The sequence below is a fragment of the Motacilla alba genome, chromosome 8 (genome assembly GCF_015832195.1).
Source record: "Motacilla alba alba isolate MOTALB_02 chromosome 8, Motacilla_alba_V1.0_pri, whole genome shotgun sequence".
NCBI lineage: Eukaryota > Metazoa > Chordata > Aves > Passeriformes > Motacillidae > Motacilla > Motacilla alba.
In genome coordinates this window covers 17,575,560-17,714,708 of record NC_052023.1, presented here as the reverse complement: position 1 = coordinate 17,714,708, position 139,149 = coordinate 17,575,560, and the positions used below count along the sequence as shown (strand labels likewise).

Here is a 139,149-nt window from a genome sequence, read left to right as displayed (position 1 = left end):
GCGCCGGGCTCCAGCCCCGACAGGGAGCCTTGTCCCCATCGCTCGCTGCCGTCGGCCGCGCTGTCACTTCCCAGAAAACTACTTGTTGCCTGTATAACTGATCGCCAACACTACATAAACATAATAAAGACGAACGTCCAAAGGAACTACTGCGGTGAATTGGGTTGTTTCTTCACAGAAATAAGTTTCTCTGTGGTTCTCTGTAAACTGTCGCGTCAGGGTACAAAATAGGTGGCTATTATGAAATACACGTTTTCTCCTCATTATCTTTTGCCAGATATCAGCATTTCATCACAAATCTTCAAATGTTTGATAGATTTCTAGGTTTTCTAGAAAAGCTGGGCATGACAAGACCCTGGATTGCATTCAAACAAAAAAAATCAAACTAAAGATTTTATAGCTATGAAAGAAAATTTGAAATTGTGATCCAAATGTTCCTGTAAGATCCCAAACCCAGAAGAATGTTTCAAAGTATTCAAAACATCTTCTGTGATTTCTATATTTTGATTTAGCAAAAATATCTTTAGAAAAGGTAGCCCATTACTTGATTGAACTTTAATTTTTTCAGGCTAGTGTAAATTCCTTGGAGTCTGTCATCAAAACTATTGCGATGAAGCCTGATAAAGAATTTAGGAACCAAAAACTATGAAACTATACATACGTCCATAACTGGAAAATTTTCAGTATGCTTTAATACTCCAGTATCCTCTTCTAACTGACACCACAAATAACTCATAACTGGATTAACAATTAGGAGTGTGTACAAATTCTCATTCTACTCTGCAACTTTTTTGTTGTTCTGTTCTGGAAAAGCCACTCTGATTCTTTGCAGCAGTTTGCTGATAATGCTTCTCCTAAATGCCATTATCACTTGGATATTGTCTTCAGCACCCATCACTGACCACTAGACTAAATTACTTATTATTCACTTTCTTAGAAAATCCCTCTTAAATATTTGATTTGCTGAGATTGTACCAAAAGCTCATCATGCCACATGCTATGCTTTAAGGGTTTTGCCTTCTACATTGTTATGTTTTGGTTTTTGTTTGGTTTTTTTTAAGTCTTTGGTTGGAGCTTTCTTTCCTGATTACATGTGATGAAGTACTATGATCATGACTGAAAGTAACATTGAAGACATCAGAGACATAGGAGTGCATGTAACAATCTCCATAAACCCAGGGTGTATTTATATATTTACTCTCTCTCTCTCCCTCTAAGTATAATCCTTGTATATTCTGGCATACTTACTAGGCTTTGCACCATGGAGGTTGGGTTTATAATTGGTTTCTCGTGGTTTCCATTGCCTTCAGTCCTGTTTGATGCCACATTGTACTGGGAATGTTTTTGTCTTTTTTCCCCCCTTATAAATCTAAATACATCTTATGCATTTTTGTAATGGTAGAAGTACTAATCCTTCCACTTCCTAGCAATTAGTGGAAGATCTAATTTCCATTTTATTTCTCCGACTGCCTAATTTGCTTACCTTCTTTGCCTTTATAGTAAAGCCATCTTCAAAAGTGTTTTTCTCTTCTGTAAGATTTCTTTTTTCTCCTTTGATGACACCTACCAAAATCTAAGTGAGCTAATACTCATTCAGTTTATCCTGAGTTAAAAATGATAATCAATCAGGATTTTACCTAGAGCATTTAATTTTAAAAGGGATAAAAAAGATACGAGTATTCAGCGCGTTTCTAATAAAATGCCATGGCACCCTCTTCATCAGTTGTTCCTGCAGTGTGGTATTCCACTTTCTTGCTCATGTAGCTTTGCCTTTTTATACTATTAGATCATTTTTAGCACACTTCTGAATGCCTTGTGAAATATCTGCCATATTTGGAACATTGTGATAGCATCATCTGTTTATCTGGTCGTCTGTTTTCTCTGTTGCTAGAGTGTGTTTTTGCTTTGTCTTTCTCATGTTTCAGAAAGTCAGAAAAAAAATTGTTCCCAAAAAAACCCCTCTTGTCCTTAAGAGCTGTCAACTTGCTGCTGAAGTCCTGCATCAGATGTTTCAGAAGGCAGCTGCAATGTCCAGTAAGAGACAACCATTAAGTAGAATACTTCGAGCAAAGCCCTCCACATTCAGTTGTTACATTACAAAGCACATGGACTTATATACTCTATCCATTTTATTCTAACTAAAATTTAAGTGCAGATACTGTTATCAGCTGTTCAAAAGTTCAATACCCTTAAAATCACAGTAATCTTACTGCTGCAGCAATATCTTGTTTTCCTAAATAATTTCCTTTGATCATTGGTACACTTAGATGTTTCGCTTTGATCAGTTGTTTCCGTTGTATTTCAAGAACAGCTAATAAATAACCATCTCTGTAGTTCAGTAGCAGTGTGAGTAGTTAATGATGTTTGCTCCATGAAAGGTTGTAGGAATTAGAAAGCACACAAAGATATTTTCTGCTGTACATTGTCCCAGACTGAGTCTCTGGAGTTGCTGGGGACAAAATAGCATCTGCACTCTCAGCTTGTCCAAGAGTTTGCCTGAGCACTTTTTGACATCCCTAGCATTCTAGGGCAACAAGTCTTGTGATTTAGGAAATCACTGTCTGAAAATTTTTTTCTTTTGGTTGTGTCAAGCCCACTTCCTGATAATTTCCTTTGATGTCCACTAGTTCTCATTTTTTTAAAAAAAATAGATGGATCATTTTTTCTGTGTACCTATTCTTGCTGTTCTTGAATGCAAATACCTCTATCATACTGTCTTCAGTTATCTTTCAGAAGTTCTAGTAAATTTCATGTCTCCTCTGTTAGAAGTCATTCCCTGTTTTCAATGATTTGTTTTGGTTTTTTTAATACCTTTCATAATCCTATTCTAGAAGACCATAATGGTTTTCATTATTCAATGGCTTTATATAGATGCAAAATAAATGCTTTCTGGTTTTATATTATTTTTCTTTCTTATAACACCAATCTCATTTGCATGTTTGAATCCTACTGAGCCATGAGCTGGTGTTTTCACAGAAACCCCCACAACTCAAGCACTCTTTGCTGTGTGAAAGCCATTTAGATTCCAGGATTTTGCCCTTATATTTGGGCTTGTTTTCTCTCTCACATATTACTTCCATTTTTCAGCACAGAATTTAACTTGCCATTTTACCATTCAGTCACACAGTATCATGAGAGCTTTCCACAATTCTTCACGGTCAGCTTTTGTTTTTATTACCATGAATAATTCGGCATCATCAGCAAACTTGGTTGCCTCGATAATCGCTCTTTTTTCCAGATCATTTAAGAATATGCTGAACAACACAGGTCCCTGTGGTACACTACCAATGACCTCCCTGTACTGTAACAAAACAGAACATTTTTCTTGTCCTTCATTTAATATCTTTTATTAATCTAGTATTAATAACTAATAATTAACAATTTATTAATAGATCAAAGAATGTACCTGTTAATCTTGTGTCAGCTTAGTTTCTCTCAAGAGCTTTGGGCAGAGAATTTCAACAAATACAAATTCTTTTTTGAAGAAAACGTTACAATGTTGTTTCAATCAGACCATGCTAAAACTCAGTGACTCCTTCAAAGAATATGATGCTTCTTGCTATTAGAGGCACTTACGCAGTAACAACTCTTCATTTGTCCTTATCTCCAAACAGCCCTGTCCTTCAATTTCCCCAAATTGTTAATGGTAGTGTCATTAAATGGTGTTGCTTAGAACAACGGATCCTCAGGATATTATGGGAAAGGTTGATCATTTGGTTTACCAGTCTTTGTTATATTAAACCACATTATTCTATCTTAAGCCAGTCCTTATCATCTTCATAAATTCCCCAGATGCCTTTGAGCGAAGTCCCAACGTTTATTAGTAGCTATTCATCTTTTTGTGCTCCTGTAAACAATGTCCTTAATCAACATTTCTTCCCAGCAGTCTATGTTGATTTACTTTGTTTTCTTAAACTAAGTTTTGAAGCTATTGTGTAGCTCTTACAAGCACAGTGCCCTAAATAAATGTCTCTTTTTCAAGTTCAGGTCAGAACTTGTCTTGCTGGCCTGAATCCCACAGGCTGCTCTCCAGCATTTTATTTCTAGCATCCTTGCTAGAAAGACAGCTTATCTTGGGCAGGCTGGGAATGTTACTGCTCTCTACCATTTCAAACACTGAAATATGTGGCATAGCTCATCCTGTACTTGACTGAACATTCGTTTGTGTCCAAAGGTCTGCTCATGACAACCAGATTATTATCTGTCTGCCCACTCTCTCTCTCTCTCTGGCTTCTAGGGTATCCACCTGGAAATTTATTTTCCACAGCAAATTCACCTTTTTCTATCATTGTGATTAAAAACATGTACATTTACTTTCTTCAGGACAGGAGCTCAGTTTTACATTTAATTAAAAACAATATGTGCCAGCGATGTTTGCAAACATCTTTCATTCCATAGGGCTTCCTTGGTTTTGTCTTGGAGAGGTGGTGGAGTAAAGATCATGTTGTCATGTACAGCAATGGCTGCAGCTGTTTTCTGTCAGGGGCAAGAAGTGAAATTAATGTTTTTCTTTTTCTAAAAAAAAAAAAAGTAACAATCTTTCTATTGTCACTAGCAGCCGTCTGACTGCTGGCCTGGCCCTCTACAAGACACAGGTGAAATATTCTGACACCAAAACTATGACTGTTCTCCTAGTACATTAGTAAAGTAATTTAGCCAATGGGCAGTGAAACCTGGTTTTTCCCTGACTGCAATGTGGCTGGCCAGCTCTGATGAGGATGCTCCCTTAGTGGTGGTGCTTTTACCAGCCTTCATCTTTACATTGCAGACAGCAGGGCTGTCCCACCTGCCAGGGAGTCACCAAACCTAGGAGAAAATCTGTAAGCACTGTACTTTCATAATCAATATTTAATGCTTATTTTCATGAGTGGGTTACATGAAAGACCCACAATCAACAAAAACCTGGCTTTAGTTCTTAGCGAGTCCTTCATTACTACAACAGACTTTGCCAATCAGTGTTCAGGTAACAAATCAAATCCATTTGAGGATCAGACAAGGAATAAATTTAGGGACTTCAAGATGATTTTTATTTTTGTTCTGAAGTGAAGCTGCCTAAATTTTGGCTATTGATACACACATAAGGGTACGCCTAACTCAATGGAGTGAAGCATTTAGTCCAGTGATGCCCTGGCAATCGGTAGCTTTGTGCAAATGGAGCCCAGTCTGTCCCAGTAAGTATGTGGTCACCAGCCGGTGTCTGAGCAGTGGCAAAACCTTACCCCTCATCCCATAAGCCTGCTTTGGTGGGGGGGACTTTCCTCTGTTCCTCTGCCAAATCAAGCAGATCCACTGCTGCAGGTGATCTAAACTCTTCTGGTTTGACTTTACGCTGAAGAGATCTAGACAGACTCAGAGTCATTTTTGTCAGAGGAGACCCCTAGAGACATCAGAGCCCTCCTGCCTCCAGCTGCTCATTTGCAGTCCAGGAGTCTTTCCTGTCCTATGCCCTGCAGACAGGAGCAAGGACAGGCCAGAGGTTTCAGCCACAGCTTGAATAAATATCCCCAAACTAGGCTTAGATGTTAAATTAAGGTGTTAAATTAGGTGTTAAATTAAAGGTGAATTTTGACTTGCCCTCTATCTAACTCCCAGACCAACATCAGACAGAAGACTTTATGTAATATACACAATGAGCCCAGTCTTGTACAAGCTCTGAGGTTGCCTAGTTTTGCATATATGATAATTATGATTACTAAAATGGTGAGCAAAAAAGTAATGGAGAGCACATTAAAAAAAAAACAAAACAAAAAACACCACCAAGGAAAAGATTCCAAATCTCCAATAATATAGTAGTAAATTAAAGCAATACATTCTCAAACAAAGAAAAAAAACTCATAGCAATTTCAAAGAATATTCTTTGCACAGCTAGACTGAAATGGAACTTTGCTATTGATTTCAGGAATATCAGAACTTGAACTCTGAACCCAAATAATTTAAAAGGAGTAAAAAGTGTCTCACAGTAATTTTTTAAAGGCCATATAAGTGACAGATAAGCTCACCTTTCCACTTTACCCTTTGATGTTAGAAAATTGAATTATTTTTGTACAATTTTTCCAAAACTGCTCTCCTAACATCCTATCCTAAGTTCTTCCACATGCTTTTGCACCTTATGTAGGAACAGTATTATGTTCCTGGGCTTTTTTGATAGGGATTATTTTATGAACTCCTACAAGACTGTATAAATTATCAAAAAGAATATCACAGAGGAAAAATATTTTCAAGTGGATGCTGTCCATGTTGGTAAAAGATATTTAAAATGGAAACCTTTTAAGTGATACAGAAAATGTCTTCAAAGAGGACACCCCAGAAATGTGACTGTTTTTTAAGAAATGAAAATCTTCAAAGCAGACACCTCTTTCTGTGAGGAAATCCTCAAAGGGGCATTCCTCTGGAGTGAGAATCTTTGAAAATGAAATCTCTTAAATGATCTGAAAACTTTGAATGCAATAAACCATTCCTAAAACTGAAAGCAGTATTTCTTTGGGAGAGTATAGGGTATTCCTAAAGAGAGAAATAACTGCACCATCGTTAACTATAGAAGCAAACAATGCTTCTTCTCTTACAAGAGGAATAAGTATTATTTAAAATCCTTATCATCTTCACAAAGTTATTAAAATACATTATTACAATATTTTGATCAATAAATAGTATTTGGTGGCTGTATACTCTTTCTCACTGGGCAAGCAGTTGCTGAATTAAAAAGAAATAATTCATTTTTGAAGATGTAAGTAAGAAAGTCCATGAAATGGAGCTTGTTGGAAGTATTTCTGTGAATGATATTCCCATTCCCTTTTTTCCCCTAAAAGACAGGAAAGGGCAGCTTTGCAGTATGTTTTTCCAGTTAAGAATTGTATGAATTTTGGAATCTGGACAATTTCTACAGGATGGAAATGCATATTCAGATGTTCTCTAACTAGCACATTCCATGGAGTGCTTGGTGGTCAGAAGCTTTACAGGGAAGTGTTATAGAAGCAAAGCTGTGACAAGCAAAGTAAATGGCCTCTATATAGCTTAGAAAGGAAACAATGAAAAGACAATTTGTTTATTTCACCGCACTGAAATATCGTGGCCTTGAAGACGACTGCTGTTAAAGTGTTTCCTTGAGCAATGCAGGGAGGTGGATCTATAGCGTCCACCATTTAAAGAGGCTGACTGCTGGGGCACTACACAAGCTGTTGGACTGTAAGTGAGCTGCAGCTGACCCAAAGCCAACAGCAAGCCAGAATTATTTTCAGGGCAAGGCACTGGAGTTTAAAGCATCCTGGGGAGACACAATCTTTTTTAAATTAAGAAATTCAGAAGTACAGAAATTAGCAGATAAAATACGTAATTGCTTTCCTGAGTGGCCTCTTCGTCTCCTACCCACGAGACTCATGGAAGCAACATTTTAGTCATCTACTCCTGGTTGAGTGAACCTACGATAGTACCACCACCTTCATACTGTTCCTACATCAAAAACACTCCACAAGGGAGAGTGTCTCCTCCCCTTTCCCTTAGCTGGGATGGGGGTTTGCATTTTAGAAAAAAATAAAAAGATGACCACAAAAAGTAGAAGTTGCTTTCATGCTAAAAGATAGATGTGAATAGTGGTTTTGCTTATAGCTGAAAAGAAATACAGGTTGCAAGGACTGATTATCATGTTCAGTTGCTGTTACAGTCTTTTCACTCACTGAATACAGCAGTCACTGCAGCTGGCAATGCTCAGAGAATTTGAGTTAAAGATACAAATACCTTGTGAGACCATTTGAAGATGATCTGCTCAAGTAGCTGCACATAGAAACCTTTCTGCAGCACTGCCTCTCAAAACCAAAACTGCTGACCCAGGCTGCAGGCGTCCCACGATGCCAGAGCAGCCGCAGGGCCCAGCCCTGTGGGCACTGACACAGAGCAGCCCACACTGGGGACAGCACAGTGTCCTCCCTTCTGCCACCCCTGCAGCCACCACACAGCCCCCAGGGCTGCCCTAGGCTGGCACCTCCACTGTGGGCACTGGTGAGCTTTGCTGCAGCTAAAACTCTCCCAAGCAGTGTAGCTAGAGCCTCACATCAACCCTTGAGAAAACACCAAAGCCCCTTCCCAGGCTCGGCTCAGGCTGGGATTGGCACGTATACTCCCATGCTCCAAATGAGATTTTTGGAGAGGTGCATACCTCTGCAGCTCTGGTGTGGCGCATGAGTCCGTGAATACTCAGAAACTGAGACATCACTATCACAGGTAGAATTAGTGACCTGTCATGCCTTAGGCTGTAAGGTTAAAAAAGCACCAGAAAGCAATACATAAATGAATGTTTTGCAAGGTTTTTTTTCTATTCCTCATGCTCCACAGAAACTTCATGATATGTTAGCTGTAATTTAAAGTTGACCTGCTACAGCAAACAAAAATCTCACTGATGGTGGAGTATGGGCAACAGATCAAGGCACCTCAGTAATTTTCCTTGTCAACCTAACTCTTGTCTTTTCAATTTGAAAATAATAGAAAAATCCCAATGTTTCTAAGGTTCCAAATAGTCTTCTCTAGACTAAATTATATTTTACATTAAAAAATTGTAAGTTGCTCTATCAACCATAAAAAGCAGATATAGTTTTCTTTCATATGCAGCATGAAGAGTTACAGAAATGTTAAATGGTAAAAGGCACAACAACCAACGGCAAATTTGAAAATGGGTGCTGAGTAGAAGAGCAACAGATTAGAGATGGAAGTCAGAAATAATTGTGTTCCTAAATTCATTATGTATCCAGCTGGATATTGTAAAAAAAAAAATCAGTTTGCTATCCCCAAAACTAATTTACTTTATAATTTCAAGAGTAATCTTCTGTGTAGTCTACTGTCCTTTAGGAGTGCTGATGTAGCTGGAGAACAAGAGCAGCTTGTCACACTGCATTACAAACCGTCTGCTTGCAAATTTCAGAGAATTTCTGGCCACTTGTGACATAATATCTCATTAACCTTTTGCAATATCTGAACCCAACAAAGATATCTGCATTTTCAGAATAAACAGCAGCTATCATCTCAATTTCCATCGTGAATAGCAGCAACTTTTAACAAATGCCATCAGCAGTGTGAGATGCAGTCCAGTGTTAGGCTGATTCCTCATGGCTTGGACTATAGCAATCATCTTTGTGCCAAATTTACATGTCTGTATTTCTTTACTAATTTCTTAGTTCAGCTATCAGTCCAATATTGCTTGCTGTCTAATGTGGTGACTTAGCAGATGTAAAATATTATTTTAAAAGGGCAAAATTGATAGCTCACAACCACTGTGGGCACAGAGCATGTAAAGTAGAAGCCATCATCCTGTAGTAAGTAATCAAAATACTGCTGCAGTCCTGGTGCAGGTTTTCTAGGGGTCTGGTAGTAGTATCCCTCCTGTTTTCTGCACAAGGGCTGGCAGAGCTAAGCCTTGGCCTCAGGGCACAGGAACTCACTGACAGGAGTGAGAAGGGATCAAGGCCACTGACACATACTAGTGCTAGACAGGATGAACAGGGTATTTGGAGGCACAAAAGATCTCCCAGCTCCAACCCAACCTGAGGCAAGGCAGCTCACTCCGATTAAAGTCATGCGTTGCTGAACAAAATACAGCTCTGCCCAAACATGGTTCTAAAAGCTGTAGAGACTCTGCTTACCCATCTTTACAGTCCTTTTTTCAGCTCTGTCTTATTATTTTAGTTCAGGCAGGAATTGCCCTGCACTGATTTTCACTCCTAGTTGCAATCAAAATGTTGCTGCGATAATCTCAAACTTCAAGCTCAGGGACCACCAGACCTAAACCCTAAAAACTGGATTCTGATTGTCTAACATTGCTAAAGGCAAGTTCTTAATAGTAGGAAAACAGCAGTCACTCATGCTCAGTTAAAGGGAAAATTTTAGTCCACAACAGTACTTATTCAGACACCACATATTTTTATTACCAGTAAACAGGGAAGCACCAGGCTGTCATTATGGTATCCAAGGTGTGTCTACTCCTCAGCTTGCTTCTTACTTGCATCATGCTTGCTCAGTGCCCTGTTGAAACCATACTCAGCTGGACAAGGCATTAATTGTGCAGGTTAAGAGTAACAAAAAGGCAAAGCCAACAAAAACTTCAGGACTGAGTTTCACAGTCTTCTGTCTTCTTTTTGTTTTATTTCTCTCTTAAAGGACACAAGCACACCAAGCAGGTTTGATTGAAGTACTATTTTGGAGAAGTTTGCAACAAGATGTGAAGAAGTCTTATGAACACATAACCTTTCATCCAAAGACCACAAATACAGACCAGTATAAATTAAGTCTAACTTGTCCTCTGTAAAACATATAATAATAATAATAATAATGATTGTTATTATATATTCTCATTGTTGGAAAAACGGATTCTTTCAAGTCACAAGAACAACAGTGCAGTAACTGAGGAAGAAAAAGAGCTTTAGAGTTGAGTCCAAAACTGTCAATGTAACCACAATGTTACCTTCCAAACTGTAAATCACACAGTGGAAGTCCTTGGTAACTGGACAGTCATGCCTTTGAATTTCTTATCTGCAACAATAAAATACCCCATTCAAAAAATGAATTAAAATGCAAATTTTATGGGACTTTAAAAAATTGCATTTTTTATAATAGCCAATTTTATAATAGCTATTTTTGCAAATTTTATAATAGCTATTTTTATAAAAAAATAGCCTGATCAGCTACAGGCTTCCTTTCCTTGTGGTGATTTTACACTCCATATGACCACTTTTCAGTAAATAATATAATGATCTCAATGGTCATGGTCAGACAGATAATTTTTAAAGCATTTCATCCTGGAAGTACAGCCAGTCTGATGTATTAAGCTGTCTAAGGTGTGTGAGCTGCCTTACTAAACTGATCTGAAACATGAACTTAGCAATACAAGTATCAAGATTTTTAACTGATTTAGAGACTATCAGAGTATCTCTAAAACATAGGACATTAAGTGGAACACCCCAAATCTATCATCATCCTAAAGTGATGTAAATATCAATCTATCACACATGGTGCCAATCAAGAGTCAATAATGAGCCATGAGCATTAATCTCCATTATAGGTTTGTGTAAGGTATGACACATGTATAGATTCAGTGCAGATTTGGACACTGTCTTACCACAAAAGTAAATCACTTCTCAATGGCCAACGAGTTTTAAGTTGCCTCATTAAGTACAGGGGATTTTGGTGCTAAGTCTACCAAAGGGAAGTTGGCATCTCAAAAAAAGTGGGGGCCTTTGATTACCCAGAACAACTTTGAAATTGCCTCCTAAATTAGCTAAGAATCAATAACACATGAGGTGAAGAGAGAAGATGTGATTTTGAATGACCCACTGAGCAATCCACGAGAGAGGGAGGAGGGCAGGATAGGTAGCTGGCGGGTGTCGGCTGGTGGCTCTCTGCAGCCCAGGGTCTCAGGGAAAGCATTGCCTTACAGCATGGATTCATTAGCCACCCACAGCCTGTCAGCTGCATACAGAGAGGAAGGACAAGCAATTAAATTTGATTTCCAGGCGAGGGTACTTCTCTTTCTGTATATGCCATCGTAACTTGTTCTATTTTGGATTTTGTAAAGAAATGCTTCACTTTAACATGGTTTCCGTTAAGGGCAAGATTTCAAGGTTAGTAGATAAATTCACACATTCCTTGTCTGTAGCTGTAATGATCCATAAATCCAGCTTACTGGACCCCTTTTGGAATGGCCACTATCCATTTCTCTAGGTATTGAAAGCATTAAGCCTCTGGTATTGTATTAGCTGCACAATTTAGGCAACGGTGTCTCAAGAAATTCCCTTGGATGACCTGCATGAGCCATGTAGACAGCAGAACATGCCGAAAGGAGAGAGAAGAGTGCCAGAAAATAACTACATTCTGGTCTAGTCTCTACATTTGCAATTGTCAATTAATAAAAGCAGGCAGATTTTAATTAAGCTAAAAGCGATGTAGAAGTTTCAGCAAAGCAGCACTGACTCCACAGATCTGGCTGCAGAATTTAAATTGTTTTTAATTCTGGATTTATGGGACTTTTATTAAATGTCACAAGAGTAAATGTAGTCTGAAGATGGGGAGAGCTGCTCCTACATCCAGGTTTTTACCTAATGTAAATGTAATTAAACTACGAGGAATTCTATCACAACTTGTAACTGAAAAACATTATACGCTGTATTAATTCACCCTTGATTAAAATTTTAACAAAAACTACAAAACTGCACTCCTGAAAAGACCAAGAAGAAAAGCAATTATAGAAGCTTCTCTATGAATCTGTTACATTTATGCAATGGAATTTCTGATCTGATGAGAGGAAAATCTGAGGAACAGAAACTTTCCACAGTATTTCTTTCACAACTTGGTAGAGCTGCCAGAAGAAATTCCTGGCGGGTGTAATGCTGACCACAGCGGTGCAGGAGCTGTTAGTTACATACTTGTTCCCTGAGTCACACTCTGTGGCAGCCTGGCTGCCCTGCCTCAGCCTGCATCCATATAAAGAAAGAAGCAGCACTTAAGCACATCATCAATAGCAGCATGACATTAAGAGGGTCAGTCTCTTGCTTGTTGTGCATCACATTGCTCCCAGACCAGCACAGGTCTTTCTTTTTCTCTGAGCAACCTTCATTTATTGTAATATAAATAGAAAGAAAATAGCTTGTATATTTGAATTAATAAGTGTGCATGGATGAGGACATAGGCAAAAAGCTAAACATTTATTTTGCTTTTTTAATTCCTAGTTTTAAACCCCTCAGTGCTGATAGCATAATAGCCAGGATATTAGAAGCCAGGGTCTAGAATATCATTTTTATATGAGGAAGAAATACTTGAAAAATATTTTTTCAAAGTCAAACAGGGCAGTTAGTGACCTGCAAAAAATTAAAACATTTACAAATAAGTGTAGGTCAAGACTGTATATACCCATCTTGGCATAGAGACAGAAGCTGAAACTGCAGTGCCAGCACTGTGTGCAGCCCAGGCTCACAGCCAAGGAGGGGTCCCCTCCAGAGTCCTCGGCACAGGAAAGGACCAGCCGGGGCTGGAGAGTGAAGTGACTCGCCCAGCAAGCGGGGACACAGGCGAGCCTGGAGCCCTGTGGTGACGCTCAGCTCTGAGGAGAGGAAAGGGTGTCTGGCTAGGAGTAAACTAACTACTTAATTAGTATTTTCCCCAAACACAGGAGAACCTCCCTGCAGCTGCTGTGTGACCCAGCCCAGGCCTGGGAGACGCTGCCTTCCCTCCTGCTGCTGTTCCTGCCCTGTGACCGGGGGTTTGCACACCGAGCTGTCTTTATTTTAGGTTTATTTACACATTCTGCCAAGAGAGATTACCATATCTCTGAACAGGGCATATTACAAGTTTTGAAAGTGCAGGAGCTGTGATTTACTGGTGGCACATGCTAGGCTGTGGTAAATTTCTTTAAGCATTGTTTATCTCAGCTTCCATAGTACCTGAAAATAAACAATTAATATTTTCCTGTTAACCATATTAAAGGATGTCAAAACTTTAATGACTGTTGGGATGAGCACTTCATTACCAAACCTACAGCCAGTTGACTGAGGGGACAGCTGCATTTGAAGCTTGCTGGAGCTGTGCTGCGGTGCTTGCACTGAGGGATGAAGCTTGCAGACAACTGCTCCTTCCTTTAAGTAGCAGTAACTTTCTCATCTGCCTCAAGCAATTCTTTGGGATGTCACACATCAAAACACAGCTTTTGTTCGTTCATCCTAATAGGTAGCAAAGAGTTCAGAGTTTTTAGGTTCAGAAGCTGATGTAGTCTTGTTTTGACCTTTCTCAACATGCTGAATGCCCTCCAGTGCTCTGCACTGGAGTGTGGCAAGCACAGCAGAATCCCCATCAATCTCATGAAGGGAGGCAGAACAGCTGAGCTACACCACAGTTTGAGAGCATTGGCCCTATATGTGAAAATCTGATGTTGCAGCCCATTTGCTGCAATGGTAGGTGCCTCAGTAGCTGCACTTAACCTTGCTGAATATTCAGCAGCAGCTCAGTGCTCCTCAGCACTATCAATTCTCTGACACCATTTAATATCTTTTAATTAAGAGTGAGTGGCAATAACCATATACCTTAACCAAATGTTATCAATAAAAAAAAATGTTTTATTTTCTGCTTTGTTTAGAGTGAGATTGCCATTATCATCTCTATACCAAAAGTATCCTTTCTAGCTATTTTATTCTCTGGTTAGGATGTAGATCCTGCCAGAGTGACTGACACAGAATGTTACACTTCCAAGCCTGTATAGCCAGCAGCTCCTTGGTTCCCCAGGGTAAGAAACTGCACCTAATGCCAGATGCTAAATCTGTATCATGGAGCACTACACTGCTTTGTTTTTATTTATAATGCTGCTATTCTTCCAGCACTTGACAGAGGTACATATCATTAACATCATTTAGTGGCTCAAGGAGTTGAGACAGGGTAAGCTATTTTGACTGGCCCAGCAAAGGATTTTGGAGAAATGGAGCTTTTCTCACACCAGCTCAAGCTTCTCAAAGCCAAAATCAAAATCAAGACAAAACATGTTATACTCCAACTCACTGGGAGATTTTTCAGTACCTGAAACCTCAGGTACCAAGGTACAATGACAAACCTCAGACAGAAGAACAAAATATAAGAAGCCAAATGAAGAGTATATGAAGAGAAACAAAATGTAGACAACAAAGAGAATGCTACCACGGACTTATAAATTAATTAGGTGAACTCTAAGAAAGGCACTCACTTCATCTGTTTTAGGCAATTTCTGGCAAATTAAGTATGATGAGAATTGTTTCGCTCCCCATCTACTGTTGGCCAGTTATCCAAACACTGGAGCATACCCTATACTCTCATCCACCAGGTAAAGAGAAATTTTCCCCGTTATGGGGAAGACAATTTGGTCATATGACAAGACATACTCAAAGTCCTAGTTACATGAGCAGGCATGAGATCACCATGCAGTAGCGCATGGCTTTTTTGCTAGTAGCAAAGAGAGTAGCAGCACACAAGGAAGATGAGTTTCTCTGGAAAACCCTGAGGTAGGTTTCCTCTGAGCAGGGAAACTCCCTGCTTTTTAAAAAGTTATGAGCATCATTTTCCTATCAAACCAGTGGATGGTAATGAGAGGACAATCTAACTTGCACATGTGATGACAGACACTTCAGTATTAACTACAGAACGCAAAACTCTGGCTTTCTGCTTGCTGAGTAATCCCATATCTCATTCTGATTTACAAACAAGGTAAATCAAAGTTCAGATTTGCAAGGTAAGGTTAAGATATGCTTCATCTGGTGTGCCCTGGCCATTCCCACAGCAAACATAGGGGGTCATTTCCACAGTTTTGCTTTCAAGGAATCTCAGCGACAAGCAGAGGAATGAAAATGCGACTCTCCAAGCTGAGCTGATCTCAGCTGGGCTTCAGCAGATCAGGCTGTGGTGCCACTGGGCTGCTCTCATTTGTGTCTTGCAGCAAAGAGCACAGGGCCTGAGAACCAGCCCAGAACGAGACCACCCGGGGCTGACTGAGCAGCTGGATGGCTTTGGCAGTGGGGCTCAGGTACCCCAGCCACAGAAAATCCTGCTAAACAGTCAACAAAACACAGTTTGCAGTGCAAAGTAGCTGATAGTTACGACTGCAGAGCTGTATATTGTTGCATGAAGAGAAGCTAAACTTTATGATAAAGTTAATGAGGTACGGTGTGTAAGTTAGTTATATCAGCACCTGAAGCACTTCTACACAACTTAATTTAATATTCCAAGTCATTAAAAATCTTATTATATAAACCACTTACAGGCTTTATAAACACATTTTAATATTACTAGGAAAAGATCTTGACAAAAAATAATTTGAATGCAAAATGTGCCTGTAGACTGAGTTGCTTATAGTAAAACTAGCTAAATGAAATTTGCTGTCAGCAAACCTCCTGACAAGTTTTCCTGTCTGAGTTACAAAAAGACTTCTTTTATGTACTTGGACCTTTTTCTAATAGAAAGAGTAGGCCAGAGAATTCAAGCAATGTAGATGGTACAAGCATTGGCCATAATCCCCACTCTGAGGACCAAAACCTTCCAGAGCAGACTGTACAGCTGATTACAAGTGATGGAACTCACATCTCTATAAATTTCTCTCTCAAGCTATAACAATTCTTTAAGATTGAAAATGAGACATTATACTGGCTCTTAGGACAAGGGTCTACTCTAATTCTGGTGGAAATGAAGTTTTCATATACACAGAACAGTATTTGTTATGTTTAGCTACTAAATAAATGAGTTGTTTTTATTTTAATTGATTAGAATACTGTGACATTGTATGGTGATATACCAGTGAAATTACTCATTAAAAGAATGACCTAAAAGTGAGCATGATTCAACTACATAACTGATTTTTAAATGAGGCAATAGACTTACAGTGATTGGTGTATGATTTATTGTCGGATAGAAGGCAGTAAAGGTTTACATTACCTGTATTCTTCACTGATATTATTTGGAGTTGCTATTCAGAGCATGTACATTTTAGAAGCCTATAATATTTGAATCTTCTGTGACATTTTTATACTTGTGTTTTAAATCATGTGCCCTAACAGGTTCAAGTAGGTAGAATTTTAAATCTATATAAATAACAAAAGTTGTTGTTTTCAATAACACTTAAAACATTAATCTGCAGATCCCTTTTTTAATAAATTTGTAGTGGTTTCTATGTACAAAATAAATGCAAAAGGTCAGCTTATTATTCCCCAAAACTACTGTGAAGTCATCAGAGAATTAATTTTGTTATTCTGTTGAAGCTGCATGCAATCACCAAGGTTCATATGGGTGAAGTATTATTAAGTTCTGCTCACTGACACATACTGCAATACACAAAATAAGAGCTAAGAAATGCAGACCACTGAAATTACTCCTACTTGCAATCAGATTGGTTTTTAAAACAAGCTTTTCAGACACTTTTCAGCAGCCCTGTAGATGCAGCTAATAGTCCATTGCTGCTCCCAGTTTTTCCTAGTCCCCCTCTGCAGAGGTGGCTCTGGAGTGCCATGGAGCAGCCCAGCCCATGGCAGCTCTGAGCAGTGGGACCCACGTGGGGTTTTCCACTGGGCTGGGAGCTCCATCTGGGCCTGAGAGAGGGAAGGAGAACCTGCTCTGTCTTCATGGCAGTCAGACCAGCTGGGAAAGGATGGGGAGGGATGGGGAGCCAGAGCTTCAGGCCCCAGGGAAGGGCAGGCTGTGGGATACATAGTTAGTGATACACTGCTCATTATGAAAATGCTGTCCCAGACAGAAAAAGCTGCAGAGCTGCCCAGGGCAGTGCACATTCCCCTCGGTAAACCCTGGGCAAAGCCAGACTGGGCTGGACCGGCTGCCCTGATTTTAAACAAACGTTGAAAAGTCAGTATTGTATTCCACACAGCTGTGCTATTTCATCCTTCTTTGGTGCGTTGGCTCATGACCCTTTCATTTATCACAGCAATAGGTCTCACATTTACAAGTATGGAGGACTTAAAAAGAAACAGGGTTTTTTTTGTTCTTTTCAATATCTGTTCCATTGATGCTGCCCTTGTGGGCTTTCCGGTGCTGTACCTCACTCCCAATGCAAATGTCATCATCAGGTAAAAATAAACTTTAAGACTACCTAGCAAAGTAGTTTTGTTTGCCTTTGGCAATTTAATATAGCTTCAACATAAAAGTTTGCCCACATGTGGATGAAAAAGCTTCAGTGCATCTGTGTGCACTCTGGAGCTGACTTTTCTCTCCTCTGGGCCCATGGGCCGAACTGATTTAAAGGTGCCAACTCATCTTTTAAGTACATAGCCACAAAGTTCAGCTGAGGCTTTGTGGTTAAATCTTAGCTCAAAAGCCAGAAATCTGAAGTGGCAGCACTGAGCCTAGAACCAAAGTGCCTTTAACAGTTCTTTTGTGTGGAGACTGTTGACACAAAGTCCAAGAAAAGATGACAGAGAAAACGTAGTTATAATGTAATTACTATCAAGCTCCCATGCTTTTTGTAAATGCCTGATATTTAACTAAAATAACAAATATTCATTTATTGACAGACCTTACTGATATAAGCCAAAGGCAGACTGAAATGTTGAGGGTTTTTCAAGCCACAGACGTTAGGTCATCTCAGGAAAACAACAGCAGGTTCTGAGGCACAATGCTGAACTTTTCCACTGTATCTGCTGTTCCATCAAATGGACTGTCATGACCCCAGCTCTTACTGTGATGTGCCAACAAAACTGGTTTTATATCACTTTTAAGGATTCCATAACATGTTATTCACTGCTAATGTATTTTGGTTCATATATATTCAGAAAGAGTCTGCGGCAGGTCACAGTGTATCACCCTGTTATTTTTAGTTCATGTACATAATTTACCTTATTCATTGATACAGGGGCTCCACAACTGATCCAGGGCTGTGATAGAGGCTCAAATGAAGCCAGTAAAAAAGCTTTAACATTTCAATCTGTACAAAGTATGAACCAAAAACCTCAGATTCAATTTAGAGGGTGTGAGTTAGACTGGAGGTGCTTCACCTGCTCCAAATAATGCCATGAGTGCTACACAACCAAATTCATTAGATAAGGATTTCCCAGTTTAATGGTGAGCCTAAACAAAGAACAGTGCTCTCATGATGAAAATTGCATGCTTTTGTTAAAATATTGGAGCTACAATGATCTAACAGAGTTGAGACAGTTTAAAGATACTGTTTTCATGTAACTTGGCAGGATCACTCAAATCAGTGAGACAAGAAAGAGCTGGAAAATTATCAGAAAACCTTTTGCCTGTTAGAATTCAAAGCTTCCATTTCTCAGTCTTCTGAAAAACAAAGGGTGGGCAGATGGGTTCTGTTTGCTCCTCCTTTAATTCTATCAGTTAAATAGCTAACCAGCAGACTTACAGTTACTGCATCTTGACATGACAGTTAATCTTTACTTCTTTCATGACACTCATATATTAAATATTTGGGATCAGGTTTTATTTACTGCTCTTACTTTCTGTAATCCAATAAAATGAGTCTTCCCAGCTGCCCTCAAAGCAAAGTAAATCTTCTTTTCTAAACCATTCGCAAACAAATCCTCAGTATTCATTGTCAGATCTAAGCTAGGAGGTATTTTATATGACCACAGGCAAATTATTGTCAACAGAAAAATCAGATGCTACATCCCAAAATATTACCAAGCGTACTTCCACAGACTAGCATACATAAGCATGAATATATTTTGAAGCAGAGAAATCATAGCATAAAGTCCTACCATCCAGTCCACATAGTGTATTCCCTGTATGTGGATAAAATTATGTGCTAGAGAAGCTATAATATGTAATTAATAATTACCATATTTGTCTCCTCCTCAAATCATGTTCTTTCCTGTGAAAGCAGACTTATTTCCTGATCAAGGTACTGTTCTGCTTGAAAAAAGTAAGATGTGAACTATCATAAACAGTAATGAATAACTGAAAATCTTGCTTTGCATATCTGTAAAGCTCTGAGTTAAAAAGGATCTCAGATCATGCTTCATAAACTTTAATTGAGCTGCCTATATCATGCCTATGACATAGGAAAAGATTACTTCTTGTGTTTTATAGCTAAATGCTAGCAAGACAAATACAGATGCAAATCTTGCCCTCAAGCAAATGGTCACAGAGTCTCCTTAACAACAGAATACTACTGAGCAAGCAGCACTCTGAATTTATTGTATAGGTAGGAAACAAGAGGAAGATGCTCTAGCTTTTGCTGCTAAAGACCAAGGATCTTCTCCAAGGCACCAGAGGAAACAAAGAGGAGCCTGGTAAAGCAGGAGGCAGAGTTCTGCAGCTGTGCTCCCCTGCACTGTACCTGTTCCCATTGCTGTTCGGAGGCATCTCCTGGAGCCCTGCAGCCCTGCTGCACAGCCTCTGTCACTCTGCACAGGCAAGAGGGCAGGAGACACTCGTGTGAAGCACAGCCACTGCAAGCGGAGAGCTCATTTACACAAAACAAGAAGTTGGTAGCACAATTAGCTGCTGGCAGAGGGGAACTTCTCAAATGCACATGAAGTAGAAACCCACTGTCTGTAGTGCAGCAACTGCTCTGAGCTGGGTTCTCTCCATGGTCACCCTTATCTCTGCTGCTCAAGACACTGTTATCAACCGAGCCCTAATTTCACCTTATGAATACTCTTGCCATTGCCAGGAGGACAGCACAAGACTGGTATGAAGCAGGATGCCCAAGTGACCACTTATGATTCAAATTCCAGTACCACATAAGCCAAGATGAGCAAAGTACAAACAAAGGAATGATTTTGCTCTGCAGGATGGCATTAAGTGGTCATAAGAAACAAGTAACAGCCTCACTGAGACAACAGCATCGTTCTATTTAAGTAAAAGAATAAATCTCAAACAGGTATAATCAGGAGTAACAAGACAAGTGTGACAAACAGCAGGGCACAAGGCATTTTACTGGGGAAGAGAAGGGCATGATTTGATTAGTGGTAATTTTCAAGACATATGACTGTTAGTGGGTTTGGCTGCCTCTCATATAAAGGCATTTTAAAGTATTTTAACTAAATTAACATTAGTTTTGTTTCCTAGTGAATGCTCTATTTTGTGTTCTGTTTCCAAACAGGCAGGGCAACATCCTTGATTCTCCAGCAAATCCTTGTTTCTTCTTGGTTGAGCTACCAAGAAACAAAAGGTTCCAATCTCACCAGGAGAAAGCACTTGCCTTTGCTGTTCAGCTCACCACAAAGCCATCTTCTGTTCAGGCACTTGTTCCAGACACAGAAATAACTAATGCAACCGCATTATTTTGAGCCTTTTTGCAGATGTAGATACTCCTCAAGCTCTGGTGTTCAACCCTGCCAAGCCACCAATTGGCTTTCTAGGATTCTTGTTCAGCAGTTTATTCTGCCATTTTTGGACATCAATAGCTCTTCAGCAGGAATATTTCTGTGAATAGCCAGAGAAATTTTTTAACTCCAAATAAATAACTTGGAATTTCAGTTTGCCCTGTATTCTCCAAAGTTCCCCAAGGTCACATACTGTCAGGCTGGAGCATTATCTCTGACAATCTGTCTGAAAAAGCAGGAGGCAGGACACTGAATATGTCTGAAAAAGCAGATCAGGTGCTATCTCCAAGTCACTCCCATTCATTATGGCAGAAGGATTTCTGACCTGGGGAAACAGTCATTTCTTGTTGCTGCTGAGCTCATTTTCTCAGCATGTGCATGATAAGCAGGAAAGCAGATGATCTCTTAAGAAACAAAGATACTTTTTTAATGCAAATGTTTCCAGTAAGTCAGAATAAGGATAGGGAAATATGGAAAATATAGGCTATATAAGCAGAATTGTTCTTACACAAAGAAACATTTAGTGAGACTTTCCATAAGGCAGCTGCAGCCCTGTGAAGTCAGCAGAATTGTAAAATGACAACATTCAGTGTTTATTGTTTATAATTAGTGACTTATCTCTCCACTTCCACTTCAGTGGCCATATTACTATGTAGGAACCCAGCTCAATTATCCTCATTTATGGATATTTTGAAAACTATCTTCTCCTAGACATTATAATTCAAAACGGCTTTGTGTGTGTATATGTATATTTAAAGGTTACAATATTATGAGTAGGATACATAAAATTTAACAATGACAGTCCTTTCCTAAAAGTGTACCTAAACTTTTTCTGGAATGAAAGTTTCTGTTCATGATATTTTTAAAGGATAGATTACATGACATTACATAGCTTCCCAGTGGTGTGAAGTGCAGGACTGAGCATGCAACCTTCTGATGGGCTCCAGTAGAAAGCTGAGTTAGTCTGGCAATTAAAGACTACACATGAAGAAACATCTGGACCTCTTTGGTAGAGAGAAAGAGCTCAGAAAGTGCTCATGGTTATGGGAAAAAGGCACGTTAGAGTGGGACACCATGTCAAGCTGAGATGGCCCCAGAGACGGGGCACAATGTGTGACACTCTGCCCAAGACTGCAGGTCCCGTCCCAGGCTGGGAAGCCCAGTTGTGACCAAGGTCTGACGCTGCTGCCAGGAGAATACTCAGCAAAACAGCTTCATTTTATAAAAAGCTCTACTTTTGACTATTTCTTTTTTTCTTTACTTCAGAATGCTTTAAACCCTAAAATTTAAAAATTCGCTATGAAATGAAACAGCTGGAAGAAATGCTTTGCAACATAAGCAAGCTGTGTTATCTCAATAAAAATGAGCTATATTCCAGTTTTGACCTTTATAACCTCTTGCCATGGGAAACCATACCATGCTGAGAAAAATAACTTCATAGCTAAAAAGAGAATTAATTTCTCTTCTGAAATATCAAAACAGGTTGAGGATGGGAGGTTTGGTTCTTCTTGTCACTATTATTTTACCCACCCAGAAGGTCAGGTTCTGACCATTAGGAAATCCTTTCTGGTGTGATGACAAGCGGGGCTGGGACTGGAAGGCTTTGCTGGCTGGATGCCCCAGTCTGGGTGGTGGGACTTGCAAAGCACTCCCCGCCTGATACTGAACATCGTGGAACAGCTCTGCTCCTTTTCCCTGGGCTTAGTTAGAAAACACCTGAGATAGTGTGTGATGAAAGGCCATGATCTTGTGACAGATAGATCATTATTGCAGAGACTAATTACCCTTTGCTGATTCCTGAACAATGAGATTAGCATCAATGAGGCTGGGGAAATTTATCTGAATGAAGAGGGACACAAAAGACAAACAATGGAAATTAAATCCCTTGGTTAAACAGAGCAATAAGCCACTCCTCCCAAAGCAGAGTGAAGCCAGGGTGCTTCCCCTGCCTCCTTGCTGCAGAAAGAGGTGGGGAGGAAAGAGTGACAAAGTGCAGGCCCCATGGCATGAGTACTGTACAGGCAGGACCCTAAACAGCTGCCCAGACGGGGTTGAGCTGCATGTGCTGTACCCTGGCCACAGGCATGACTTGGGAACAGCCCAGCAGCTCTGTCTGGGACACACCTTTCCTGGAGCCACACAGGAATAACCAACCTGGCACTTGGGGATCAGCACCTTGCTAACAGCAGCATCACTCAGGCTCCTGCAGCTGCAAGAATTTGAGCATGTAACAGATCTGCTTATGCTTTATGCTTAAAGATGATGATGTGCCTACAAATTCAGGTCTTAAGACAGAGAAGTGGGGTGGCATTTTTAGAAGCGCTCAGCAGTGATCAACTTCACTTGTATTGAGGTCAATGGGATTTCTTTCTACGTGTCTTAAGTGGGAACTGAATTAGGTCAGTGCCAAAGTGCTTTGTAAATCAGACCTGTGTGGTAAGCAAAGAGGTACAATGTTTTCCTTGCCTTTAATGGCAGCTTAGGGACATCTCCTCCAATGCAGTGCTGTATGAAGTCCCTCTCCATGACAAAGGCACTATTATGTCTGAAGCTCCAAGGTAATTGTGGATATGTGTGCAGAAAAACCCTTTTCTATGAAATATCCTTAATAGGTTACAAAATTATATATTTGAAATTTTAGGATATTATTTAGATATTTTAGGATATTATTCAGGATGTATCTATTTCAGTCTCCCATTTAGAAATTCCCTGCCTAATTAGGAAAAGAGTACACCTGCACTAAGACCAAGAATGAAAGGCCATCTTTCAAGAGAGCAGTCCATTTGCACTGGAGAACTATTAACCACTAAAAAGTCAGGAAGGTTTGGAATAGAAGAGTTTTCAAATCCTTACCTCAAGCAAGAGTGTCCCAGTAATGCTACACCAGAGTAAAGGATAGGAAACAAGAAAAATAATCAGAAAAAAAAAGATTTATGGAAAGATTAGACACACAAGTGTGTGTTGAATATGCATGCACAATTGCATGCTTAATTTGCACACCCAATTATTGCCATTGTGCATAAAATTGAATAATTACCCATGAAAATAAATGATTATGGTTATTTACTTCCATAATTACTTGATTTGCACATACAATCATGGTAATTAGGCACACAAATTAGTCATCACACAATTGCATGCCTAACCTTATTAAGAATGAGAATCAATGCATTTATTTTAAATTGCCTTTGTCCAATTTGTACTATTTCTTTTTTTCTAGCTGGATTTGGAACGGATGTATGTACCAGGGCCAAGCCTCCCAGTGTTCCGCTGTCCTGATGCCACTCTTCAGGCATCAGCAGAGCCCACAGAATGTGCCCATGCCACAGTGCTCCCTTTGTGAACAAATCATACAGGAAATGCTATAAAAAGGAAAAAAAATCAGTCAAAGAGTGACAAGAAATTGGGAATAACACACTTTTCAAGTTGTTACTTTCAATTCAGGAATGCAGTCACTAAAAAAAAGTCTCAGACATTTGGGAGGAAGAAATAGGTCCTGGTATAGAGGAAACGAAACTTTAATGATTTTTTTTGGCATTGAATCTTTAAAAAAATATAAGGGCTATAATTAGTTAGCAGAATGTGAAAATCTAGAAAAACTATTACATTCATCTTATAGGAAAAGCCAGTTAAGATAGAGAGGTTAAATGCTCAAGCCTGCATCGGTTCTTTGCTGCACTCACAGAAATAAAATCCAATTTCAGCTTCCAGATTTGTGATTTCACTTATTAGTCTGAATGTCTGCCCCTTGTAGATGTCCTGTCTCCAGGAGCAGTAGGTGAGGATACCTTTATTAACTTTCCTATAAATCACATTTTGCTAGGAAACATAATAAAAGCCTGGGGAATTAGTCAATAAAATAGTGCTGTTTCTCTATCACTTAATAAATGCCTGGGTCCTGTGGTTGGAACTTGGTATGCTCTCTAATTAAAAAGAACAAATATGAGAAAAATTCTGGCAACTTGAAATATTGAGCTATTTCATGTTTGTTATTGGAGCCTTCTTGAGTACAATTTTCTAATAATTGGACCAGATGGACAAGTAAAAAAAATTAGCATGACAGTTTAAACTGAGTCTATTACTATATAGAAAGGATCATGCCTGACAGATCTGTGAATCTCCCTTCATCAATCAGTAAAAGCCCTATTGCATCTGCATAGAATCTATATTTTTTCCCTACCAGTTTTGAGTTAATGCCAAGGTAGTTAATGCTGGAAGAAATATAGGGGTTAAAACATTTTGTCCTTAATGTATCTTCCTTTTTTTTTTTTTTTGGTTGTTGTTAATTATGTGCCTTAATTTAGTTCTTGCTTAATGCACTTTAGAATGAATTGTATTTCTTGTAATTGCTTTATTATTACTTGACATTAGACCTTATGTTAAGCAATCAAAATGGTATGGGAGAAAGAGAAGGAGGGAAAATGATCAAGATACAGTGAAGATGAGTTCACATCTTTAAGGCAATCACACGGTCCCCAACTGCCAGGAATGTTACAGGATTTATCTATATTACTTTATCTATAGTACATCCTGTCAGAGGAAGAAAGGAGAGGAAGAAAGCAGAGAAAGGTAGGAGAGAAAGGGAGGAGAGATCCCTGAGTGAGCAGCTGTTTGGTTTGTTGGCTTGTGATGTTTCTGCTTTGAGTCATCGCGGGTGGGACCTGTTGCCAGGCTGACCCTCTTTGCTGTGCACTGGAACCCTCTATGCCTTGGGGAAGGCATGGCCCTGGGTCAGGAGGCTCGGGGGGGAGATGCCAAAGCCCTGTGCTGCTGCAGGAGACAATGTGAAGCACCCTCAGAAGGCAGTGGCAAAAATGCCTTAATAAAACTGGTTAATGCCATTAGACAGGAGCTCTCTTCAAATCCCTTAAAATATTAGGTGTCAAAACATGCCTGAAAAATATAGTACCTTTGCAACGCAGGCCCATTAGTATTTTATAGGTAGTAAGAGCTTTAAGACTCCCCTATCTTAAATCCTAGGGAAAGCCATTTAATAGAAATAACTCAGGACTTCCAAAGTAAATGTTAACACCTCTTGCTAGTTTAATTCTTTCACAAGGCTATCTTTATAAATCACAAGTAAATGATGGTTTAGAGTGTCACTGCAACCAGCCTGAAGTTAAGTCGTGAAGACAAACCCAAGCCCAGGAGGTATTTTAACTTTAAACCGTTCATTCTGCAGCTCATGGTCCTGCTGTAGCCTGACAGCATACTAATTCCATGTGCTGATCAAGTGCTAATCCCATGCAGAAAAAATGTATTTATTTACGTGCATAAGGCTACTTTAAAAAAAATAAAATCTGTATATTTCATGATGCTAAGGGGGTATTTGTTTAGTTGATGTAATATTTTCCATAATGATTTCTGATTACCAAAATGCATAGTACAAATGGTAATCAGTGCCCCTTTCAAAGCAAATGCTGCTGCTGAGTACCTCCTATGAGTTTAATCACAGTGTGCAATTCACACCGTAATATGTTATAATTGCTCCCTACAAAGTTGGTCCTGTTTCATTTTAATATCACTGGACTAACTGCTGAAACTCAACATGAGTTCCTTGAATGCTGCTTTCTTCATTGAGAATTTTACATACATAATTAATCTCAAATAAGGGTACCATAAAAAAGGTGAGGATTTTAAAATAAATGCCCTTGGGTTTTAATAGCTGTAAAATCAGAGGTGGTACTTTGAAAAGTTCACCCTGTTGGACACTTTACTCTGAGATCCAGTCTGATTGCCATTTCCTTCAGATAATTTTACCTGTTCTTTTGGCAGGGAAAAAGTACATACTGATGCAGAGTTTATCCTTATTTTCGTGCACCTACAAATACCACTCAGGCCAAGATGAGATGATAACTCTTATGTTACTCTTTACAAGAACTGTGAAAGTGCCCTGGGCTATGAGATGCAGAAGATATGATGCTGCACAGCATTTTGAGCCAAAGAATCTAAAAGACCAACTGGAGATGGAGCATGCAAGTCACCTGCTGTCAAGCCTGTGCAATCCACCTCTGATTTTTACAGCAGTAGTGTTATTTGCATGCTCATGCAGCAAATGGCTACTTTTTACATATCTGTGAGCAAGTCTTTGGGCTTTCCTGGATAACTTGCGTGCTAGTCAGGATATTTGAGCATTCCCCTAATGGCTCCTGTTGGTCAAGATGCCAATCAGCTGCCTGCTCTGCCTGACCAGCACCTGGGACACATTTGGGCAGCCAGGGGAGCCCCACTTCATCCCCGCCCAAAGGGAGCCCCTGGCAGGAGCCTTCCATGTCCTCTGGGGCCTGGGGGAGGTCCTCTCTGCCCCGGGGAGGCATGGCTGGGGTTTAACGAGAGAGCCGGGTGCAGGACAGATCCAAGCCAATATAACCTTGCTGTTTGCAACTGGTGTCGTGCTTTCTTTCACTGGGTGAGGGAAAGTTATAACCTGAGGTGGAGGAAATGACTGTGTCCTCATCAAGGTGGGTCACTGGAGCACGACATGCCCCCTGTGTGAGCGGCCTCGTGCGAAACCCAGCGAGCAGAGCCACGGCCAGCCTCCACCAGCCCCCAGGCCAGCTCAGGCAGGCAGAGGCAGCACAAGGCACAGGTCACCACTGCTGGAAACACCTCCTGTCCCACTGACACCAGGCCTGCTGCAAGTGATACAACCACTTTAATTACACCAATTGCATGAAGCAGAGCAGCTGCTGAAATCATCGAGGGAAGCCGTGGCCTGGGACTGAAACATCATTTAATAACACTGACGAACTGTTGCCTTGCTTTATGCCTGACCCTGACCTCCCAAAGGGAATTACCAGCACAGCACCTTCTCTCACAGCAGACACACTGCTGAGCCAGGAGCTCCCACCTCCTCATTAACTCCTGTTGCTGCTCCCCTAATGAGGGCTCGCTCAGGAGCCTGCCAGGCATCCAATGTCAGGCATGAACCCAGAGTGCTTCCAGCCTCTCTTGGCTTCTGGAAGCTGTATTTGGTCCCTTTTTATTGAACACATTGCACAAAGGTAATCTAGCACATGCAGAGAGAACAGGCACAAACCCCCAAAAAACTTCTCGTATCTAATGTTAACAGTGTGTAGCTGATGACAACTTGTTTGGCCACAGTGCTTAGTAGTGGTTAGACAGGATAGCACATGAGAAGAACGGGTGTTATTCTTGTTTTCCTGCGTATTATCTCCATCACTTCCCAAACCCTAAAACCTACACCATCAGGCATTTCTCTGAGCCTGCATTGTTCAGCTACTAAGAGGCAAAGTGACCAGATGGTGGTGACTGACGGTACCCAAAAGCAGTCTGACCCCAAGGCCAGCTTACGAGTTGTGACACAAGTCCTTGCTATTTGTCCTGCCCCTTGTGCTATTTTCCTTCTGTCAGTTTATGTCTCCTCTCTTTTCCTTCTGTCCTTTTCATCCGCGTCTCCTTGTCCTGCAACACTGAGCAACCAAAAAGGACAGTTAGAAGCAGCAAACTCAACAGTCCAACACTACTACATTTTTCCTGGGTTTTAGACTAGTGCTAAAATTGCATGCGGTATCTGGCTGGTTTTTTTTCACTCCCTGCACCAGATTTACCCAGGAGACAGCATATTCCTTCTAATATTTTCTGTTTCCTCCCTATCTTCTTTCTGGACTTCTGTTGCGTAACACAAAAAACCCCAACCTCTGCTCCAAACCATTTCATTCCATTAATGCCAACTTTAAAAGCACTTGCTAATGTCAAATTCAACAGAGAACACTTCATGCTGCACAATGAATAGGAAACAAGATAACAATCTATTTTAAAAGTTAAAAATTAATCTTATATGTAAAATACTGTTTACTTTTCCTAACCTTTAACATGAAATGGAAATAATAGCATTTATCAAAAAGGAGATGTGGCACTGCTAAAGGTCACAACTGCCCCTTGACAGTATCATGTTGTAGCATTAATTGCTAGCAGGTTTTTTCCCTGGCTGAACCCCTGCCCTTCATTGTGCCAGCACACCACATCCCGCCCTGGTGTAAAAGCAGAGTTTAGATTTTCATTCTTTGGTGGAAGCCACTTTGATGTTTCTGGGGTGCTCAGGGTAGAGGGGCTGTGAGGGACAGAGCAGCACACTAGACACATGCAAAGAAAGGGCAAAAAGACAATGTTTACGTTTACTGTGACTTTTCATCCTCACTGAATCCTCAAATGACCTGGAACCACACACAAACACACCACTTTTCTATTTTTAAAAAATTATTAATACATAACTGCACAAATTTATGACCCAAGGACTCTTTCAAATGTGAACTTCATAATAGATCTTCCAAAGCTATTGTAACCATTGTTGGGGAGCATTCATATTTTCAGAAGTAATTAAGAAGTAATTAAGGCAGAAATTCTTGGCTACACCTTGCCAAGGTTTTCTGAAGCTTATTCCCTGAGCTGCATTGTTTGAAGGGGAGCAAAAAAACATGAAGAAAACAAAAAAACAGCAGCGTGAATTGTAATTACTCAAAAGCAGTGCAGAATAAAGCTTCAGTAAATGCCTTCACAGTTGAACTCAACTGTTTAACAAATGAAAACTCTAATTGACAATTCTGTACCAAAGTGTAAATTTGTCAGGGAAGGATACGCAACAAGTTTTTGGGCTTTGTTTCTTTTTCTCCTTGTACATCATAGTGAGTGCTGTTGTGATTTGGATCTATTACTTCTGAATATTGCATGAAGCTGACAAGCACTTGTCATTTAAAGACCACATGGAGGCATTTAGTTTTCCATTTAGACATAATAACACATTATGCAAATAAGCTTGCCAAGGAAAGCTGGAGGCTTACATGAAATAAACTGTCAAACACCAGTTGCTAATAAATGAACATTTCTTTATAGATTGTCTTAATTTGGGCAACTGGAAAATAAGCGTGACTGCATGGATAAACTATCTTTCAATATGAAATTCTGTTGATCGTGCAGAGCAGAAATCTTCCCAGAAAATTGATGTTCCTTGCCTCGATTCAGTTAAGCAAGCACAAAGAACTTTAAGCAACCCTGTTAAATATTTACACTATATTGTACAAAACAATAAAGGTTTTGAAATTGGCTCCCCACGTTGCAGATGCCAAGGAGAGCTTGGCTGTGCCTGGGGCGAGAGCAGAGCGTGTCCCTTCGGCACTCACCCCACAGCTACTGGGCACTTCTTGGGCTGCTGGCACTGCCTGGCACATCCTCATGGCACACCCTGATGGCACATCTTGGTGGCACATCCTGCTGGCGCCCCAGAGGGAGCCCTGGCAGCCCCACACCGCTGCCCAGGGGCATTTCAAGGGGCACAGCTTCCCCACTTTCTCTGTGCTATATGCAGAGCTCACAATACTTGCAAGAAGATCTCAGGCTAACTTGGTTAAGGGGCAGCAAAGCAGAGTGTTTAAAATAAACCAAAACCCAGACAGCTGGAGAAGTGAGGGTCCAGCCTATCACATGCAGTTAGCTGCATTAGTGGGCAGCTCAGAGATGCTCACATGCATGGGCATCACAATTAAACACGGGCATCCTAAAACAACTCTCGTCAACAAACAGACCACTATGACAGCAAACCAAAATAATACCAAAAAATAGAGGTTACCAGGATCAAATTAGGGGTTTTGTTCAAGTGAACTGTTTCTTCAAATGGAGCAGTAAAAACCAACCCAATCAATCAACACATCACCAAACAAACCAAAATACATCAGTGTTCTACTTGTGCAAATCAAAAGTTTAATGGAGGATATTGATTTACCAAATCACTCCATGTAAAAATAGCCTAATTGCTCTACATATTTTATATGACTTTGAAGGGAAGCTCAAGCCATGTGTAATTCCAATGGTTAATTTACTATATCATTCCTTGTTTCTAATTTTTATTAACAAGAGTCACATACAGTTGTTTCTAAATTAGCATCTCTTCATCCTTAAGGAAACTACTTTCCTTAAGGAAAGTAATAGTCTGTCAGAAATCTGCTCTTAATTGGGCTAATCAAGTAGCATTTCCACATTCGGAAGGATGGATTATAGTTTCATTTACTGAGAAGTTCATATGACAGTTGCAGACATTTATATTTGAGTAGCTGGTTTGGGATCTGTCCAAATCTTTCTCTTTTTGCTTCTTTTTAATTAATATTTCAGGCATACAGGATAGTTCTTCTTTTTTGGAAACTGAATTGAAGGATTTGATTTGCACTGGGCATTTTGCCATTAGGGGAAAAAATAAAAAATAAATCAAAAACCTAAGAAGGAAGTCAGGAAGTTTTGCTTTGTAACTAACCCAAAGTTTTTGTGCATAAGGGAAACTTTACCTGATGAAGCCACACTGTCCCTCTGCCACATAGCTTGACTGAGGGGGCAGCTGACTTGCTGGTTATTTTAAGACAAAATGCAGAAGTTGATGCTTTGTGTGGTCTGAGCAATCCTCTCTAAAATGACCAAAAGAAGCCATATTCAGAGTCATTTGAAACTGAACATTTACATGTAATTTAAGAGCCTTTGCAAAACCTCTGCCTGTTCAAAACTGACAGCTCAAAACCGCCCTGTCTGCCAGGAGCCTCGCTCTACCTTCTCTCTCCACAGAGCTGTAAGGTTTAAATTTAGTTTTTAATAAAGCCTGTCTCCTGCTTGTGAGTGGAACAAGTGCAGAGCAGCATCCTGGTTTTAGTCAGAATTTATCCCTGTGGTGTGAGGATGAGGAGGTATCTGGTGGAATATGAAGATTAATTCACAAGGGGTGAGAGAAAGCACTTCCTTACACAGGGAGTAGCAAACTGATGGGAGGTGCTGCCACAGGAACCTGGAAGAGAACCATGCCAGCAGGTGCAAGAAGGGTTCAAACACATTCATGGACAACAAGGTCCCTAAATCCAGACAGAAGGTCGTAGCTCATGGAGCATATGGATATTGAGAAATTAAACAAACTGCCAAATGGAGTGAGGAGCATTCCAGCCTCCTCCTCTGAACCCCAAGATTTGCTGTATCAGGGCTTCTACACCCATAGGCAGAGCCTGGAGCCCCAACACACAGCAGGGGCAGCGCTGCCTGTCCAAGCGCAGAGCAGAAAGGGTTGAAATCAAAGCAACTTGTGAGAGAAGCTTACAGCACTGCTGGGGCTAGGAGTGAAAACAAAACCTAAACCCAGAGTAAACCACTTCCCTAGCATGCATTCCCCTGTTCATTTGATCCGTGTGACAGCTGATTTCAGACTAGCACCAGTGGCTCCACCAGCCCTAATCCTCTGTATTGTGTAAATGCTAGAGCATTGCCAGGCTTAGAGGCAGAGCAGCACTAACGTTATCAACACTGATCAGCTGGCAGGAACATGGTCTCTGTTGCGGGACTGTTTTGGTACAGTCTTAGCACTACTGAACAAAACTGCTTTTGAATTTGGGAATTAGTGATGCAATGTGGTAAAAAGGCAGAGCTACTGACTCTCATACTAGGATCAGACAAGGGCATCAGGGTAGAATTTTATTAGGTTATTATTGCCTTTCTCTCTTCTTGACACAGTCAATCTTTCTTGCAGGGTTTACATTAATAAATAATCACCTATGGCAGGAGACGGAGATGCACAAAAAGGCCTTACAAGTGCTCTCATACAGCAGGCAGCCGTTTCAAAAACAAAGATGGAGTTGAAAAGTTTCACTAATCCAAGCCTTGTCATCTAGAATGCTGTTGAAATAACCCCCTAAAGCACTGTTAAAAGGCACAAGATCAACACATCAAGCAAGAATTGGTCGACTTGCAGATGATACTGTCTCGACTACAAGGGCATCCCTTTGTAGCAAAGATTAAAGGGAGAGTGCCTTTTCCTGTATGCTGTTGACTTAAACAACTACCATTTAGCAGTTTGACTTTCTTTTTTGCCATGGAGAATGTATTATTAATGTGCAGTCCTTTAAAGAATGTGCTAAATTCCTCCTGCATTTAGCACTTACAAAACATACAGAGGGGGAAAAAACCCGCCCATGGTTTTCACAGTCTAAACAATAACAAAGTGCCTCCAGGATTCATTTTAATGAGAAACGCCAGTGTCGCACTGTGGAAATCTGGAGACGGACAACCACACCAGCAGATTAATTATCATTTTAGAGGCATGAACTGTGTGGATTTTGTAACATGGCTTGTAGAAAATAAAAATTCTGGTAATCACTGCAAGATCTGCATTTCCTCAAAGGTACCATTAACCTATAAATATACGTGGCACATACATTCAGAAGGAATAGGAAATGAAGGAGCCCTTCCTCTCTCCCCTCCCCAACACTGCAAGCTAGGAAATTTTCTCCCCTTACACATAGCCATGGCTTTTTGATTTCTATTTTGGGTTGATTTTGTTTGTCTGGGTTTTTTCAGGTTAAGTTTTTCTGAGCCTAACAGAGACTTCAGTAAGCAAACAGCAAGACACCCACTAGTCCTCCACACATCTGCAGGACAGATTTATCACCACTGGCATGCCATGTAAACGACAGCTTCAATCCCTGACGGAGCAGTCATTGACTTTCATAAATGTTTTATGGACTACCAAGTCCAGGGGTGTCTCCCGATACCTTTTCTGGACTTGTGGATAACATTTGCAAGGCAAAGCCCTCGTGCAGAAATTCCCTGCAGGAGAAGGCACTTCTCTGACTCCAGCAAACCCAGTTGGCAGTTGACACTCAATGGCTTCAGCCTTCAAAACAGGAGGCAATAAGAGATGGGAATTTTAACAATGCAGTGACTTTAGTCATAACCTCACTGAGCATATTTGATAACTCCAGTCTAATTTCTGGTTGTAATTCAGAGGAGGACTGCATTGTTTTACAAGATAAATGTATTAATCCCTATTCTTCTGTGGTGGGTATCTAGGAGATTAACTGCATTGCTGAGTGTGTGAATTTGTCTGTGACCAAAACCTGACATGAATGCAAACTATGTGAATGATTTCTAAGACTCTTTTGTTAAGGAATAATCTCCAGACAGATGTCCATGATAGCTGAGCAGTCAGTCACACACTGTATCATTTATTTGGAATTCATACCCCAAATAAAACTGACTTTACTATAAAATGTTTAATTTCTAACTTCTGAATATTTTAGCCAGTCTTATGTTCTAGCCTTCCCTGAATCACAGCAATTGGAGGGCTCAAGCTCACATTCAGGCCTTTAGAAAATTGCATAGATGATGAAATAGGTTTGGTTCAGCCCCTGGAAGAAGGTAGTTTGTTTTAAGTAATACTTTGATAGCTTCCTTCAGGAAAACAGCTCTCGTGAAATGGAAACATTTTCCATGTACCAGTCACAAGAGTGCAGGAATGTACTTCTTTCTCTAACTATTTCAAATCCTGACAGAGCTACTGGTCTTACTCTCCCACTGAAATCTTTATCTTGGCCCCCAGTGGTGACAGTCTCTCTCTTACATGATCCAGGTGCATGCAGGTTCGGAGTGCCCAGCAGCTCGCTTCTGGCTGAGCAGGACTTTGGCAGGGGCACACGTGCAGGAGCTACTGGCACAGAGAAACCTCACTGCCTTGTTGTCATTGCTTTGTGACCCAGATATTAATGATAATTAATTAATATTCACACCACTAAGAGGAGGGCTTGTTGTGTTGCATACATCCCAACTGAGCAAGTGCTCTCAATATCCCAATATTACATACAAGGTGACAGTGTCTTTTTTCCTTGGGACTAGAAATACGTGATGCTACTGGAGAGTCATTAATTCTTCCTCAAATTATATTTTGCAACTTCTGCATTTTTCATGTATGAGGGCTGATTCTGGTTCCCCTGAACAGATTAGTTACTTATATGTGTTCAGGTAATCCATGCAAATAGATTGTGGTAAGGTTGTTTATTATATTTTTTTCCCTCCTGCAATGGGTACAGAATGTGATTTCTCATTTCTGAACAAGTTTTACAAGCAAGTGGAAAAAGCATATAACAATAAGTAATGCATATTTAAATTAAATTTTTGAATCTGTGTTAAAATTTGTGAACCTTTTAGAATAAATGAGCATCCCCCCAACTATTTTCAGAGAGAACTCTCTCTGCATTTATAATTCAAAGTGCCCTAGCTGTCTCTCAGAGTGGGGTACAGAGAACATTGCATATAGATAACATCTTCAGAGAAGCTGAATATTATTTTCTTCTGAAAAATGAGGGGAACAAAGCCTGCATGCCAAGGTGTCCCTTCCAGGCATCCCTTCCTGCCTGTTTGGTGTTGCAGAGAATGAAGCAGAGAAGGCAGAGCAGGCTGCCGTGGGGAGTCACACCGAGTGTCCCTGCACTCCGAGAGCAGCTGCAGCACCTCTCTCTGCCCAGCCCTGTCCTGGGACATCCATCTCCAGCTGTCCAACCTGAGGATGCCTCTGTCTCATCACATCTGAGGCCCGTGGCTCCCCCTACAATTTCCCACCACGTCTTTGTCCCTACAGCCAGTTATGTGGAGAGAAGTGCCCTGGACAGGCAGCAGCACTTATCCCCTCCTATACCTGTGTATACACAGAGAGCTGCAGCCAGCAGGAGCCCAGGGCAAGGCTCACCCTCCCAGGAACTGCTGCTTATTTCATGGCACAGAGCCAGCATGGAAAGCTGTATAACCCAAAGCCTTTTGCAGCACAGGGGCCCTGCTGGGATCCCTGCTCTGGAGCAATTATTTGAACTGCAGCTCCTGTGCCCTGACTGCACTGGGACCAGGTCATTAGCAGAGATCTCCCTCCTCTGTCAGCTATTTGACTTTGTAGAACTTCAAATCACTGTAATAAACCCAGAGACATACTTCCCATTCTAGGGAAGTGACCTAAATACTCAACATCCCAGCCTGTCTCCATCTCAGGGTAATTTGCCAAAGGCACAGCTACAACAGTGGAGAACACAGCAAGTATGTCAGACCTGGCAGCCAGGATGTCCTCTCCAGACAGGAGCGGCAGTGACAGTGGAAGGGAGGTCCCTTCTCCTGAGCACCTGCAGTGTTTCCTGCATGTGAGCAAGGTGCCAAGATGTCTTTGGTAGGAACCAGCAGGACTGAGGACCCTGAGCTGCTCTCCCTATCCCCAGCAGAATAACAACTGAGCATTTCAGCCAGGAATATTAAAAGCTGCTCTGTTAGAATGAGGAGAACCTAAACAATTGCTATTATTAATTTTAAAATAATTAAGTGAGAAGCCGTAAGGCTATCATTTTCTCAGCAGGACCACAAAATCTCTCAGTTCTCTGAAATGTTTTACTATGCCCATATGTTTGGCTACAGCTGAGTCCGACTATAAAAGTACGACATCTTTTAATTACATTTTAATGAAAGCTGTAACTAATCCAATAGCTCATTTGTTAGTACCTTGTGGGAGGAAGAAAAGCTCAAGAACAATCTCAGAATTCTTGGTTTTGGAGTCTATGGAAAGATACATGTCACTGGTTATGCCAAGTTCCCAGTAACAGCCTACAGCATTAGAGTTTGCTGGCCAGTGACCACAAACCATGGACACATAAACAGGTCTGTGCCTTGGTGTGTCTCAGCAGTGCTTTCCTCCATTTGTCAGTTTTCTCAAACACTGAGGGAAGCAGAGAGATGTACAAGGGACACATGGTCCAGGAGCATCTCTGGCTTGAAAGACTGCCCAGTGATTTCCCTGAGCTTTGAATCAGACCTTTACCGAGCCATCTCTGGGTGAGTTCTTTCAGGATTCCTTCTTCAACACGGGAGCAGGATCATTTCAGCTATTACACACATTGAAAAAATTGGATTTGAGCCTGCAATAGACATAATTTCCCCCATCTCTGAAAACTGACATCTCTTTTATGTTTGTCATCAATAGACTGACTTTTATGTCTTTCCTGCCTGCCCTATAGACAAATACAGTCATAATATTCATAATTGCTGCACATTTCTCTAGAACAAGTGAACTGTATCTTGTGGATTCAGGGTGAGACTTGGAGAGCTCAAGGACAGTTTGGAATTGAATACATCAAGTAGTGGGCTCAGGAAAAAAAAGCAAAAAAAAAAGCATGCAGTTTCAACTGCTGGTAAAGAAATGTGCTTCAGAAAGGAAATCAAGCCTTTGGTGGGCATAGTTTGGCCCCTAGTGGATAGTAATTCTCATTGTCACATTGAATTGGTAGCCTTTGCTTAAGCAAAAACCAGGACAGAATAACCCTGGAAACTAAATTACCTCCCAGCTTCGGAGATGAAACTTGCTTCAAGCCAGACCTGGGATGAATTTGCAGTCTAGTGACAGGACTGAAAACTAAACATTTGCCTCCTCAGCAGGACTGCCAATACATTTAAAATTCACATCCAGAAAGTGAATCCTCCTCTTTAGCTTCAAAATATTCATCTGAATGGAAAGGTCAGAGAACATTTTTCTCTTCCCTTGCTAATTGAGAGGCAAGTAATAGGCTTAATTTGCCAAGAAACCAGGACCTTGTACTTCTCATGTTGAGCAGAAGGCTCCAACAAATACACCTGAGGGACCCACATCCATAGCATCTCTGGAGAGCTGCCATCTTTCACCCCCATGAAAATGATGCAGTTTGCTCATGATTATAGACTCCTATTGATTTCCAATTTTTACCAGATGTGCTCAAATCCCTTGGGATCTAAGCATTTCTGGATCCCTATCAGTCTTGCAGTGTAGAAACAAAAGTGGCAACATAATTGGCATAGTGGAGCAAAAAGACTCTCCCATTCTGCTTTCAATTTAGGCCCTCACTGCAATTTCTTGACAGTAGATTTCTTCTCAGTGCTAATATAAGGTTCTCAAATAAAAGATTAAACTTTAAAAAGAAGTATGTGTATTTGGGCTTTTTGAACTAAACAACCTCACTCTTAATAGGAATGCTATCTCCAGAATAGACAGCACCACATTATGTTTGCTTTGTTTTTCACTAACAATATCAGCTAATGCTTTGTGTGTTCCTGTGCTGCTCAGTCACAATATCTACTGAACATTTGATCAAAGCAGTTCATGGCAGTAAAGCATGTTTGTAACAGCTGCGTATTTGTAGTATTTAAATATGGCATAGCCTCAAGTCATTGCAAAAGGGATATTTGCACAGCCTACTGCAAACCCAAGGTGATGCATATATAATCTCCCCCTGTAAGGTGAAAAGGGAAAGTGCATCAGCACTATTTCTGTTTAGAACAGCTCTTTCAGCACAGAATTAATTCTGGCTCTCCTCTGTAATACCTGTACTCCAATCTGAAAATTCTAACTGCTAACACAGAATAGAAAGCTTAAAATGTGCTGAAATACAGGACAAAGCATTTACAGAGGCAAATCAAAGCAAGTACATTTCTATTTTCAGGCAGAAAATGGCATGGTGTTTCTTGTTGATGATGTAGGCTCCCCTACATGCAGGGAATGGGTGAGTGGAACAACACTGGGGTTGCTTGCAGGAAGCAAAGCTGTGCTATTTTAACATCTGCAAAGCAACACCATTTCTGATGTGACAAAGCTCCATTAGGAAGCAAGACTGATTTTAACAAGACACAAGGCAAATATTCAGCTCAGAGGACTCGCAGTTTAGTGTCTCAGAAATGCTTCTGAGGCACTACAGTCCCTCTACACTGGGAATGTTCAAACTGGAGGTGTTGTACCTTGCTGTTTAACCAGGGAGTATCAGAACCCGACCAACACCTAAAGCAACTGTGTCTGATCAAATCATATTTTGTTATAAAGCAAACCCATCCAAGCAGACACACAGGAGATAATAATTATCTGTTAGAGATGGAGGGAACACAGGTACTCCTAGAGCTTGCATGCTTTCCCAACAGATATTTCCCTTAGTGAACAGCAAGGCATTTAAAACAAGTATCTGATGTGAATTCCTGGAGACAGATGATTATAAACTCCTCAGAACTGCATTTAAGTGTTTGGAAATACTTATCACCTGTCATGGGCACTGCTAGAACTGAAACAAATTTAAAGTGTATAAATGTATCTGCAGCAATGAGAATTATTAAGTATAATGACCTCAAGATCGAGGCAAAACAAGTTTCCTAAGTTGAAATAATATCCTACACTAGGCATGGGAATATAGGAAGGAAAGGAGTTCATACATACAAATCTTTCTACGGACAAGAAATTCTTCAAAGCTTGCTTTCTCTTTGAAACGATATATCTCCTCATGAACCTTGTGCAGCTTAAATGTGACTGAACACTTGAAAAAAAAGCTGGTCCAAAAATAGTTGCAAGGCTCTTACTGTATTAAAAAAGAAGAGAATAGTGGGTAAGCTCATTCAAAATTACCAGGATGCTGAGAAAGAGTTGCAAGAGGACCATGGTCCTTGGTTATTTTATATTTAAAGTTTAACTGAAAAACTACCAGTACAGAAACTTCACTACGGTCACCTTAAAAAGGCATATTTTTAATGAAAATTTGATTTACTGCCTTTTTTTAAGCACTAACATCAGTAATAAAACAAAGATTGGAGAAATCTTGACAGCTTCCTAAGCAAGAGCCCACTGTGCAACCCACTGAAATCTACAGCGGACATTTTCTCTCAGCAAAGCCCATCAGGAGCAAAACAAGACTTAAAGAAAAAGGATTTACTAAGTATAAAGAAGGAGAAAGAGAGAGACACTCAAGCATTAGCCCTTTTTTGTTTTTAAGGATTACTCTGAAATAATTCTAGCAAAAATACTGAGAGTAGGAGTAATAACAACCTGAGATAATACCTGGCACCCTGGGTCCTCAAATGGCAGAGAAGTTCTGACTCAGGACTGATAGCAGTGGCTGGTATGTTTAGCAAAGACAGTAAGAAGCACAGCATGAAAACCTGAGGAAGATGCCAGTTTCCTAAATAAAAAGGAAACTCCTTCACTCAAAGCAAGAGGGAAAAAAAGACACAATCATAGAAAATACATGCAGAAATACAAGCTCATGAAGACTGCAGCGTGCAGTCAATGGGGAGACTGAAGGGGACAGTCGCAGGATGCTCACCCTCGGCTCAGTTATGTTGAAGTTGTTAATTCATCAGTTTGAAACTAGAGTGGCTTTTACATCAGACCAACAATCTTGTAAAGTTCTCCTTCAAATGATTGGCTGGAAACCCTTTAAAAAGTATTCTCTTGAAAGGCTGTATGTAGAAGATCATCCAAGTCAGAAAAACACTCCAAGGCTCAGCATTCAAAAGTAATTTGATCAAAATATTAAATCATCAGGTGAAGGCACAATGAAACTTGCTTATTACAAAGAGAAGCTACAAAAGATTACAGAAAGCAACTAACTTAACCACAATAAGATTTTAAGAAAAGAAATGCTATGGGGCTACACCAAAGAACAGGTCTTTAACCTGTCCTGAAAAACAAACCAGTACCACAGGCTCCCAGTCTTCACAAAGAGCACCAAAATACATCACCTGCTGAATCCAGTGTCATGCTCTCATCACACAGAAAACCTCAAAATCTCAGTGACATCTCTCACTGATGGATCAAAGATCATTAGGACAACTGAATCATAAAAACAAAACCTTGATAAAAATCAAGCTATCCTGGATCTTTTATTTAAGTGAAGTGAGTCCTTTTAGTTCCTCCCTGCCACAGGCTAGAGAAAGGAAGGCACTTCCAGCAGAAGAGTCGAGCAGCAATCCTTGATTTAATCAAGTAACCACTGCCTTAGAAAATGCAGGTAGTAGACACAAATGTTATTTTAAAACTAACTCTGTGATCACAACACAGCAAAATCAGTAAAGTGCTTGTGTTAAGTGAGGACAATGCCCTACCTAGGAGATGGACCCAGGTTCAAAACTCTTAAAAAGAAAAAACAGAGACTGAATAACCTACCACGATGCGAGTCATGCCAAATTAGCGACAGCCGTGACACAGCAGTGGAGCCAGCAGCTCACATATCAAATTGAGATGAAAAATCACTGTGATGAATCAGATGGTGGGTAAAGGCTCAGCATGGAGATAGAGCAGGACCTGGGCAATGGCACTGCCTGACATTCAGAGAGGGGAAGCCACAGGAGTTCAGATGAAGCAAAAGGCTAGAGACAGGTAGCAGCGGATTTGCTTTGTCTGCCATTATTCATCTCTCTGAAAAATAAAGAATGAGTGTTTCACCTTAAGAAATCCTATCTACCAGAATAGTCTGTTAGGGCACAACTGTGCCTTAATACTGTAACTTATGTTTTGGGTCAACTTCATTTGAAGCCAAACCTGGAACGAGAATGGAGGATGATGCAGGAATTGCAGCAAGTATCATAAGCTACAGCACAGGCTGGGGTCTCTCAGGGTTATGTGTTTTTACCTGTCTGTATTTCCCTGCATATATTTCTGCGTTTTGTTCTCAGACAGGATTCTATCTGGGAACTTGTGTGTTCGGGTTCCTGCAGCTGGTCATTTTCTCTCAATAGTATAGCTAAGCAGTATGGAATTTTTATTTCAAAAAGCATGACCTGATCAACCCATTTGGTCAAGATCTCGTCCAACCTTATGCTAAGTGTCCATCATTGCATAACTGTGTCAATTATCCCACAAGGAGCGCTTTGAGCCCTGCTGCAGAAAGGCCAAGGCTGCTCTTGTCTCACCACGACCTCGCCTCGCCTGCACCTTCATTAGCAGGGGCAGAAAGGGGACAAGAGGAAGGGCTGGTCCCCCCAGGGAGTGACCAGCAAGGCAGGGGCTCGCAGGCTCTTCCCAACAAACCCTCTGAGCCCAGCCTCCATTTGAGCACACCCCAGCCCTTCCTTATAAAGGCTGCCTCATCATGTAATCTTCTAGAAGCTGAAACCCTTTTTAAAATATACTCAATTTTCTTCAAGGCTCAGCATACACAGGCAGAGCTATTCTTTTTGCATTAATGCTTGTGCAAAGGGAAAGAGATGCAGCATGTGTTTGAGAGTGGTGATAGGCAAAGTGCAACAGAATTCCAGGTTATAATTCTCGGCATAACAGTGTTGGACACTGTCAACCTGAAATCTGATTTACGAAAAAAATCCAATTTAAAGCATTTCTAGGTGTTGTGCCTGACTGGCTTCAAATGAACTCTTAAAAATCATTTTACAGTCATATTTTCCTCTTCTAAAGATATTTTCCTGCTCTACTGAGTTAGTACATACACACACAAAAAAAACCAAACACAACTGCTTAGTTAAAAGGATGCTGTTGACACCACACAAAGCACATACATTTTAAGAAGCAGAAGCTAAATACCTTATACTCTCAATTACATTTCTATCAGAAATTAACTATAATGGGTTTCAGATGGAAGCCAATTTAACATTGTTTACCCAGCCTATTACATATATTAATGTGCATATTAACATCTATGTAAGGTATGTACATACATATAAATACACACACACGCACATACTGAACTGGCATGGAAAAACAACACTGTGAGGTGTGTGCTATGTGCTCTTGGTGATGTAACCTAAACTTCTGCTCAGTAATAGCAAAGCTCACAGCATTTCATTCTCACTCAAAAAAAAAAAAAAATTCAGATAATCATTCATATCCTTAAATGGTCTTACTTGAGGTTTAATTTTCAAAACTCAGTGAAATAAATAATGTGCTATAGGAATCAATTCCTACATTTGCTCTCAATTTTGCTTGCCTGTGATAGTCTTCTATTAAAAAGTCTCAGTAGAAGCATTCTAATAAAGCAAAGCTATATGAATTTGGATTGAGATCTTTATGAAGTATAAAAATGATCTCTATGAGAATTTTGTCATTCTAAAGATAGTAGAAGTAAAATTATGGAAATACCTGAAATGCAGTAGATTAGTTATCTCCCATCCCCCTCTACCTTACTAACAAGCATAGATAGTCAAGACCTTCTCTTTGCAAAAGGTTTTGCCATAAATGTTTCAATTTGATATTTCAAATCTCTCTTATGCAAAGATGACTCCCATGAAATTAACTCCTTTCTGTTCACCGCCGCCGTGACAACTCTGGTAATTGCTTTCATGGGGTAAGCAATACTTGGAAAGCATGAATATTCCTTTGTGAAATTCAGCAATTACCCGTACCTAACTGAAAACCTTGTGGCATGTGATCACAGCGCTGTAGCACGGGACAGGCTGTGCCAGCAGCCCTTTGGCAGCACCGTGCCGTGGCACCCTGCACACAGACGGGCTGGCAGGGAGCCTGTCACTGAGGAAAACATCTTCCCCTTTGCCCAAGCCTAGCAAGGAGGTCGAGCACAGAGCTGCTGCAGGGATCCTGGGGCACTCTAGCTCAGTGTCCAGCAGAGCAGCTGGCTGTGGAGGTCCCACTGCTGGCGTGGCTGCCCCCGGTGCCACCCCACCCTGCAAACCAAACCTTGTGTATCACACCAAGCAAATGCCCTGACAGCAGTGTTAGAGGAGACAATGGACTTGGCAGCACATGCAACAGGTGACCTGGTATACCCTCCAGATATAGAAAAGAATGGATTTACAAAAACGTATTAAAAACACCTTTTGAAAATTAGAATTGCTTTAATACCTCCAAAAAGAAAAAAAAAAAAAAAGGTAATGCCACCTCCAATGTGTCTCCAAATACAGCAATGCTTGGATCATCTTAAAATTAAATATACCTCAATATTTGAACTGCTCAGGCTTCAGAACCTCAGCCTCTGGCATTTCATAATACTTAGATAATAAACGAACAATCTTCTTTTATAAAAAAAAAGGAAAAGGGATGGGGGTAGGAAGAAGAATGCAGAGGAAATAGTAGCTGTGAAATGGAATCCACAGTTTCAGACACCAGGTCTCATTAATCTTACTGATGAATAGGACCTTTATAAAAGGAGACCCCGCAGCCGAGAAAATTGAAAGGAAATAGTATGGAAAGTGAAGCAGCAGTTTCTTGTACAAGTTCTTATATGTTTTAAATTAAGTGGCTTTTGTGGAGGCTTGAGTCAGAAAAACAAATCCGAGTAATTCCTTCTTTACAAGAGAAATGCATGTGGATGACACTGATGCTCCTTTTGCTGCAAGCCTTTTCTGGCAAAGAGATTAGATCAAGAATACAGCCAAAAAAGGAATGGAAATGCACTGTTCGGCGATTAGTTTATGACATTCTACCCTATATATAGTGCCTATTTGGCAAACCCTCCTGCAGTTCTGTGTTTTTCATTGCAAGTGGCTTATATCAGTACTGACATCTTGCAGATGTTAGTAGCTTTGATTTTTTTCCCCCATGTTGCAAATGAGTTGGCATGGAAACAACTCTTTTCTGGCAACATGACATATGATTCAAGGCAAAATGCATTTAACACAGATGAATAGTTCAGGAATATGCCTATAACAAAAAGTCATCTTGAAAGCTGCTTTGCATTTGTTGGTGTTTATGACAACTGTTTCAAGAAATTCTCAAAAAAAAAAAAAATCAACTGTTTAAGACTAGGTACCAATGATTAATTTCTCACTGCTTAATGCTACATACTCCATCCTCAATATATTTGTTTTAATAACAAGAAGAAAACACTAAGAAAAGAAAAACATTTTGAGAGGTTATTTTCCTGTTCTTTTAAATGACCTTTGTTGTGTTGATTTTTACATTTAGAGACAGTTGTGTAAGCCTCAATTTAACTCTGGGCCTGCCACAGGCATTAAGAGTGCACTGCTGCTTCCAGGGACTGATCAGACCATTTATTGAAGGACCAGTACTAGAGGGAACACAGCAGTGACTCAGCTTCACTGGCCCTGGGCATTTCCCCTGCCTCTGAGCACCAGGACCACCCCCATGCCCATAGTGATAGTGGTACTCGGGCACACTCAGCCAGGGGCAGGAGTGGGGAGAGGGCAGCTTCTGGAAGCTGCTGATGGGGACAAGAGCTTGGCCCTACTGGGTTCCTCCCTGGCCACTGCAACTGAAGCAGGTTAGGAAGAAGCAGCAGTTCCTTCCAAGCCTGTCCCTAACAGCTCCAAACTAATCGTGAGCCTTGGTAAAGGTCTGATTATCCTTTTGGTCTTTTAAAAGTATCTTTGGAGAAAAGGTGGGGGAAGCTCTCCTTCCGAGAGCAGAGCCTATGCTTCATGGGGCCAGGGCACAGGAAGAAAAGGCCAGGGGAGAAAGCCTGCCAGCACCTGCTCCCTCCAGCAGACACTGCAGGCATCACTTTGAACAGAAAACCACACTTCCACAAGTCTCAGCACAGTCACAAGTCTGCACAGATACCTGCACAAGTGAGCTAAATGCCATGCGAAGTGCACAGGACAACCACAAGGTGCCATCAACTGTGCACTGAAATGCAGTTCTCAGGCAAAAGGTTATAGTCAGCAAGGTATAAAAACGACTGTGATGGGCAGTACAGCTCTCAATCAACAAAAATTTGGGCACTTCCTTGTAGTACCTGTACATCAGACAGATATGTTGCAGGGGGAGGAAAGGGCAATCTTTAAATTGTAAGCAAGAGAGTTTCAAAACTGGAGACAAAGAAGCAGAGCCCACAGCAGGGAAGAAGAGATCTTGCACAAGAAACAAGGCACCAGAAAACTCATGGTTTGCAGTCAATGTTGGACGTACAAACAGACCTCCTAGCATTTGTCCAAGCCTAATCTGCAGTCCAAAAAAATATTGAAATATTATTACTAGTGGAGGAATCTGACAAGAACTCATCTCTGTCATTTAGAGGAGTCTGAATTCAACAAATTAGCATTTAAATGAACCCAATGAAGAAATGCTTCAAACTGAGTATGCAAGAAAGGAGTATGGGCAACTTGTCTGTTACAAAACTCTGAAGGGCTACTCCAGCATGAAAAGCAAAATCCTTTTGGGTCACTATAACCAGAGCAGAAAACAGCAGGTTCTGTGGGTGGAATACACTATCTGATAGCACAGATAGGCGCTTTTTACTTCATTTTCACAAAAACAAACAAAAAGTCTTGCCTTGTTGCAGCATACACCACAGCCTATGGCGCAGTTGAGACAGCCACAAATCAGAGTATCATCATACCTTTGTCAGAAAGCTTTGAGCATTCACCCAAGCAGAGTAACACCACACCCCATCAGAAGGCTTCAGGCATCTGCCCATACAGAGTAACAACAGCTCACTTCAGGAAGCTGTGAGCTCTGCCCTTCTTGTTCTTTGTCCCAACCTTTTATACCCCTCATATTAATGCATTGCACCTGTGTTCCCTCTGTTCCTTTGGTGGCTGCTCAGTGCCTCTGGGCACTCCATGGCTCGTTGCTGTCAGTGCTGCTCACCTGCTTCTCACAGCTGCACCCATTGGGGATGAGGCTCAGCCCAGCCCCACTCCCAATTACCACAGACTGTGTGCCTACATTGCCTTATTTTAAAAAATTAAGATTAATTGGCTAAGGTGATATATAAGAAGATGGTAACTGCTGCCTACACAATATTCATCTGACTTGCCATTTCTGAGCATTCAGGCTAGTTTGCAAAAAGTACTCAATAAACATAAATGTCTGCCATGTAAGAAAGGTTTCTTGAAGCATTGTTTATGTACTTGGCCTCCATAATGTGGAACAGCCCAATCAGGAGAATAAGAAATCTGAATAGACTTCATTTATTTTACTGGTATCTGAAGGCAACTTTTTGTCTAATAAAGGCATTTGTTTGGATGATAAATTATCCATTAGAGGAAATTCAGGTGGATTTGTTTTGTGTTCCGTGTTTTGAATAAGCTGCCATTAATATGGTGTTGCTTTTATTATTTTATCATTGTTTCTGCCGTCAGCTGAGCAGTGCAGAAATAAAATGACAGAGTGAGCTTATAATCACAAGTATTTTAATTTATTAAATAAATGACCTAATTGCTTGCCTGAGATCTATTTTTCTTCTTTCTCTTGACCCTATTGAGAGTTAATCAGTTTCTTGGTGCTAATTAGATGTCAGCATTAGTAGCCTGCTAATACATAAGAGATAATGACACCATCGTGCAAGACACGGTGTCCAACACATGACCCTGTTTCCTTAAATTATGCCCTAAGGATTCATATGGAAGTCTAAAGGCTATGTAGTTTTACAGCAGCAGTTCCTTCTTCTGCTTGTGGATAGTGGTACAAGTTTGACAGGCAAGTGGAAAATTAGACAGGAGATATATTGTACCAAGCAGGGTGAGGTTTTAACAGGAATGCTACTGTCTCTGCTCTTGTCCCACCTTGTAATTTTAGTATGCAGTATTTGCTCAGTATGAAAATAATCATACAAAGAAGCTTAAATAACAATTCTGTATTTCTCTTTTATAGACTAACAAAGTGCTGGTAGGTAATTAAGACATGCATCTTCCCTTTACAACTCCATAATCCAACCTGTGCACTCCAGTACGCAGAGGGAGTAGCAGAGAGCATTTTGTGCAAACATACCTTCATCTGCGGCTCCAGGAGATGCCAGCACAGCAAAGTGAGGTTTCACAGGGGCTGTTGCATCGGCCTGTCTGTGCCAGGCAGATGCAAAAGATGCACAGCTGGGGAAGGGAGGCTCTTCACAAGCAGGTGAAAGCTTAAGCTTATGACACAGTTTATCACAGCACTGCTGAGCTGGAAGGGAATTCCTCATTTACAGCCTTATACAACCATCCAGCTCTTGGGGCAGGGGCTGGTGTATCCTCAGTCTCACAGGCTGCTCCCCACAGCTTTCCCGATGACCCACATCCTCTCCCAGGTGGGCAGAATTAACTCGGAGCTGCAACAAGGCCACATGCATAAGACACGCGCTCAGCCTCGGCATGGAAGTGTTTCCAAGTGCAACAGAAACATCTTCCAGGAGTGCCTGGGATGAAAACTTCCCAGAGACCAGCAAGGAAACAGTGCCTGTAAGGGCTGAGTGAGGGACCACAGGGGGGGCCACCTCAGCAATGCCCCAGTGCAGCTGCTCAGGGCATGGCAGGAGATCCACGGCTGAGCCTCTCCCCACGCATGGGCAGGGAGAGCAGAGCAGAGGCTCAGCCATGGGAGCACAGGCTCAGCTCACAGGCTAGCTACAGCTCACATATTTTTCTGTTAGGGGAAAGAAAAATAGGAAGAAAAGCACTCAACAACTCTGTTTTATGGAGAACATAATCCAGGTTGCAGTCAGTGCCAAAGGCCCAGAACAAGGCCTGCAGCATAACCAGGCTTTCTGTAAAAGCTCCCGTCAGAAGAAGCAACCTCACAGAATTTTGGGGAGCTTTTTTTTTCAGGTCTTCACCTCCACAAAGCCATGTTTGGAGCTTGAATCCTAGTCCAAGGACTAAGATTCAAACCCCTGCCAGGAAAAGCCTGCTGCCCTCTGAAACATTCTCCATCGTTCAACTACCACATATGTTATTTAAACAGGCTCCTCTGTCTCTGAAAGTAGACTGAGGGGGAGCAGTAACTTTTGCAATAAAACACCTACAAACTGTACTCTCTGCTGGGACGGAGTTCCACTGCCCATCCACCCAGGACATTCAGCATCATGGAGGAAAGCAACTGATCTTAATCCAGTCTCTGGTGTCAGAGGAAAAAATTACCTTGTCCAGCAGAATGTCCTTTCAGAGAGAGACTAGGACCTCAAACCTTTCTGATATAAATTCATTGAATAAGCCAGCAATAATACCTGCCAGTACAGAACTGTTAATCAGTACTGAAATTTGGAAATAAAGTTTCTGGCTCAACACGAATTCTTGAAGTGTTAAGCACTTACACAAAAGTTACCTGCCATCTGGCAGATTCATGATGGCAAAAACCCTCCTGTGAAGAGTTGACCTTAAATGTAAATACATGTAGGGCAGGAAGCAGAGTAGGGGAGAGGCAATGAAATTGCAATCTTTTCATGATGGTTTGCTCTCAAAACACTGTGACCAGCTCTGCACCTGAAAGTCACTAAATGCATTTTCTGTTTGAAATTTTTAAGTGCTGTTGTGCCTGGGAGGTGTTAATGGCTCATCCATTAGTTGTGACCCAGACTTTACAACTTCACCCTGGCTTCATTAGAGCAATTGTGGGGGTTAATGCACTCTACTTTTATCTGGCAGTTAAACCTCCGAGGTTCATTTGTATCAAAGCTGCCATACAAAGGAAAGGTCTTCTTTGAAGGCCCATGGACCTACAGAGGAGTCTTTGAACCAGGGACAATTCCCGAGGGGAAGGCTGGAGTAGGAAAGGGAGCCTTATTTGGTGTGCAGCCAGCAACAGAAACTCCAGAAAGTCACAGCACCTAGCGGGGATCACAGCTGGGAGGAGAGAAATGCTGCCTTACCAGGCTTCTGCAAGAGGCCTTCTGTAAAGTTTGTCTGTGTTTCACTAACAAATAACTAAAATGTTGTCCCCTGGCTCAGTGCCAGGTACAGAGTTAGCCTCAGTGCAGGAGGCTGGAAGGACTGTGGAATTCAGGGGCTGAAATAACTGCAGCCCCAGGCACTGTGCAGCAGGCAGCTCCCAACACCCAGAGCTCCTGGCGTGGGAACACGGGACTGGCCAACACATCAGATGGAAACTTTGGGAGAGAATCCCTACACCAGCTCCTATTGCCCGGGTGAAAGTGCTTCACAAATCACAGCGTGGTCCTTCCGGAGCAGAATCCTGAGAATATCTACCTCATGAGGCCAAACATCCTCCAAAATGGCCCATTTTCCCTCCAAAATGGGGGAGGAAGAAAAAGAATTAGGTGTCCTGGCTCACTCATGGACATCCAGGGGGTCTGTGCCTACACAAAAAACCCTGCTGCAACAAACCCTCTGCACTACTGGGAGACAAAAATAGTGTTGTTGATTACAGGCATTAAGCATGACTAATGCAGCAGTTACCACTTAAAGCATACCCAGATCCTATCACCCAGCTCCGCAGCTGTTTTCATGGGGCACTGCAACAACAGAAGAGAATGGGAAGCAGTAATCCAGCCCTTGAGAATGCATCTGGATCCCCAGCACCTCCTGGGTGTAGACAGATATGGGCACAAATCCCAGACTCAAAGGAAGCAAAATGGAAAAAGAGAAAAATAAGGAAAAAGATGGTGGTTTTTTTTTAGACTCTGATCATATGAAAACATGTACCCTCAAACTGGATTTGCTGTAGATCCTGGAGAAACACATGTGATATTCATCATGTGAGGGAAAGCACTTTTATGAATAAAAATTGCATTGTTGAACACACTGTCCCCAAAAAGGCAACACTGAGAGCTCTTGCATTTAAAGAAAACAGAATTATGATACCCCAGAGTCCAACAGTAAGTTCAGCAATTAAAGCAGTAGAAGCACAAAGGAACAAAAAGAGAAGGATGAGAAATGAAGGGCAGAAGTGGAGGTGTCTGTGTTCTGCCTTGTGGCATTTCCCTGCTGGCAGCAGAGGCAAGGGCTGGCTCCTGAGCAGCACCCAGGGGTGCCTGGCCACCAGTCAAGTCCCACTGAGGGCAGTGGGCTCTGTCCTTGTGAGGCAGATAGCAGGGGCACCCATGGCGGGGGGCTCACTGGAGGAGCAAACAAAGCAACACATCTCCCATCACAGGACCAGGGCCACATCTCCAACCAGGGACAAGCACATGGCCACAGCACTGGGGGCTGTCAAGGGGGAGCGTCATATTTCAGCCCTGGATCTCCTCTCACTTCATTCTTACCATGTGCACAACTGTCAAGAGACCTAGATATAACCACATCAAGCTTTACTACTAATGTATACAAGGGACTGACTTACACATTGCAGCAGTGTAAATATTTGTCAACTTACAGAACAATTTAAAGACGTTAATTCCACTTGTAAAAATAAAGCTGGGAGGACAAGAGTTAGATCATGGCTTGAAGCTGAACATCCCTCCAGAAAGACAATAAAAAAAGTCCACCCACTCTCCCATCTAGCAGATAACAGTATAGTTCATTAAGCGAACACTATCAACATTTTTGGGGGTTTAGTGAAAGGCTACTCCCAAAGGGACCTTCATTCATGGTAACTCAAGGTTCCTTGCTCAGGAGAGATGTCCTTGAGACTGGGAGTCCCGGTCTGACTCCCAACAGCTTCCTGGGTGCTTTCATCAGGCACATGCAGCGCCACTATACCTGGCAAGGGACTCTAGCAAAATGAGGGAAGGGGTATAAAACCTAAGCCCGTTCCTCCTACTTAGGGACAAAATTTATAACTGCAGATGGGAACTTGCTGTTTGATATTGCTAGCAAGATGCCCAAAATGCGGCATTACCCCTGAGTGCATCACAGTATTCAGGACCATGTGCAGCTCTGCTATGAATTATTCTCTGTAAATATCTACTATATTTAACCAAAAGGAGAACCTGAAATAAAAAGAGAACTGGGCAATATTTGCCAAAAGCCATAGGAAAAATGGAACCAAAATTATTTAAAAAAACCCCAACAAACCTAGAGTCAAATAATATCAGATCACTAATTAGCAAGCTCTTGTGCTTATTTACTGAATAGGTGATAAGTTAACCAATATATGCCTGACCTTTTAAAGTCATATTTCTAGCCACGGAAGTCATGGCTATTAACTGCTACCAGGGTGCCATGGGATTCGCGTTCAGAGGCTTCTCATTCACTTTGTTGTTGTAGCCTCTCATCTTTTACTGACATTACACACCACTCATCACGATCAGTGTCAGAAGCTATAACAGCATCTGTTGCAGTGGCAGCTTGTGCTGGATGAAGAGTCTCCCCCTTTACCTTAAAGAATGTCAATCATTTCTCATTCTCAGCATTCAGACTTGCTCATCAGTTAGTAACAACACTTTCAGCTACACCAAACATGATTTTTGAGTAAACACTGGACTGAGATCATTGGAAATGATTGACAGCTTATAAATCACACTTTTCAGAAACCAGTAAGGAAGGGAAAAAACCCTATCCTTTCCTATTTCTAATGTTTCACTGTCATTTGAAATACCTTCTACCTGAGGGGGCATGGGACAAAAAGCTTGATTTGTGACATGTGAAGGCCTTACAGGAGGCATTCTGTAGGATACTCTACAGAGAACCCTGTCTCCTTTCTGCTAGTAGCCCCACTGGAGAGGAAGAGGAGGTAAAAGAAATTAAGGAAAATTAAGATAATTTAACTATCAGACAGGGTGCCTAAGTACCCAGTTATGTTTTCCCTCTGGAATAACTGATATTCATTATTCTTAGCATAACTACCCCCTTACAATCTTTCTGTGGAGTGTTCCCTGCAGCCTCAGTCCAAGAGGTGCCTGAGCAACCACAGGACCCTGCCCTGGCCTGCCCTTCCTCGGCTGCTGAGTGACAAGCAGAGACCCAAGGGTTAGAAGCTGCATGCATAAAAAAGTTATTTCTAAAACCAAACCAAGTGTAACAGATCAATATGGACACAAGAGAACAAGAATCTATAGAAGAGAAAAATGGTGGCAAACTCATTTCCTGGGAGGTAGAACTTGCCTCTGTGGGAAGGTGCTCACTATTTCTCCACACAAGAAGCAGATGTTGTGCTCTGTCTTTCAGGTTTGCCTGCTGCTCCCATGGCATGATGTTTCCCTGGAATGTGGGCACTGTTTGGGACTGCTGTCCCCCAGCCCTTGGGAATGTAAGCACAGCTCATCTGCACCAGCGCTCGCTCCTGCCCAGAGCCAAGACCCAGCTGTGGTGCTGGGGCTTTCTCTTAGGAAAGGCTATGAACATAAAAATCACAGCTCAAAAAACCAAAAATTCCAAGTAATTGAGCAAAGACAAAGCAAAGTATCTGCATTTCTCTGCCTCTTGTGTCTGAACTTTTCATTCAAAAGCTTAGCATTGCTATTCCAGGTTTTCCTTCAGCTTTATTGGAAGTCAAGAGCTGTTGACTCACAAGCAAGTCTGAAGAAAGATACACTTTCCTAAAGTTGTGTTAAATTTAGAGGCCTCATACACCCTCTTTTGCTGCAATATGGATTAATCAGTCACTTCCTCAGCAGCTGCCTTTTCCTTCCATTAATTAGCAGCTCATGGTGCCATCCTGAAGCATATGCTGACACCACCTCGCACCCTGGCAAGGAGGGTCTTGCTCAGAGCTCAGTGCCAGCCTGGCGAGAGGAGGAACAGTTCCAGGAGCCTGCAGGAGCTGAGGCTTCCAGGACAAGGCTTCTTGCTTGGTGTCATTCATTCCCTTTAATCATCAGGACCCAAGTACCCAGCTCAGGCCAAGAAGCACCCAGCCCAACATCCACAGTCCCAGTGCCAGCAGGCTTTAATGTCATCTCAAGTATAGGAGCTGCACTTTAGAAGTTGCCTCTGCCAGACCTTAGCAGTAAGGTAGCAAAATGGATAAGAGAACATTTTTGCATGTTCTTAAGAGAAATGTACTTTACGATAATGTTTCCTGTAATAGCCAATTTTTGAAAGCTTCCTGTGCTATGCTCAATGCTTCTTTTTCCTTTTTTAGTATTGAGCTTGTCAAAAACTCTTAGGAGCTTTCTTTCTCAAATAATAAGAACTGCTTTTTTTTTTCTTTGTAGCAAAGTATAGGCCTCTTTCAAAATAGAGAGGACTAGAAATCTCCAGAAAAAAATTCTTACATCACCTCCCTCAAGCAAGGCTTCTGTCCGATTCCTTTGCTAACCAGAGGACCATGGCAGAGCAGAACTGTCTTCACTGGAGGTCAGACGCTCTCCAGCTTCTCCTGCATTCCTTATGTTTCAAAACAGAGCAGAGATTTACCCCAGGGTTTTAGACTGGCATAGATGGCAATGTTTTGGAATGTTTTTAATGGGAAAGAAGTGGATGCTTCCCACAGAGATACTTCCCCATTTCAGCAGAAGTTTTTGAGAATAAAAACTAATGACCCCCTTTATTTATTTATTTATTTTTGGTTACAATAAGAAGACTGTTTTATCTTTCATTTGCTAAGTACACACAGCTAACTACAGTACTTGCACAGCTAAAAAGTCTCAATATCAGCCCTTAACACAAGTACTTCCTTACTCCCTGGGCAGGTGCAGCTGATCCTTCCCAACTCTCCCAGCTCAGAAGTAGCTGGCTGAATTACAATATCATGTCTTCAAAAAAGTAACCAAACACTTTCCTTGACCTTTTTCAACATCACAGAGTTTATCACTTCCCCAGATAACAGCATGGGGGGAAGAGGAGGAAGGGGTGGGGCAGGAATTCATTTTCTCACATGCTCCAGCTATGCATAATCTGTTGCTCTTCCTATACAGATGGTTTCTGGAAACTTTCTCCTCCCCCTTCCACCTTCCTTTTAACAGAGGTCCTAAAATATCTTATTAAGAGTCTGATCACATCTATTGTACCCTTCTCCAGCCAGGGTAAACTTTATTTCTCTTTCCCTGTTTCTGAAAGCCCTTGGGAGGTCTAAGGTCTAGAGAGAGCTGAAGAGAGGGATAGGAAGAAAGCCTTATTTAAAGTTCTCCTCTATTGTTTTACAAAAGTCAGAGTTGACATAATAGGAAGATTTTTAATCCATAAAATGGATCAAAAAAGTTCCATGTTAAAGCCAACAGATACCATGTAACCTACTGCTATTTCTTGTCATTCCAGGGAAAAATTAAGTGCAGAAAAGGCCCAAGCATCCCCAGACTGAAGCTGAAGACAATGCAAGGCTGGATTTTACTGATAGGTGGATTCAGTGGGTATTTTCTGTTTTCAAAGCAAAAGGTCTGCATTTTGAAATGCTTCTGGTTTTTAGTGACAATTCAATATTCTGTAAAGGGCTCTGAATGTCAAACGTGAATTGGGCTGAAATCTGAAATTCATTAAAGTGGTTGGAAATTCCAAATTACTACTTTAATTGTGGGTTCAAAGGAGAATTTGGCCACTAGGACATGTCTTCAGGGCTATGACCCAAACTCAGAGAGCTTGGACTTTTGCATTAATTACCTATTGATCTTTACTGAGCTCTCAAAACCACTGAAAAAATGCAAATGCTCAGTTTATCTTATAGAAGTTGCCAAGGAGCAAACTAACCCTCAGCAGCCTTTCCACACAATTCACCCAGTCCCACAGCTGTAGCTTGTCATGGTTTGTTTGCCTGCATAATGCTCAGTGTTTCCAGCTGAGCCCACAACCAAATGTGCAAAAGTGATGAACAGCCCTGTTTCTTGAAGTTTAGTGCTGAAATTTTAAAAAATCACTGCATACAGAAGTGCTGCTTATAGAGTCTTAATGGCGAGATTGGGGCTGATACAAGGCTGGCAGAGAGCAACTGTTGTTATCAGTACCTGTGATTTGTTGAATCTCCTAACTAAGCAATTTTGAGAGATATGAAAAGTGGTATTGCTTGAAACAAGTGGTATAGAAAATGATGAAAATACTCCAATGTGAGACAATCTTAAAATAAAAATGGAAAGCAAACTCAAAACCAGTGTAGAATGACAATATATTTTATGAACAAGGAAAAGCATGAGTTAGTCAATTCTGGATTGTCTCTTTATTTTCTCTTTCTTTTTTTTTCTTTTTCTTTTTTTTTTTTTTCTGGTTGGTTTGTTTGTTTGTTTGGGTTTTTTTAACTTTCTGCATACCAACACATCACTTGGCACTTCCAAATTCAGAGTTCTGGGATAGCATCTCCACAAATGCAACTGAAGTTTTACTTCATGAAGGTTTTCCTTTGTCTATTTTCTATTTCTATTTTACCAATATTATAGAGTGTAAAATAAGTCTTTTAGGATAGATTAAACTGCCACCAGAAAAACATATTCAAAGCAAAAAATAAAATTGGCAAAATTAGTCATTTTCAGTGAAACAGCTTTCCAGGTCAAAGATTACTTGCTGAAGAAACACTAGCTGAAGATGCAGCATTATAAATGGTCTTCTTTCAGCCACTTTTACCAGTGGTTGAATAATTCATTTCTTAGTAAGAAATATGATGGTCTATTAACAGAAAGAAAGATTAGGTGCACATTAATCAAACATTTCAGAGATGTATAAACATGCATATAGCATCTAGGAATATCCCATTACCCTATTTCAGAAGATATATGTAATCAATATTTCAAATATATCTAGTTAGTTTCATATCATTGACTTTTAAGTAATCTCCCCCCCTTGGTAAAAGGGACAGATCTTTCAAAGGCAGCATCAGTAATTTTCTGAAGTGCTGCTTGACCAAAATAAGTATTTAAGCTGGGCTTTTTGTGCTGTTCAAGCAAACCAGGCTGAAAACAAACCAAATGTGATCTCCCACAAACAGGCAGAAACAAAAAGATTAACTAACTACTTTTATCAGAGTTCTTTTGGAAGAGCATTGACTTGAAATAGCATTAATTCCTCACCTTTATCTGGCTGAGGGGAGCTTCTAAAACATTAGCTTTTTCCCCTACCCATATTCTAACCATTAAAAAACCATTAAAATACATTGGTGGAAACCAGTCTATTAGAGGCAAAATTTGTTGTTTGTACTTTGGCATTTGCAAACATCAATCGTTTTACTACTGGTTGCATCAAGAAAATATGTTTTGATTTGATAGCCGCTTGTTTCCGAAAAGAGCTTTAGGGAAAGAGCTCCTTTGCTCCTTTGGCCCATGGCAACATTTACCTGGTACTCTGCTGACAGTCCCTCTTATTGTTCCATGCTTCTTGCAGGAGGAGGACTGATTTAAAATAGAAGACTTCCTCATCTCTGGCATCAATTAATACAAGCACAGTCGTCTCTGAGCTCCAGGATGCATTACATTCTTTTCATAAAAGCCACAGCCTGAAACATTTTTGTTTTCCCAAAAAAAACTCACAAGAAATGGTGCATCTTTTAAGGGTAGTGGAAGGAGTACGTAGGGAAAAATACCTGCCTTCAAAACCAATACCCTCAAAACCATATCTGACAGCCAGCAGTTGCAATTTTAAAGTAAATCTACCAGTATGGAATTGTCTCACCAGAGTAAGAGGCTGTTAATTAGTTATTTATTAGTAAATATGGAATCAGAGTTTTCACAGACATGAAAAAAAGTCTGTGAAAAAATCCAGATGCTATTTCATGTTGTACTCTAAAAAGTCTGGAGTATGCAGCATTCCTTTCATTAGTTCTGTACATTTCCTCAGGCTTACAGAGCTTGCACTTCAACACCTTTAATATGGTGGCTCTGTGTCGAGGAGCACATTTCTGAGTTCAGTCTGGGAAATGTTTCTAGGCATTTGTATTGGGCTTATTCATAGAGGGATGGCTGGGAGTTGGTTTCATCCAACCGTGGGAGATTTGACTTCGCTCCATGCAGCTGAAGAAAGGACACAGCCATGAGTCACCTAATTGCCTTGAAGCAAATGTAGATTCTTCCTGACAGCACTTGGATTTTTAAGCTCAAAGGTTACCAATGGGCAGCTTGTGTTTACACAAAAATAGAAAAAGAGAGAAGCAGCTGCTTAAGAGGTGGTGAAAACGTTGTAGGTCTCATAGAGAAAGCAACATGAGCTCTGGGACCTTCCTGTGCTTTCTGGGAATAACAGAAATGACAGAACACTTTGCTGGTGGGGGCTCCCCAAAACAGGCAGAAGAATCTGCCACAGGGCTGGCATGTTTTGAAAGTTGCCAGAGCAAAGGGGGGAGTGCTTTTTTCCTGTGTATGTTGAGGGCCTTAAAGCACTACACAATGTGTGAGGACAGTTGAAAAGGGAGCCCACAACCACAGATTGTCAGACAAAAGGAGACTTTCTGGAAAGCCTTTCTGTAAGAAACAGACAAGGCTTCTGTGAGCACTGATGTATGTGTAGATGCTTGTGTGACAGCCTTTGGATCTAGATGAAAGACAGCTTGGAGAATCAGGCAATTCAATTACTTCTCTTAGATGCCTCCAGTAACAAAATTACCTGAATGAGGGACAGAGCATCACTCTTGAATGAAAACCATGCAGAAGTTCTAAAAGACTATGAAAAATAGTCTAGCGTTGCCATGATCCATTACAGCAGGGCTGGAGAGATTTTCATTCTTGGACTTTGAGTCAAGGAACATGCTCATCAGGCAGCAAGGGTTCAGCCAAGAATGTTGTTTTAATAAGCACTGTAAAAGCTAAATCAAAAGAATGAAACATGAACATAATGTTTGCACTTGAGCAGAGACATCCCCATCTATTGAACCAGCTCCTTTTGCAGTGTTTACTCAATACCCAGCGAGCCCATCTGCACTTCCCTCATTAGGCTGCTCCAGGGGAGCAGGAGCAGGGAGCTGTCAGCACAGCCCCACTCGCAGCACGGCAGCCAAGGCTGCACGGCCACCACGGCTGGCCGGCCACGGGCCCACGCTGCACAGGCTGTGTCACCCAGCTCCAGCTGCCACCTTACACTCCGTGTGGGACTTGTGAGGCTGCTGCCAAGGGTCAGCACATCCAGACAGGCACCCACGTGCCCTGCTTAGAGTAACACCCTAGACATCTCTTCCTCTCCAGACCCATGAGTTTTCTGAGACGAAACAAAGGTGAATTGCATAATCAAGGTTTCCATCAGTACACTGCTTTCCAAAAGCCAGATTCCCTCCTCCCTTGCACATTGAGCAGTCATGTGTGTGCCCACAAAGCAAACTGTTTACATGGACATTTGTGCCACCATGTAAAATTTAGCTGGGTGACATGTACAGTCAGTGTACGTAGTATGGCTGTTGGGCTGGTGTTCCAAAGAATGCCTATCTGTTTATCTTATAGAAGTTGCCAAGGAGCAAACTAACCCTCAGAAGCCTTTCCACAAAAAGGAAAGGCTTTTTGTGTGAAACAGGTAACCTTTTGGGATTAAAGGAGTTTTTTGGCCCTTGCAGGTGCAGTCAGTTAATGGTTGCTGTATTTTGCCCGTGCATGATCATTACTGCTGACATTAACTCTGAAAGGGCCAATAAACAAGGAAGAATATTCTGAGACTTTCCAGTTGCTAAGGCAATGAATTAATCAGCATGTATGTGTTCAGCAGATTCACATGATCCTGCCAAGACCTACAGCTTTAGGTCTCCTGCTATATTTTTGCCAGCATGAGAGAAGGGAGCAGAGGAATTGGCAGGGAATGAAGTGTCAATGGTTAGGGCTGTAATAAAAAATTTGGAAGGAGAAAGCAGCACCTACTGCAACACATTCATGTATTATGTGATGTTATAGCATGCCAACAAAATGAGGCTCTTTGCCACCATTCTGTGCAACAGCTTCATTTAGCCTAATTATTGGGTATAAAATCCCCTTGTCCAGTAAGAGCTGATTTCTCCTCCCAGAGTTGTGAATCCAAGCTGTACGATATTCAGTGCATTTGATCATATTTACAGACCCTGAACCAACTCTTCAGCTGACACGACATTGCCTCACTTAAATCATTAAATGTCTGTCTATCTCAGGAGCTGAGTTCTTTAAAAGCTTCTTAGAGTAAGATGCAAACCAGCCAAGCAGCACCAACACCATTTCCAAACCCAAGGGCATCAATGCATGCTCTGAAGGGTTGAGGACAGCACAGCATAGTTGATATGCTTAGGTGAACCTACAGTGTGTAAATGGTTTTTATGCTGATCAGGCAGTCCAACATAATGGCTATAAATGAAGTACTATGATCCCTTCTGGCACGTGCAATTAACCAGGAAAACAAAACAAAACTAAACTAAACTAAACCAAAAACCACAAAAAAACCCAACCAAACAAACAAAGAAACAAATAAAAAACAAACAAGAAAGGAAAGGAAAACCAAACCAAGTCCAAGTTGGCTTTTTTGAGTTAGGAACATCAAATGAAGTGATTTGGGTTTTGGGTTCAGGATGAATTCCCTTTTACCCACTTAAATACCAGAGATGAGGTCTTTCTTACAGTTCTTAAACACAAGTCAGGAGCTAGCCAATAAATCCTATCCCTGTCACTTTCCTCTAAGCCATAGTCATGGGAATATTTAGTAGACAGCACTTGCACTGTTCTCTCCCTGAGCTGCTGTGCTGCTTCTTTTTCTCTTTTGTAGACAGAAGCATCACTGTGCACATGTACCTGAAGATCATTTCTGAATACTTTTACACATGCAGTTGTTGCAGCTGGTGATCCATGCCTCCTTTTCAGTTTAGAGCCCCTGTGGTGTCCTAAGGAAGCTTACCTGCTCTGTTATCTGAAGTGAATGGCAGCCTTTAGCTAGAGCCCATACAACCCCCACATTCAGTGAGGTTGAGCCAAAGTTAAACAAAAAGGTGCCTTTAATAAGGAAGTCCAAGCCTGACCTTGAGGGTCACTCTGGGGTGAGACAGATCCACTCGAGCTACCACATAAGCAGGCAGCTGGTTATCACCATATCTGGAGCTCTGGGCCCAGTCCTTACCCCAGACCTTCCAGTCTGGCTTTGTGTGGATGTAAATCTTCTTATCAGTGAAGTGAAGATAATCCCACTTCAGAACACTGCACACTGTAGGAGAATTAAATGGATAAAGTTTATAAAATCTTTTATATGTCAGACAAAGTATATATAAGACCTAAACATTCTTACTGAAAACTCCAGTAGCTGAATATCAGAAAACTAATAGGGAGAAAGGCATTAGAGACCTGGCAGGGAGACTAGGCCTGATCTTTGGCACTAGTGCTTGTGGAAAATCAATTTAATCTCAGAGGAAAGCAGCCTTGGGAGGAAGGTGTAGGTAGAGAAGGTGTTACCCCAACACCCCTCACTACACTCTGGAGGCTGACCCTGTTCATCCCTGAATCACCCACAGGAAAAGACCATAAGCTGGGGGAATCTAATCAAAACCATTTGCAGTTCATAATGCAGTCATGGATAGCATGCAAGCTCGGGCTGCACTCACAGGCACTGCTGGGGCACGGGATGGCATTGAAGAGCTGTTCAGCTAGCCCCATGGGCCTCCATCCACAGGGCTGAGGAGATGCTGCTGCTGCCCTCGCTCTCACATGGCTCCAGGAGCGTGGGGATGGCCACGAGGGTGCTGGTTTCCACACAGCATTCGGTGCTAATGAGCTCAGTGCCAGTGGCTGTTGTGAGCTGGCAGCAGAGCAGCACTGGGGCCACGCTGGCACACAGCTGAGGCTGCAGCTCTCTCTGCAGGCTCCGTGGGCACTGGCTGTGCATGGGCACCATGGCTGGGTGGGCACCACAGCTGGGTGTGCACGGGCACTACGGCTGGGTGTACATGAGTACCAGGGCTGGGTGTGCGCGGGCACCACGCCCAGGGCACACGGCCACCCCCGGGGGTGAACACAGACAGAGCTTGGCCTTGTCCTTGCTGTGGCCAGAGTGGCCGCAGCTCCTGTGGCTGGGCACAAGGCCCCAGGGAGCCTGGCCATGGCCAAGGGCACAGCCCAAGCACTGGGAGCTCCAGGCAGAAGGGCTTGATCCTGTCTTGACATCCCAAGCACAACCACCACATCCAGAGCTGCTTCATGAGCCCTGGGCCACCACTCCCAGGGCATGGAGCTGCTCAGGAGCCCTGCCTATCCTGTGGGCCACCTGCAGGGCTTTCACAGCCTCCTTCGAGCCCTGGGGTGATGCACTGGAGATGTAACTGCTCCAAACATTCCTTTGATTTGAGGGTTGTTTGGCTTTTCCCAATAATTTCTTGATAACAATATAATTGGATGAGTCCTTAAGGCCATTTCATGTACTAGATTTATTGGGAATATTACCTGCATATTTAGAGTTAAGAGGGACAAATATTTTATTTCCTTCTTTTATTGTCCCATTATTTATAGAGTTCTCTTTGAATCTTGTAAATACATTTTTTCATTTCCCTTCAGAGTTTGTCTTTCTCTTTGGCAAACATTGATTTTTTTTTTCATGTTTTTTCCAGTGAACCTTGAAATTAAAATGTCTTTTTTTGTTTAATTTCTTTTTTTGTACACTGGACTCATTGTCAGCACAGCAAGAGCAAGGTGCTTTGTTAGATTACTGCTGCTTCAAAGCTGCTGAAAGGAAGAGTTGACCACATTTTATTATTTGTGTGTAGTTCCTTCATCGGTTACAATTATCCTTTTCCACACACAAAGCCAATCCCAAGTTCTCAGCATTTGAAGGAAGCATTTTAATTTTTTTAGTATTTGATAATCAACTTTTACTGAATATACCAGTTTCAAGAATCATAGAATTATTTGTCCTCTTAGTGGACAAATCACACGCACAGAAACAGCTTTATACAAAAATAGTAAGGTTTACAGGCAGAGAGAGTATATTTTATTAGACCAGCTGATATAGTTGGGGGGGAAAAACAGGAAAAAACTCTCAGTCACACAAGCCCTCTGAAAACATTTCTGATTTTTTCATCTATATCAACTGTTCTAATAAAAAATACTACTTCTCTCTGCAAACCTTTCCTCTCTCCTATCCTTTTACCATTACAGCTACAGCAACACTATTTCTAGCAAAAAAAAATTGTATTTATATAGCAAAGAAACTGTATAACCATTTTTTTCAAGTGTTTTTCATCAAAACTACTGTCTGTTCCCTTTCCTACAATTGAGATTTTATTTTTAAAGTAGAGTATTTTTAGAAAATTATAATTTTTATGATAATTACTTGGTCACTGGCATTTTATCTGCTGTAGCAGAAAAATTCTCTATTTCAGAGTCTTCACAAAGAATGCTTTTTTCTTTTGCTAAGACGCCAGGGCACTGTAGGTTGTGAAATTAAAAGCTTAAATTATAGTAGGGTAAAGTGGTTGGACCTAGGAACACAGATACATTTGTATCCTTGGTCAGCCTGAATGCCATCAGAAAGTTAGGAAATTTTTCAAAATATTCAGCTACAATGAAATCCCCCATAAATTAAACAGGTTTTCTTTAGCTTTGTGACCTAGGGTTATACATTATGCTAAGCAAGTATAACAGTCCATGTTCAAAGGCTAAAGAGCAGGTACTAAGTGTTTAAAGCAGCGAGAGTCATGTTTAAAAAAAAAGTATTTAAAAGTGGATTGTTCTAGGCTATAATAAACTATGAACTGTAAAAGGTTAATTGACAAAATGATACTCATCTAACGCCATTTCTGTAATAGCAATCATTGCTGAATTCATAATTCAGGGGTCTTGCTATATTGACAATCATGTTTCCTCAAAAAGACTGCAGTTATTTCCTCAGTCTGTTTAACCTGCGGTAGTTCGTTATAGATTTACAGATGCAGGTACCTGTGAGCCCTGTGCTGCTGGCGAGAAAGACACACGCCAGTCTGCAGCCTGGGGCAGCCCAGGTATCCACATGAAGATTCCTGCCAGGAGCTGACCTTTGCCTCGCTCGCCGTCCGAAGCCGAGCGCTGGCGTGGGCGATGGTAATTACCCTCACTGCACATCTGGCATTCAAGGAAGGGCAGCTTTGCCTCAAGGTTGCTTTGCTTAGGTTCAAATCCCATTTTTGCAGAGCCTCTGACCTGCAAATCTGATCTGTTTTCCTCCAAACTGTATTTCTTATTCAATGAGATACTCTATGTTAGCAGTGAACAAAACAGTAAGATTTTAAGAATAGCAACAAACATTCAGTCAAACTCTTTCCATGGGCACATTGTCAGAGCAGCAGAGATACCCTCCTTATGACAAAAAAGATTCCTTTTTAACTTTTTTTTTCCCCCTAAGATATTATGCCAAATAAGAAATTTTTTTTTTTTTGCTTACTTTATCAATTTTGTAAAAAAGCAGCAGTTCCTCAACAAAAGGACAAATGGAGTCACTGCAATTGTTGTTTTGCAGAAAGGACTTCCCAGGCACTGCATCAGCAGCTTTTGTGAGCAGAGTGCAGTGCCACAGAATCCCTTCTATCCACGCCTGCCACAAGCTGTAGCCAAAAAAATGGCACAGGCTTGCTAAGAAGGGGCTATTATAATGTCTCCTTAATTATGATTCATTGCTTCTTTTTTTTAACAGTACAAACTTGTCAGCTATAACAAAAGATGTTTAAGAAACAAACCTTGTCAAAATAAATGAATTAAGAGCATTCATCCTTTTCCAGAGCGTGAAGAAGTTTGTAAGGTGATAATGAATTCCGTAATGCATTAGCCATACTTCTTAAAATGTGTGTACCACTTACTCCATTACTTGCAAAAGTTTTGTTGTTTTCACTGAATCTCAAGTTATGGGCAGAAATTAGCAAGATTTGATTGTAATTGGACTTTGAGCAGTTCAGCTATTATTCTGCCAAGTGCAAGGTGTTTTCTCTGTGCAGAAGCCTGTTAAAGTGGCATGAAATCCACAAGAAATCCAAAGGCATGCTACCACTGCCTTTGCTGCTATTTGGCCAAGCCTTGTGCTGCAGAAGGTGTAGAGCATCTTCTGCCTGCGAGGATCCTTCCAGGGCATGGACTATCCCCCTGCACTGGCAGGTGAATCTTGTCTCAGGAGCTGGGGTTAAACCTGATCCGAGGCGATTGTGGGAGTTCATTAAAAGCAGGGCCAGGCCATGACTCGGGCTAAGCTTCCAATGACAATGTTGGGTTTGCTTTCCCAAGCTATTGCTTTCTCTACATGTATGGGTGCCCTTCCATAGTGCCAAGAAATTCTGTCCAGGCATGATTGAATGTGGGCCCAGCACTATCACCACACACACACACTGATCTGTGCATGCAGCTCCCTCCGGGCTTTAGTCCCTTCCTGAACTGGGCACCAGCAGAATCTTCCCATCCCTCTACGAGTCTAACCTTCCAGCACATTGACTGTTTTCAGAACCATCTCAACATCTGCCTAAGACCCATTTCATATCCATGATTTTGTGCCCTCACTGTCACATCCATGACTGTTCACGAGTTTATGGTTCTCTCTATCACTGCACCAATCTTGGTGCTCCTTTCAAATAACAGAGCTGCTGGAGAGAGTCACTGAGCTGAGAAATTTTTGTGTGCAGTAAATGAGCACCCAGAACCTTCTTCATGTAAAGAAATCTTTCCAGCAGTGACACAGCGTAGCTCATTTGGCATTTCATCAGATGAGCACTCATAATACTTACCACAAAAAATAGATTATGCTGATGACTTGTACTTATCTAAACCAAATGCTCTGAAGAACTGCTCAGATTCCTGAAGCCTCCTACGATTGTGGCATTTGTTTTCCATAAACCAAAGGCAGCTTCTGCAGACCCCTTGGAGCAGTGACGGTACTGTCACATTTGCCTGCCTGGGGTGGCAGGGCTCACTCTCACCATCCTGCCGGGCGCTGGGAAGAGAGGCTGTCTCCCACCTTATCACTACACCACCTCCCTCCTGCTGCACCTTGCACAGAGGCACTAATATCACACTGGATCCAGGCTTCTCCAGCTCCTGGGGACCTCAGCTCATGGTCCCAGCCTAAAAGCTCAGGTTGAGGCCTGCCTTGGTGGCTGAGCACACACTTGTTTGAGAGATGCTCTGGAAAACAAGAGAAGTTTGCTGTATTCACCATGATGAACCCAACAGAGTTTTTAAGAAGCTGAGCTGTTTTCAATCCAGCTCACACACAGCTATGGACATCTTCAACCCATGTACTTTCTGATTCTGATAGAAATTCTCCCCCCTGCTATTTAGAAACAGACACAGGCACAAGGAGGTCACTACTACTGGGGGTCTGGTTTTAGATTTTTGGCATCAGAAACACGAAAGAGCAGGGACACAAGGACTATAGGAGATGCATGGTGGAGATGTATCAGAGGCACGGAAGGAAAAAGGTTGGACAGATATTCAGGGGAACAGTCTGGGACATTGGCCCTTGCCCTGGTCTCTCAGTGATCCCTGGCAAGATGAAGGAGTACAGCACACACAAGAGTTTTTCCTAGAGCAATACAACCCAGTTACCACTGGAGTGTGTCTGCATCCCAGGGAAACGTACGGAGATTCAGGCTACCCTGTGCGTCTGATGGCTCTTTCACAGCCCCACTGGGCTATTCCTGACACCCTATTGCAATGTGCCATGCAGATGTGTCTCCCTCACCTGCAGTGGGACCAAAACTTGCAGCAGCAAAGGAGAAGCCTGCAGTCCTCAGTTATGGGGGATGATAGGAAGCACAGAGCTGTGGAATACTGAAATAGCAAAATGCGTTTGGAAGCCGCTAACTTATACAGCAACCATTCCTATCCCCACAGCAGCCAAATGCAAGCAAGTGTAAAAGCAGAATCTCACCAGTCTTATTCATTCACAGGGAGCAGAAACAAAATCTAAGCTTCAAACTCATGATTAAAATAGGGTTCTAGAGTGGCAAGTAGACATGAACACTTGTGCCCAGAAAATAGTAGGCTCCAAACAGTTTGAATACCCATCTCTGTGGGAGATCCAATATGCCACTGAAACAACTGTTCATGAAAGTCAAAAATAATGTCAGCACTGAAACAGTCCAACCTGCAATAATATTTTATTTTCTATTTGATATTTCACTGCAACAGCCAGAATTTTAATATAGCATATGTCAATTTTTAGTTAACAATGGAAAAGGCATTTCCTAAAGTTGGGATACACCATACCTGTTGACTGACAAACAGCTCACAGGTGGCAGTTTACTTCATGGGCAGAGGAAATTGCATCTCCCCAGAATGGGAGCTCCCCCTTCTGCAGCCCGGCAGGTAGGTGCCACCAGCAAGGACAGGTAGGAAATCAGCCAGGGAGGTACCCTCCATAGCACTCAGACCAAGCCCCAGTGCAGGCAGTGACTGCAAATCACCCCGTGGGCTCCATCCCTGGGGCTGTTTGTGCCCCAAGACCCAGATCCACCTCCTGTGTGTTCAGGAGGACAGATTTTTCCTTCCTGGGCACAGGGAAGCATCTCAGCCACAATCTCACTCACTTTTCCAACAAAATATGGTCACCTTCACTAGCAACAGTTATTTCCAGCTTACCACAACATTTGATAGTAATTGTAGGAGTAAATGTTTGGAAGTTAGGGTGCATTTTCTAAATGTCCGATATTTATAGCCATGGAAAAAATCATGAATTGTCACATTCACCTTAAATGATTCACAGGTATAACAGGCAAAGAGCTTCCACATGAAAAATTAGGCCATACTGACCCATATAAACAATTTCAGTAAGCCACAACAAGCTGCTTGAATCTATTTAAAATACTGCTTTGGAAGCACAGCAAAAAAATACTGTTTAGTTAACTTAAGGTCCATTTCCTATCTATCTATCTATCTATCTATCTATCTATCCTTGTGAAATAAGTGCATGTTTGTATTTGCTAGTATAAAGATGGTATGTGTTGCTACTGTGGTTCATCCACAAAAAAAATCCATTGCTTTTAGTATGAGTTAAGTGAATACTGAAGTGTCTCTGCTACTCTCAGAGGAAAATTCTCTTCTACCTACCTTATAAATAAGTGTTAGGTGTGGTATTCAACTGAGCAGAAAAATACAGCACAGAAAAAAAAAAACCAAACCAGCTCTCAAACATGTTATTTATACACTTTATATACTGACTAGAGGAAGAACTGAAATTATTTTCACTAGCAACATATGTGTAATTTAATATCACCAGTGAAGACTAGGAGCTGACCTGGCTAGGATGAGCTTCAAGCACTTGTAATTTTTCCAGTTTTGAACACAAAAATGGGAGCTAAGCAGAACTTTCCATCTCTGCAGTGATTACAGCAGTATTTTCTAGAGGAAAGGATAGAAAACCAAAACTGTGCATGGGGAAAAAAACGAACAGAGAGAAAACAAACACTCCCCTACTACCCTGCCATCAAACTTCTCTTGAATGGATTCATTGCTCAAGCCAGTTGGGAAGCAAACACCAAGTGCATAACACGTCTGTCAAGGGTTACAGGATGCAGTTCATATTTCTTCACCTGCTCTTATTCTGCATAATGCTGTTCCTGAGATCCCTCTCCCATCAGCTCCTTCTCTGCTCTGAACAAGGTCACAATGCATACACCTTGTATCCTGCAAAACCAAAAACATCCCCTAGCTTGCTGCTGTATTTTTTCCTTGAAATCTCCAGACTAGGTGAAAGTATTGAGAGTGTGTGACTCCTGATGACCTTTTGAGAAACATCCCCCACATTGCTGCCTCATGCACTAAAACCAGAGTCATTCCTCCCACCTGATTGATGTTTCCCACTGCAAGCAGAGCAGATGCATCCCAGACTGCTGAAGAAAGGACAAGCCTGAAGAGCACAATAAACTTTCAAGACATTGCATTCATGGGCTCTTCTCTCTGAGCCTGGCAGGCAGGGTACACAGCATGCCAGTATCCTCATGTGCTTTTGGAAAGCAGTGGAAACAGTAATCCAGCTTTGCTTTCCCTGCATCTCCTCCTCTGCATTTACACCTCAGTGAGAAGAAAACTAATGGATTTGTGAAGGGGTCCCCTGTTCCCATTTCTCCTATAGGTTATGCAGCAGCATGTTGTAGATTGAGGGTCATCAGTGCTGCGTGGAGTCAGACACAAATGCAGGATGCCAGAGGAGAGAGAGATCTGTGGCATAAGCCAAGAGATGCTGGAGAGCAGCAAGAAAGGAACAAGGTGATGGTAATTTAGATCATAAATCAGCGACTAACTCAGAACACAGCTCACCTGCTTCCTGTGCCAGCACAGCCGCTCCCTCTTTTTCCCAGGCACAGGGACAGGCAATGCTGTCTGCTTCAGCTGTTCCTCATGGGGACCTTAAAGACTGAGTTAATACTCACTAGTTCATCATACAGCCCTCTACTTTCCTAGAGAGTCATGGGATCCAGTCTGCCAGCAATACACCTGCATAAAACAAAGTTCAGCACTGCTTGTGGTAATAACTACCTTTGCAATCACACCATAGCACCAAATGCTGGGTAAGTGAAAGGATAATTCCATAAAAGCTTGCAAGGCAAATACATATTTTCTCATTAGCATTTAGCCATTAGTCTCAGATCTTAACAACTCAAGAAGCCAATGCAGATGGACCACAGTGGCATTAGTGCAGTAATCCTATGCTGGACAGGATCTGGTTGCTCACGAGTCTCAGTACGTCATGGAGACAGCCTATCTGGAAAGGTGAGCTGTGCACCCTTGATCCTGGAACAGGCCATTTCTCAGACACCACCTCTGCCGTGTTAACTGAGAAATGTGGCTACTCAACCTGATGCTTTGTGTGACATAAGCACACTGGGTCAAGATATAAGCCAGATATTTCAGTCCCAGCCCATCTCCATTAAAAAAAAATCCTGTTCATGACTTTACATTCATAAATACTCTCACAATGTCAAGGGATGGGGGGTTTTCATCAATTCATTAGATATGCTCCCATGAATTATTTATATTCAGTGCTAAAAATGGTTCCGAAACATTACAAGAATTCAATATCAGTTTTCACAGTGGGATTTCATCATTTTAGCACTGTAGCATAATAGCCTAATGCAATACTAATACTAATACGATATGGTGCTAATAGGGTACAATGAGAGTTCTCTCTAATATGCAAACATTTCCATGTTGCATTATTATTTCTTTTAAGTTAATATGATATGGTGATAATATGATGAAATGAATTAGTTTCATATCATTGTTTGCATGAGTTGCGCATATTAAAAGAATATTTCCCCCCCTCCCTTTGAATTCACTTGGAATGAGCTTGAAAATTTACCCTGTAGTTATTCTTATGCTAATGAGGCTGTTTAGTAGGAAACACTCCCGCTGTTGCTTAGCCAGCTGAAGAAAGAATAGGCGCATATCACCTCTTGCTGGAAAAAGCATTTTCCTGGTCTGTTTTAAAAGCCTCTGTCCTAAATATGTTTGGTTTAATATTTCCCACTGGCTCATAGACTCATTGCATATTTATGCTAAATTCTCTGGTCAATATTTATCAGGAGCACTTCTAAGTAAGCAGACATGGCTCCCAGCTCAGCTGCTGTGAGGGGCAAGGCATGGGGAGTCCCACACCAGCACCTGGGGAGGTGACCACAGAGACAGAGCCATCATGGTTTGTGTGGCCCAGGATGGGTGCATCCTCAGAAGAGAGAGATGGCAAGTCCACACCCAGGCTCCAGGGTCCATCTCAGTACTCTCCTCCAGGCCTTGTGACATTTTGCCAAAGCCTGTGCTGTATATTCATTGATGCAAGAAACCAAGCTGGTGTAAGGGTTTTTCTTTCTGCCCCACAAAGCAGAGTATATACCAGCCTTGGAGAGAAACCCTGTCTGCCCTTCCCAGAAATGAGCTCTGTTCCCTGGCACGTCACACTGATGTAAGGACCCCTTCATTTCCCAGCTCTGGTAGCAGACCCATGGAAACATCCTACGGATGTTTTGGCATTCTGTGTGGGACACAACCTGCAGGGCTTGGAGCAGCCAAGAAGCCGTGTCCTGACCATTTGCCTTTTGTGCTACAGCACTGAAATGTGCAAACTGGAATGGCTGTAATGGGACTTTATTTGCCCTCTTCAGAGGGACTCACAGGAGTTACTGTGCTCATTAATAAATGGGCACTGAAATTTTGAGGATTTTTTGGGGATGTTGTGGGGCTCCAATACAGGATGATATGGGAGGACATTCTTAAGTAATTCAGCTAACATTAGCCTCTGGTTATTTTCTTCCTGACTTCCCCATGGAGACAGAGGACAACACAAAGTGGATGAGAACAACATCCTGATCTGCCTACACCCCAGCTTTAACTTCATGTAGATCCAGTAATTGCCTTCAAATCCCAGCAAATCCAGCTTGACTGAATCTGAATTCAGACTCTATGACCATTAATTCACACAAAGTTATGCAAGAAAATTTTACATGTAAGGTTAACAGCACATGGACAGCACAGAAAACATCCCCAAATGTTACAGAGGTTTGAAATGTCATACATAACATAGTCCAAAGTTTTTTTAATTATCAGATTTCCAAAGCTATTTTACATAATTCCCCGTGTAATCCAATCTTAAACTCAGAAGACACTCATGCAGATGACATTTCCTCTCTGTTTTGAATAGGGATTATTTTTTAAGAGGATACAGAACCTGGAAGTATTTCAATAGGTCTGATATTTAAAGCATATTTAATGGCATTTATGTTTTAATCTTCTTACCTACTAAACTTTAAAGAGGGCTGCAAGGAATTCAACAGTGAAAAAAATAATTAGACATTAGTTAGTAACATAAAATGCATAGGCAATGGGTCAGTGGATTCATGAACAGGATGCAAACAGGAATGGCTGTCAGGGCAACACAGCACACCATGCTTTCCACCCTCCAGGAGTCACACAGCTCGCATCCTCTCAACATCCTGAAAGTGTTCAACTCCTTATGGACTTTGGCTACACTGGTGGCAACAGGGTGATCTGAAAACAATGCCCCAAATTCACCAGGCTCCTTATAGATGAGCAGGTCAGAGGAGTCTTTGCCAGGAAGAGAGGACGGGGGCAGATGAATAATTGTCATAACTCCTTCTGTGTTTTCTAGCCCAAACACAACATAGCACTATCTGAGACCCCTTGTGGGAAGACTACTCACGTTAAGCAGATCTCACAGAAAATTATACAAAGAAAACCCTTGTTGTTCTTCTGAACTTTGGAGTTTTAGAAATAAAGTCTTATTTTGATCATACACATTCAGCCCTGCCTTAGGGCTGTTGCAAGTTTGGTGACGATGAGTTACACCTTGTGCTGGTGCTTGTCTCCCTAAACTTTACATGTACTCATTTGCTGTTTCAGTCCTGAAAGAGCTTGCAGACAGCTGCCTGCTTTTTTTTTTTTCCTCACACTCTGCCTAACCCCAGGAGCAAGGAGCTACTTCGTTAGGAGTAAAGGTATTAATTAGCAGTGAACCTCTTTAACCCACATGCTCTTTCACACAGCTTCATAATGAATTCCAAACAACCCTGAGTTGTAACATGACTACTATTTCCTCATATTAGAGCAGATACTTATTCTCTTGAAATCAGAGGCCGTGGTCTAGCAAACACCTCTTTCCAAGGGGCCCAAAGATTGGAGCCTGCTGAAGCTTCCCCACGGCATGTATTCCCACATGAGAGCAACTGCATATGGCGCTCCTGCAGCATTCTTCCAGCTTTCTGACACTGTGCCCCAAAGCAGCTTCAAAAGGCAGGACTAAAGGAGTAGTGATAAAATGTGAATGAAAACTGTTTACCTTGTTTCCAGCTTCTCACAAAGAATCACTTTCATTGGTGAGGTCTTGTTAAATTCAGCAGTTTCTAGAGCCACCAGCCAACAGGTGCTCCGTGCTGTCCCTCCACGCAGGGCGCTGTGCCAGTGGCTGGTGCACAGCGCTGGTGGCATGGCACCAGGGTGGGCACACCTCCTGGACAGCCTCATCCCTGCACCCCAGCCACAGGGTCACTCAGGGGCCCTGCCGGTTAGGAGGCCCGGGAAGATCTTCGTTGAGTTGCAGCTTTTTCACCTCTGTAGTATCAGCGATAGGTGATTTCAGTTATTTATTTCATGAGTTTCAACTGAGCAGGAGCCAGTATGGTCACAGTGGGCACAAGCTTTAATCTGTCTCTCTCTCTCTGATTAAGGACCAAGATTCATGTGTGGTTGTCTGAGGAGTCACCTCAGGCTGGCCATCATAAAACACACATTAGAAAAGACACATTTCAAATATTTGGATGCATACTTTTTCTACATGGAATGAACTGATTTTGCAAAACCTCCCTGTGTGGCCCAGACAAATTGATGTGATTAGTTTTAGCTATCAGTGGGAACAAAAAAGTCTTATTCAACTTAAGCACAATAAGCCAAGCCATTATTCTACTCTGAAAAATCAAAGACTTCTTGGTGTTACCATTACTATTGCTCTGTTACTTGTGGAAAACAATTCCAACTATCAGGAAATAATTATGAACAAAGTCCAGTTAATTATACAAGACATCTAAGCTGCCCTAATTAAGGATTGGGTCAATACTGTTCACTTGGTAATTTTTTTTTAAATTGTGAATAGATTTAGTAGAAGCCTGGCTGATAAACAAATAATGAGATTGGTGGTCCAGAAGGAATTTAATTAATAAAATTATTCACCAATTATTTATTTCCTCTGGTTTATATCATTCTTTCTTCTACCTTAGAACAGGAAGAATAGAAGCAGAGGGATTGCACTCATTGGTTTCAATGCCTATGTTCCTTCCTGTCCGAAACACCCTACAATCCTGACCCTGAGGATTAAAGCTTTATTCATGCAACCATGCTAAAATGAGGTAACAATTCAAAGCCACCTAAGTCCCTGATGCAGTCAAATTTAGGTAAGATTCCTGGATCCATAGAAGCCGTATGGATTTTGTTGCAAGTACTCTGTGTTTTTTTAAGGTGGTTAGGATAAGGGTGAGAAATGGAGAAATTTTGATTCTATGTTTCAGAAGGTTGGTTTATTATATTAGGATATATATTATATTAAAAATGCCACACTAAAACTGTACTAAAAGAACAGACAGAAAGATGCCTCAGAAGGTGAGATAGGAATAGAAAAGAATGTATAACAAAGGCTTGTGACTCCCAGAGAGCCTGAACCAACTGCATCCTTGATTGGTCATTAAGGAGAAACACCTCACATTGACCAATCAAGGAAGCACCTGTTGCATTCTACACTAGCAGATAATAATTGTTTATATCTTAAAGCTGAGGCCCCTCAGCTTCTCAGGAGAAGAAAATCCAGACAAAAGGATTTTCATAAAATATCATGGCTACAGTACTCACCTTGCATAAATACAATGTTTATGGTATTTGTGCTCAACCATGAAAAAATGGCCAGGGCTGGTAAAAACAAAAAAAAAAAAAAAAACCAAAAAAAAACCCCAAAACCCAAGCTATAGAAACAGGCCACAAACAGGTGAAATTGATCCCAGCTGCTGTGGCTGCAGAGATCAGCCCCTGAAGGTGCCCAGAGCAAGGAGTGAGCGCATGGGCCAGTCAGGCAGGCAGGGCTGGAGGGAGCATGGGCAGGGCACTGAGGGAAGAACAAAGAGCCTCTGGGCTGATTGTCTGTGGCTGAGTCCCAGCAAATCCCTGTGTGTTACCACCACACCAACGATGGATGACTGCAGTTTAAACAGGAAAACAACTTTACATATGTTTTAAACTACAGTCTGCTAGCCTCATATTTTAATATGAAACTGAAGCAATTTACTCCCTTTTTAATGGATTACAGAAGGAGCTCAAGCATAATGCTTCTACCCTTGTATGATCAATACCTTTAACACATCCATAAATTATTAATATTGTGCTCACAAAATTAACCCCCTCTAAGATGCATAATTGTTCATTACTCAAAAGAAAAAACATTTAAGGAAGTAAAATGTTTCTTTTCATTTTTAGACATTTCTACTAGCTTACAATATAGCAGGAAAGCGACACTGTTTATTATTTAATGTAGTATATAATTTTTTTTACTAGTTTTTCTTTCTTCTGTGGCACCATAAAGGGACTTGACATATGACTGTTTAATCAGTCAAAAGCCCGTACCATGAGGACTGTCTCATTGCATTTTTCCTAGAAATTATTCTGTTTTTCAGATGGGAAGGCTTTGGGTAAGAGGAAGGGCTGAGCTGATTTAGGAGTTGGCATGAGTCAACGCTACTCAGGATTGGTCCATGCACCATTACATAATGCCCCAATGCTATCACCACAGGGCTCCTGCTGACACCCTGCACCAATACTGTTGATAAGTATCCTAAAGAGGACATGCATCTTCCTGTTAATTAATACCATGTCCTGTATTCACTTAGCTGCATTTCATTAGCTGAATTATAAAATTAGAAAATAATCTTCCAAAATATGTCTCATTTTTAAAATCCGCGTCTCATTTTCTGAATGAAGAGGAAACACAGAGATCTCAAATCTCTGCCAAGGGATCACAAAACTTCAGCACAACTCTGAATCCTATTTTCTTTTTTTTTTTTTCTTTTTTTTTCTTTATCTTTTTCTAAGTGTTACTCTTTGTGTTCTAATAGTCTGAATTATAATATTTTAGCTTAAATTGACAGTTAGTATCAAACTCTAAAGCCTAAAAATGTCTTTAAAAGTTTCAACTAAGGGAGAGCCTATGTGCTCCCACAGAGAGATCAGTGGCTCAGAGCATTGCTTTGTGTCTTGGAGGCTCAAGGAATACTGCAGGCAGTGGAAGGATTACAGAGCTCTCCATCTTGTAGCTCTCTGGGAGCTATACTCATACCCCATTTTCCTTGATTTAATGAAAGTGAATTAGTTTGATAAGTGTATTTTAATCTAAAGATGTTAATTATTTGACCAAATATATTCAAGGCAAAATTTTTATACCTATGCTTAACAAACATGAGATAGCATGGCTCATTGTTGGTAAAAACAAAACAAATAAAACTTCACTTGGTGTTTTACTCAGCTGCTCCAGGACTGAGCAGACCCCAGGCTGATACCAGTGTCTGGGATGTGTTTGTAAGCATGAGCAGCAACCTCATTTCCACCTTCATCAAGACGTTTGCTGCAGCTACCCTCATTGTAAATTTAATGGAAAGGTATGAAGTACAAACTTTCAGCTCTGGAAATAATACCTTCCATCAAGTCCATGCTATGGCCATGGGAGAGACCTATGGCCATTGCTGTGAAGAGAGTTTCCAGTCCATGGGTGTTCCAGTCCAATACACTGATTTAGGGGGTTGGGTGGGTTTTGTTTGGGTCTTGCTTGTTTTGTTTTGGTGGTGATTTTTTCAATCAGAAGTACCAAAAAGCTTTGAAACTATGAGACCACAAAAGCACTTATGGGACCACAAAAGCACTTCCAGATTTTTTCCATTATCAACTATAAGCCAGCCTTAAGGAGATTCTTTGTCTTTCATGGATCCTTTGAGCTTACCCTTATTTGCTTAGTTTGTGCCAATGCTGGGAAATCTTTGAGCAACATCATTTCAAAGATTCTCTGGCTCTTTACAATGATTTCCTTAAAAAGCATGAATGTATATCTGAAAACAAACGCTGGATTTCAGCAACCTCTTGTGTAGCCTAGTAAAATAGCAGGAAGAATAACATATAATTAACCAGACTGACTCCTCCGACTCAAATATGTTACAACCTTCATCATCACAAATTTCAATAGATATTGTGATGCTACAGTGTTTAAATGTATGCATTTCTTTTTTCAAAGTCCAGAGGCAGAATAAATAGCTGCCAACACAGCCAGAAAGTCCCAGCAGACTTACAAGCAAGAAACTCTTATCACTAGTGTGAATGCTAAGGAAGTAGCTGTCTTTATACAATTAAAGTTCAAGGTTGCATCTATAATAGGCTTTTCAGCTGTATTTGAAAGTAATTTAAACTGTTACTCACCCATAACCTTGTTATAGATTCATGGTGTTGAGTACGTAAAGCAGAACAGACTGAAAGGGTTAGAATACATTTACTAAAGGAAGAGAGGCTTGTAGCTAGAGAGAATATTGTGCAGGGAGACGACAGGGGTTTGGAAAAGCTGCTTTTTGTGAGAGTACATTTCTCTTACAGCATCTGAATTACTCTTAGGAGATCATTTTTTGGAGAGGTAGTCATGGTCATTTACCAGTTTTGTAAAGATATTTCTCTGCCATCCAGCCAAGAAATTAAGTAATTTAGACGTGGTTAGTGATGAAATGGGTCCTTCTGTTTCGATCCAACTCTGGTAAAGATATGGGAAAAGATTTTCCTTCAGTAATTCCCACAGGTTAAGAGGAAAAAAGAAAAAAAAGAAAAAAAAAGAAAAAAAATAAAAGAAAGGAAAAAAAAAGCTGTGATTACCAACTGGTGTTCTCCATAACAGCCTCTGGGGCCAGAAATGCAGCAAATTCTTCCAGGCATCTTCAGGAGCTCCTGTGGAACAGTGATATGATTGGAGTTGTTTTCACTTTGATTACTGGATGTTTCTCATACTGTTCATCCAATACAAAGCGATGTGGGAGCTCTAAGCTCTAAGCATCAAGATCTCACTCCGTTTCAGAAATTACAGAAAAGGAGACAGAAAACAGCAAAAGCAGAAAGAAAAAGGGAAATGCCAGCACACCAGCCTAGTCATTTAGAGTGGCAAAAAGAAAACAAGAAAAGGGAAAGAGGGCATTGAATGAGTAATATTAATTAATGGCATTATGTCCAAATATTTGCAGTGTTGGTTTCCATGCACATGGCCAAGTCATGTTTCCCATTACAGAATAATGGCAGGGCACAACCCCCTGATTCAGCTGCAGTACATTCTGGCTCTTTTCACCATTGAAATACTTCTGTGGCAGTTCTGCAAATTCCACTGTCCAAGTTTTCACTCTTCCAGGAGAGGCTGAAATGGCATCCCTTGAAATTTACAAAATGTCATTTAAAAAGTACTCCTCACCCTATGCTGCTTTTTTCATTTAGAGAGTCTGAAAAGGAATGAAGATGTTTAAATTCCTAAAGGGTTATTCTCGCATTTTCAAGAAAGTCAAGAATTTCAAAAACCCTGCTACACCTGTGTACACATTTCACTGTACCCAGCACATGGCTTTTAAGCACTTCCAAAGCTCTTGAGTACTTTGTGACTGACCACAAGGCTCAGTAAGTCTCCTGCATACCTATCTTTTGAAAATAAGAGGCCAAACCTTTTGAGAGTTGATTCTTGCTAAAGAAGCTTCTGCCACCCAAACCATAGACCTGACATGGCCTGTCAGATGCAGGTTCACCAAACAGCCCTCGTGGCTGTGTGTATACTAGTGATACACAGTGTTATCACCACAACTTGCTATTTCACTGCAGCCCTTCTTGGCCAGTGAATTTCACCACAAAGAACAATTGTTTGGGTGTTGGTTTTTTTTAATAGATATGTATGAGGCTACAGGTTCCTGAATTCATAAAATGTAAACTATATTAAATACACTGAAAATTGACTGATGATGACTGCTGTTCTTGTAGGCTAATTTTTCTTCTAAACCATGATATGAAAATTCTGGCTAATGGGCTCGTGACAAGACTAAACAGGGGTAATAGCAGACTTAATCAAGAAAACAAATGAGATTCATTAAAAGCTGGCACTCAGAGGATAATCTTTGGAGAGTTCTAACCTCAATCTACGTGTCCCTGTCAAAAATGAAGAAACAAAAAAAAAAAGAAATCTTCAGCTGACTTTATCTTGGGCTGTTGAGCCAATTCAATGGAAATTCATAATGGAAAAGTATTAGACACGGTTCTCTTTACAACTCTTTTTATACTCTATCACAGAACTCACAGTAAAGCATTAACTAGAATTTTCTTTATGCAGTTGAGAAGACAAATTAGATATAGCTTTCACAACCACCTCTAACAGGTAATTTAAGATAATGTTGCAGTGCTAGAACCATTTAATGGCAAATACTACTAAGAATATATATATACACACACACACATATATATCTCTCATACACATACATGTCTTCCATATGTATGTATGATATACAAAACCTATAAAGCCTTTAGATTTATAGATAAGTTGAGTACAAATACACATACACACCTACCTTGCATTGTGCACTTTTACAAGCTGAAAGGCTGGAGATGGAAGCCAAATGCTACTCCAAGTTTCAGAAATACTCTGTCTACCATGAATGAAGCCAATTCCCTAAATATAACCATCTTCAAAATTCAGTTTTAATTCTGCAGTTCAGCCAGCCATAAAAAGGAAGAAAACTTAAAAGTTGATTATACTCCTCTCCAACAGCTACTACCTTGTTTAAATATGCACAAAATGGCCAGATAAACAGATACCTCCCCCAAATAAGTGTCTAAGTATTTCTTTAGCCAATATGATATATCAAAAAAGAAGCAGTGAAATTATTCCTGAATTGTAAGGAATACATGTACAGCCGTTATCTACTCTGAATTTAAGAGCACGAAAAATTAAATATGTTTCAGAGTTACTTTTTATTCATTTCTCTTAGAAAGTAAATGCATGGAAAGTACTGTCCCTGACAACCATGTAAACTACCCGAGCTCTCTAGGGACCAAATGAAGACCTCACTGATGCATCAAAGACTTTTTATGGTTTGAGCATGTTTGGGATCCAGAACTGGTAAATAAATATATTCAATCTGTTTTGTAATTCCCCTGCTTTGCAAAGATACGTTTGGTTTTTGCTAGCAGCTCAAGTACCACTGTTAAAATCCAGGATTAGCCACCTTCTCTTTCCTGCACTGGCGCACAGTTTATTTGCTCTCATTTGGTTCACTAACACTATGTTCTGCAAAAGCTTATTTACTCTCACTGCCACCTCCTAATTACTTTAGGGAAGTCATATTGTTTTGTCATTATGCTCTTCTAGCTCTGTTCTGAGCAGGACATATTTTCTGTTAAAGTTCCCAAATTCTTTTCAGGTGGCTGCAGCCCTTGCAGCATGTGGCCTTACACAGTGTCTAAATTTGCTAAGGCAATTTGAGCATTATCAGTCTGCTAATTAATGTCCTATAATAATTCTGACCTTTAAAAATTGTCTTCTAGCACTGCTGTTACACAGGCCTGTTGCACATATGCTTTTCCTTTTTTTTTTTTATTTTTTTATTTTTTCCACCTACATCATCTGTTCTCAGAGAAGTCCCAGCTCACTTAAGTGCTGTTGACAGAGCTTGGAAATAGCCCTGGCTAAAATTTTGAGGTTTGGTTTAAGGGCTGGTTTTTTTCCCCTCCATTTGCTTTGGAGGATTGATTATCTTAGCTATTCTTGCAGAAAACACTCAGAAAGAGGAGCTTTTGCATTGTGAGAGCATGCTGCAAGCTGGCTCCTTGGCAAGCCACATCCACACACAAGCCCTTCCCCTCCAAGTCAGTAAGTCCAAATACATCCAGATCAAGAGCAAAGAAGGGAATGAGCACCTGAAAAGCTGTGGGTGAGTAACAGAGAATCTTTGTTTGAGGTCATTTGGAGCATAAGAACTGCTGCTAATACTCCCAGCTTTCAGGTATGGCCTTGATGCACAGATTCAGGAGTCATTTATGGGACACAGAGAGTGTTCCAGCTCTAAGAGACAACCCTTCTGCTTCTGTGACCATACATGCAACCCTTCTGTGGATTCTGCTGTTGACTATCCCTTCCCTGATGAATATTAACAATATGGGGGTGGCTTAAAAAGATTTATTACTTAAGAATATAATGAGAAACTTTCTTTGCAGTAGAGTTATGTGGGCACATACAGATGTGCATGCCATAGCTCATGCTCCTGTATTTACAAAGATAACTGATAACACTACCAGCCTTATTAGAAACCTTTTTATACTTCTGGGACTAATCCAGGAAAGGGCAACAATGGGCCAAGTCAGAAACCACAGTAAGAGCACTCACTGTGACCCCAGCAGAGAAAAGGCTGTGCTTATGCCTTACTTTCCTTCTCAACACTCACACTGAAAAAGAGGGTCCAGAATAATAATCTGCCTTTCTTGGTAGGTTTGTAGGCAGCCCAGGGAAAAACATGCACTAGAAGAGTGAAAGGACTTACTGAGGCTGGGAAGAGCTTGTGTCTCAGTGCTGAGGGGTGGCAGCAGGCATCGGCCCCACTGTGCCAGAGCTGCACACCCAGGGAGGACCCTGGCACATGGCCTGTCCCAGCAGGGTGGCAGCAGTGCTCCCACTGACCAGGAATCTGCTAGCAGCTATCAGGTCCTTTAGTGCCCATCAAACAACATTTTTCTCTATAATCACCAGCTGTGTTGAGGTCTTTCCAAACAACAGAATAGCTGGAGCCAATGCTTTCACATATTGCAAGAAAAGAAGCAGGGGAGACTGGGATAAGGGACAAGAATGCAAGGAAAATGACTGTTTAAGAAGAAAAATACAAAAGAATGTATAATCCCAGTGATGAAGTTTTGTATGCATTTATGTTGGCAAGGTCATAAACTTGAAAAGAGATGCAAACTTTGTTACAAAAATAATAGCAGAGATTTTTTTAAAACCTCCAAAACCACAGTGAGGATTTTCTGAGTCCTGCAAAGCCATCCTTTATGAACCCAACATCAGGGGTTTCCTGTTATGCAGTTACAAAAGCAGTGGGGATTTTCAAGGGTTTTGCTTGTCACACCACCAGGATTCAGTGAATTTTCTGAGGCACGTTTTGCAGCTCTCAGATATCTGTATCTCTATGACACAGCACAAACCAGACAAGAGCTGTCCATAAGAGAGAGCTACAACTGAATTCACCTGAGAACAGAGAGGGCATGTGAACAAAAAGAAAAATATTCCAAGAGATGTCACTGGAAAAGACAGCAAAGGATATTGACCTTTCTGTAGTTTCACTAAGGATGTCAACATGTTATCAAGGCTTAAGGAATAGAAACAGTCCCTTCATACTCCCAAGGTATTTCTATGCTTCTGTTACCCATCATGAACACACTTATCTAAAACCACAATGAATGGGAACACGCACACACGTGCACACATCAAACTTTACCTGGACAGGTTTTCTGGGGGGTTGTAAAGACTTTCTTCAAAATTCTTTGGCATAGGTGCAAAATGCCTCTATCAGGTAAAGTCAATAAACCTCATTATCAAGATATTGTGTAGGTAAAAAAAAAATATATATATCTTGTAACAGAAACATCAAGATAGGAAAGATGGTACTGACAGAGAGCCACTGCATTGGAAAAACTGCCTTGTGCTGATTCCAGGAGATACACAAGAGGTATTTTACCCAGTTCCATCAATACACAGCACAGCACACTCAGGAGGAAGAGCAGAGAGCACTGGCTGTAACACTCAGCCACTGAATGCGATCAGACCTCTGATAATCAGACACTTGTTCTGTTCATTGGCTACAGGAGACAAAGTAAACAAATATGTGAAACCCAAATCACAGAAAAGGTAAAACCATTATGAGAAACACCAGGAACAGAGAAGACAAAAATGTTGAAGTTCTGACCTTGACCAATGTGTCTCCCACCATGGGCTGCATTTACCAATGCAAAATCTCTCAGTCACCAATCCCAGATCTTCATCAGATTCTCCAGCTTGCAGGACATTGCTGTTTTAATCAGTTAGCACTGCAAAGCTGCATGGCCAGTTTTGAGCCCCTGCTAGCACTCAAAACAAGGTGCCAGAATGATCAGCCATGTGAAGGGACTCTATAATTGCACAAAGCCACTGAGCAGGAACAACAAAGAGCACACTCAGCTTTCAGGAGTTCCTGATCCAAGGTGCAAGAGAGACACTGGTCAAAAAGAGCACTGCAGATTACAGAATGTGTCAAGCTTTGGACTGCTGACTTCATAGAGGTATGAGGAAGAAGATTTTCTATACCCCAGGCAAAACCAGCACACAAGGCCAAGACTGCAGCCAGGCTTGATCATAATTGCTGCTGCTGGCTCTTCATCCTTCAAATAGGCCACAGATAGTAACACAGCTGATTAAGAACAAACACCTAGACTATTCTGGAGTATGAATGTTGATCTCTAAAGCAAAAAGACTTTCTTCCTTGCTGCTTTGGAGAAATGTGGGGTATAACATAAAACTGATCCTGCAAAGACTTTTCTGTGAGCAGCTTTGATCTCCTGCATAGGTCTACCACCTACATCAACAGATGTATTCACAAATACCAGCAGCTATCAAACACAAAAACCCCCAAAACATCTAAATGTAGCAAGAAGAAAAAAAAAATAAAATTCACTATTTGAATCTGAATCTTTCAGTTGCTCTGCAGTGTCTTGGTTTTGGGGGGGCAGGATCAGAAACCATACTACATACCACTGAGACAGAAGTTGGAGCGTTAAATACAGTGGGGTTTGGGGGGGGTCACAAAGTGAAGCATTTAGCCACATTTTTTCCAGACCATGGGAATAGCAGAGTGCTGAAACCATAAGAAAAGGGGACTGAAGCCAACAAGTTGTTATTCTGAATCCAGGGGTAATCTACCTGTGTTCCTGTGCCCCTGTGGCAGCAGGGTCCCTGGCTGCTGCTCCCCTCCACAAAGGCAGGAGGTGCCCCTTGGCCTCACTGTTCAGTTGTCCCTCAGGTGACAGTGGTAGGTAGTGTGGTCTGCTGTTCTCCAGCAAAGATTTGGTAAATTATTCATTTCCTCTGCCTTCAGTTTTCTGCCTTTGGACACCCTGATAGCTTCAATAAGTATATCCCAAGGCTCTCTTGACAGAGAAGAGAGGCTGGAGGGAAGCAGGTTCCTGCTTTGCAAACATTCCCCTGGTTTTCCTGCCTGTTGAAAGGGTGGGGGATGAAGGAGGAGAAAGAGATGAAGTTGTCCTTTGACATTTTACATCCATGCCTTACTGAGATAACCTTTACGGATAATTTTTCCCAGCAGGTGTTAGATATTTCTCGTGAGCATTTAACAGTGAAACATCATTAAGTAATGACTGGCAATAGAAATTTGTTACAAAATTTTTTAGGGGGTGGAACTAAGATAAATTAACCTTGGGATTTTGAACACAAAGACAACAAGTTTTCTTTGTAGTAATCCTATTACTGTGGATATCCTTTATAGCATACTTGAAAGCAGATTCACTTGGGCTGAATTTACTGTGATGCATTAAAGATGCCCTTTCTCCAACTTTTAGAGAGAAGCAACTGCAAGCAATTACTATTAAAAATATTTTAAGGATACTGAAACCATTCCTTCCAAAGGATGTTTTTCCAGCAAGATCAATTTTTTTTCATTTTTTAAAAAGTTCAATTCAAATAATCGAGCCAATCCTGTAATTTCATAAGTTCTAGTATCATGAAGAACAAATACAACTTCTATATTTTAAAGGTTTGCTTGTTGATCCCAGAACACTGCCAACTCAAATAGTGTGTGTGTTTGTGGGAGGGTGTTGTTTGGAGTTTTTTTCCAAAAAAAGTTGTCCCCAAAGAGGCAAATTTTCACACACATGGAGCTGCTGAATCCCTCCCAGAGCAGAGTGGTGGCCCACGCTGCCCTCAGCATGGCAACCTGAGAGCAGAGCGAGCAGAGCAGCTCTCATAGCCACTACCAGTGGTTCAAATGGGAAACCCATGCTCCAACAGCTGCAGAGTTTTTCATTTTCTGGGGGGGAAGGCCTAGCCTTGCTCCACACCTGCCTTTCATGCTCACTCCTCACTGCCCAGCTTTTTTTCCTTTCCCTCCTCTTTTGGTTGCACAGTGCCCTTTCCATCCCTTCTCATGGCCCCCTTTCCATCCCTCCTGTGCCAGCCTGTCCAGGCCATGTGCTGCCCTGGCACGTCCCCTGTCCTGCTGCCCCTTGGAGCAGGAGCTGGCTGCCGTGGCAGTGGCAGCCTGACACATCACCAGCTCTCACCACTGCATTCCCACTCTGCTGCCAGGGAAGTCTGTCAGCTGTAATGCTGTGGAGCTCCCGAGCTGCTGCTGTACAGTGTTTTGTTTTATAATGGCTCCATTTCACACTCCAATGCAGCTGACTTACCCTACTGTATTTCACTCTTCTTAATTAGATTTTGCTCGTTATTCCTGAGCCCCTCCAAAGCCGAAGCAGCACAGAGCCATGGCTGCTCTCTGTGCTAAAGCAGCCCCAGGGGCTGAATCCTGGGCTGTACCCACACAAGCTGGAAGAAAGAGAAGCATGTTTTATACCAACCAGAAGGTGTGCAGCTGAGGAGCCCGGTAAAGCAACAGCCAGGGGCACTGGGAGAGGCAAACACTTACTCAGCTGCTGCACCCGTGTGTCCCTTGGTGTCCATGCTTGTCCCACACACCAGGTACCCCACTCCTGCCCCTCCACACCCCCTCCCATCTTCTCTTCCCTCCTTGTGCTTTCCACTCACTCTGAATATAGGGGAGTATTTTTTAGAGGAGTGAATTATCTGATAGTTATCTCTGACTCCAAGGGCTCTCGGTGCAATATACAGCTCCTGAAGCCCCTGGACTTGTAGGAATTTATAGCAGTAGATTGACAGGAAGTTTTTCTGCAGGTTGTTTATATTATTGTAAGCTGCTTAGGAGAAAAGCTTTAACAGAACACTAGATAAAAAGAAAATGGGTTTTAAAACCTCCAGTCACTCTTCTTTCTTAACTTGTTCTTGAACAAATAAATGTGAGCCCTGGGAAAATACCTGAAGGCACTTTCACAGGAAACTAGCACAGAACACAGCAGAATGCAATGGGCAAAACATCCTCTGCTCAGCATTTGGCAACAAAAAACCCCACTGAAAACCTGGGGGAAGAGCAGGACCTGGGCAGTGAGGTCAGACTATGAATGCAGGCACTCGGGTATGTGAATAAATAAATGGTCCTTGCTTTTTCTACCAGTAGGATCCCATATCCTGCAGTATCACGTATCTTAATAGCTATTGATTTTTTTCTATATTCTGCCCACAGCTAGAGCAAAATTTCATTCAAATGAAAAACTCATGAATGTGCTGGCAGTTATCTCGGGTGAAGGAAAGACAAAGGGCTGGGAAACAGAACATTAAACAGAATATTCCTTTTAGCATTACACAGAGGTCCCATTCAGCAAAGAAGGACCTTCAGCAATCCCAATGAAAATTATTTCAGACTAAGGACAGAAATATAAGAGTTGCCTCTCATCTGCAGCAATACTGAACTGACACCCTTTAGGAGACAATTGCACATCTTTCAGTTACTTAATACATCCTTATCTGCCCCAAGGGCTTGCCCTGTTGAGAGAAGGGCAGCACAAAAAGTAACATAAAATCTCCCAGGTGGTGCCATCCGGCAGCCTGTGCTGATGCCTTCCCCCATCATCCTAGGCAGAGGAGGAGTTCAGAGCCCAGGGAAACGGCCTCTCTGACCACCAGCCCAGGAAGTCCAATGGAAACCTGGGGAGGGCTGTCAGGACAAAACCAGGATCACTGCCTGGGATTCATGGCAGTCCAAGGGAGCTGAAACCCTCACATGAAGAGAAATGAGAATCATGTAGTGACTCAGCCTGTCCCACTGGATGATACCAAAGAATCCAGCAGTCTGAATAAACAGTTTCAATCCTGTAGTTCTCAAGTGCTGAACACTGGGGAAAAGCGATTTTCTCTGTCAGCACTGCTGGTTAATAGGGGCAGACCAAACAGGCTTACTTTTAAGTGCCTGTCTTCAGTCTCGAGGACAAAGGTTTCCTCCAGGCTGGGAGAAGATATCAGTTGGCCTAAGTGAAGTCTCAGCAGGAAGTTTCCCTGCAAAATAGAGAATTAAAATCATTTATTTGCATTTCTTGTATTTAAAGAGGATACTAAGAGTGAGAAAGAAAGAGAAACCTGGGAAGAGCAGGCAGCTTCCTTGGAACGGGAACTACAAACACAACAGTGAAAGGGCAGCTGAGTTCCTGTGCAAAACACAGTATAAAGCCTGGCAATTCTCAGTGGTAAAAATAACTCAAAGCAAATTCACAACTCACAGCAAACTGAGCAGCAGCAATTCTGAGTTTACTCAATAAAAGAGTACATTTCTCTAGTATAGTCTCTAATATTTTAGCATATTAGTTACTGTGTAAAAGGAGCACAAAATGTACAATGGAGATGGAGACGCAGGGAGCCAAAAAGGGACTTGGGCTGGAAGGGAAAGCTGTTGCAAATGCAAGAGAAGACAAAGTTTTTTGTCCAGCTGTGCTGCCTTGCTCAGCTGGAGAATTGGAGGGTTGGTACTTATGGTGTTAAAGCATGTTTTTTAGGTAGAGGCAGAAGTGGGCTAAGGAGCCACAAGAAAAGGGAAGGGATCCTGTGTTGCTGGAGCTCAAGGCTATAGATGTAGCCCACAAATACACAACTGGAGGTTGGGATTATAGTTCTATGATGATGTAGTTAGCAGGGATAGGTGAACAAACAGGTAAACTGCAAAAGTTTTGAACTCTGCAGAAGAGCTAGGGAACCCTCAAAGAGCCAGTGATCCCTATCACACTGACACCCATCCACTTCAGCTCCATCTATGAGTCCTGCTGTCAGAGCATGGGCATGAGATCCCTTCCTTCAAAGCGACAGCACAAAAAGTGAATCACTGCTTTTGGGCAGGCGGGAGGTGAATTGGTTGTGTCTTGGGATGAGTTTCTTCTCTGGCACCCTGCAGCCTCCAGGATCAAAGAGGAGGAATCAGAGGAGTCAGTGGCTGTTTTCCCCAGCTTTGCCTTTTGTGCTGTGTGCAAGAACAAACTTCTGACACCTGTATGGGCTCAGATGGCTCCATGCTTTCTTCAGCAGTAGCCCTGAAGAGGTACCAGAAAATAGACTGACCTTTAGATTATACACAGCCAACCTGCCTGCTCTTTTAGCTACTGCTGGTGAGTTTTCCCAAGCAATCTCTAAACATAAAATAGGAGTGATTTTAAAAGAAAATGGGTTCATCAGGTCAGTGGTAGTGTAATTCTGGAAAGGGTATGAAAGTGAGGAAGTAATGATAATGCACGAATTGGAGGGCTGATATAATTTCCCATAGCTGCACTGAGGTAAGAAATTGTAAATAAAACTTCCTGTCTGGCTGGAACATAATGAGTTTCCTACCTTTTAAGAGTGCCTGCAAAATAAATTAAAAGAAAACACATACTGCCTTCCTTCACTTGCAGATAGTATCTATTTATTAAGGTAAAAGGAACAGTGACAGAGAATACTGCAAATACAACAGTACTTGCATTGACTCCAAAGTCCTGGCCACTGCCCAGAGATGAAGAAAGTAGGGGGAATGATATCAGCATGGGAATAAAGTGATTTGAAATTTCCACTGACAGAAAAATAGGGAGAGTAATGGGCAGTGGAGGCTTGTCCCTACCCTTCACATAGCCTTTCTTGTGCTGGAAGGAACAGTGATTCTTCCCTGAGATTTTAGGGAGGGAGAGGACATTTGAGGGCAAGGACTGCTTCTGTGAGAGAGGTAGTATTAGTGGTGGTTAACTGCAGCCACTGCTTTTATAACTTCTTAGTGCTTCAGTACAGACACTGCCCTTGCTGCTCTGAAATTTCGGACTGGACCTGCAAGTGCAGGAAGCCCAAGAACAGGAAGGGAACAGTAGTGCAAAAAGAGTGATGTGAGTAAGACTTCCTATAAAATGTCCATAGCCAAAAGGGGTGGAGCTGAACAAGCTCACTAAAGGGCACACAAGAGAGCCGAGTTTCTGAAATGCACAATCATTAGACAATACTTCTTATAAAACTATGTGAAGATATCCTTTTACCTAGCTGGTGATTCAGATGTCCCACCAAGTTTCTGTGAACAGAGATATGGCTAAAAGCAAGCAAACAAGGCAAGAAAAAAAGGAAGGAGGAAAGAAAAGACTTTTACCTGCACACAACAGGACTCTGCATAGTTACTTCTCATTCCCTTAAACCTCACCACAGGCAGGGACCCTATGTCAACCGACTGATCAAGGCCTCTATGAACTATACATTTCCATTTCTTATCTAGAGAACAAAATGGAAACTATGGTAACAGAGACAGACCTGATAAAGTCCATCAAAGCCTGAGGAGGAAACTCAGTCTACCTCTGCCTAGAGCCCGTGACCTCGCTGCTAAGGCTCCCAGGCAGAGGGGCACTCCTTGTGGCAGTCTGATGGGGATATAAATAACTCTTACATAGACATAGCCCACTGCACAGTTGCTACTGATTTTCACCCGTGCTGTGCTTCGTCTCCTGGCTGGAAGGCATATGCATCTCTCATTTCAGGGTATACCTCTTTAAAGGAAACATCACTTAAGCTGCTATCCAGAAACTGAATACTCAAAAGCATTGGAATTTGGATCGGTAATTTTAGCTCAACCTGCTACATTTATCTTAATCCATATTTACATAAAACATATCTGGAAATTGTGGCACTGTTGTAATTTATAACTTCGTGTAAAATACATTTAAAATACAAAGAACATTTCTGAGTGTACTGCTTTTACAGACAAACATAATTTCAAATTTTACAGATTTTCTGTCTTCTGAAGAAACAGACAGAAATTTAAAATATAGAATAGGAAACTTTTCTCCTAGAAAGTATAACAGTTTTTTTATAATGCACTCAAAGGCAATTTACTGTGACATGACTTAAAAAGTGAAGCTCATTTTTACAGTGTAGGGGGGGGTTTTGCAGCATGGTAGAATTCCTTTATGCCTGACAGCACAAAGAATAGTGTGTGAAATACCATGTGGATTTAGAGTGACCAAAAGCAGAGGCTAGTTTATAATTATCATTGTTATAGAACACAAATTCTTTTTGGGGAGGCCTGGAGCAGGGTGTCTTGAGCCTCAGAAGAGAAAATAGGTCATTTATGTCAATGAGAAAAGGATGCATCTTGGCTCGCTTTGTTTTTTCACAGCTACTAACAAACTGCATCCTGAGCTTAAAAGCAGAAAACCTGGTGAGGTCAGCTGTATTTCTGCCATTTGTCTTTCCAGGCTGATTTTAAACTCAGTGTTTACAAGGAGATTCTTATTACAAAAAAAAAAAAAAAAAAAAAAAAAAAAAAAAAAAAAAAAAAAAAAAAAGCAACACAGCATGGCAGAATACTAGAGAAAGTACAGTCTGCCCTTCTTCCTAGAGGCAAGGACTGGGCTTGCCTCTAGAATTCATCTGGATCCTGGATCCTGGCTCCTGGGGGAATCATGAGGGAGCAAGCCTGGGACAAAGTGGGACAAAGCCCCTGCCCCCAAGATTGCAAAAGCTGCTTAATGTCCAGTTTGCCTGGTAACGGGGAGGGAGCGTAGGACAGAGCCAAGCTCTAAGCATTCATGTTTACTCTTTTCAGGTTTCTTCTAAACAAAAGGAAGGTTGGTCATATTGGACAGACTGAACAGCAGGGATTGGCACATCCTGTTGTTATTAATCCATTAAATGGATGTAAAAGCACAAAAAGGAATGGAAACACAGATAAAGTAAGACACAGAAACTTGTCTATATTGTACCATTGCCACTGGCTTTGGGAACCTCTAGTGATCTTACACTCCCATTTGCACTATCAAGGTACCTGGCCTTGCAGCCACTCAGTGTTCAGCACTTTTAAGGTGCATCCCATAATACCTCCTGCCTCATGGTGATTTAGGAGCATTTTCACTGGAAAAATAGGAAAGAAAGTAGTGCTTGAATTGTCCACATAAAAATGCTTAAAAACGTACTCCCTTTTGGTATCAGTTGGGTATTTGAGATGAATGTAACAAAGACTGAGAGACACAACTTTCAGCACAAAACTAGCATCATCTCTTGGAAGATATTCCTAAGTGACAGACTCTGAAATGGAAGAAAAAACAGGAACATTGGAATTATTTAAGAGTAGCAAACAAAATAAAAAACAGTGGTTTTGTCATGCATTTGCCATATAGCCACAGCTCTGGAATTTTCAGTGCTAGTGTTGGAGATGGGAAGTTATTGGTCAGGTGCAATCCGAATTCTAGTTTCAAGTTATTCCAGATCCTGTCCTCTAATATGTCAGACAACTGATACACTACTAGATGGCTTTGTCACAGCAGCAGCACAATCAGCCTTTGACCAGATTTTTTCTTAGAAACTGTCACAGAACTAGCTTTATTCTAGTCTAAAACCACCATGCAAAATGAACATATGGATTAATTGCAGAAAGAATAGATACTATCACTTACCTCTGGAAAATAATCAATATTGCAGAAAAGCCTTGTAAGCAGAATTAAAAGGAGAGGTAATTTTCTTTAATCAGTTTTGAGGTATTACACATTACCAATTTTCATTAGTACTTTTTGTCTGCCTGGAACATACATACAAGGGGAGAAAGGGATGTATATAAAACTAGCTCAGAAAGTTCTATCACTTTTAATATGCTGTTCCTTGCCTGCCATTTAAAATTTTTTGTGTGTGTGTACTTTTCAGCTTTCACACATTTTAAAATGATACAGTAGTATATCAATTATAATTGAGGGGCAATAAAAATATTATTTCTCTCTTTGCTAGATGTATAGTATGCGTGAGTCAAAGCAAAGATTTGTAGGCTGTGGAGAGATAATTTAAAAGCATAATGGCTGCTAGTGCTTGCTTATGTTACTAACTTTGTTTTCTTTTCCCTTTTTTATATTTGTCATATGATTTTTTTTTATTGTGTGTTTTTCTCCTCTGAAAACATTTCAAAGGACATTATAATCTACCACCTTGTCTTTTAGAAGGTCATTAGTCACACAAATTGTCATTTAAGCTGAACTTTATATCTGATGAATTTTCTGTTTCAGCTTGTAAGAAATGAGACTGAAAGTCTTTCTCCAAACAGTCTTTATCCAAGACCAAGCCCAGTTATGAGGGGCACTGCATTACCTGCCCAGCTGAAAGGATGCTCAAACATATGGGGCCAGGGAGAAGTGTGCATCACAGCCAGGCCATTGCTGCACCCTCCATGTCTAAAGTTGAAAGGCTCCAGTGCCTCATCAAAGCCTATTTTAAAAAAAGTAACTGACACATGAACATTTTGAAAAATGAAGATTAAGATCTAGAGTGTAAAAGGACAATCTGAGCCTGCTAGAGTAGTGCAGGGACCTTCCACCGTGCACCGTTGTCTTGATATGCCACCCAACATAGTTAATGATACTTGGATTTTAGAAAACTGAAAGGTACACCTGTGGTTTTCAGCTATTATGCTATCTTGTAGGAAGAACCTTTCCTACCTTTCTCAAGTGACAGCTACAGGCACAGACCTGAAACGCAGAGAAGCCAGGCTGCACTATTTCCAGATGTATTATTAACACCTCAAGCGCAGTCCCCCCAACCTTACCAACAGAAGTTTCAAGTGACAGATTTAGGGGTTGAGCAGCCCTTTCACTTTCCCCTTTCTCCTCATCTGACATCACATTGGCCAGCCTATACAGAGCAGCAGAGAGGGAAGGAGCAGCATTAAGCTGATGCTGCTGATGGTTGCGTCTTGCTGCCCACAACCCCTCAGGGCACTCCTCATAGTCACAGCCACGTTCTGCACACAGATTTGGTGCTGCAACATTATTCTCCAGCTACAGAGCTCTGCTTCATGCAGTCTGATCTTCATACTTTGTTACTGCAGTTTTCCACATTTGAAGGCTCGCTGTAGGACAGAGCCATTTTTTGAGGCTGGAATCCTCTGTTTCACTCAGATTTGTTTCACATCAAGTCTCTTGTGTATGAGTCATTATAAAAAATGTTTGGTGGAAAAGTAATTTATAAACCATAAATAGAACTATTTAGTCCCTGTTTTTATCAGTGCAGACCAACACAGCTCTTAATTGCAAAACTGACCTGGTCCCAAAGCAAAGGCCAGCTGTGTCTAATCATCCAGGGGATGGACCAGAACACACCGAAGAAAGGAAATGGAAAGTAACGCCAAAATGTTTTAAGATGTAAAATGACACAACGTTCAATGAACACTTGCCAACATCATCTCTAATTACTGCAGTGATTAAGTAGTAAAGAATTTGGTCCCAAGGGGATTGCAGTTCTGAAGGAAATACGGTGCCATGTGTTACAGAATTTTTTCTTGCAAATCATTATGGAAATCCTGCTTCCTCTGGTTCTCCTAACAAACTCTTTCTTTGCAAAAACCATGCTTCATTTGTGAAGTGCAGAGGGAGTGTAGCTTGCCTGCTTCTGAAGATTTATGTCTTTATTGCCATGTATTCAACTTGCCTTTAAAAAAAAATCCTTTTATGTCTCTAAAGAAAGAAGCATAGAAAGCATTATGTATTTGCATACTGTAAGGGTTCCTCTCATCCTTGCTGAAGAACAAACAGGGAATAGGGGAGGGCTAGATAAAAGCATCGAGACCTTAACGCAGCATGGCAATGGCCTAACAAACAGCCAGAGAAACTGCAATTAATGCAAGACCAGTTTCAAATCATGGTCCCAGGGGACACCTTAGAAGACCTTATTTAGAAGTACTTTCTTCTTTTTCATAATTCTATTAACCATGAGATCAAAATTTTTCCAGCTTAAAAAAACCATGAAGCACAACAAAAAAACCTCAGGTTGAATAACAAAACCATTTGAATTGATTTTAATTTATGGGTTTAAACTTTCTGTAACTCTGGATCAAAATGTCTATTGTACAAGCAAAATATGTCTCTCACCATAGCATGCTTATGTTTATTGTGTTTTATTCTCTCAGCAGGTGTCCCAGATGTATGCTGTGTTGTTGTCTTTTCATTCAGCAAAGGAAGTGGAAAAAAATCCTTATCCTCTTGCAGATCTAGAATAGGAGACAAAGGACAGCAAGGGAATAACCATGGCCCTCCTTCTCTGTTTTGTCCTGATATTTTTGCATCAGATGCATGTCTCTGCTGTCTTCCTACCCTTTGCTATACAGAGTTTGCAAACATGCCATGGCATGTTCCACAAAGAAATATTTAGCTCTCACAAGGCACTTTTATCAGCACATCAAAGCAACACAATTATCCCCATTTCACTGGTGTGAAAACCAAGACTCAGACATGGTCTGTGTGGAATAGGCATGGCAGGGAAACGGTGCTGTGTGCTCCCAGGCTATGAGTGCCACATACACCCTTCAGAGATGGGGCACCTCTGTCTGCCACACACAGAGAGGTCAAAAGAGAGGAGGAGGAGAGAGAGGCACTAGAATATAACACCCTGGGGTTTAAGCTTTCTGTTGTCCTAAGGAGCATATAGAATCAGTTGCAAAATATAAACAAGATCAACTGATCCCAGACATAGCTTTTAGAGAACAATCTAACACACGGTGCAATAGCAGTGAGAACTGGTGACCGACATGGGCAGTTCCTGGCTGTCGGCTGTGCCCCAATAGCCCGGCTGCGCGTGCTGCTGGGATGTGGTCAAACGTATCAGCAGAATGAAAAACAAAACCAGCTACAGTAGTAAATTAAAATGCTTCCTCTTGCTTCTTAGTAGAGATGAGGTTTAGCTGGAAAGGCAACAGATGCTCTGAATTTCAGTGTTTAAAATGAGACATTGAGACTCTTCCTTTTTAGCCAAGTTGTTACGAGTATGGGAGAAGATGCTCTTTTTTTTCCTCAGCATTGAATAAGATGTTAAACTTAGTTTTCTAAGATCATTTCATGAATCATTCATGATCAAGTACAAATCCTCACAAACTCACAAGCTTCCTGGTCGAGAGCACTGAACCAGCAAGAAGACTGTTTAGGGAGATTTAATGGGGAATGCCAAAACAGTTAAAAATACGTCTGGAAGGATCATAAGCAGTAGGTGAATTCATTGGACCAGAACACTTATCTGTTGCTTCAGCCTCATTTGTACTATCAGCAATGCTGATAATAAAAGTGTTGCAGATTTTGCAAGGAACTTCAGATTCTCCAATTCTATTTTTTTTTACGCATCTGTAGTTGTTATTTCTGTGAAGGGCATCCACTTGTGACTCACTGAAATTCTTTTTTGAGACTTAGCAGTATGAAGTTCTAAGTAAGTCATGCAGAGAAAAACACTCATTTTGGATAAAATAGATCAAATTGTGTTTACAGTGACCAAAACACTTCCAATAAATATTGCCCCCACAAAATCTGACAAGACAACCAAATTTAGAGGGAACTAGATTAGCTGACTGGCAAATGTATTGAATTGAGACCACATGTTTGGGAAGCACAGAAAGCAGAAGTCTCCATGCAGTTTTTCCTGTCCCGTTTTACACACTCACTCACTCAGAAGGTGCACATTTCTCTGGCATCTGCTCCCACGACTCATTACCTTGCTGAGGGAGGACACAGAAGGAGGATGGGTCTGGGACAGGTATGCTAAGGGAAAAGGAAGGTTAAAAGGCCTTGTAAAGGAACAAAGAAAGTGTACCCTGCTTGTGAAAGTGCCAGGTGAGGGTTAGGTTACAACAATGCTGCATCAACAGCGCAGCCAACATGGAGATGATGATCAGCCTTCAATGCCCCATGGCAAGGAGAGCTGCCTCTCCAGGAAATGATGCTCTTGCTCTCCTTGCACCAAATTTTCCAGCACTGCCTCCCTAACTTCCAAACAATCAGTCCAGTTCCTTTTCCTTTTAATCACTACTGCCACTGGTGGAGGTGTGGACATCACCCATCAGCCAGCATAGTGGTGACCCTCAGCTGATGATTTGGGAAATGAACACGCATGTTCACAGGCTCCTTGTTCCTCAAGGCTTGAAACCTCTAGTACCCAAATTCTTCTACATCTATCTAACTTTTGGTTGAACCATCTCCAAACCAGACCAGTGCTTTCTGGCAGCACCACAGCAAGCTCCCAGAGGCAGCAGTCTGCAACTACTTGTCAGAAATATGACAATAGACCAGGACTAGCAGGCTGCCAACTCTGTCACTCACCAAAAAAGGACACTGGATAGAGCCATTCAGTCATAATTTTTCAAGTCCTGTAACACCTGCATGATGTTATCAAAACACAGGAACTATTGTAATCAGAGACCTCACCTATAGCATTTTCATACAAACTGAGTACACCCAAAATGCAATGACAAACTAATTAGACTCTTCTATAACTTGCTAATTCATATTTTTGTTTGAAGCTTAGGTGTAGTGGAAAGGCATGTTAAAAATGCTGATAGGCTAAGCTTGAATTTTTTTAAAGAAAACAACTGTGCCCTTAAAAAGGCATAAAATTATTCAGTTATCCTAAATATCAGCTGTTTCTGTTTTCTATTAAAACAGCTCTGGCTTTCTTTTTTACTGCATTAAAATAAAATCAGGAGGTTTTAATGTTTTAGGCTTGTGCTGTTGTAAAAACAAAGAATTGCATGGTTCCTAAACTGTTCTAAATTGCATTTGAAAAGAAATGTACATAAACTTTCACCTTTTTGAAAGAGTAAAATCTATGTATTGCCTTGAAAAGGGCACTAAATGGCTCCTGCATTTAGAAATGGATGGCAAACTCTTTTACTGTAGCGTCTGAGATGCCGCTGCTGGCCTTTGCTATGGTGTCAAGCATCAGCCTTAGTGGCATTGCAATTTCCCTTCTGGAAACAAGTTGGTATTTGTGGACCATATTACACTGAATGAAATTTGCAGTCTCTGATGCCTGCTAGTGGGACATTTGTTACATGCTCTGTTTTGAATGTAGTAATACATATTTCAGTGTGGCACTGCTTCTTCTAAAGATTAAAAACCTCTTAGTCCTTTGAGACTTGTGTCAGCATCCGATTTCATGTGCACGGTAATCTTTAAATATTAATATGGGGCAAGGTCACACTCTCTTTAACCCCCAAAACGGAGTTAGTAAATCATGATCTGGCAGTAAAAATATACAGGGCACACCAGTATTTGTTTAGGGCAAAATCTAAATTTAAATTAAACTAAATTGGCTACTGGTATTTTTATAATCACATATACCTAACATCATATTTGTGGGCAGGGAGGGAAGTTTGGATATTCTATGAAGCAGTAGTTGAAATATATTTATTAAGGTACTAATAAAATTTCTGCCATTGACAACAGAGAAAGAATGTCTGAAATACCAGTTAGATAAACCTAAAGTGAGAATTCTGAAGCTCTGAAGGCAAATCTGCTGCTGTCAGATCCTCTGTTGAGTGCAGGAGAATGAGTCAGTTTACACCAGATGAGCAGAAGCCTTTTGGGCTCTCCTCTAAGCTGAACCACTGATTTATGGCATGACACTGGTAGTCTCTTTGACCTCTTTATATGCCATCCACCCTGCTAAGGAGCGGGGGAGTGGGGAGTGCTGGACCTTCCTGGAAACCAGGTAATATACCCAAATAGACTCCCTAGGCAAAATAAAACATTTCAGAGTTAAATTTCTTGAGAGAGGCTGATGGGTTAGCCTTGTAATTCTCGATACATTACCGTTACATGTTTTCCAGAGCTCAGCTCCCAATGCAGCTGAGGTTCATGCCACACATAACTAACCACATTTGTTTTGCTGCCAGGGGACCTCTCTTACTACAGAGATGGGGAATGGCTTTAGCCTACAAAAGAGAGCCAGTTGAACTTTGCAAAGAGTCAGTATTGTGAGCCTATGACCTTTCATATGAAGTACTTAGAGGGCAATAGAGAGGTAGCAGAGTCTGGGGACAGAGTCTTCACCTAAGCATTGGGAAATAAAGGGAGACAAATCATTTAAATTTAAAAATACACCAAATGCACTTCTTAAATAGACAGTGAATGTGTGATTCTCATTTAGAGCACAGAACATAGTTCAGGTTCAGCATTAGCGATTTGAACTACCAAACAAGCAAGATTTTCCTTACAGAAACATCTGAGACAAAAGATGATCATAAATAATCAGCTAAAGTAGCTCCATTTTGCTCTTTACTCTGCTTCCTAAAGTTGCCAATTACTTTAATCTATGTGTATAAATTTTGTGATGTGGACTGTTATGTCCATTGGGAGATGTGCTCAGGCTTTTAAACTCATTTTCTCTGGCCCTTTTACTTTGATCTGAGCCCAAATGTGTTTTATGGACCTCACTGGTGGAGGTAATGGGAGTCCATGGATGGGGTCATGCAGGCTGCATTACACCAGACACAAGTCAGACACACAGAAGTGTGCATAACAGACTTGGAGTCTCCAAGGTGCAGCAGAAGCACTAGAGTCTCTAACACTACAGAGTGATTTAAGCACTGTTTAAATCAGCCTGTGTCACCATGTGGGGCAGGTTCCTAAGTTCAGTAAAGCTGAGCTTCAGCAGGGAAGATCCTCCCAGAACATTAACCTGATTTTATGCTGTAGCTTCCCATCTGGGGTCTGTGAATGCTCAGGAATCTGTGGATCCATTCTGAAGGCTCTGCAGAGGTAGCGAGATATTTTCAGTAGGCTTATGCTTGCAATGCACATATCCACACTTCCACCAAAATCCATGGATTACAAAGTTTTATTTAAGACTTTGCTCCCATATATAATAATTTGATACTAATAGTTTGCAGTCCCTTTTTCACAGATAAATTTTATCAACAGGTTCAGAACGTTTTTCCAGTGCTCACTAAGCAGCCCTCTCCTGCTAAAAGCTCACTGGAGCTTTTATAATATTTTAAATTGTGTGAAAATTCAATCCTGCCTGATTATCCTGAGGCATTATTCATGTAAATCAGACTCTAAACAGAAAAAGATCTTACTCTGAGGAGGCTGCAGGAGCAAAGCCACAAGACAATGGGCAATGAGAACACCAAAAAAGAGGCAGATTATGTGACAAAATAAAAGACTGGGGAAGGAGAAGGAGAGGGAGGAAAGGCAGGACAGAAAAGAAGTAAATCTAGAAATTAGCCTGTAGGAGTAGAAAGTCACATTAATTCTCCCTACACCATCTCTTTTAGCTTGGAAGACAGCAAAGACAAGGGCTCCAAACGTTGCCCAGATGTGGTGGCAGCAGCTGTGAGGTGGCATCCACACACCCCCTGGGTCCCCAGCCTGCCCTGCAGGAACTCTGCACCCGTGTGGCTCTTGAGGCAGGGACCAGAGCCACTGCAAAATGCCACTCATGTGACTAGTGAAAATAAAAACCTCAACAAGTAAGCACAAACAAAAAATGGGACCGAATGAAAAGCAGGTGAGTGCTCTGCTCAGAAAAGGCTCAGTTGCCAAACATAAATCCCAAACATATTCTTCAGCACAAACTGTGTAGTCCTAGAAGGCATAGAGCAGTCAGAGAGGGAGGAAACCTGGAAAAGCTTGGTTTTCCAAGACAGCAGAATAGCACTTTCAGGGTGCTCATATCAGCCAAATGAGGGAGCTGCTTCTGCTCTGGCAAATAATTTGATTGTACAGACCCTTCTAGAGAGTGAACAGAATGTCAGCAGCACAAGGAGTCACCATTCCCAAGGGCATCTGTCTGATGGCTGCTTCAGTACTGTGGTGTTTTTAGACACACACATACACACACAAAAAAAAAATAAATCCCTGAGACATCAGACAGGGCAATGGCCAGGACAGGAGAGAAAATGCAGACAGTCAGTCTGGGGCTGGGATCATCTGAAGAAGTGCTCAGAAGCAAAACCTGTTTCAGGAGAAGGATTCTGGCTTGTCAAGAGCAGAATTAATGACAAAGAAACAGCAATTAGCAAGATTTTAAATATTCCTCTAAAATACGCTATAAATCGCTTTGCCCTTGGGAGAGCCAGAACAAAAGATGAGCATAAAACTGCAGGAAAATGCAAAAGTCTCCATCTCACTGTGCAGGCAGATGGAGTTATTTAGTAAATCCTCCACAGTCTTCTCTCAGCTATAAGGAAAAGGGGGGGGGGGGGGAAAAAGCTGCCCAAAGTTTCAGTCAATATTTACCTCTTGGGTTAATAAATTGTGATCCTGACCTCAACAAAAGTCAATATCTTCTGATTATTATACTCAGGCACCTTTTTATTTGTACTCACTCATTGTATAATGAGTCACCCGTTTCCACTGGCAACTTCACTTTCATTTTGAATGTCTGAATTGAACAATCATTTATACTCCAAAGGCATAAAACAAAATTACTATAAACTAGAGCAGTAAAATGTGGACAGAGGTTGCTATTTCCAGTGAATGAGCAAGCTTGGGCAGGGGGCGGGCAGAAGGGATCAAGGATTAAGTACAAAAAATAGCTGGTTTAAATCCTCTTTTAAATACTTCTGAGTGACAGGGAGCAGAGAGAGGAAAGCCCTGAACTGTGATATTAAATACAATTAGGCTGCAAGCATGGCAGGAAAGAAAAGGCAACAATCTGGCCTGAATAGTAAACTTACTTTAAGGGAACATTAGTAGGCTTTCTCCCTGAAATAAGCAAAAGCAACCCCAGAAAATAAATGCCAAGGGCAACATGTATAAATTCACACACTCTGCAAGCTAAGGCACAAAGACAGATCTGAACATAAGTCACCACACACTTGCTGCTTCATTAGAGGTAGACTAGGCCAGAGCTGGAGGGAGAAAATTCAGGGTGTTATTCTCATAATTATGTAATGTTTTATATAATACCACAGGTGTGCACTGTGCTTTCCTGAAAGAAATCAAAGCACAGCCTCCCCCAGCAAGATCAAGAATCAGCTAGAATCACATTTTGCTCTTCAACTTCTCATTGTTTGAACATCTCCCACTGACTAGAATAAAAACGTTCTTTGGGCTTACAAGGCTTGTGATACTGGAAAGATTTTCACCCACATAACCCACTAATTCCATCTCTTTTTTAAAAAGTAAGTAACTTTGCCACTTAAGTTTGTCTGGCTCGACATTATTCTACTATTAATCCCACTCTGACAAACAGTGGTGAGAGCAGCACATCTCTAGCTTAGACACTGTAATTTCTGAATAATGAAAAATCAGAAGGAGCAAATTAAGATCGAATCAATCATGATCTGGCTGTCTTTGTGAACACCAATAAGCCTCATATAAATCACCCTAGCATATTTCTTCTAAAAACCACATTATAGATAGGCACGGCCCTGTTCTGACACCATATTACCTTGTCTTGTAAACAAAAAATAGTTCAGTATTACCAAAGAAGGCAAAGGTGTACTTACGGGAAAATGAGTGCAGAAGCACTATTTTCAAGCTGGAAAAGAAGCTGCCATTTTCAGATGGGACATACAGCTCAATGCTATTGGTTGAATATGTATTTTTGTATTATCTGACAATACTGTGCTTAAATTGTATATATTCAAAAAAACATATCTCATTCAGAAGCAGCAGAGTTGGCCAGCACAAACTTTAGGAAAAGGATGTCATCATAAGTAGATTTGCCCTTCAACTTGACAAATCCAGCTTTCAATTCACTTGCTATAAGCACATTTTAAATAGAGACCAGTAAAGTTTTTTAGACAGCTCATATACCAAAAAACAAGTGATTTTCTAAAATAAAATTAAATAAAAACTGAATTTAAAAAATCTCCCCACAAGAAGAAGCCACAAGCCAGAGCCTGACCACGCTGAAGCTCAATATATTACATATTCATTTTATGGTCACAGATCTACTCCTACTAAATTCACCATTAACTTACTTGAGATCCTTTATTTCCATCTAATGAGCTTTATCAGCAACTGCCACCATTACCACACTGGTGCCAACAAGCAGACATGCTAATTCATGTGCCATTAAACAGCATGCATATCCATAGGGGAAGGCTGGAAGCTGTCTTGGGAATGGAAATGAATGAAGTTTCAGTAGGTTTGAATAAATCTGTGGGCACTTTGTAGCTATAGAAGATTTTAATCTGTAGCCTTTATAATAGCTCGGAAATAGCAACTAGTTTAAATGCATCAGCATCTACAGACAGAAACTGCAATAAGGTGGGCAAAGTATAGCCAGATGCTGTGGTTTCTCAAAACATGCTTCCAGGGATATGCATGCTTTTGAAAAAAAAATTCCTTCATATTCTATAGAGACAGGGTTGAATTGCATTATCTTGTAGTGTATGAAAAGCCTCAGACAAAGCATAAAAATCCATAGATTTGGTTGATGGTGATTGGAGCCCAAGGTACTCTAAGCCAAACTTCTTCATAGCAACCTTCTCTGGCTAAACTCAGGGTAATTTATTTAATGATGTGATGAAATAAGCAAAAATGTCCCAGTCTACTTGTCCACGTTGGGTAAGAGTGCGAGCTGAGCTTCTCACTGATCACTGATGTTTGGGGGAAAGGCCACTGCACTGTGTGCCACTACCAGCATTCCCAGCCAGATGCACTACTGATGCTCTGTGAGCACAATGGTCACTCCACATTGTAGAGGAAAATGTAGTTATGGCATATTTAGGGATTACAAAATGTTTCTTCTGTATTTTCACTCTTTGCTACTAAAAGGATAAAAGTCAAAGGACCCAAAGCAATGGTCAGCCTTGTGGAAAGCTAAGGCCTCAGGTCAGATAGTTTTAGTTAGAGAAACAGAGTTTATCTGCACGCATATTTTAACGGGGGCAAAACTGAGGATGAGACAATTGCCCTTCCCTCCTACACATTTCCAGAACAGAAACTGCATAGAGAGAGGAAATAGCATTCAATTCAAAACAAGTCTGTTTTTTTCTGCAGGTCATTTGGAAATACTGTGGGAGGTACACTTCCCAAGGTCTCTTTCACCATACTGATGTCTGACAGAAGAGCAGATAATTTCCATGATATTTCCATGGAGTTATACAGAGACAGCAGCAGAACTTCTCCAAGCAGGGGAAAGGTCCCGGCCATCAGCCACGGTGCAGTAATTCCCTGCTCAGAAAGCCACTGCAAGTGATGCCACCAGGGTGGGAGCACAGAAGGGAACTGAACCAAGTGTCAGCAGCAGGGAGAACCTCACCAGGCAGCAGAGCAGAGCTGGGGTTTGGCTGGGGTGGTTATTCCTCTCTGCCCTCTGCAGAAGGAAGCCCCAAAGAGCAGGGTGCTGCCGTACCAGCCACAGCACAGGCACCAGGCACAGCCAGGGCTCCACTGCCAGCCTGGGGCAGCCCCTGGGCACTGACACCAGGACACCAAATGGCTCCAGGACAAGGGTGCCAACCTGGGGTTTGTTTTTAAATTCACAGCAAGCCAGTGGAAAGAGCAGAGGTTTGATGCATTTATTGTAGCCTGAGCTGCTAAAGGGATTCAGCAAGTCTCCTAAATTAATACAGGTTCCTGAATCCTAGAGAAATATAAGAGGGTCTTGTGAACTAAGGAAGGAGGCAGATGGTTTCTGCACTAGAAAGCAACAAATTATTTTTGTTAGAGGATTTTTGAGTAACTGAAGGGTCGTTTCTACTGGCAGTCAAGATACTAACAGATATAAATGTTCTAAAATTGCAATTCAACAGCTATTTCTTCAGTCAGTCACTCACTATAGGATGTCTATTGTTTTAACTAATAAGTTTAATGTCTTCAGATGGATGGATTTCTGTTTACTTCTGTGCTCTGTCTCCTCTTTATTTTTTCAAGCAATAACCTAAAATATAATGTACTGACCAGAGCATAATAGAATGGACTAAAATATAAAAATAATAAAAATCATACTTGTTTACAATAAAAGGCATGGATTCATATTAGCAAGTGTTTGAAAGCACTGAAAGAACACTTTCAGCCCCCACCTTTATGATCAAGTAAATCCTAGCTTTATGCAGAAAATAATATTCAATAAGGAATACAATCTAAATCTTGAATTATATAAAAATCACAACACGTATTTTCTGTGCTCCTCTAAAATTCAATAAATAGTTCAATAGATCATCTTTATTCCTTTCACCCTTCTGGGGAAAAAATGATTCTTAGCCAAAGAGCTTGCAGGCCAAATTTCAATCTGAAAAGAACCTTTATAGCTGAGTTATAAAACAATGAGAATAAGGGTTTATGATGTGAAAGTTGATGCAGGCTTTACTGCTTTGTCATGATTGGTGAAGCTGTAGTAAAAATAAATAAATACTTTTTTTTAAAAGGCACACACACACACAAAAAAAATACACCAAAAAACCAACCAAACAACCAACCCACCAAAAGCCACCAAAAACCCCCCCCACAACCTCCCTCCAGGCATTTTTCTCCTTTGACTAAATAAAAGAACTGTGTGCTATCATGGCCATATAAATCTAAAGTCTTAAACCACTCCACCCTTATTATCTCTTCCAAAAGAAAAATGTTTATAATAATACATATATTGACTTCAGCTTTTTGTTCAATAACAAGATTTACTGCCCCACTCTTCAGTCAATTGCAACCTCTTTGGGTCAACAAATCTCGATACTGATCTCAATAGAAGTCAATACCTGCTTATTACTTACCTCCACATTTAGACACCTATCACAAATTCACATGGGCATCTTGGAAAGCAGAAATTAATACTTTCTGCTTCATTTTAACACAAAATAGACCTATGTGCTTTTCCCACAGTCATTTTTAAAGCCATGAGATGATGCTGTGTTTTTGAAAAACAGTAGTATACATTAATTTCTGGAACGAAAGAGCTAGAGCTGTTTAGCTTCTCTGATGTTTCTACAAAAATTCACAGACCAACCTTCTTGCAGTTGCTATTTTTTCCCATGTAAAATGTAAATCACCAATCTGATATTTTGTCCTTACCAAGTGAGAAAGGCAAATAATAGTAAAATTGAAAAGCTAGTTGCAAGTAATAATACACTAACTAATGTCTCAGAAGTTCAACAGAGAAATGTACTAATCACTTCCTTGGTTGCATTTGTGTAATGCCAACATAAAAAATGAGCCTGAAAATCATTATCATACCTGCATTTGTATATGAATTCAGCCTGTACTTTCAGAGTCAACCTTTGTATCATCTATTTGGTACCTAAAGTGTCAAACATTTGCTATGAAAGGATAATTGAATCAGATTTTGTGTCTTATACATGAACAGATCAAATGGGTATCTATTTATCCTGCAATCCAAAGGCTTGTATAAGAATCTTATCACAGAGTTGGACAATGAGAAGTGCATTTTAATCTACTGTCTCATTTGACTCGGTCTTGAAAGTTTTATTTACGTACATCAAGCATGTAAATAGACAGGAATTTATTTTATTTCAGAATGGAAACTGAAGTACTGGTACAGAAGTCTTGAACACATGGGAAGGAAATGTCAGAAGTTATGTTCAAAAATGCCTTTAGAAGTGTCTGAAGCACCTGCAAGAAACATCACTGGTCCTTTCTAATTGTACATGCAGTACAATACTGGTTGTGTCAAACACAGCAGACAACAGATGGAGCAATGACCCTAACCCTGAATACCACTATTTTGTTCTCTTGTCTTGAAATCTTCATTTTAGAACATCACAAATGGCAATGAGAGTATTTATACCTCAATCAATAGAAGGATGGCAAGAATGGAAGGATAGAAGTAAAATAATAACTAGGAAAAGTGTGTGTTGAAGATGTAAATATAAATTTTTAAGTTTTCCTTTTTAGCTGAGCCAGTGCGATTCACATAACACCATGAAAGGCTGGCTTAATGTTGCACATTTCCATCACTGTCCTATAACATTTGCATTATTTGAGGTAACATGAGGCTGTGCAATCTGCTATAATGGCTTTCTTGTGTTTAACCGTTAAATCTCAGAGTCTGAAAAACTTCCATAAATTGAAAGCTTAGATGTGGTTTATGCACAGGAGATCCCATTCTCAATTTATTGACACCAGGTTTGCAAACGCCATAGGGATAAAAGTAATGAGAATCATACTCGGACTTACCCAAGAACTGTATTTGACTAGCAAGGTTAGCCAATTCAAAATTAAATAGTTTTTCAGGCTAAACAAAATCAATATTATTTATAGGATATGATAGTAGGCCTAAAATAAACATTTCTAGCTTTTAAAAAAATAGATAAAGCTATATTGATTTGCAAAACACAAGGCATTCGGCTGCTCAGATACATGGAACTGTCATGTAAAAGATCTAGGTCAAGAAACACCAATAAAACTCTCATTCATCTCATTAGCTGAGGAGTGCAGTGAAAGGTTAAGCAAAGTTAAAGTGGTCTGTCTAGCATCTGATATTCCTGCAGGATGACAAGCTGTTCTCCACGGCCAGGTTAAACGACCATCTCAGACTGTCCAGTGAAGGCTGTGCACTCACAGCAGGGAGGCACCAGGAGCCACCATCCCCATCACACCCCATTCCAACTATGGCTCACCCTCTGCTGAGCCCAGTCCAGTGACAGTGCCATCATTTACATCCCCCACAGCTGGAGAATTATATCCATACATGTTTTGTCCCAAACCACATGTGGATATGCACCAGGAGAGAAGGTAAGCCCACCTTCCTCACCCCATTCTCTCTGCTGTGGATGTCCATGAGGAGGGAGGAGCAGCACAAGTGTGCTGCTGAAGATCAGCCATAGTGGGATGCAGCCAGGAATTATAAACAAAAATGTACCTGACCCAGAGCTGCTGCACGGAACCTCTTCATATGTACCAAGAAATAGAGCAAAGATCCATGTAATAGGGAAAAAATACTAAAAGTCAACTGCAGCATCTTCCACAGAATAGAAGAATCCAGGATTTGGGTTCTGCTCTAGCAAACAGTAAGGATTAGATTTTTTTTGAACCTGACTGTATTTCATTCACAAGAACTGATATTAGCAACACCATCTTGAAATTAAAACATAAGTGCATTTTATGTGATATTGTTTAAAGTGGGTGGACTTTGGGTAGACTGTAATATGAAGAATGAAGGATGTAATACTGTAGTATGAGGGATGACAAAAATTAATACAGATGAAGTGCTGGTGGAAACAGCAGAAATTCAACAAAGATCAAGTTTCAGAGTAAGAGAATATGAAGAGAAAGAAAAATGAAGACTGTGTAAATGAATATATAATAAATATAATATACACCATTAATATTTGTGTAGTACTAGCTAGATGGGAAGAGGCAAAGGGCAACAGGAAGATTGGTCTAAAATCAGAGATATTCTGCCTTGACTGTGGCAAAGAGCTTGGAAGATGCTCAAATGGAAGAAATCTCCATGGAGATTCATGAAAGCTGCTCATTATTATTATTATTTTGCAGACATATTTATACCCCTGCACAAGCCCTGAAGCCCATTCACGTTTTCTGAACATCCTAGAAGATCAAATCTAGCTTTAAAATGGGAAGAGCTAAATACAAGGGGTGGTTTACACTTTTCTGAAGAAGGAGGCGGGCTGTGTGCAGAGAGGCCTCACAACACTGCAACCATGCCATGTTGCTCCCAACTCTGTGAACTCATCTTTTCCAAGAGTCTCCAACTTTTCCAAGAATCTGACAACTTCAAAGTACCACTTGGGTCCCAACCCATCATGTTTCAGGTTTTGATTTCAAAGTATCTTCCCACTGGATTATTGTCCTAATAAAGGTTTCTGGATGAGTTTCTTTATAGCCCAGAGAGGAAAAGACAGATGATGGGAAGGCAAATACTGAATGCCTTGGGTTTATTCCATGGTAACATATGCACCTAGTTTTCTGAAACAGAGTTCAGTTGGTCAGGATATAAACCATGGTCACTACTGGCAAAACCTGAGTTCCCTCATTCACTGACTTCCGTAGCTGCTGAATTTACAGGACTAATTACTGCCAGCATTTGAGTTGATGATATTTTAATTGAAAATGTTCAGTTGTATTGAAGATTTTTTTTACTATTAGCCTTTCAGATGACAAGAGATGATGAGGTTGATGGAACTACCAATGCAGCCAATTTTTAAGTGGAGTTTTGACTGTGAGGATAATCATTATGGGAACCTCTAAAGTTCCTGCATGTATTACACTAGCAGAAAGTAAAAAGTGCTATTGTGTTATGTATTCTGTTCAAGTTTCTCACTTGGAAATAGTTATGATTGCCATCCTTGGCCAGGTTTAAATTGACATTTTTATCACAACATTCCTGGCATAGTACTGCAAGTTACTTGCTTGTGAGTAGTTACCAGTTGGCAAAAATTTAAAAGGTGGTTGGCTGATTAAAATTATATACCAAGAGCTATACGAGACAACAAATAACAAAAATCAGCCAAAGACAGGAAGGATTCTTTAAATAAAATTTAGAAAACCTTTAGAGAGAAAGGAAAATTATACATGCAAAAGTCATAAATTGCACCTCTTCATTTAATATTTGATAATCAAAAAGCTAATAATTAAAACTGGGAGGGTTAGGTTGGTCAAGTTTTACAGCTGAACGCACTCCCTGAGCATGCCCAAATCAACACTTACGAGATTAATTTAAAAGCTCTTCAAATTCTGAATCTCCAAGGTTTATGCTGTCTGTGCATTGTTTGCATAATGCAGTTTTGTTCTACTAAAGCACTATAAAGGGATTATTTTCATATTCAGCATATTAAAGATACAGCACAATTCATAGATACCAACAATTCATACTGTGCTTATGCCTGAGATCGCAGGTACAGTGTCTCGCCTTCTGATTATCTATGGAGCAAATGTAAAAACATAGATGTTTTTTGGAGAGAGTGTATCCTTAGTAAAATTAATTCCCCAGTGGTTTTATTAAAGTCTGCAAATTGCATTATTTTCCCATCATATCTGAAATATTGCACTTCCTTAATGCTTGCTCTAACCCATGGCATGGCATCTTCCCTGGGGTGTCTAGACATGGTGTCTTAGATTTATGTGTATGATCTCAGTGTGTTACAACATCACTCCTGACTAATGCATTATTACAATACTTACATATATTCCCAAGTGTCACTGTTTTGATTAAAAAATCACCAATCTGCATATGCACACCATCTGTGCTTCAGAGAAGCAAAACATGCAGGATAACATTTGCCTTACTCAAAACGAAATTCAGATACTAATGAAAAACAAACGGGAACCTATTTTTATGTTTTGTTTTGTAAAATAACAAAGAAAATGAATACTGATTCTGTAAAACAGCAGTCCATGCCTCTCACACTTAAAAACATAAGCCTTTTTTCTTCTACACAGCAAGGAGATTTACCTTTAGTAACAGCATGCAAACAATTTGCCCTTTTAGAGATAGCAAATAACATGGGAAGGAAATGTACCACTGCAATGAATTTTAAAAATCTCAGCTCAGAACAGGGGAGTTTTCAGCAGAAGGGAATGTAGTCAGCAGCAAGTCCTTTCTCAGCTGAAAGCTGCAAGAGTGGTTGTAAAAGATGAATGAGACCCTTGCTTACTGGGGTGAAATGCTTTTAAAGGACAAGAATCTGCTTATCTTTGATTGATTGTTCAGTCTGATACTTTCCTTTATAAAGTTTATTGACTACAAGCCCATAAATCAAAGAAAAACAAATCACAGGTTCAATTTGGGGGGCATTGACATCCTGCCATCTTGCAGCAATAGCTTAGAAGTCACAGGGCAGGGAGAAGGGATATGGGGGACTCATGGAGACAGAAGTATCTACTGCAGATAAACTATCATTTAAAATTTTGTAAACGATTATTCATTTGTGCCTTATCACATTTTTAAGTCAAAGGCAAAATGCAGACAACCAAGCTACCTAGATTACTATTTTGAAGTCCTTAAAGGCAGAATTTACAATTAGCAGACGTAATTCTCGCTGTGCTTCTGCGCGTCTCTCCGGTTCTGTGAGATTACAGTCACATACCCACACAGCCCTCACCCGCGGCAAGAATGTCACATTTACAATTTAAACTATCAAAGCAAGGATCAGATTTCTTTCAGGGGGGTTTGAGGGCTTGGGAAACTCAAAATCTGTGTGCTGCAACACCCCATACAGTTGCACGTAAAGAAGGAACTAGCCATAGATCTTTCTCATATGGGGCATACAGTATAATATGACAGCATGATAATACAGATTAATTTGTGCCATTGACCTTGACGCACTATTCTATTGTGTATTCTCTTAGAGTCAGCACTTGGGTCACTAGAACATCTGGTGTTTAACAAAAAAAATCCCATTCTGAAGTGCTAAATGTGTTGAAACAAATGGTACTGTACTATCATTATACAGTGCAACCTCTCTGCTAGGGGTCTAATTTCAAGGCTACCCTGACTGAACTACATTATTATTAGGGGTTTTGTAATTCACAACTTGCCACAGTACACAAAATACCTAATTATCAAAAGTAGCCTTTTAAAAGCCATGTTGTGTTCCATGTGACTGGGACTGACTGTCACTTTCTTTCCATTTTATCTTCAGAGACATCTGGAAGGGCTAAGCCTGCACAGTGCTGAACATCCTGGCCTTGACCCAGCAGAACACTTCAGCGTGCACATGTGTGTGTATACACAGCCCCCGTATTTCAGCAAGACATGCTTTTAGGTTATGCATGTGCTAAAGTACCTTGCTGAAGGTATGGACTGGGTTCACCACACCGTTTGGAAGATTCACAGTGCTCAGTATTGTGTCTACCCCATCTTACACCCCGTTACATTCAGCTTGTGCTTGAATCTATCCTACTGCTTGTCTCTGGGAAAAGCTGATGCAGCCTTTTACAAGGAGGCTGAAGATCTGAGAGATGATTGGTAGCAAAGAGAGGCAGCTTTGTTTTACAGGAGTATTTACATGTTGTTTAACATGAAAAAAAGAGCAAAGGGTGATGACTCTGCCCAGCCTCATCATCCCTCTGACACCACTGCCATCCCCATGCCTCCCTACCACCACTCTGCTAGCTCTGCTTCCTGCAGAGATTCTCCATGTAAACAAACATGAAGGTTATTTTTGTAGGATCCTTGGGAATCCCACAAAGCTTCCATGGGAAGGATTCAGCATTTGCAGGGGTCTGATGACCTTTACCTGACCTGCAGCAGATTGCAACGTCAATTAGCATTTCAGCTTTCCCTGTTAGTAAGGATACACACAACCCAAGCTGGGCTCTTCCGACTGTGCTGTGTATGTGCTGTGAGTCACGGTGCACTGATTCTCCCCCGCTTCACAGATCTGCAAATTTATGTCCCAGCAAAACAAGTATAAAATGCTACTACTCTACTTCTTCACCTAATTTTCCCTCACTCTGCAAGCATAGGCAGAAAGGAAACACACCAGTAGGCAGGCGCTATGCATTTGACAAAACCAACATTCTTTTAATAAGGTGAAAAAATTCTCACTGTCAAAAGCATGGAGAATTGCTATAGGAATTATGAACTAAAATGTGTGAGTCTCAAAGCCTGACAAAGGACCAATACCTTCAGCTGTGGAGAAGAAGGAAGACAGCAAAGGTGAGCATGCAGGCATATTTAAAAGAGCAAGGGACACACATGCTGAGCCAAGCAAAGACAGGGCAATAGGAAGAGGCTCAAGGTCGTTCAGCACAGGAAAGTAGCAGCCCAGAAAATGCCTTTGACTCACAGCAGGGCTGTGGAAGGAGTAGAAGGTATCTGTTGTGTTGTGGGGCGAAGTAATTTCCAGTTGGTTCAAATGACATCTCTGCCATGAGGTCTCAGCTGATCTCCATGAAAAGTTTATATATGGTTACTGAAAAAAAAAAAAAAGTAAAAAACCCACAAACATGACACCACTCAATGAGAAGAAAGCATTAAGCAATCAGTTGCCAAAGACCTATCTCATTAACTTCTTCTAAGATTTCAGCCATCAGCCTGTAGCTGGCAGCTACAGGAGAACTGAGTACAATGAAACATCTTTTAAACATATTTTTTTCAGGCCATCTTCCTGATCTTTTATACTTGTTTGTTCTGCAGTTTCTTAGAAGTTACAACTGCTGAAGGAAGTAGAGAAATCCAGAAAAAAAAAATAACCTGCTCTCCTATGCAGCTTCATGCCGCTGGGTCAGAGACAAGGTCCTGCTGCAGGGAAGCTAAATGGAGTTCATTATGGACATGAAAGTTAGCGGGGCCAAAAAGGTGAGACCATAGGAAAGAGGATGAAATAAGAGCCTAACAAGTGTGGATTTTACTCTCTCAGTGCAATAAGGACAGCTTTCAACTACCAACTACTCTAAAAGAAAATCTATCTAGACAATAGTTTCTTTAAGATAGGCATTGTTCTATATACTACAGTCATATTGTTTTGCATAGACACAAGAAAATTAAAATGTATTGCTTAAAAAATTTCATGTTGTTCTGCAATGAGAAATCTTTGATTTGAGGATTGAAATTCTGGGTTTGTCCTTTTTCCTGCAAAAATTAGGAAAATGGAAGCATTTAAGTGGAGCAGAATGATGTCATTAAACCTGGATGGGGACATCTACCTCAAACCCTCACAAATCCATGAGTTTGTTAGCCATGCTTATTGCTTGAGTGCTTTGGAAATGTCAGTGCTTCCTGGGGGTGCTTCCTGGCAGCAGCAAACTGTCTGGAGAAGGAAACTACAGACAGGTTGTTCCTGTGACACTGAGAGAGCCTGGAACCAGAGCCAGCACCAGCAGACACTGGGATATGAGTGGATTTTCTTGGCCATGAAGGCTGTAAGCAATAGCCTGTGTCTCACTCACAGGTAATTTCTCACCACACACTGCAGTGCTGGGTACCTGGGCAACACTAAAAGGATCAGCTCTTGCAGGTGTCATATTTTCTCCCCAGAACTGGCAGTGAGTAATCTCTCTTTCAGTACTTCTGCTTTAGGACATTTCCACTTTGATTTTACACTGGCACTAACCCCATCATCACTAGAGAAGCTGAAGTTTTCTGCTACACCAGCCAATGTCCTGTATGACTGAAGAGCCCATATGGCCTTACCACAAACCTCCCACAGAGATGTCTGAGTAGGTGGCAGTAAAGTGGTGACATGAGGCACTGGCTACTACAGAAGTTGCTTGGAAGTGGGGCTCACCTGCAAAAAGCATATGTGATGGGGAAAATCAGGTACATCTCAAAATAAGATACCTGATAACCTCAAGAAATCAGTTATGAAAAGTAACAAACAAAAGTCTCAATGAACCTTCAGTTCACAATAGATCAAAGGCTCTTGAACAGTTTCTAGGCAAATACCTTGAACAGAACATGTATTCCAGTAACTTCAAGGTGTAACTAAAAGTTTCAGGGAAACCAGAGGATGAAACGTGATTGGAGGTTCTTGGTTCCAGGATTTTCTGACACCTAAAAACTGTGAAGAAAAAGAAAAGTGGATAAACAGCTGATGAATAGTAAGATATTGCTTAGTCCTTCCAAGTAACCATGTCAAGGATCTCTGCAGAGATTAGCTCTGACAGTAATTTCACTTGCCTATCAACATCTTTTTTATTTCTTTTGTTAATGTTTTAATGTGGTATAAATTATTAATCATAATTCCACTTTTGCAAGGAGTGGAATTCAGACCTTTTATGAGATATTTAGGGGATGATCTGTTGTCTAAGCAACCCTTAGAATAGGCAGGACAAATCAGATGTAAGAGTAAATTAATGTGGCATTAACTTTCTTCCAACAGCTTGTTAATGGAAACAGATTCAATAAGCATCATATCCAAGAAGGGAGAAACTGCCCCCATTTGTACTGTTGTGCAAAGCAAACCTCAAAATAAAGCAAGACGATGGACACAAAGAGCTACTTATCATGAGCATCCCTAAACAACTGCAGTTTCAGCAGAGAAGACAGGGATGAAATAATGCACATCTGAGTAAACTAGGCAAGAATAAAGAGAAGCCAATGGGAAAAAAAAATGTAAACTTTTAGTAATCATTAAGAATTTTGATTAAACTTCCTAGGACTTTAGAGCCTCATTGGGGCTGGTACACTAGTGCTCTGTGATTTAAAATTCTTAAGTATTTGCATGAAAAATCTGCCTTGCAAAAGCCTAAATAAACCCAAATCATACTGAAATAATAGCAAAATAACTACCATATTGGCACATGGTGATAATCATTTTAAGAATATTGCTAAACCATGTAAGATCTTGAAAATATCATACTTTTAACTTTGCTCCCCACTGTTACATGCTCTCAGACTTGAAGAGAAAATGAAGAACCTTATTTTACTCAGATAATAACAGTTATAAAAATAGATTAACTGTCAGCATCATGAATTAGTATCACACAAGTACAGAAGCTCAAATAATAGGTTTAGGCCATAGGCAAAGGAGCAAGAACACAAAACTCATGCTTTGACCTGGGAAAGGATACCCTCATCACTACTGCAGAAAACTGCTTACCAAAAATGAAATTTGTATTTAATAATTCTGTGTGCTTTTAAAATTTATATTTTGTTTTGTTCTATGTGGAGACAGTTTTTGATATTAAACAATTACACACTAGCTACAAAAGCTGATGCTCAAGATAAAAATCTACAGCTTTTAGTTCATGCTTTCAAGTTTTTTTTTCCTTTCTCCTCCTTTTTTTTTCTTTTTTTTTTTTTTTTTTTTTTTTTAAAGAACCTCTGAAAGTCTAAATGATAACATGTTTCAAGTAGCTGCTCCTTTCCTGGAGTTGAACAAAATTGAAAAGATCAAAGTTAGTGCAATCTTGTTCAAAGGTGAAGAGGTGAAATCTTATGTATGCCGGAGGATCAGAGCAAAGAAAAATGTACAATGCTTAGTGTGTGACACCTGAAGCCCACTTTCATCAAGGTACCTCATTTTCATCTGAATTCAGAATGTATTTCATTTAATGGTAAAATAAGGAACAGCATAGGATTATCTTGGTTACAAAGAAGAGAAGCCCTTGCTCAACACTAAAAAGTAAACATCACTAAAAAGGTAAAAATGGTCAATTTTTTTTTAGAATTCCTAAGTTCACTACATTAAATTCTATATTCGTTCTTTAAGTAACATTTATATAATTGAGTAAGATGAAGCCATTGCACTCAAAATGTTTCAAGAATCATAACACTGTTGATAGTTTCTGTTGAGTTTCTTGAAAAAACACTGTGTTTTGAAGAGGACTGCGGAGAGGGACACCTAAAAAGGGTATGGTTTTTTCCATAAATCTTCATGTGACTGATGTGCCCTGACATAATGCATCACAATGAAATACAGCTGCCAAAAAAGAACTTCAAATTAAGCCCTTTTCTGGAGAAAGAAAAAAAAAAGTGATAAGAAAATAGGTACCTTTTCAGCAAAAGCTTTTAAAGCTTTAAAAGCACAGCAAGTAAAAAAGTTCTCTCAATTTTGTCTAAGTAACTAGAGGCTAAATGGGGGGAAAAGGGTGTGAAAAATAATGCTCCAGCCTCTGTGAGAATTCGAGACACTGAACACAAGACACTGTTACACAGGAAGAAAAGATGATTTTAATGTCCTTGTCCTACCTTGTCATTTTCAAACACATGGAAGATTCACTTTCAAATTATTGTGTTACATTATGCTAATAATACTAGTCTAAGAATGTTTTAGCATAAACATGGACTTAGACATGGCAAAGTGGCCACATTCAGAAGCTGAAGCGAGTCACATTTAAATTGTTTCTTTTTGACCATGCAGAGTTTCTTTTGCGTTATTGCTATAATTCCTAAATTCCCAAAAGCAACTTGCTGCCCAAAAGCAAGAAGCATTATGAAAATATTGTCTGTTACAGGTCAGACCTTGACCTGAAAATCAGGAGTACTATAAAAGTCTTTCATATGCAGCCCTGATAGGAGCCATCCCACAGAGCCCAAAGCCCCTTTGCCAAGGATTCACTCAGCACATTCACTCACACCTAAATTCCCACTTTTGTTCTCTTTCAACCTCAACCCTCACAGAAAATCTGCTAAAAAAAGTGTTGTCTTCCAGTGGTAGGAGCAGAAAATGAACTGCCTAAAGCAGAGCATGTTGCAGATGCTGGGGTTTGCAGACAGCATGAACTGAGGTTCAGGGACAGAAAAGAGACGAAGGTGACAAGGCACACAAAGGGAATTTAAGAATGCATGCTACCTCCAGCACCATATTTGTGCACAATTAGACTGGATGCAGCTGAACCTGACACCAAACTACTGCCTTATGCTAGGTGAGAACTTAGGTCATCCAAGCTTCAATACCTCCCAGATTAGAACATTTCTAATTGTTCTCCTCTTGGCCGCATAAACTCCACCTCCATCTATCACAAAGCACGATCTAAAACACACATAAGCAGGACCCAAAGGGTGGACACAGCATACTACTTCACATGTGTTAGCACAGGGAGAGTAGAGAAATGAAGCTTTCATCATTTCTTTTCTATGTTTCAGGCCACCATTTTTTATTTCACATTTGGGGTGCAGAAAGAATTGATCTATTGTCCTCCATCTGTTGTCAGACTCCTGCAATTAATTTGAAGGGATAACTGTGAAAGTGCTGCAGGTAGACTGAATTTCTGGATGTCAGGGAACCTCTGCACATTTTATAAGCAATGTTACATTGACATAAAATACATATCACATGCAGCATGCAGTGGCTGACTTGCAAACAGAGATTGTGCCGACTGTGTGTCTTTATGCTTGAATTTGCTCTTGCATTTTGGTAGCATGTAGACAGCTCTATTTGCTGCTTTGAAAGGGTTAAGGTGGGATTTCAGACTTCTTCTGAAGCGCTCCACAGAACTGACTTCAGGTATTTCTTTACCCAAGAATTTCTGCAGTGTTCAGATGCTTCCAGCAAATGTTCAAATCTCCCCTACAAACCAGTCATGAACATTGTGTTGCTAGCATAAATATGGGTTTTAGTCACTGAAGAGCCTGCTGTCAGTGCTGTGTTCTGAGGCACAGCCTTGCTTCCATATGACTGTGCCATTCATCTGCACAAGGGAAAACACGTGGCCAGCCGCTGCCTCTGGCACCCGCGACAGTCTCACAAGGTGGGGTAATAGATCAGGTGTATCAGACTGTTATTGTTTCTGGCTGTATTTGTATTTGTTATGGACTATAAACCCTGATGATCCCATGAAGGGTTGTGACCATGAATCCCAATTGGCTGAGCAGTGCTATTTCATGGAGGGACAAGTCCGGCAGTAATGAATTCAGTCAACATAATGATTTCGGTTTCACTGCACTGCTCCGCTTCCTGGGAATCTGCAGAAGATGAGTGACTGTGTCACAATCATAAATTCAGACACACACAATGCTGAAACTTCTTATAGAGCTTTAAGTCCCTGTGAAATGTCAGACTAATAAATATGATGATCGTATTTGCTATTTGGCAAAAGTATTAATTAACCTGGAAAAGTTAATAAAAATATATTCCCCAAAATTATGCAGCAGAGAAAATATTTTTTCTTATTCATGGTTATATGAATGCAAAATGCCATGGGTTCTTCATCTTTAATACCTAAGGGATTGTTAAGCATATTGCTTCCATAAAACTTGGTTCATCAGTACAGTACACAGCCCAGATATGCATATTTAATTACTCTGAAAGTAATTTACTTGTACAGATGGTGGCATTAGAAGGTCTTACTTCCATTTAAATTACTTCTATTTGAAAAATAATGTTATTTTGCTATGAATCTTGAGTGAAGAATTCACTCTTATTACAGATGAATAATACTTTTCAATTGTAATTAATCTGTGACTAATCTTATACTGCCCAGATAAACATTTTCTCTCCAGTTTTACAAATCAAAGCATTCTCTTTCCAGAAGGTTCATCTAGTTATATTTTATATCCAAACCTGCAGACTGGGGAGGGGACCTCAGTCTGCTCTTGGGACAGATGAATAAAGAGCCACACAAGAGTTTGTTGAACATCCCTGAGACTTCCCAAAGCAGAGACGTTACAAAACTGTTTGCATCTTTCTGTAAGATTAAGCAGGGATTAAAGTAAAAGTGTGCACTTCAGAAAAATACCTACCAGGCATAAGATTTCGGGAAAACAGTGACTCAATGGGCACGTGTGGACTTTGGGAGAAGCTTTAATGGGCAAGGATCCAAAATATTCTGGGCAGCAAGCCCTCACAGCAGTGCAGGTAGCAGGCCCACGCCTTTGCCATTACTGTACCCCCTGCACCATCCAAATAGCAGCAACTCCCAGGAGCAGGCAGGTAGCAGAGGCAGGGAAAGCTAGCAGCATATTGCATTACCTCTTACATGCTTCCTGGGAAATTATGTCTGCTTCTTCAAGTGAGATTGTTTTCTTGAACAGCTCTGTAAAAGGTCTACATGTGTTAGGCTTTCTTCAGTGAACCCCCATCTTCATTCAAGCAGCGGCTCTCTCAAAGGGGGCTGATGTGGTTGCTGTGGTTAGCATTCATGTTTTATTGAAGACTAAATGGCCAGAATCCACATAAAGGGCTTCCAAGAGGCCCTAAAATGTGCTCTGCCTTTCCTTTCTGCCATCTCTCTTCAGGACAAAACAATTTTTTGATAGTTGATCTGATTTTGCAGGCTTATCCAGAATAGGCATATTTGTCCCTTCTATCTATGTAACTTTAACACTGTGATATGTATTTAATGCTGCAGACCCTGTGGACCTACTTCATAGAACTGGAAAGCACCTAAATTTCCCAGAGAGTTTTGGGGGAATTGGAGATGATGGGTGAGCTGAGCCACAGTAAGACTGACAGAACCACATGTTTTTGTCACTCTAAAATTAGGAAGGGAGAAGAGTGGGGGGGAAGAAGGGGAGATGTCATAATCTTGACCAGCAATGCTGTACAACACAAACTGGACTACACAGCCTGGAGTGCAGGGGTTTCGCCCAGGCAGGGCAACCAGGGTGCCAGAAGAGAGAAAAGGAACAGGACACATCACTCCATGAACAAATCTGCTTCTGCTTTAGCAAAGGAGCTGTGGTGCTCTGTGTCTGGCATTCAGCTTGCTGACTGCTTTTCTTTTTAATTATCCTAATTAGGAAAAAAACTTTACCTCCTTTGGCTTTCATATATTTACACTTACACAGAATTTCCAATAGCAGCTTTTTTCCCAGGAAATCTAAGCACATTTGCTTTCACTGAGTTTCAAAAGCATCAAGGTCACATCTTTCCCGTTTTGAATTTTTGTTTTTTCATACTGTCTGTGGTTGCTGCATCTCCAAGCAGACATCCAGCATTCACATTATCCTACCCACTGCTTCAGACTCCAGCTGCCAGGGCTGCACCAATCTGTGCCCACAGACTTGCGCCCTTGCACTCCTGTGCAAGAAATGCTTGGAGCAGGGAAATGCTCCTGGGCTTCTCATCCCCAACCCTTCAGCAACACTTTGCTCCAAGGGATTCCTCACCAAGTGTTCTTCCTTCAAGGGAATGGGATCCCTACTTATCCTCACCCCTTCCTAGTCAGGGTGACCCCACAGACTCCCCAGCATGACTGCCATCCCACTCCTCCAGCCACGCGGGCTGTAACCCTTCAAAGATCCCCGGCAGCCGCGTGCAAAACCTCAGCAGTGGATCCAGGTGTGCCTGGTTAGCATGTGGTGCTGAACAAGCTGGGGAGATCAAGGACAGCCTTTGTCTACAGCTGGAGGGAGCAGAGATTGCAGGTAATAGTCCTGTAGGAGCATAGGAATAAGAGAAGGTGAGTCAGGAATTTGGAGAAGATGGGGAGTAAATAGATGCAAACTGTAGGATGGCTGTGGCTGAGCTGATCTCAATTACAGTATTTCTCAGTTTAAGTATGCCATTTTAAAGCATGGAAATTCAAGGCTCCAGTTTGTATTTCATGACACAGAGCCAAAAGCCCAAAACAGAAGAAGCATCTTAACAGTTCTGTTCCTTATTTTCATACAAATTCACACACTTGTAGTCATACGCATATAAAGCCAGCCTTAAGCACAAGATCCATGGTAGGTTTTTCAACAAAATAATCCTTTAGACACTGATAAATCAAGCAACAATGACACTGGGATATCATAGCATCACTAAAAATGTCACCACAGTTAACAAGCCTGCTTGCTTCAACAAAAAATATTGGTGAATAATCATCCGTCAGTTAGCAACGCTAAAAAAAACATGCCTGGTGTTCCTTGCCTAAAAATGATGGGAGTGGAAACATTGTTTTCTTGCCAGGTTATTTTCATTTCAGGAAGAGAAATAACCAGGGGAAACATGGAGAGAAGAATAAATAACAAGAAGCAGTATGAGGGGAAGAAATCCTTCATAATTATGCCATTGCCTCTGCCTTTCTCACTATCAGATTCCTCCCTGTACCATACTGTGCCAAGCCACTCACGCGCCGGGCATCCTCCAGATGAATCAACACAGTGGCACACGGCCTCGAGCGCACATCAGAGGCACAGGGGAGGTGTTTGATATTGTATTCATGAACAAATCGGAGACAAGAGCTTGGTAGGGGTTTTATTTTTGGAGGAGGAGTAAAGAAAATAAGATTGTATGCCAGCTTGGGAGGCAAAACATCTCATTATCTTTTTAAAATCTGTATTAACCACAGACTCTGTTCTGCTTCATCCTCTAAGTGGTAAATTAAAACAGCACACATGCAATCTGGAGATTTGCCCCTTCACCCATCATTCAGAAAATATAATATGAAAGACTGTCTGCCCTAATCCAGGCTCCTGCATCTGTCCTGATGCTGCACACTGGGGCAGAGGGGCTGAACTGGGGCACTGCACTGCCTGAACCACATGGAGGGAGCTCCAGGTACCACCAGGCAAGCATGGCCAAGTACCATCATCCCAGCCAAGCACAGAACTCCTCTCTAATACAGGAAAAACTCCATTTTGGGCAATCTCACCAGAGCAATTTCTTATTCTACTTTGCAAAGCAAAACCAACTGATTATGTCCACAAGCCACCAGGTATGACTACAAGCTATAACCTCCCAGTTGCCTGGAAACTTCCCTGAAACAAACCCACAAGGACTTCAGTTTCGTTCAAAAGCATTGGTGATGAAACACAAAAGCTTTTTCCAAACGATGCTGATGAAACCTTAACAGCTCTTAAGATAAGTTTTCTCACCAATAAACATCTGCTCAACAGGAGGTGACAGAAAAGGGACTTCTAGGGCCCAAAATCACAAGCTGACACAAAGAGAGAGCTCAAATGCTCGAGTTCTAGGCCCAAGAACAGAATTCATCTACTGCATGTTCAGCCTCTTCTACTAAATGTTATCAGCACAATTGCGTTCTACAGGTGAAATGAGGATGTCAGGGCAGAAACTTGATTGTGTCCCTTACCTTTAAAGAAGCAGTGATCCCCATTCGTAGGCAGGGCCTTGCACCCATCTTCCTTCTGGCTGCAAAGTCTCCCCTGTAAACACTCTTTTTTTCTTCTTTTATTTTTCTTCATCTAAAATAGAAAAACCAGATATGGCAACCATTAATCAAGCAAATAATAAACTTAGTATCAGCCAAGGGAGAAGGCAGAAGCTGAGGAGAGGCAAACAAGACACTCCAGCACATCTCCAGTGGAATAAATGAGACTTTTCTGAAACTGAACTGTAGCTCATACAAGATCCTCACAAAGAATGAAAATTATCATGTTTCAAATATTCCACTGGCAAAAGAGTTTGATCAACAAGTCATCTGGCACATAGAATATTAGTATTTGCACATATGTTGTCATGTGTATCAGTGACAGAAGTTTTTATGCTAAGATGGGTGTGTGGGAGAGCTCCAGAGGTGGAATGAACAGCTCCAGCTTGCCCTTTGTGGCTCTTGTTTCCCGGCCTACACCCTTGCAGCAACTGAGAGCTTGAAAGAAAACCAGAGCCTCCCGCTAGGGTAAAGAGTGAAATGCAAACACTTTCCTATGCCAGACTCTGAAGAACATGACTAATAGACACTTTCCTTACATGAAAACATTTCCCAGTGCACCAAATACATATTTTCCCAAGCAAAGGCTGACATTAGACTGCAGAGGTTGGCTGTGTGTTTTAGGGGATTTAAGGCCTGGGTGGACTTAAACACCGACAGTTAAACAAAATTGACTGACTTCCCACATCAGACCACTGGTTGAGCAGGACACATTCTTTGGAAAAACACAAAGTTTTGATAGGCATTCCACCAGTCTCAAAAGGCATCCTTTTCTGTGCCTAACTACCTTCACTCTCAAAAACATGTGATACTCAAGTCATAATTTTCCTGATTTGAACCTCAATTATTTTGGGGGTTTATATGCATTTTTGTTTCATCCTCAGCCATGTTACAAGTCTTCAGGTGGTGGGCATCTTCACTATATCTAGTTATTTATGCATCCAGTTCCTTGCTGTTAGTTTATCATATTATTTACTGTAGATTCAAGTATGTTCTGTATAGTGTCCTCACTGGAAAAATATGCTTTTATTTTTGAGAGGAGGGGGAGTGGGGCGGGTGCATGGGCTTAGTTTAAAAATTCACTCAAACTCCAAACCTGTCAGTGATATGAAGACGAATCGTTAGATAAAAGATGTTTTGCCCCTTGTGTTTCTTGAATGATTAAAAAGGCTTACGGCAAAAGAAGGATGCAAATTTCAGGAGTAAATGGCTGTGTGGTTCAGGTAATGGATGTGTTTGGGTATGTGTGCAGGGGTATTTGCCTTATTTGTGTATACATGGACATTTTGAATGTCATAGTACTATAGGCAAACTGTACAAGCCCTAAACAAACTTTGAAAGCTTAAAATGCCGTAAATTATGGGGTTTGTAAAACCAGAAAATAATCAGTAATGGTAACTAAGAATGATTTTATATTTGAATTGAGTGCTCTACCCCAAAACAAGTTTTCACTAAAAAAACAATCACCTGATGTTTACTAGGGTATTTATTGCACCTTTATCTATATTACAGATGCCCGTATAAAAAATTAGCTATTATTTTTAGGTCTTATAAATACATACATTAAATCATGAATCACATATAGGTCTGTATGCAGCATGTCTCTGTGACAGTCACTATTTTTCTTGTACAAAATGTCTGTAAGATGCCTAACCAGAGACTGCTTTTGCTGGCTAAAAAATAATCAGTTGCAGAAAGCTCAGACTTCTGTCAACTGTATGAAATGAGAAGGCAGAAGGCTATGCCCCTCAGTATTTTTATTACATGGATCAGGAAAACAAATTTCAAGAATTAATGGTGCAAATTTTTAAATATGCCAGAGCGTAGCAATATTAAGCACTGTTACAAGTTACAGCAAGGGAAAGGTGTTGCTTTCAGATTTGGAAATGCCTGCTACAGTCTAACCTCTTTGTCAACATGTTTGCAGTTTTGCAACATCCATTTCTAAGTGAATTACTTTATGAAGGAAACCAAAAGGCAGAAAACTAAAGAAATAGGGGTCAAATTCCTTCTGTGAGATCTACCTTGTAAAATTATCCAGAATGTAATAATACCATGTTATTGACTTAAGCACAGTTCCCTGTGACATGCTGCAGCTGACCTGTAATTTTTATCCTACATGTTGCCAGCACTATTAAAATGACACTTGTGAATGTAAATTAAGCTCACAAAGGGGACAGATTGTATGATTCTGGTTTCTCTCAGATGCCTGTAGGCTATCACAGGTTCCATATGTGAAGTAATTATGTTCACTGAAGGAAAGAATAAATGCTGTCAAATTGTGTACTGAGAGAGAAAGCAGCTATTATATTGCAGTAGTCACTGGAGCATTGCCTTAGAAAGTGAAAAGATGTATAAGAAAATAATAAAAAAGAAAAACTGGAGCAGAGCTATATTAAATATAACCTTTAAATGAGTATCTGCTTTTGAATACATATTACACAAAGCTAATATTTCACAAATAAAAGCATTTTACCTTTTTAATCACATTTTCTTTCTCACATCTAGAGGGCACAGGGCAGAATATTTATTGGAGGGGTAAAGGACAGGTGGAGCATCTTTCAGCTTTCTATACTTCTTCAGGAAGAAGAGCCCTCCAAGGCCCCAGAGATGCTGTCCCCACCTCCTTCCCTACCACAAACCTCCTCCTTTAGGAGCTGTGCAGTGGCCAACCTTCCTCCCCAGCAGGCAGACGTGTCCCACCTCCAGCCCTGCCTTCCCACCCATCCATCTCTTATGGCCAGCTCCAAACCTCTGCCTGCCACAGGCCCCGAGTGAGGGCACTAAGGCGGGCAGGAGCACATCTGGAGACACTGCTCTGCAGCACCAAACCTTGGCTGCACAGGCTGCAGCAGGCTTGGAGAAGGTGAGGCTTCTACCATGGAAGCCAACATAGCTGCTAAAAGAAAAGGTGCTTCCATCACCAATGCTTCCATCACCTCCACAGCTGCAGTGTGGTCCTGCTCTCCTGCACCTGGGGGAGGTGAGCCTATATTTAGACCAGTGAGGTCATCAGCAAACCAGCACAAGAAGCGAGAGAATACTAAGCTGGGAAAATAGCCTTTTAAAGCCTTTCACTTAGAGGGAACCAAGGACACCAGAAGCAGGGAAAACTGAGTGCTTGTGTGGGTTTGGATTTTCATCCAGAAGTGAAACAAGGAAAGAAAGGAAGTTAGGATGCTCTAGAAACAAAACACAAGCAGGAAGGCACATTTTCTTACAGGGGTGTAACTATGGATGTAGAGGTCATGAAGGAGCCCAGGACATTTAAAAACAGAAGACTGAATTCTTCCCCATGTTTTTACTGTTTACTAGAGTAGCATCACGAAGTTTGGCACTCAGGAGCTTCCCACGGCAATGGAAAGGGGGTATTTCTGCAGTGTCCCACTAGTGCTAGTTCTGGATCTCTGCAGCCTCAAGCCTAATGGGGTTTAAAAAGTAACCAAGGGTGAATAATTTCCCAACAGAGCTGCCCTCCACCCTGCCCAGCCTGTGCTGTTGTTACCTGCATGCCTGTCACTAACCTGGCTGCCTTAAGAGCAGCCCATGGTCAGGCTAGGACTGGCTGCTGTGCAGTGCTGAGGAGCAGAGCTGGCTGGAGATGGCACAGCACAGGTATTGGCAACTCAAGCACTGAATATCCTCTGTGGCCCAGAGAGTGGCCTGTCTGTGCTCACCTGATACTCAAAAGGTGGTATGTCCTTTCAGACTGCTCTCTGATGTGAAGGCAGCTTTTGGGGAAGCAAAGCACTTGATGGAGCAGAGGAGATGCCTGGAAGCTCTCAAGTCCTCCTCCCTCTCCCAAAGCCACTAGCAGCTCCTGGACAACATTGTATGAAAGCAGTCGCACTAGGTCTACAGGGTCCTTTTCCAAACAGGTGATTTTCCTGGCTGTCACCATGAGATAATTTGGGTAACTAACTTGTATCCAAGAACCTGTCCTGATTCTGGACAAACATTTTACAGGCAAAGTGGTGATCTGCCTTGACCAACAGCTCTCCCTGGAGTCCCTGTTCAGGGCTTCACTACCCATCAAATTCTCATGTTCACGTGAGCAGTAACAAGACATTAAGTAATGGCATGGGTTTGTCTCATCAAAGCCACAGCTTGCAGCAAACCATTCTGTTTGTACAACATCACATTTCTGCTTCTGGGAAATTAGAAACTGTGGCACTTTTTTTTGAGGTTTCTTAGGATAAAAACTCTAACACTCAGCTTTTGCAATCTCTCCATGGAAGCCATTTTACTAACTGCATATTGCATTTAGTAGAGTTGTTCAGCACAGAGAAATACTCTGAACTGAATATTGTGCAGTTGTCCTTGGTTGTTTCTGGGCACACACACCTCCATTACTAAAAGAAAGGGCCGCCAGGCTGCTCCACACAACATCAGACACAACACAGTTCACATATCTCTACCTAAACTCTCTCTATATGTTAAAATATGAGGCTTACACCTGAACTGCCCATCAGGACCAGGGCCTAACACATCCTGTCACTGCCCATCCTCTGTGTGCCCAAGAGCAGGATAACAGCCTGCCCCAGCCCTGCTCTGTGCTCACCTTGACTAAAAGGGCTCCCAAATCACTTGGGTTTCTCTACACCCAGCACTGTGAAGAAAGAAAACATGATTGCATCTCCTTATTTTGGTCATTGCTTTTCCACCTCTGTTTCACATCCTGGCCAGCTACCTCACTCATACCAACACCCTCTGGAGCACCAAACCCTGGCAGCAACTTCCCCTCGGGGATCCTCAGCAAAACCAGCTAACTGCCTCTTTGTTCGAGGCACCTTGACTCCAACCTTGGGAAAAGGGCTGCAGCCCAGCCCAGAGAAGCGTCCAGATGCAGATATCAGCGCAGAGCAAACGCTTCCATCCCATGCACCAGACCTGCCTCACAGCTCACTACTGTGAGTAGTGGCTAAGAGACAAGAGGACACCTACCCAGAGCACAGGGAGGAAACCCTCCGCCATACCTCCAGTACAGTCACCTCACAGTGTGCAGGGTCACAGAGCCCTGTGCCCTCCCCATGCTGCCAGCCTGCAGCACAGCCTCCCAAGCCCCCAGCCCTGGGAGACATGCACCCTGTAACAGAAACCCTCCCAGGAGAGTTTTCTGGGGAGGGGGTGCTTGTGCACAAATGAACCATCTCATTGTGCAGCCCATTAATACCAGCTGGTCACGGCTGGGTGGGCAGTGCAATGGGCAGACAGCCTGCCTGCTTCCAATTAAACACAGTAGCAGTCACACAACACACTACTGCAACCTCTTCTTGAATAAAAACCCCTTTGAAATCAACTACCATTTCCTAAGCAGCTGAAAACTATTAAACAACTGTTTGCAGGGTAGCTCATGTCATACGTGGGAGGCTGAAATGTAATGTAGAAATGAGAGGGTTTTTTCTGGTTGGCAGCACTGACAGCAGCTATAATGTATGACTCTTTCAGATGCAGCGTGGCAGAAGCAGGGTGAGGATCATCCAGTGCTATTCACTAGAGAAATTGTTACATATAAAGAGAAGGCAGAATCAAGGATCTCAGGATCGTGGCAGGAAGGAGGGGCAGGGAGGAAAGAAAGGAAAGATGTTTTTGCAGTTTTAATAAGGGTTTGTGGGGTAATGTTGTGTAAAGGTAATACAGCTGGATCTTTAATAATAATAATAACTAGAACCAACTCTCCATGTTAACTGACCTTTAAATATTATTGTCCCTTTCAGTTTACCAAAAAGACATTTACTTCATGAAAGATGTTACTCAACTCTGTATAAAGATCCAATAGGCTAAAATATGCTAAACTGACATTTAGAATTATCTCATAACACTTTTTTATGATAACTCGTATTCTCCCCATGTGACTTGAATGTGAGGGTTTGGGTTTTTGTTTTTTTTTTTTTTTTTCTGAAGTATTTTGAAACCGTTTCAAATAATAGGCAGATACTGCCTGGACATTCAGGCTGTCTGTAATGATATTAGGACCTTTCTCAACAGCTGAGTAATTACTTCCTTATTATGCTCAAGGCAAGTTGTAATCACATGCCCTGCTCAAGATTTAAACCTCCATCACACAGGTAAAGGAAGCATTCAGACTGACATTTTACATACGCAACTGCCTTTTCTATAACAATGAAAACACCTATGGCATGTTGCCCTGATAATCTGGGCAATCAAGGCACCTGGGAGCACCAGAGAAAAATTCACACTTTGTTGGGGGGGAAAGGCAGTGGGACTCGAGTAAAGGCAGATATATTGATTCTGCCTACGTTGCAACCGTTTCCCAGGGTCCATTTCAGACACAGCCGTGCAGAAGCAGGCTACTGCTTAGGGCAGCATCATGTCTTGGTGTGCTGGAGCCCTGGCTGCTGCCCCAGGGGCTGTGTGCGCAGCCTTGTGCCCTGACACCCACTTGCTGCCCCAGACCCCCAGCAGACACAGCAGCTCAGCACTCCTCCCCTTCCAGCTCTTTGTAGAGCAAATTTTCCTACGCTGGTGAGACAGTTCTGGACTCCAGGTCCTCTGTCCCCTGCCACACACTCCAAGCACACCTTCAAATGCACTTGGCATCATAAACCCTGCTTGAGAAAAAAAAACCAAACATTTCTCATTCTTTCTTGCTCCTGTCATGCATAAGAGGAAGAAGTTCAAGTTCTGACACGTTTAAACCAGATAAAAACCAGGAGTCACCCAGCAACAATGAAGACATAAGCCATCCTTGATTCCTTGATTTTTTTAAATTCTGGATTTTCTTACCCTGCTTTTTCCACTCCAGGGACCTTCCTCCCCTGGCTACCACAAATTATAGCTCAGCTACCTCAGGGTCTGGTGGGAGATGGGTCCTTTTCCCCAGATATCCCTCAGCTCCAAGAGGAGGGAAAATCAGCAACTTATCAATGAGCCAAGAATGTGGATAAGTAACATTGGTAAAGTAACACGTGACAGTAAACGCCATCCAGCAATCCACTTTGACATTCGTGGTTATGGTATTTCATAATGCAAGAGGAAGGACTGGTCATTAATGGGACAAAGATTGCTAAATGATTAAAAGGAACACATACATCATCAGCAAAGAACTGAAATGGAAGCTAGAAAGAAAACCAACGTCTTATGAGAATTTTAGTATTCTGTGATTTCAGCAAAAGAAGCAAAGATAGAAAAGACAAATTATGTCATAAGTGGAAGAAGGCTAATTTCTGTAAACAAAATCTGTAATATTTTCTAAAAACACATTCTAGGTACATAGATACAATGTTCATAGGATGTGTTTTGGTGAGCTCTTCCTTCATTCACAATATTTTTAACATTAGCAATTAAAGGAGACAAACCTAATTTTTACTTTGATACTGCAGTTCATTTCAATTGAGCTAGCAGCAAAGTAATGCAAAATCTAAACAGAAGACTTCAATAAAATGCTTGAGATAATCATAGCATATCTAGCTCATGTAGAGTTCCACAGTGGAAACACACATAATTTATCAGTTTTGCATCTTCCAATGAATTTAAAAAAGAGTATTATCTCTTTTCTTATTTCTATATTTGTTTAGTGAGTCCTGGTAAATTCTAGGTCAGTTATTTTGCACTAAACAACAACAACTAATTATCTTAGAAATCCACAGTGATAAGAAAACTGCACAGTAAATATGCCATAACCAGGCAACAGCAGAAGGTAAGATTTTATTTCATTTGCTGTGGATTGCACAAGTTGGTAAATGTTTTCTGGCAGGTGTCCTTCAAATTCCAAAAATAATGCATCCATTTTATGGCATTATCTCAATTTCTATTATATTTGCTGATATCTTTGCACTGAAACCATATTGTTATTAAGGTTATCATTATAATAGAAAATTGTATTGACTTTTAAAAGCCTGTTCTATTTTATGTGTATATAAATAGGAACATTATGATCACACATGATTCCCATTTGTCCTTGCTATACTCTTGACATTGCTGTAAATGGAAGCAGAGCACAAAGCCCTTACCAGGGCTTAAAATATTGCCCCTTTGATTGGCTGCACAGAAATCGGTTTAGCTTTTGTCATGCAAAATCTGACCCTGATGGTTATATACTCCAACAGGTACAAGCATTATGTTCTCTTTACCTTTGACCACCAAGGCTCTGTGATGCTCTGTACATCTGTATTTGTACAGTGAAGCAACAGCAAAGCACCCAACATGTGCCCAAGGACTGATTTTTGAGGATTTTGAAGTGTCTAACAGCAGCGAGGTGACCAGTCCCAGGTGCACAGTGGGGAAAAGCGAGGCATGCTGTCACCTCCAATAGGTTCCTGAAGAGATGTGTGACACCCAAGGCTCTCTGAGTGTGCAAGCTGTACTGTGATTTCTGGAAGTGCACTGCAGAAACCCACTGTGGGCACTGCTGTGCCTCTCCAGCAACAGGAGCAGCCTAGATTTCCACCCTGAAACACAACCCGGCCCAGACTTCTACCTGACCTCAAGAGCGGCAGGCCAGGCTGAAGATGGGTGCAAGGACCAAGCCAGGGCTGGGCAAGGGAGGCCGTATGTGGTGGAGTAAGAGTGACTACACCCTGAAACAGAGATAAGGCACTTGGGCTTGATGAAAAATCTTCAAAAGTCATAAGCAAGGAGTTTCATTAATGAAAGTAATTAACACCATGACTGCTGAGAAATCAGACAAGTTCAGATCATTTCCCATCACCTGATGACCAGCTAATGGCTGTAAATATTGAGAGCAATTTTTTTTTTTTTCCCCAGACAAGATGCAATTTAATTTCAGCATCTTGAAATGTTTTACAGAGTGCAGTTGTGTCTCCTCCTTGCTGACACAACACCCAGTAGTTCAGGGAACACTAGGGCATGTGATTACAGGGCAGATCCCAGTCAGATACACCATATAATTAGGGCTGATGTATGGTGTGCTATGCTCTGAGAAAACGAAGAGTCTGGTCTAAAAAGTTCTCTGAATTGGGGTAATTACAATATTAATCACAATCCATTGAACTAAAGTGGAATTAAATACAAATTTTCTGTTTATATAGTAAATGCTGAATAACAATAAGTTAGCAACAGCATATTGGTCTGGATTAACTGCCTAACATCTGGAGAGCATTATTATGGAGTCATCAGCCATTTGGCCAGTGCCCAATATGAAAGCAGTTTTACCCTTTTTTCTCTAAACATCAGCACAGCCTCACCAGAACACACATATTTCTCTTTTCTCAAAATAGTTTCTTAAATAATTTCAAATATTGTAGAATTTAGATGGGGTAATCCACTCGTTTCTGTTTAGAAAGCAAACAAATTTGGATCAAAATAAGAGAGCAATTTTAAATATCTAATTTAAGCAAAGATCGTGCCGCTTATGAGAGCCTGTGGTAAAGGCAGTTGTTCCAGCTATTTAAACAATATGATTACATGGCATTTCACAGGATGGAAGAGACAGATTACCAGAAAGTTGAAAACTGTGTGCCCTTGTTCCTATATAAATATGTACGCATAACATATCACTTGTTACTACCACATTTATATGAAGTATAATTTGGTCTTTATTACAGTTGCTGAGCCTGAAAAGGACCTCTTTACTTATGAAGAATCCCTTTTTTTCCTATAGTAATGCAAAAACACAGTTGTCAGCACAATATCCTGACATTCAGGATGCCAGCCTGTCTATACCAGAGTCAGATGTGAAAATAAATAGATATTAAACTGTCAGTCAATGAAATTACAAAGTCAAGAGCAGCTCTAGCTGCGATTCTGTGCGTTCTGTTTGATGGACACAGGTGTTTAAGTGTTATGAAATCCAGCAGAGCCTCAGAGTGAATAATGCACCTTCCAGCAGTTCTGTCCTAGCCAAAAGAGCTCCCCTCTCACCCTGAGGCCGCTAAGCAGTCAATGTGCCCTAAGAAAGGGGACAGAAAGGACTTCCAGGTTTATCAGAGCCAAAGCCCAAGAACTCTTACAGTCTGTGCTACAGCATACATTGAGGAATTGAAGCTACACTCTCTCAAACTGGGAAGGTTAGTCCCACTGGCTTTGCATACAAATCTAAGGCAGATGCCCAAAATCCACATCATTTATTTATTATTCATAAGGCACTTAAAGTCAATCATCTGTCACTAATAAACATTAACACTATTAAAAATTAATGATCATCCTACAGCATGCTGAGACAGATTCTTCTTTCTGTTTGATGAGTATTGGAGCAAAGTACATCGCTTTCATTTACTGACTCTGAAAGTGTTTATGCTTTGTATAATGCTGCTACTTCAGCTGCTCCTCTGACCACCAGTGACCCCCTTCTCTTGGAATGCCAAGAAATTATCAGTCTCATGAGAGAAGCTTGAAAGGATGGTTTTAGCTACAAATATGTATTTGCAGGGAAGAAAAATAAATCATGGATTCAAGGTTATCACACATAGCACAAGTCTTTGTGATGACAGGGCTTTTTTGTCTCCCTTTCCACTTTCTGCTGAACAGTAAGGTGTCTGTGATGGGGGACACGTGTCCCTGTGTTCCCCACTGTACTGGAGGGTCCTGTGCTCAGGTAATATACCACAAGTGGACAATGAGGCTGGAAATAACAGCTCTTACAAGACTACCTGAGGCTCTCACAAGCTGGAACAAGAAAAGGCTTCCTGAAGAGCAACTAAAAAAGCTAACTTCACCAAAGGTCCACACAGTGTCGCAGGGCACTTTCTTCTCTTAGTGGGTGGGAGGCAAAGCCCATTGCTAAAGATGAAGAAACAGCTTGCACCTTAACCCTCAAAAGGACATTCCCTCTAAAAGTAAAAATGATACTAAACCCTTCATCTTTTGTGTTCAGATTTTCAAATATAAATCTTGGGGAATCCCTTTATGCGTTGCTATCTTCACAGGCAGAACTCATAACTCAGCACTGTTTCCTAACACACGCTCATCATGTTTTGCCCTGCTTCTTATTTTAGCAATTATATAATTGTGGAAGTGTTGTAACTATATTATAGGTAATCACTTGATACACTGTTGATTTTGCTAAAATCCAGCTAAATAAATCTAACCAAAACAGCATTGAAGACCAGTTGAGAAGTAGAAGAGAGACAATACGATTGTGTGCATCAAATCAAAGTTTCTGTGAATTATATCAAACCTTGAAAAACCAACTAAACTCTAAGTCTCAGTGCTAGTGATATACTGGGAAAACTTGCCAAGATAGAAGATATATTAATCTTCCTCTTGCAATTTACAGTCTAATATTTCAGTGCCAAACCATTTTTCATAGAAAAACAGTGACTTATGAAATAGAAAGAGCTTTGTAGAATCAAGTGACTGCAATCATGCTGGTTTTTTTTCCTTACTGATGTTTCACATGAAATAACCAATGAGGATTTGCAAAGAACAGCTATCAGAGCTAGAAATGTACTGACCAATTGGAAAAATATGATGCCACAGGACTGCTCCCTCTGCTGAGGACTGAGAAGGGTTCGTGTTCCATACATTTTACTTTCCTGCCAGCTATTGCCATTACAAGTGACCCTTGGGGCCAATAGGGAAACACAGTCATTCAAAACTAATACTGCTTTTCAGGGTGCAGGAAGTCAAGAAAAAATGAGAACTCCCTGCAATGTCCCCAACAAGATCCAAAGAAAAGTCTTTTCAGGTACTGCGGGGCATCAGTTAGTGCCTCACACACCATTTTTACACTTGCACATCTCCCATCTTTTGTAGAGCCACACAAAGGTGGGGCAGCTCCCTGAGTCGTGACTAGGGAACTGAGACCTGGTCTTGCAATCACACACACCAATAAGCCCCAAAGAACCTCTAATTTAACTGTTTTGAACAGAATTAGGATACACAGCCTTCTAAATCTCAGGCTTAAGACTGTTCTGAACAAAACTTTTTTAGTCATGCCACTTTGTCCCGCTGTCTGCTCTCCACTGACAGTAGACTCCTTCATAATTTGTCTAATTTTATCTGAGAATTCATGCATTGGCAAGGCAAGTTACTCTTATAAAGAGAACTGGAATTACAGTCAAGAAGAAAATATATTAAAGCATCATTATGTAAACATAAAAAATGCAATGAAACTGTTAACCTTTCCCTAAGGTGAAGGTGTTTATTGCTAAGTTTTTGCAGCACAATTACATTTAAACAGACAAATGTTGGCTGCTGAAAATAAAGCCTTTTTTTTTTTAATCTACCTAGGAGAAATGGAAAAACATCCTGAAAGTAAGCTGCCTCATATAAAATACTTGACTAAAAGCTTTGTTATTAAAAATATTAGAATCTTAAGGATAACTTTGAGAAAGACAGTCAGCTAAAACACAGTGCCTTATCTTCCCTTCTTAAATATAAACCATGGTTCATAGACTGGCTTGGGTGGGAAAGGATCTTAGAGATCATTTAGTTCCAGTGCTCCTGCCATGGCCAGAGAACCTTACATTAGACCAGGTTGCTCAAAGTCCTGCTCAACCTGGCCTTGAACACTTCCATTGATGGAGCATCCACAGAGTCTCTGGGCAACCAGTTCCAGTGTCCCACCAGCCCCACAGTAATTTCCTCCTGATACCTGATCTAAACCTATCTTCTTTCAGTTTAAAGCAACTACACCTTGTCCTATCACTACATGCCCTTGTGAAATTCCTTGCAGTGACTTTCTGCACTATGTAAGCTATAGATATTATTCTAATATAAAATATTAGATATTGCAGATATTATTCTAATATATCTGCAATAATGCAATATCTGCAATAATAATATCTGCAGATATGCAGATATTATTCTAATATAAAATCTGATTTATTTTTTTTTTTACATTATGCTGTGCAAGCCACATTTCCATAGATTTGTTGCAGTTGTCACAACACAGACACACCACAGCCCCAAACATATCCATGGGGCAGTTCATCCCTCTGCCTGCTGCCCTGGAGCTGCTCCTCAGCCCACTGGGGACAACTGCTTGACAAAGAGCTGCCCCCTTTCAGAGGGGGCATTCCTAGCACTGGCCTTTGGAATACTGTCAGCAAAGGTGCTGGATGAGGAGATGAGTCCCCAGGACACACAGTCTGACAGGCTGCTCACAGCCCCTTCATTTCCAGCCTGCCCTCACTGTAGGGTGTCAGCCCCCCAAGCTGGGTCTCACAGCTGCTCTGCCTGTTCTCCTCCCCTCTGTTTTCAGTCAGGTCCCTCAGGTGTCACCTTCCTCCCACCTGAAAAGACACAGAGCTTTCTGCTTCCCTAGACAAAGTGTTGCTACCCCCCAGGGCCCATCTGGAGACCCATCAGAGGCCATACAGATTATAGACAGCCAGGGACTCCGTGAGGGCCTCTGGCACAAGGGACACAGCCAGGAGCCCAGATCATTACAGTAGGAGAGAGGGCAGCCCATACTGGGCCCCGAGAAACAGCAACACTTCAGCACCAGTATTTATAAACACAACTGAGGCCTGCTGTCTCTCTCATATGATTGCTGGACCACAAACTATGGGCCATCTGCCTGCAGACTATTATCACAATCTGTGAACAATTAGAGACAGGATATTTCATTTCAGAAAATAGCAAAGTTAACAAAAAGGCATAGAAAAAAACCAGAAAACAATCAAAAAAGCAAGCAACAAAACAGCAGTCTGCCACTGCACAGAGCCACATTTGCCAGCCCTTGAACCCCCTAGCTCCTGGACCACCACCACATCAGCTGCTTTAGAGGAGGGATGACTTCTGCTGCTGCTGAGGCCATAGTAGGTGCCAGCAGCAGCACTCCTCCTGCAAACACCTGGCCCTGCTCTCTGAGAGCACCATAACCCTGTCTGTGAGACCTGCTCACCACATGCAGGAGGCATGAGAGCAGCCATAGTCCACATGGCACCATCTCCAAGTGACATGCCCTTTCCCAGGGGAGCTTGTACCAGAATTGCCAGCCCTTTTGCACTCTCCTCTGCCTTGTTTTGCTTACATGGCCCTTGGATCTGAGCCTCTCTACCTAGAGCCCACCTTTTGACTTAGGCCAGATGGGATTCAGACCAAGAAGGCTCTGTACCTTGGTGCCCCTGGGATGTTCCCCATTGGTCAGGCTATGGCTGCTTTCAGGAGAAACCTGCCTGGAAATGCCATGTGCTTCCTTCCATTCACTGATGGTCAGGGCCCACCTGATGGGAATTATAAAAACTTAATGGCCCAAGGAGAACAGGAAGCAACTGGCTGCTGCTCAGCCCTGAGTTCTGCAAAGGTGAGATGAGAGGCTGCCACTTCTGCCAAGAGATAACCCCAATTCAGCTGGTGCTGTGCTCCTGGTTGGGGCTGGGGATCTGCACCTCTACAGACCTGACACCACTGGATTCCTGATTTCCCCAAGAATCTATGTCATGTTTCAGGTGGGAGTCTCCCAGGATGCCCCAAGAGATACTGCTAGATGGGATGGAGAAGCTGTACAGGTGCTGGGGAGGCAGCCTGGGATGGGGAAGCTGTACAGATGCTGGGGAGGCAGCCTGGGGAGGCACTGCCAGGCTGAGCCAGCACAATCCAGGGGAGAAGGCTTAAAGAGGAACAAAACCCACACACATGCATGGACTCTGCATCAGTCTTCAGTGTAGTCTGAGCAATTAGTGGCTTCTTACAAGAGGAAAATGATAAAGAAAGTAAAAATGCAACTGCCTTAAAACAACAGATACTCCCAATTCATTTCTAATTTATGCATTCTTGTCATATGAAAGCCACTTGCTTAAGCTGCTTTTCTATCTATTTGCAGTCTATTCAGACACACAATGCTCAGTGGGGGTCTGTCTCCATGATTCATTGGCTCAGATTTCCTATAGAGTTTACATGATGTCTACTAAGCCCCATACAGTTTTGTATCCATTATAACCAGGGACAAGCAAGCAGGGCTCAGGAGGCTGAGCATCCATCTAAGAATAGCTTCCTGTCTTCCAGCTCTCTTCACAACAAATGAACAATGGTTACATTTTACGGGCTAGCATTGCATGGTGAGGGGAAATTAGAGGAACTTGTCTGAGTTAAATAAGGGAAGAAGCATTTAGAGTGAAGCTCCTTAAATGAACAGGTCAATAACTAGTTTACTGAGACCAAAGCACATAGCTAATGAGAGAATAAAGAATTATTCTTGTCAAGAGAGAAAAAGATGCTGCCCTGGTTTTGTGCTAAATAATTACATTCATTATGTTTAAGACAGCCTTGCAAGTGGTCTTCTGCAGTAGTAAATTCATTAGCAAAGCTAATAGGCAAACTACTATTGGGGCAAATCTAAACGATTGCAATAGGATGGATGGCAAAGATGGGGAAAGGTAGTATGAGAGCTAAGAGCCAAAGTTAGCTTTAAGTATAATTGAATTTATCTTCTCATCAACTTTAAGACCTCCTTCTGGGCTTGAAACAAGGAGAGAAAAAGACGTTGAAATGAAAGGATATTCACTTGATTCGATTTGTTGCTAGCTTTTCCAGCTTACCAAGCTGTCTAAACTGACCTCCTTGACATATGACCACAATTATAAATCCAACAAAAATTAAAATGTTAACTAAATTGGCTCAATGTTTCCAAGCGACAAAATATCTCGAGTGTTCAGGAAGCTATCTCCACAGCAGACACACTAAAGAAATAACCAGGCTTTGAATTTCCCAAGAAGTTCATGAAACTTAGCTGGGCAGCAGGATGGTGGGGTCATCTTCTTTAATCATGCCCTGCCAGATTGTACCACAAGAGCTCCACAGATACAAATGCACATTGAGGTGAGCCTGGTAAATACCAGAACTCAATGGAGCTGGTTTGTGGAGCCCAGCAGTAAGACCCGGCCACTGTGCTCAGTACAGGACAGAGCTTCGGCTGACAAGGCACAAGGGATTTTTTTTTTTTTTTAATTGTTGAAACAGTTTTTACTATATTAAAAGTGAGATTCCCAAGTGAGGTTTTTTTTTTCTAAAAATAGCTTTACCACTAAGAAATGAAAGTGTGTCATGATTGAGAAAAATACCTACTAAAAAAAACTGGGAAAAAATCATCAAATATTTAAGCTTTTTTCTTTCGATATAGAATATAAATAACTTACTTTTAACTTTGTAAAAGACTTATTAAACTGCCTGATTCAGGTTCATCTGGGTTGGATTCAGTTTTGCCACTCAACCAAAAGCTGTTATACATCATATCTGTCTAGCTGTTTCAAATGGACACTCAGGGTATTGGATAAGGGCATCCAAAAAGTAGCATTTCAGTAATTGGATTTTGGAAAGACAGAAGAAAAGTAATTGCAATGAAGCCCATAGTGGAAAGAAAACAGAAGGAAAAAAAAATCTTCTTTGCCAAGTGGAAATGGCTACTGCTGCATCCTGAAAAGCCAGAAGAAGCCTGAGGCACCTCAGCAAACCCAGCTCAGAAACCTCCTCAGCAGATCTCTCATTTCTTCTAGGTAGTTGCCTTATCCAGGCAAGTAAAAAATTCAGAATCTAACTCTCTGTGAGAAATTGGGAAGACAGAAACATTGTGCATGTGAAGAAGGACATCTAGAGAATTCTTCACCTACACTAAACACTAGGGAAACACCACCTTTGTCATTTCAGGGAGAGGCTGGTCTCTTCCCTCCAGCCATCCCAGAGCATCCACCCCAACAGCAGGTCTGGTTTGCATGGGCTGTGACACAAAATGCTGCTGGAGATCACAGAGCCACAACACCTCTATGCATCACCAGAGGAAAATCTGTGACCTTCATCCTTCTCTCACCACCCTCTTCCATGCACCCACAGCCTTCAAAAGATGCAAAAAAATCTGTGATATCTAGATAGTGACAAAGCTTTCTTCTTAAAGAATTTTTAATTAATAATTTCCACAGGGAAGATGAAAACAAGAAGATAACTGTTATGAGTGTGGGAAAGCTGGCAGAGAGGTGTTTTACTGAGGACAGGCTTAAGCGCAGGCTGGGGAGAAGTTGGCACTTTGTTCTCTCAAAGGTGAAGACTAGACCTGGCTTCCTCACTAGGTTTTTGACAGTTAATAAGTAATAAAAACACATTATGCAATCTTTATATTTAGAGATTCAAAACATTCTGTTTTGGTCAGAAAAATGACTATGAATGTGTCATCTTGTTTCTGCACTCATCTGTTCCGTTAAGTCCTTGCTCTCTTGTCAAAATATATCCATTTTACTCACTAATGTTAATGGGAGCTCTACATGCCAAGCACTGAAGATTGGCCTCTTGAGCTTTACCTATTTGCTTCCTAATAAAGCACACTTTTTATCCCAATAAGCAAGGGAAAGCCAGCACAGGTGCACCAAAGTAATATGCATTATACATTGCTTTGTGCTGTGCTACCGCTGGTGAAGCTTTATTCTCGTTCCAGAACTTGTACATTTGGTGAAGGTTAGTGATGAACTACAGCACAGGTCATAAACAACTGAGCTTCATTTTCCACTACTAGACAGAGCAGCAGGCACTAAGGAAAAAAATTATACTAGCTTGTAAATGGAACAATTTAATATGGAAGTAACTGATGGCAAATAAACACAAAATGCCAAGGCATCTTATCTGTCACTTAGTTGTACTGTGTTCCTTACATTTCTTTAGAAATCAAATCTAGTAAACTAGAATTTATTCAATGTTACCGAAGAAATCACTTTAGAATGTGAAATATATTCCTAAGAAGGGAGAACACTGTGCTTTTTCCTGACAAAAACCTTTTCTACCAGCAGTGTATCGACAAGGTCTGAATAGCGCTAGCCATGGCTAAGATTTTCCGGCCATGTGCTGGAAACACTCGGTACTGTCACCGTTTTACAAAGTAATCTGTATGGTGAAACCTCCTCAAAACAGCAGAGCTTAAATTATATGAATGGCAAAACATCTCCTTGTTTTGTTTCTTCAGTTACCTCCTAAGTGTACAGGTTCTTTCTCCAAATGTGTGATGCTCTTGACCAACTGCCCACCCCTTCTCTGAGCACATGGCATTTTGGTGCACCCACAGGCCTCTTGCTAATCCCTCCCTAAACACTGTTCTTACCCATCAGACAAAATCCCTCACACTCTTTTGTTACTTTCCACAGCTCTTTCCTAGGAGCCTGTAGGGTACAAACCTACAAGCCTTAGAGAGCCTCACAGGTCTTTCTCAGTGTTTTGTCAGAACAGTGACTGCTCTGCAGGGAGCAGCAACAAACACCTCTGATACTCATTTCCAACTATTCAGATTAGTATACTGCATGCACTGCTATTTATATCCTCTAACTTCTTGATACCTATGGCTCAGTGAATGTGTCCAAAACCTCTCCCTGGTTTATGAGTGTGAATTTAGCTTTTATGTTTACTGACTGCTAATGAGGCATCTTCCTGCATTAAACCTGCATAAAACTAGGTACCTACTGTAAAACACTCCTTCCTACTGTTTTTTGTCAATTACAAAGGGAATTGCAATCTGGCAACAATTGATAACGGCCATGAAGAGATGCTCAACTCACTATTCTCTTGATGTTTTAGAGTGATTTAGCTGCAGCAAGTGGTCAAAACATGACCCAGTACAAGAAAGAAACCCCTCCTGGTCAAATCAAACCAGTAAGAACCCTTGAAATCAGGATGGAGCTGGACTTCGTAGATCTGAGGAAAGTGCCATGTAGCACCAGTGCCCAGACACGCCATGGCATTGCCACTACTCATCATCCCCTCTGCACTGTTTCCAGTTTCTCAGTGCACCTCATGAAAGAAGAGCAAATATAGAAACCCTTGCTGGTTTACAGTGCCTCCAGTTTAAGCTTCGCCACTTAGCCAATGCAAAATAAACTGAAAAGCTCCCCAGATGTACCTCAGTTGATTCCATTCTTCTGCTTTGGAAGTGGAGGAGACAGAGTTACAGCATTCACACATTTTCCTGTGTGCAGAGCCAGGCTGTGGGCTTGGAGGAGATACAGGCCCTAGGGAAGGAGCTCGCATTCCTTCTTACTCTGCCATGAGGGTGGAAAGACCAAACTACTGCACATCTGTGGAAAGAGCAAAACAGCAAATGAGTTTTGACATAACAACCCTAAATTGGTGATGGAAAATCTGGCCAGCACATCCGTGGCTGAATGCAGTTATTTTGTTTAATGTAATAAATTATACTACAATTGTATATGATCTATATACTTGGCCTTTAAATCAAGGGTAATCTATGGCTTTCAAGATTTCAGTTTATCCTTAAACAATATAAATGGCTGTCCACAGCAGACACTGCTGTATCAGAGGGGAGAACATTGAAAATTTGAGGAAGAACATCTCCATCTAACTGCCTACCTGTAACTGAGAAATTAGCTTTCTTCCCTAGAGGAGAAAAAAAGGTTGACATTAATTAGGTGATTGTTTAACAATGTCCGCAAAGTTTCTATTGTGAAACGTTATTTTATAGCAAAATATATGCACATGCCCACCTTGGCAGAATCTGATAGAAGATGAAGGAGAATGCAGTACACAACGTCAAATGGATGACAACTTCATATAACTTCTTCTGAGAGAAAGCAGCCTGTTGTTTACTGCATTTATCGACAATCTGTGAAAGTAGACCAGGAATCAGTCTAATTACCAGAGTGCCAGTTGTGCTTGTTAACACCAGCTTTGTGACCAAATGTTATTCCACAGTTGTCACATCACAAGAAGGTTTCATTACTAACATAATAGTGAACAAGATCACATGCCTGGCTATTGATTGATCTGCCACACAAAGGAAGGACGTTTGTTGTCTCTATTATAACCAGTTACATCTTTGTCTGCCTGTATAA

At 41.2% G+C, this 139,149-nt stretch overlaps 1 long non-coding RNA gene across 3 annotated transcripts; it reads right to left on the bottom strand.

Annotated features, from left to right (window-relative positions):
* Positions 1-75,734: 75,734 nt before the first annotated feature.
* LOC119703970 lies at positions 75,735-138,920 on the bottom strand. Of its 3 annotated transcripts, none has more exons than XR_005257804.1 (9): positions 138,802-138,920; positions 138,201-138,375; positions 119,384-119,495; positions 117,629-117,740; positions 111,366-111,480; positions 111,114-111,207; positions 109,768-109,893; positions 76,058-76,129; positions 75,735-75,938 (listed from the first exon to the last, which is right to left on the bottom strand). It is a non-coding gene; the product is annotated as an uncharacterized LOC119703970 (long non-coding RNA). The 3 variants fall into 3 exon arrangements; XR_005257805.1 differs by lacking the exon at positions 138,802-138,920 and adding an exon at positions 138,668-138,692; XR_005257806.1 differs by lacking the exon at positions 111,114-111,207.
* Between the last annotated feature and the right edge of the window lie 229 nt (positions 138,921-139,149).